The 144,179-nt window shown below is 41.3% G+C and overlaps 2 protein-coding genes across 4 annotated transcripts in view; both read right to left on the bottom strand.

Moving 5' to 3' along the window:
- Positions 1-35,252, bottom strand: part of RSBN1L (round spermatid basic protein 1 like) — a 49,984-nt gene extending 14,732 nt beyond the window's left edge. Inside the window, exons 1-4 of one of the 3 annotated variants that reach the window (XM_084497115.1) lie at positions 34,577-35,252; positions 22,600-22,713; positions 10,910-11,170; positions 10,527-10,591 (exon numbers count right to left, since the gene is read on the bottom strand). In XM_084497115.1, coding sequence (XP_084353241.1) covers positions 10,527-10,591; positions 10,910-11,170; positions 22,600-22,713; positions 34,577-35,237 — 1,101 coding nt within the window. In that variant the 5' untranslated portion in view covers positions 35,238-35,252. Of the gene's footprint in view, positions 1-10,526; positions 11,171-22,599; positions 22,714-27,269; positions 27,336-34,576 lie in introns of those variants that run through there. The other 2 variants (XM_084497114.1, XM_084497116.1) reach the window with 2 other exon arrangements.
- Positions 35,253-55,370: 20,118 nt separating this feature from the next.
- On the bottom strand, positions 55,371-130,598 carry PTPN12 (protein tyrosine phosphatase non-receptor type 12). Its single transcript, XM_084515341.1, has 18 exons — positions 130,408-130,598; positions 98,103-98,211; positions 94,516-94,592; positions 93,422-93,517; positions 92,587-92,625; positions 91,747-91,818; positions 87,774-87,833; positions 83,942-84,084; positions 82,548-82,614; positions 81,807-81,884; positions 81,627-81,725; positions 72,319-72,404; positions 62,883-63,850; positions 61,055-61,132; positions 59,764-59,852; positions 58,749-58,779; positions 57,301-57,417; positions 55,371-56,686 (listed from the first exon to the last, which is right to left on the bottom strand). Exons 1-18 carry the CDS (start codon positions 130,504-130,506, stop codon positions 56,625-56,627), a joined length of 2,370 nt encoding a protein of 789 aa, XP_084371467.1. The 5' UTR covers positions 130,507-130,598; the 3' UTR covers positions 55,371-56,624.
- Positions 130,599-144,179: the final 13,581 nt, after the last annotated feature.

The raw sequence follows: 144,179 nt of genomic DNA, 5'->3' as shown, positions 1-144,179 counted from the left end.
GATGGATAGGGGATAGGTGCTTTTGGTTTCTTTCCTTTGTTTCACTTCTCTAGCTTGTTAGTAGGATTTATTGCCTGTTATTATCTCCCTATGCCAAGTCTGTTTTGCCCGTCACGATAATTACTGTGCGATCTCCCTGTCCTTATCTCAACCCTTGAGCCCTCTGCATTGTATTTTCTCCCCGTTCCTCTTTGAGGAGGGGGAGTGAGAAAGCGGCTGTGGTGGAGCTCGGCTGCCCACCCCCAATAAAACCACCACAAGGCCTTCACAGGATATCTGAGCTGATTAACGGCAAGCCAGAGCCACGCTGAAAAAAAAGCAGTACTGCTAGAAAGCAGCACTCCCCTACCCCCCAAATCCATAGTCATACATTCCTGCAGCTCTTTTGCGCTGACACCTGCTGATTTGGTGGCAAGTCCTCAGCAAACACCCAGTTCTGCTGAATTCCCACCAGCTCAGCCCGCAGGGGTGTCTGCTCCTGCACCAAGTGGCAGGGGCTCACAGGACTGAGGCAATGGGATAAGAAAGGGACAGCCCTTTCCTTAGTGGCTTACTGCACATCAATTCCACAGTAGCCAGAAAAACACCTTCTAAAGGTGCAGCTAGCCACAGATTTGTCAGTTTACTGACAAACCAAAGGTGTAAATGGGTTGTTCTCCTCCTAGCATAAGTAGCTGAGCGTGCTTAGCATTCCACCACTCCTGGCCAGGACGTGAAGCTGCCATGTACACCTACATGCCTTAACTTTTTCCTTAGGAAAGAAATGTAAGAGCGAGACCATGAAAATGAACGCCTAGCCGGAAAGAACAAGAGGCAGCCTGGCAGAGGAGGCAGCTGGTGGCAGTGAGCATCATCTTCTGCAGCAGCCATCTCCAACTGCTCACCCTCTTCCACTGCGTTTTCCTGCAGCAGCAGACGTGGTTGGTCTCTGCTTCAGAGCTGCCAGCAAGCACAAGATGACTTCCAGCTGCCCTTGAGAAATTGCTCTCTCATCTCTCCCATGGGCTGGGCACAAATAGAATAGCTCAGCTGGAAAGGACCATTTAAATATCATCCAGTCCATGGCAGCATTACAGCATCCCAACTCTAGACTCGTGCCATTGCAGCCCATGCCCTTAAATGGCACATGTGATTAAGGTAAAGCGTTAGAAAAACATATAAAAAGAGGTGAGGTCACTAGTAGAAAGGAGAACTCGCTAACAAAATAATTATTTTTTTCTCCACACTTAGACTGCTACTAAGTAATAGTGTGAAAAGGAAAAAAAAAAAAAAAGACTTCTACTCATGTTTAAGCAATAACAAAAGTAAAATGAAACCTCTTAAAGTAAGGATAATCTACATCTAAGCATAGCAGGATAAGATATAAAATAGCATAGAAGATAGCAGCAATGTTTTCTTACTCTTACCCCTACCAGCACCATCTTTTTGCTGATTTGTTCATAGGAAGAGGCAGATTACCCTATGCAATTCTAAACTCTCCAAAACAATGCTGATACACTAAAAGCAGAATAATACATCAAGTTCCATACATTAAGTTGTACACCAACCACAGAATCTGATTTACCAATTCTAATGTCACTAGAACAGGGTAAACACTGACGTGTATGTTACAAGTTTGCTCAAACAGTTGGATCGATCTAAATCCAGAATAAAAGAAGCGATCACTGACATGTAGCTTTTCTATCATATGGTCAACATGAGTGGAATCACACACTCAGGAGAACCAATTAAAAATAACAAAAACATTAAATAACCACAGAAATAAGCTGAGACGTAAGAATAGCGGGTTTTCATTTCAACCCAAGTGCACAAGCAATGCACTTACAAATTTGCACATTAGAGCAAGGAACAATCCAGCTTCGTGTTCGCTGTTATTGCACTTATTCTGCTAACTCAGCAGCAATAGCCAGGGATGCCCAGGACTCAATGCAGTGTTTCTTACTTGGTACACTTGGAAAAAGGTGCCCAAAAGGCTTTCTGTTTTGCTTGCTACCTCTTTTCAAATCCTTGAAAGCTTACATCTGTTTCAGTTCCATCATTTGTTGAAAATAATACTCAGAATTACTCAGCTTAAGAATACTTATAAATCTGCTTGCTCTTAAAGCTTATGTATTCCTTAAGGGTCTTTTAGTCAGTTTGGGGGATCAGATTAAAACACCTTGACAGTTTTATGGTTTTTCAAAGGTGATTCATTATCACCAAAGCTTGAATTTCAAACATACCATTTCCTAAACAGAATTTTTAGGAGATGCATCTCAAGGCTTTTTATTGCAAGAGCAGTTCTACCAGAGCCCTTCTACCACTTACTATCGCTTCACATACTTCACATTGCAGCTGAAATCCTCAAATAACACAGGATGGATAAGCCAACTACTTAAAAGCAAGATGACCTATTGTTATGTACTCCACTGACACACAAACAGTGAAGCAGTTGATAAAGAATCCCAAAAATGAATTAATGAATTAATAGCATCAATGAGAAACCTTCATGGAAAACAACCTTGCAAAGCAAAGTAGCAATTACACTCTTGTAACTTAGGAAGGCCTGTGGCAAGGCTCAGTCTCAGATTCTCTCCAAGCTGCCAGTACAAAGCTCTAGGGCTCTGTTTAATTTGTTTGTGTTTTTTCTTTTTTTCCCGTCAGTACAGAATATCCCAATCTGAAAGAGTAACACGTGACTAGCCAACATATATCAATGACAAAGCCATCAGAAAAGTTACCTTTGAGTACTGCTTTAAGTGTAGAACAAACAAGCATGTGTGCAGATTAAGTCATTCCATATGAACTGATGCTGTTCGACGCTACTAAATAAGGGAAAACATTTTTGCTTTGAATACAGGCTGCCATCGACCATCAAAAAAGTCTTTGTTTTTTTCAAGCAATCTCTATGGTGCAACATATATGCTTTAACAAGCTAAAAGTCAGTATTTTCATCGTCCAAAAGAAGAAAAAAAGATGTACTTTGGAAACTCGTGTAGCAGCAAACAGGTACTATCAACCTCTACAACTTCATTAACTAACCAGACATCCAAAGAGCTTTCGACTAAAAGCAAAATTTATATTGAAAGCTACTGAAACAACTGAGACATGCTCCAACATAAAAGATTCCTGTGATCGCAGAATACATGAAAATAACACAATGTGAAGATGAAAGTCTTTAAGGATAAGAAAATGAAATAGTATCCTACTAGTTCAGATTTCTGTTAGAGAGAAGTGTTTTCAGCAAGTCCCCTCAAAGATTAGAGGAGCCAAGGTATTTTCAAGCAAACAGGATTCCAGAAATCAGAGAGTGAACAGCAAAAATATCTCCCCAAAAATAAACTTGCAAGAGCTAAACATGGAGGACAGCAAAGGGAAGATAATACTACAATTGCTTGAAGGAGACCTGGAATGGGTAAAAGAAAAATAAAAGTTCAAGATGTCCAGAACTGTCAGGAAAAAAGGAGAGCCACTGATCTGAAGAGACTACACAATCATGAACCATCAGAATCATGCCCCTTACATACTTTCCTTTAAAATACTTACACTGTTCTCTGCACTACCTGAATATCCAGTGTCTAACCACAGTTAACATAGGCAACATGGAATAAAGGACTTCAGAAAGGGGTGGACAAGGAGAATTCAAGTTACTTCCCTGAAGCAGCAAAGTGCCTGCTGTCATGGAACAGGCTGACAGCATAGTCCTGCACTCGCCCTTGAGCTACCTCTGGCTCTGTATACTAATATAATTTGCTGACTTAGCAATAAACTCAATCACTCAGGAGTTGGCTAATTTTTCTGCTGCCTTAACAAGACAAATTGGCTCACTGTGAGGTCCAAGAAGCACCCAAGCTTGGCACAAGAGCACACAAGTGGAAGCAGAAAGCAAGGACGTTCTCCTTCAGCAGCAGGTGCTAGATGGACTCTGATGATTCGTAACCGCACACTGGGGAGTGTAAAACATGGGCTACTTCCCCCAAATCAAGCAGGCTTCGCGATGAGGATCCTTGCTTACCCTTGAGTACCAAGGCAGTTCACTAAAAGAGAAGCAAAACTGTAATAAATCAGTGAGAACCTGAAACGCATTCTCCAAATCTGTAAGAGGATAAACATGACACCTTGAAGAAACAGGTGGAAAGGAAAGCAAGACAAAAACTACAGACCACGTAGCCCAGATTCAGTTTCCACAGTGTAAGAGAAGAACAATAGCACATCGGCTAAGTGGCCAGAAAACAGGATAAAAGATGAGCATGTAATAAATACGGACACGTCAAAGAACAATCAAGCCAAACAAACCTTTCTTCCCACAACAGGACAGGCTCTCTCCAAAGACAGAAACATGGTCTAGTAACAGCTAACAGTGGACAGCTTTCCCTTTTCTGTATTCAAATAAGTACCAACATGAGAGGCCCTGTGCTGTGGTATTCAGGAAGGATCCCTCCTCTGAACACGACTGTGGTTTCACCCAGCAGGCAGCTCAGTGCCACACAGCTCCTCACTCACCCCCTGCCCAGGGTAGGTGGACAGAGGAGAAAATCAGAAGGAGATAAAACTCATGATATGAGACAAAGACAGTTTAATAGGGTAGAAATGGAAGGAATGATGGCAACAGTAACAGTAAAGGAATGAACAAGGCAAGTGATGCACAATGCAATGTGAGCTCCATCTGTTATAACAGTCCTTCATGGCAGGAGAGATGGTGTTTGGTACAGGATTGTCACACGCTGAAGCCAGGTTCCATCAAAATCCATTCTTTCTTTAATCTGTGATCCTTACTGTAATCCCACTGGTGTGGCATATAACAGCCATAGCAGCGATGACGTGCATAACTGCACAGCAATTAACATCGTACAAATCAAATCATTTGCTGCTCCTGCCCAACATCAAATCCCCCCAAGGCACACATCTGCCTTCCCCATTCTTGCACTTTATCCACCAAGCGCACCCAGATCCCTGAGCAAAAGCAAGCCCACAGATGGGTCTGCTTTAGCCCAAGGCAGGAGTAGCCCAGACTGCCTTCCCCAGCACACCCTTTATGTGCACTGCAGGGACTTGCACATACTTCTACAGTATGTAACAGGCTTGATTGTGCATGGCCAGTTCAATTGGCAGATCCCCTAATGCTGACTAGTGTGCATCCCCGTGTTTGAGTGCCCCAGCACCCATCACCTTCAGTGTAGTCTTCAACAACCCCTTGTATCATTCGATTTTCCCAGAGGCTGGTTTGTGCCAGGGGATGTGATACACCCACCCAGTGCCGTGCTTCTTGGCCCAGGTGGCTGTGAGATTGTTCTGGACACGAGTCCCACTGTCTGACTCAATTATTTCTGGGGTGCCACGTTGCTCCAAGACTTGTTTTTCAAGGCCCAGGGTGGTGGCATGGGGCGTGGGTACATTTCGTTTCCAGCCAGCGGTTATTTCTACCATCCTGAATATATGGTGCTAGCTGTGGTGGGTTTTGGGGCTGTGATATAACCCACCTGCCAAGCCTCCCATATCGATATTCCAGCCACCATCCTCCACACCACAGGCTTTAGCTGCTCAGCTCACGTCACTGCAGCACATTTCACAATCATGGATCACCTGTGCAATGGCATCCATGGTCAGGTCCACCTGACCACGAGCCCATCTGTATGTTCCATCTCTGCCTTGCCTTGATGGCCCGAGGTGTCACAGGCCCACTGAGCTGTAAACAACTCACCTGCATGTTGCCAGTCCACATCCACCTCAGCCACTTCAATCTTAGCAGCCTGATCCACCTGCTGGCTGTTTTTTGCGGGCAGCCCAACTCTTGGGCACATGAGCATCTACATGGTGTACATTTACAGCCAGGTTCCCCACCCGGGCAGCAATATCTTTCCACAATGCAGCAGCCCAGATGGGTTTGCCCCTGCACTGCCAGTTTTTCTGCTGCCATTGCCGCAACCACCCCCACAGGGCATTTGCCACCACCCACGTGTCAGTGGAGAGATGGAGCACTGCCCACTCGTGTCCTTCAGCAGTACCCAAAGCCAGCTGGCTGGCTCTCCCTTCTGTAAATTGGCTCCATTCACCTTCTTCAGCAGTCTGTGACATGTCCTGTAGGTCTCCATACAGCAGCCTTCTACCTCTGATGCTTCCCTGCAACACAACAGCGGTGAGCAGGGCACATGGCTTCTCATTGTCTGGTAGCTTGCGCAGTGGGGCTTCTTCAGCATGGGTCACCTCCTCCTCTGGTGATATTCCAAAATCCTTGCCTTCTGGCCAGTCCATGATCACTTACAAAAAAGATTCCTGAGCAACTGGGGTTTCCTAACTGAACCCATTGTGTGATCAGTGGGACACTGAATAAAAGCAGAGAGCTGTATCAGATATATCTATACATTTGAAAAAATTATGAAAAGGAGTGAAACACTGAGCAGGAGTTGCTGCTACCACAGATCTTAAACTGCCTTGAAAAAGGCAAGAGTAGACAACCAAGAGCAATCACTTCAAGCAGTCCTCTCAAGCTCCTTGACAAAGATAACTCGCCAGACAGACGCATGATGTGCCAGACAGCCACTGGCCATTTTCAGTACCCTATTTTACAAAATGAAGGCTGAATGAATAGAGTGTAAAGGGAGAGCAGTAAGACTGGTAAGTGTAGGACACATCGTGGTAGGCTAAAATAGCTAACATGACTTGACCTAGACAGGAGATAAGGGAGCTGGTGAGCAAGCTTCAGACACTGAGAACACTAGAAGAAAAGCTTATGCTGTCTGCCTTGTTCACTGCTGACCAGAATAAAAAGCCTAGCAGGAGGATTGAGATAAGAGAACAAGAAAAGACTGTTCAACAGATTCCCCTGGGAAACATGAGATCGCCCAGAGACCTCCAGCGAGCACATCAGACAAGCATTAATCAGATAAGGTTTAAAATACTCAAGTCTTGGCTTGAAACACTGGAATTGTTTTGTATCGCTCAGTTTCTTCTAGTCCATACGTACCAGCGAGTTGTCTGATTTTCAATGTGTTTCTGCCTTGTCCCACTCTGCTAAGCATTGTTACTGTCACATCTTGTGGAGCTGTGGGGTTTTAGCAAGGCACTGAAAATGTACACTTAGCCAGCATGAAGACACAATAATAGTTTCAAAATGTGCCTCAAGAGCACATAAAAAGCTTATCTGAAGTGATGTAAGCTGCAAGCAGGTGGCACAAGCTGATTATTTGTTCTCTGAAATGCTTGTAAGAACTTGACAAGTAAGATTCACAGCTATGCGGTAACTGATGCAGCTCTACAACCTACGAAGATAAATGAAGCCAGGGATGTTCCTACAGCTCAGCCTCAAAGAGCGACTTATAGGATACAAGGACACCCATAATAATTGTGTTTTACCTAGCTGTAGAAACAGCCTGACTCTCTCAGAGACTGTTCACAGCAACAGAACTGTTACATCAACCTAAAAAAATTGTAATTTATTCAGGAGCCCAAGGCCTGTGATTGGTAACACCCTAGTTCCCCTCTCCCCAGATTTAAAAGCTAATGCTGATGAGACACTCAATTCCAGCTGAAGCTTCCCTCTCCTGTACCTATTCCAGCTTCTCTCACACCTTTTTCCCCATTTCTCATCTCCTACCAAGTGAGAATGTGTTACACATTTATAAGCAGTAGAGAAAAAAGCTGAGAGGACTTCATTTTCAAACGTGTACCTGTGAGGCCAGTATTTCAGCTAGAGTTAGCAGGACCCCAGCGATTCCAGTCCCATTATCAGAACTCACTGTGCAATCTGCCTGAGAAACAACCACCGAGACTCATCTGCCACAAAGCAGGAGGTGGAAGCTTACTGAAAAGTACTGAAATAGTCAAGTAGAAAAAAAACACAGACCTCTGATACAATACTCTGGTACCTTCTGCTTCACTCCTTTCCACTGACTTTTTCAAAATACACATTTTTAGATCTTTTCAAATACATTAGGTTTGTCAGACTGGTTACATATGCTGCAAGTAGATATCAAAAACGATCAAGAACCTCATCTACTGAAGTGAGCCTTGTTTCAGTGTTTTAGCTAAAATTAGGCAAAGCAACAGCCAAGTTTAAGGCTAAAGAAGACTGTGACAGATCAAGGCAAACCAGAAAAACTGAAGTGTCAGCATCAGCAATCAACTCACCTCTCAACTGAGAGCATACAACTGCTAGGCACTGGACATGCAGCTTAGAACAACGTGGAGCACAGCAGTACGGAGCTTTTCCAATGCAAGAACAGTAAACTACATTTAAAGTGTCACGGAAACACTGCTACAATGTGTAAGAATCCCTTCAAGATCCACAGAGAACTCAGTAAAAACAGAAAGTATCATCAATCTGCATAATTAAGTAATGAATTACATAAGCATTTAGTACTTTTAATAAAGTTAAGGAAGAAAACCAAAAAACAGGTAATTGATACCAATGAATCAAATTCACACAAGGAAAAAATACAAATGAAGGTTATACACACAAAACTCTCAATCCTCAGATTTCAGAGGTCCTGCTATAACCGTGGAGGGCGATCTCCCTGACACAGCATCACTAAGAGCACGAGATTCTTACAATCCTTCCTGCACATCTTTCATACCACCTCCAGTCAAAAAGGAGAACACTAAACTAAGCAAACCTTTCAGCTGCAGCAGCCCACCTGGTCACACACAGACAGAATAAGATTAAAAATAAGGAAAAATAAAAGCAAGAGCTAGTAAATCAAGATAGTGACTGAAATGTTCCAGGAAACAGTAATGCTGTGCAAAAGATGATGTGAAAACATCTGGTGTATGCCTATATAAGTACGCACTATGCCCCTTATGTTAGCAAAAATGTGTAAGGAGCCAAGCATTTTCTGACAGCCAAATTCATACAAGTGATCAAATGCTACAAAAGCTTGCTGAAAAACGGAAAGAAAGAAAAGGGAAAGTGTCTGAAGGCTTTGTTCTGGTAAACATACATGCAAAGTTGCTGATTTGAATGCTGTATTACAAAGTTCTGCTTCTTTCACCTGCTACATTTTCTCTTTCTGCTCCTCCTTCACACGATAGGAAATTATAATCTCAAAACCCAATGACCACAGGATTGATTTAACTATGAACACCATGTCAAGTTAACCCATCCTTTCAGTATAATTCACAAAATCAAGTTTGGGCTTTTCTTAAAGATGTCTTTAGGACAGATAACAGCACAGTCCTGCCCCCATTAATGCTGTCCAAGACACCAGGTTAGACTTAGAGAACACACACACACACACGGACAGATCCGGCTTCCTCATGAGCAATGACCTAAGATGGAACTGCTCTGGACAGCTCCCCAGAACACAGTCTGTGACTGTCACCATTAATTAACAACTCAGCTTGGAGGCTGAAAAACTTTGGTAGACTTATTTTATAGAACATTCTTATTCCATGGCAGTAGACTTCTTCAAACCAGACTTTAAACCAGGGCCACAAGTGTTCTCTTGCAGCAACAATTCAGTTTTGCATATGCTTGCAAGGCAAGGTAACCCATGAAGTTTATCAATAAATGCAGTAGTTGTCTATGCAAATATTTACATAAAGAAAACAAAAGCATACTTTTCATCAAAAAGATGACAGTATAACTTGAACTCTTGGTAATTGTCTAAAAAAATGAAGGCTAAAATAGTTTATAACCATTCCAAATGCTCACAAATAGAGATCTATTTCTACTCAAGTTAAACAGGTGATTGTGATCTAAAAGTGATATAGACAGAAAACCAGGATTGAGTTCTTCATAACGGTATCAGATTATCTATAAAGGCTTTCCATAATATCCTCCTCACCAAGGCTGCAGTCTAGGAAAGTTAGAATTTTTCCTCTAAACTTACAGAACCTGAAATACATTACTGTTGTAAATATTTATATCTTTTACAGCACATTGATAAATACCAGAGGTGACATTTAACCAGTAGTTACGATTACAGAATTATACAATCATTTCTCCATAGAAAATAAAATAAGAAATAGATTCAGAAAGATGCCTGCCATATTGCCACATAACTGCTCTGAAGAGAATACAACTAACCAAGGGCAAATGCAAATAGAGAAGGATTAAATTAGTATTTATGTTAACCACTGTAAAGTTCTCCTTTAAGAATGAATTTAGAAGCCTCAGGTTACAAGTTACATTACTTAACTATGCCCTACACAGGTTTTTATGTATACCTTTGCTCTAATGCATTAAAGTACTTCAGTTTCATGAAGATCCTCATACAGATAAGCTACGGTTTAGACACCCAGATAGCCACAGCTAAATCATTTTAGCCCTCAAACACAGTTAAGTTTTAGCTCCAGAAACAAATCCAAAGAGAACTACGTACACATGCATGCAAACATTTTCCCTCCCCCATAAAAAGCAAATTCTTCTCAGGTAATATGTTCCTTGTCTTTAATAAGGCAGAACCAATTTATTAGTTAAACCATGGTGCTTCTAGTCTTCTGCTTCACCTACACAGCACTGCTAATAGTAACTGTATTCTAGAAAAAACCATTCACAGTTGTTTGAAACCATAATATGACTTTAGAAAGTAAAATGTATAACCTCTTACCTGAGCATGAAAATTTGACATAGTCGTTGTCTCTATATCTTTCTTTCCCAAAATCTCCATTTTCACTGGCGAATTGGGAAAATTAAATGAAAAGTAGTCTAAAAAGTCAGGTAAATAAGTAGCTGCCCCATGAACAATACCCATTACATAGTAAGCTGCACAGTTTTCATTTTCACTAAAAACCAGACCCACAAACTCTTCTGCAAATCTCTCCATCTCCACAGGAGATAAGTGGGAGAGTTCATTACTGTAGGCATGGATAACTGATGCACCTCCGTTAGGCTGGTGCTCAATATGAATCAGCTGTTTGAACTCCAATGTGTCCAACCTTTTGAGTTTATTTTGAACCCGTGGCTCCTTTAACGAGACAAATGGAAACTCACTGTTCTCTGGTATCATGGACTCACAGTCCTTCTTGGGATCCATATTTTTCCCATTGAAATCCTTAAGATGATCATCTATGATGCCTTTGGCTTCCTGATCCTCAACATCAGAAACCAGTCCTGAGCAGATGGTCTGAATGGATTTGCTGTACATTTTTGGGCGCTTCCTCTTCTCATTCTCTTTATGTTTCTTTTTCTTTTTCTTCTTCACCTTTTTAATCTGTAGCTCTTCCGCATTGGTTTTTGGTTTTTCCTTCCCAGCTGTTAAAAGTAAAAAAAAAAAAAAAAAAAAAAAAAAAAAGATCTCAAACACCTTAGCATACAAAAGACTTGTTTAGAGATCAGGATTAAGGATACCAAAGCACTCATCAAAAGGCACATACAGAGACCAACAACGAGATTCAGTGAGCAGGTATCTCACTGAAAATGAGTAGACACCTGCCATAATCACACTACAGCTAACAATTAATCTACAGGGAAAAAAATAAACACAGAGAACAAGTTTGCTGAGGCTGCTTTTATAATCAGTCACGGTCCATAACAACACTGTCTAACTGGTCATCAGCAACTACTAAACTGGAAAGTTCAGGCGTTATCTGACAGCTGTCAACAAACACTGCCACACAAGGGGTTTATAAACAGTCAGTGAGTGTAAACCATCAGCAAGCTGTTGCTAAACGCTGCTGCCAGGACCTACCTCATCACACGGCTTCACGCAGTCATTCTTCCAGAAACAAAGCAGATTTTGTTGAAACGCATGTGGAAACACCTAAAACCTGACCACTGTTTGTTTTCTTTAAAAAAATAAAAAAAACCTCTCCACACAGTAACTAGCTTAAAGGTGACTTTCAGTGTAGCTTGCATATTCATGTAAGATGTAAAGGGCTAAAGCTAAGAGTACTCATTTGTGGATGCTGCGTTCAAGTGATTCCCGAGATAAACATCCTCCTTTCTTTTCAAGTGTTTTTCTTCTAGTGCTCGGGAGGAGATGGGTGGAAGAGTGGATGGCAAGTAATAAGCGGGGTAACTGATGTGTCAGTGTCACAACACTGCCCTGAGGTCTAGCAGTTGATATGATCTCATTTCACGATTTGATAAAACCCAATTACCTACCGCATTAGAGCACAAAATTACAGTCACAACCAGCAAGTCAAGATCAGCAGGTTTAGACACCAAAGTTTATTTAGTGGAGCATTGCAATTAAATACACAGCTTGTAAGTAATCTCAAATCACAAGAGTTAGACCGCATGCTCATTTTCAAGCCAGACTGACTTCAGCTTGCAATCTTCAGACCAGGAAATTCACAAAAAGAGTCTTTTACAAGAAAAAAAAAGGAAAAAACACGAAAGATCACAACTGCTGGTATACAGATTCACACATCCTTGGTAATTAAGAGGTTTAGATCTGGAATATGCATAAATACTGGGAAGGACAGCAAGCAAGCAAGAGGCTTGCCTCCAAGCCTCCTGAGGTTCACAACAGCAGCCACACACCTCTGGGGTTTCTCAAGCATAGGCAGGCGAGCAAGTTGTCTCCCTGGCTTCTATTTGTTCATCTTGTGGGGGAAGAAGTGCCCTGAGGTCACTCGTTCCTTATTTAGCCTAAACAAGGAAGTGGGAGCTGGGATTTCCTAACCTAATCCACTCAGTTAAGAGCTACAAAGACTCCCCTCTAAATCAGATTTAACGTAGCACTCCCTGTGAGCACAACGTCAGTTTTAGCTAACCAAGTTCAACTGCCAACAGGCACAGCATGCTCAAGAAAATGTCTTTTCAGCAGGCTCAATGCAATGTAAAGCCAGCACGGACCTTTGCAGCAGTACTACTTCACCTGGTAGATGCAACAGTCACCACTTTGTGGTTGTCTTCCTTCTGCCACAGTCCACTGGGCATGGAAAGACTAGAAAGAGCAGCAAAACACATACGGCCAGCTACCTAATCCTTATAGAAAGTCCCCCAAATTAAGTCATCATGATGCCAACACACCAGAGGAAAATGTCATTACCTGACATATCAGCTACCATGCACATTTGGTGGTATTGCAGTGGTGTCACGATGGCACCGGCTTCAGGTGAGGAAAACAAAACCAGAAAATGCTTAGGACAATTCCACACCACGTACTACCAAATCTGGCAGCCTTTTTTCCACTCCTCCCCTCTGCAATAGGACAGAACCAGAAAGGATCCCAAAGCCAACAGGTATCACAAACTATTAAAAATGCTTTACCTTACTATTTTCAAATTTTTACTCTAAACATGAAAATTCATCGCTATACTGAAGGCTACAGAAAGAAGTCACACATTTCCCAACATTACACTACTTTGGAAGTAGAAAACGAAGTCCCAGCACTGAATGCAAGGTGGGGCTGGAGGAAGCAGGTATTGTCTGCCCACCTACCCCACTTGTTCTCATCTGGAGCCCAAATCTTTCACCAGTAACTCAGATCCAGGACTTAATGCAGATAGAAATGTGCATTATCAGGGTTACAATCAGCAGTTATATAATTTCCAACCAAATTCATCAACTTCTGAGGATAAAGCAAAAAGCCATTCACTATGTGCTCTGTCATTCTCGAGCATTTCTATTATCACCAAAAACACCTTAAAAACAAAAAGATTATCACCTATCTGTCCTTGCTGAACACCCAGCTACTAAGTTACCTCTCAATTAGTAATAATGGAAAGCAAAGTATTTGTATAGAAGATGCGTATCTCTGCAAAACTACCTCAAAAGTCATGGACTTTTATTTCTACAGTACAAGGACAGAAGAAAAATCATCTCCCCTTTCAACCTCTCCCATTCCCTGCCTTTGATTATAGCTTCTGAGAAGTCTTTCAGAGTAACAATCAATTTCATTCAACTCCTCCTGTAAAGTGCCACGTTTCTTTAATCCACCACTTAACCTACTTCAGAGGCAGCCATGCAAACAAGGACTGGTCGGGTTACAAAACTGATCACCAGGAAACAGCACTGCAACAAGCAAAGCTGAGTCTCAGCAGCAGAGGTACCTACAGAACATACAAAACCAGAAGATCACTAATATACACCATCAAGGTCGGGTACGCTGGATGTAAATCCACACATTAGATCAAGCTCTTATAATTTGGTATCTCACTAAACACATCCAAAAAGGTTTGCGCTCACACCAGCTGTAAGAACAAGCTGTAGTTATCCTGGTACACACCTACAGAAGTACTCAAAACCTTCTTAAGAGGGATTACACTAAAGCGTTTTTGAAGCGAAGAACATTTATCATTCTGTGTTTGTTTTCACACCACCACCTCCATGAAGCTTTCAGAAGGAAAAAAAAAACGCTCTTAGCCCCAGGATAAAAATAATTCTTCTCCTGGTCTCCAACACAGTTTTTCTTCCAGCTTTTAGGGAGATTTTCCGTTCAGCTCGCAGCACAAATACACACACACCATGCACCAAAAGAAGTTGAATTTTTAAGTAGAAAAAAATCCACACAAACACAAGGGAAGACCAAACTCCCTGCAAACCTAACCCAAAGCTTCAACTCTTTAATATAACATTAAAGTTATACAATTTCTCATTTTAGTGCACTTAATTGTAATGTCATGGATCAAGCCACAATTTCTTCCCTCTGCCCTTTCCTATAGCACCCACATACTCACTGCATTGTGCCTGTTCCTATTATTGTTTTGCCATCAACTTATGTCCAGCTTTTCAGTATTTGTATTCAACTACTTTAGCATGCAGTTAAAGTTTTGCTGAAGAATACAAACACCAAACAGAAAACAACCATTTCTTGAACAGAATTTCAAAGAAGAACAAGGCATTTTTTTAGCCTCAGGCTTCTCCTCTGCTGAATTTCAAAGATCCAAAAGCAGGTTTTTAAAGTAGATGGTTAAAGCTGCTCAGAAGTTGCAGAGACCTCTATAGCAAGAGGAATTTGCTTGCTGGAATACTGTGATTGCTATCAGCAATGCCCAGTGCAGGACTTTCAGCTTATTCTTCTTTTCCATTAGCAGTGGAGAGCAGCAGGACCATGCTCAGTGACTCCTGTGCTGCATATATAAAAGTGCTTTAAAGCAAAACGTGTTGCTTCTTCCAAAAGCAACAGTGCATCTCTGACACCTGGCTAAAGGAGAGCCGAAAAAGAACAGCTGCATGCAATGCCTCCCTAGCATATTAATCGAGATGTTTCACAGAAGACAGTATCAAATTTGGTAAAGACACAGCAATCCAAAAGGCAAAATAAAGATCCAGGCACTAACACCAAGATATCCAAACTACCTGTGGCTCAAGCAAGGTCTGGCAGCAGCAGTGCAGCCCTTGATGTAAGCTATCTTACTTCACCTCTCAAGAAGTCACTACCAAGGCAATCTCTCCCAACCCAAAGCCTTCAGGACAGGTGTTTGAGTCTGCACCAGCAATCAAAAGGAACATGCAGGCACAGAGGGACCAAACTGCACAGTCCACTAGTGTCAACCAAGACAGTAGATATTTTGAAGTTCATGGCATCTTCTCTGTATATTCTGAGATGCATCTGAACAAGCACAGCTACTGAAGCACCTATAAACAAAACAAAAAACTATTTCCACTGTGTGATTCAGAAGTAAGAGTCTTCATTTGTGCTTCAGAGAAGTCTTTTACTTAAGACTTTCACTTAAGAATGAGCAATAAGGGGGGATATGGAGGAATGGGACAGGGGAGGACAATTCAGCACTTTTTTTCCCCACAACTTTTCCCCTTATCCAGTGCTAAAAACTGCAATGAGCTCACACTTTACATTGGGGTGCAAAAGACTGAAGAACAGCAAAAATTTGAATTTCACTTCTGCTTATATTTGGCTAGCAATATCAGCATGAGGACGGATCTTGAACTGTATTTGTAACAACATGAGAAGAGTGGAAATCCATTCACGTATTCGTTCTGTTCATGCACTCACCCAGCAACAACAGAATTCCCTCTGGGAACGTTTTTAGCCACCTCCTATGCAAATCAGGCCTTACATTACACAAACACAGGACAACCAAAATAACCCACACAACTAACCCACTGCAAGCACCCGCATGGGAGGGTAGATTTTGCAAGGTAGCTCGGTGAACTTACTGAGAACAGTGCCACAGCATCCCTGACCCACAGCAGAGGGCATATGGACTGGATCAAGATTCAGAGCAGTTGGAATTGTCCACAAATAATCCCATGCACCATTATAATTACACGATACTCGTTTGTAATTTAAAACTACCCTGAAAGCCTGAATTTTGCGAACTGCAAGTTGACTCCTTCTATGTTCCACGTGTGAGCTTCTATTATAGAACCTGAAGACACCTAAATGATCTCATGGACAAAGCAGGATGCTTTATCTGCAGTTTCACATTAGCAGAAGACATCAAGCTCTTATTTCATTTGACTGTCTCAGCCAGAGCAGCATTTCAACTTTGAGGTCACAGTCCCCATATGTAGCAGCCAGGGGCAGGAGGTACTGCAGGACCTTCAGAAAACATTCCCAACAAGGTTAGGATGTTCCCCCTGCAGCTTTCTGGCTGACTGCTAGCAGCAGCGAGGAACAGCCATTTATAACTGCAGGCAGTCATTCAAGTCAGTTTGCACTTCCCCGCTTTGGGAGAACTCAATCAGCAGCACTGAATAGAGCTGCAGAGCAGGACACAGAGAAAGGGCCGTCAGTGCAGAGGAGCCAGAGCAGGGACCATTTTCCACATTTATTTCAATTACACTGAAGGACTGAAGCGCAGCATCTCACTGCTTGTTCTGTGGCACACAAGAAGTCACAGAAGCATCAAGCAGCCACTGGCATGCTGCTTGTTCTGCAGTGAAACATCAGCCTGGCTACTGCTGCCAGCAGCTGCAAAGCGTTATTTAAGTCTTTGGCTCCGTCCTGTACCAACCATCTCCTACAGCAGTGCTCCTGAGACGCAGTCCCACCTTGCCAACCAAATCTGGGGCTCCAGCACCTTCTGTCATCCTCACTGCAACTCAGACTACAGCTACTAGCTTTAGGAATTTATTAAGATTCAGCTCTGCTTGATCTCTCCAGGCTGTCTTCAAAGAGTAAACACAGAAACCCCACTTCAAACCACAGAAACAGAGATGAAGCATCCCCCTCTGTCTTTCAGAGTTCATAGCCACAAGCTACTGAAAGTAGCTTAGAACTGGAGCAGCCAAGAGCCCATTCACTGACCAGTAAATAAATAAAACATGCAGCCAGAGAGCACTAGCACGAGGGTTATTAGAGGCACAGCCACTTAAAGTAGCAAAAAAGAGACAAAGAAAACCCCACAGCACCCAGCACAAGAATACGAGAAATCTTTCAGCTCTTAGAAACACTCGCTCGTTCCAGCCAGATAGTTAAATAGATGACAGAACTTCATATTTCTGTTTTAATATTATATATTACCATTTTCTTACGTGTCACATAATGAATGTGGTTTAATACAGTAATGCAGCGAGTTAATGAAAACCATTACTGAATAATTCAGAAGGCTTAAAACAACTGAAGGAATTGGAGCAGAGCACACACAGGCACTCTATGGTTGAGGAGAATGATCACCCCCGCCTGCTGACAGGTGGAAAGCCAAGAGGCTGTGTGCTGAACACACACAGCTTCCAGGTGTCTCAGCATCCAGGTGTCTTCCAGGTATCTCAGCATCCAGCCCAGGCACCACAGAAAGCAGCAGGAGCAAACGGAGAACTGACAGCTATCGTGTTCTGGTCATAGGCTTCAAAGCTTGAATATTAAGCATGGGCAAAGTCTAAAAGCATAAAATAATTCTGTTTCAAGTTGTCTCAGCCCTCCCAGGAACAGTCACAACCACCTTGAGAACAACTGCTCAAGATTTTTAGAAAATGCAGCTTACAAGCATGAAAACAGGATGCAAAGTAAGTGGCTACACTGATATACCCCGAGCTGTACCATGCCCAGCTCTGTAAGGAAACCCTTACCCAGCAGTGCTTCACAGGAACATCCTAACATGCTTCCTCCTGCGCTCTATCCAACAACTGCATTTTATCATGGAAGCTTCAATCGGATGTTATAGATCTGTGCTCATCTCATAAGGTGATAAAATATAAAACTTTATTTAATTTCTTCTACAACATCCTGAAGAGACAGTCTGCGAACAGGCTCTGGACTCTGGTCACCTGAGTTATTGCATTAAAAACACACGGGTAACTGCTAAGTAACTTCTGTGTATTTTACAGAAGTATAAAGAAGCCAGCAAGCTATTCTTCTTCCCACACCTCTGGAGGCCATCAGGTCCAAGGCCCTGCTCAAGCATGGACACCCAGAGCCACTTGACCAGGACATCATCCAGGTGGCCTTGGAAGAAGTCCAAGATGGGAGCCTCCACAACCCCCAGGAGCAACCCACATAGTAAAGCAACACTTTCTGACGTTCAGAGGGAACCTCCTGTTTCAGTTGGTGCCCATCACCTCTTGTCCTGGCACTGGGCACCACTAAAGAGCCTGGTTCCATCCTCTGTCCCCTTATCTTCAGATATTTAGAGTCACTCAGGAGATCCCGAGCCTCCTCTGCTGCAGGCAGAGCAGCCCCAGCTCCCTCAGCCTCTCCTCACAGACCCTCTCCAGTCCCTTCATCATCCTCACAGTCCTGTTGGATTCTCTCCAGTCTCCAGAACAGAAACCCACTTCAAATATACAGCACAATCACAGGGTGAAAGAAATATTGTCTGTGTACCCAGCCTGCTGGGACTCAACTAGCAACATAGCCAAAAACAGTGACTAGCAAGAGCCTGGGGGCAGAAACACCCTTCCCAAAGGAACAGCTCCTGCAGATGGGACAGCATGGTAATTCTCACTGAAGTCTTATATATTTGTATTTGAAACACAAGCACTAAAACCCTGGAACTATTTTAGAGTGATACATGTGCACATGCTACCCACATACTATCCTTATTTTGCTTAATTTGTACCCACAGCCTTCATGCCAGTCCTCTGACCTTTTCCAGCCCAAGAAGCCATATGAACACCTTTCCAGCCCGCAGAGGACTCACAGACAGCAGCATGGGCTGGTCCCACCCCATGTCCCCTACAATGCTAGGGCAGCTCTGCTCTTCCTTGAGCTCCCATCCTAAGGCAGCACACCCTGACAGCCCTGTGGTTCCTCTCAGGTCCTCATCGTAGCCAGCAGAAGGCATCAGCTAAACAGGAGGAGCAACGCAGACAGCCACAACTGCAGCGGCAGAAATGAGGCAGTTGGGGAAGGGAAGGAAGCAAGGTCACGCAGCAAAGATGCCTCTGCTGAACTCGGAAAGCAGTGACCCACTAGCAGCACGAGGTAAACGGATGACTGCCTGCATTCTTTCTGAAAAATGGCTGAGGCCCACTGGAATTTAAGAGCTCTGCTCTCAGATCATCTCATCACACAAACCTTACCTGTATTTTACGTCTGTGGTTTACCCTGTCCTATCTATTTCACAGGTAGAAGTTGGCAACTTGGTGCGTAAGGATGGTAAAGTCATTAGTACATGCAAATCAGTACGGTGGGAATAAGCAATTTAAGGAAGTATAAGGCAGTTCTGTTTCCAAAAACCAGTCTTCACTTCCAAATAAAAGATTACAGAGGAAAAGGAACAACTATATGGATTTATTCTGCATATCTGCTAGTGAAAAAGGATGACAAAAACATTTAGTTCTAGATGCTTAAAAGCCACCAGGCTCACTGAAAGAACTAAATATTTCTTTTATCAGGTCAGGAAGTGATAAAATACCCCTTTTTAAAGTTGCCCTTCTGCACATTTATTGCTGCTTTCAACAGAAAGGCACCACCAATTTAGGCAGATGAATTGCTTGCGTCCCTAAGCTTCTCTAATTGAGGTGAACTCTTCCAGCATTAAGCTCAAAGCGCCAAAACCAGGCTTATACAGCAGTTCTCCCCAAAAAGGCCTCAAGCTCCCAATGCTGACCCATGTAACTAGCCACCCTTACCTTGGGCACCTGGTTTTACTGTCTGGAGTTACGCAGGCTACTGCCACCACTCCCTCAAAGAACGTCACAAATAGAGGACAAAAAACTAATAATATTCTCAGCATAATAAAATCATTCAGCAGACGGTCAGTGACATTTTTAAAACAAAATGTGGTTGTAATGCCTAGGAGGAGACATAACCAGTCCCCGCAGACTGGCACTGAGTTCTCAGAAGTTCCAAGCCGTTGCTCCTAGTCCATGCAGTGAATTGTGAGTGCAGAATAAGAGGGCATAGAGCTTGATTTTTGTTCCAGGAAGAAGTTCTCCTCAGCTGAAGGGTTACCAGCATTCCAGAAGGTCACAAAGACATGCAAGTTACATCTTGTAGGGCCTTTGCCCTCTAGCCCTCAGCTGTCAGGACATGGAGCTACAGCAGCAAAGCAGTCAGGAAATGCTGTACCATCACCACAGAACATAAAAGCACATCCAGACACACTTGGGGAGGTCCACAGAAGACGTCCCGAGCTGCTGTTCTGAACATGATATAAACCCCATGGAGGTTTATGTCTTGCCTGCTTTCTGCTCTCCTGACACTCTTTTCTTTCCCTCAAACAAGAGTAATTTTACAGGACACTGGCAAAACCAGGCACAGCCTCTACAGGACACTGCTGCCCCACAGAACCTTGCTGCTTTTGCAACTTCCTACCCCATGGCCTCTTTCTGCTGCCATTCATCACACGAGGTAGGAAGCGCTGGTGCAGAAACAAGGCCTGAAGATCGTCACTGCCCAGGCAGTTAAGCATTGCTCAGTATCTCAGCCACCAACTTCCTTCCACGTTGGAGGAGACAAGTCACATCTTTCACAGGAAGCCACCAGCTCAAACATCCTGCGTGCTGCAGGCTGATACCTAGAGATCTGCTCAGCACGGGTTTTAAGCTGTCGTAGTTTCTACTGCAGTTCCTTGGATCCGTATTTGCACTGTAAACCATGATGCAGTAATTACAGAGTTGCATGCCTGCTACCTCACATGAATGTGCTGTAGATAACATTTTGTTTTGGGAGGTTCAGTTTTTTGTTGTGAATTAAACCCTAGAGTAGGCATAACAGAAAAAATTATCAGGAGTTTACACCTAACTTCAAAAGCAGTTCCTGAAAATAACAGATAAAAAACACTGGGTCTACTTAAACAAGCCAACATCCTCAGAGGAAAAACTGGCAAAGCACGATACAGATAAATGGAGAGTGAGGTGGACCAAGGACTGGCTTAACTCAGTGCTCAAAGGGTTGTGATCAGCAGCACGATGTCCAGCTAGAGGACAGTGATACTGGGGCACTCCAGTGCTGATACCGTGGGCCAACACTGCTCGATATTCTTCAGTATTGGCAGGGATGACGGAACAGAGAGCACCCTCAGCAAGTCCGCAGAGGAGACAGAACTGGAAGGAGTGGTTGATGCACAAGAGGGTTGTGCTGCCAAGCCAGAGGGCCCTTGACAGGTTGGAGAACATCAGGCCAGCAGAAGTCTCACAAGGTTAACTCAGGGAAGTGCAGAGTCCTGCAGCTGTGAGGAATAACCCTGTGCTCTGCAGGCTGGAGCCCAACTGGAAAGCAGCCTGACAGGAAAGGACTTCAGAGCCCTCGTGAATGCCAAGCTGACCATAAGCCATCAGGCTAAGCCTCCCGGACAGGATTAGGAATAACATTAACTGCTCCACCAGCAGGCTGATGGAGTGATTCTTCCCCTCTGCTCAGCACTGGTGACACACATCTGCAAGTACCGTGCCCAGTTCTGGGCTCACCAGTCCAAGGCAGACGTGCACACTGGAGGAAGTCCAGCAAAGGGCCAGGAAGATGACTGAAGGAACAGAGTACTACTCACAAAAGGAGATGCTGAGAAAAGCAGGATTTTTCAGCCTGAAAAGGCTTTATGAGGTTAATTAGTTTTCCAGTGTGTGTAAACATCTAGTGGGAAGGAATAAAAATGCAGATACCTCACAAAAATCAATGAGGCTGGTAAAGGCCCCTTGAAATCACCCAGTCCAATCCAACGTAAGACAACAAGTGGTCAAATGCTGGTACTGGCTGTGCAAATTCTGGAGTCTGCATCCTTGTAGACATACAGAGTCTGATGGGACACAGCCCTCAGCAACCTGCTTTACTCAGTTCTACTTTGAGCAGTGGAATTGGACTAAATTATCTGCAGAGGGCCCACCCCATCCTCAACTACTGTACGATTTTACAAGTCAGTGCATGCACAAGTAAATGCAGGAACATTTTCATTACATTCCACTGCAGTACTGGAGTTGGATAAATTAGCCAAAATTACGACTTCCTGTTGCACACACTTAATTTCTCATTATGCAACAGAGTTCCTGAACTAGAACTCCTTGGTTCTTTAGTTTTGTGCATTTACTGTTAGATATTTAATGACATGGATTCATTTTTCCTCTCTATGATATAGAAATCTTCTTCAACAACTGTTGAGACGGTGTAGATATCAGCAATGTCATTCCTTAAAGCGTCGGTCTTTACTGCTACTGCATAAGAACACTGGTATTGTGGCAATAATTACATGTATATTTTTAAGCTGCAGTATCTGCAGTTGAAGAAAGTTAGCATTTATAATTAAGTTTTAAATTCCAAGCCTTATACCAGCTATTCCTGGAAAAGGGCATTTAAGTTAAATGAAAGACATAATATTAAAATTCAGCACTCAATCCAATTACAAAGGTTTTAAAGCACTACAATGAAAAAACACTAAGCAGCTTGAACGTACCTTTCTGCAATAATTTGATCTCTCCATTCTCTTTCTTGATTTCATTCATTATTTTGTGCTTCTTCTTCTCTTTCTGTTTCTTTTCCCTTTCTTTCATTTTCTCTTTGATTTGAGCTGAAATGCAAATATTTTACAATTAAACAACAGCAACAAACTTTGTCACATGCATGTTTCATATTGCTATTATGCAAGCCCTATTAAGAGGATGAAAAGAGTTACAAGGAAATTCCGGGACTTGTGATATGAAAAGCTAATATTTAGCTGTTGCATAATCCAACATAAACTTACTGAACCTAGACCAGCTTCATTTCTATTACACTAGAACTGTACCAACAACTCAGCACATTAACTGCACACAGTTAACAACAATTTTTACTTACTCATAGTACCCTCTGCTCTTATTTTCCACCTGTATGCAGATCTTATTTCTTGAAATTCAAATTACATGCATTAGAAATGAAGGCAGAAGTACAGTGTATTTTGCTGGATGCTCATATCCACTAGAAATTTCACATAACTAGCTCCATGTAGTCTAAACTTAAAGGCTTTCACAGGTAGCTTGGAATGAAGATTTAAATTGTCAGCTGCAAAATCTTTTACATTTAAGTCCACAGGCCGCACTAATGTGTTAACAGCAGCAATATGTAATTAACAGACAATACAAAAAGGTATGCCAGTTCATTATTCGTTGAAAATTCTGTATTTGCAAAGAAGCTACAATGCATTCGTGTTTCCCTTGCTTATCTGCCATCAGCAACAGCTTATTTGAGCAGTCATTCATTTATTTTACTGACAAGTCACTCCAGGTTTTAAGTCTGTCAGTAAAAAGCAGACCCTTTAAGCACACTTTCTCCATGAAAAATACTAGACCCAGGGAATTCCCGAGTTCTAGGATTTATCTCTTCAAGCTGAGTTCAGAATTACCTTTGAGGCCAAGCACTGAAGCCTAGTTAACTCCAGCTTCTCTGGGGTCACTGCAACCAGCACTACGTCTGGTTTCTGGGCCTGAAGCCTAGTACCTGTTTTGTTTTTTTTTGTTGGGCTTCTGAACCTTCACGGGGAAGAGTAAACCTCATTCCAAGCTTCTACCTAACTGCATGCTTCAAAATGATTTCTCAGTAATAAAGCTGAGAGAATCCCAAAGTGTCATTTCTGGTGGCTGCAATATAGACCCCATGTGGACCTAAGGAGAAATCATTTACTTTTTCTCGAGCACTCACATAAAACAGAAGCAGGTATCTTCACTAACAAATGTTCAAAGCCGAACAAAGGAAGCCTTCAATTTTGGAATGGAATAGAGAGCATCAATAAATATTAACATGCTTTGTAAATACTTTGGTTAAGTAAGAAGTACAAGGGCTTGACATAAGGGTAAGGAAAGCACCAGGGTTAATCCACCTAAATGGATAGTGTAACAACAGCTCCACAGCTCTCCTATCTTTCCTTTTAGGAGTTTTCTAATAAGGCTATGGAATTTGAATCTTCATCAGCTAGGATGAAGAATGCATTTTGGAAAGAGGATGGACAAGCCTGAAGAATGAAAATAAGGCACAATAGAGATGACAACTGAGTTATGTCTGTTGCCTATACACAGATCAGGACAGGCAGAGAGAAAAAAACTATGCTGGCACAAAAAAACAAAAAAATAGTAGTAAGGCAGTCATGGTTAAAACTGCCTGGAAATGGTAGTTCTCAGCCACTGGAACAGTCATGCCCAGGAAAAGCCCTCTGATGACTCAAGGAGCAGGGATGACAAAGCAGATTTATCCGCAGGGCAGAGCGCAGAGCCCAGCCAAGCTGCTCTCTGCAGCACAAGTCCTAGGAATAGGCTGAATGGACAGGATCCTTCCTCTGCAGCCAGCTCCCCACAAGCAGAACCCCCAAACTGCAAATCCCATGCACCTCAGAAGCACGAGGTGGGAAGTAAATTACACAACAGCATTAGCAGCAGCGCTCTGAAAGCAGATACTCACTCACTCAGCACGGAGACAGCAACACCGGGCTTGGTTTGTAACCTGGGCTGGCTGCTCAGCCCAGCCAGGATCACGCAATCACCGAGGACAGACCTGGGTTTTATGTCGACATTTGCATGGTGTTAAGAGGTACACTTGACTTCTGCTATCACTTAGAAATCAAAGTGAGACTGAAGAGTGTATACAGACGTTGAGACTGGCTGAACGAGGATGAATGAAGGACTGAAAGAAGCTTTTATTACTGGCTGGTGAATGGCATCACAGCCCAGTGAATCCTGCAGCTCTGACAGCCGCAGAGCCTGAGTAGGCACAGAGAGCAAGCTGAGACCTTTTGAAGGGCCTCTGGTTTACTTTCACTTCTAGAAAGCTGAGACAATGGTGAGAGATCCGAGACAAAAGAAACAATGCAAGTGTCCTATGGCCCCCTCCAGCAGCATCCACAAGCAGCTCATACCTGAAGTGACTGTAAATGTAAGGTAAAGGCAGCTGAGGGAGGTTTGAAATAAATTACTCCCAACCATTTCCCCTTGTAGAAATCACAGTGCTAAAAGAGGACCTGTGTACAGCCTGAGGATCCCAGCTTCAGCGTACAAATTCACAGGTCTCCTCCCTCTGAACTAAGTTTTCAGTTCAAATGGTTTCAGTTCATGAGGAAAAGTACATGTTTTGGCTGGCAGAACTGACACAGCTCCTGAACAGTTCTGCAGACGGATCTCAGTGATCAATGGCCCATTTCACGGCTTGCAGGGGGATGCAGAGAGAAAACTCAACCAGTCTTCTGAGTTCACCACAAAATCTATCACAACGTAGCCACATTGGCTCTACAACAGTAAGCTTAGAAGTATCCAAGAGCCATTACAGCCCGTACACAGAATTAAAACACCTTTCCGTGTTAAATGCCATAGGCTAAGTGCAGTTCCTCAGTCTCCATGCTAACCACCCAGGTAGCAGCAACACAAAGCTGGTGTAGGTTGACTAGGTTGACGCAGGCTCTAGAGTGCCTTGTGAGTTTCCAAACCACCACAGAACATCTTGCAGTGGCTTCTCCGAGATAAAGTTTCACTGCCCTCTAGCCATGCACCATTTCAGTCCAAATCTCACTTTCTCAAACAAGAAAATCCTGTCTGAAAACAAACCTTGGGCAATTTACAACCTAGGTGTTGTACAATAAGTGACCAATAAAAGACAAAGCCTGTGCTGCTGAACAAGTTAACAAAACCCGCAGGCTCCAGCATGGCTTTTTGGAGGTTTACTGGTAGCAACCAGTGCCAACACCAAACCTCGGGTACCCCACTTCATTTGCAGGGCAGCTGCGTCTCCAAACAGTGAAGAGGCAGAGATGCTTACAGCAATTTCTCCATGTCCATGGGATATTCTGCAATTATCTACAAACAACATTACTGGGAACTGGGGAGAGAAAAAAAAAAAAAAAAAAAGCTTGAGCTGCAATAGGTAAGGGATGAAATGAGTCTCCAGGGCACTGCAACACAGATGGAGATGACTGGACAAGAGAACACGGGGTACCAGCAAGCAGCACTCCTGGTATGTCAGAGCCCTGCATACGCAGCTGGAACAGTCTGTGTGCACCACGAACTACCAAGCACTTAGAAAAGCAATTAACAAATTCAAGTTGCACGTGCTAACGAGGATGTCATTTGAGTTCAAAGTACGGTAAGGGGGTAATTTGACTCAAAGAGGGGTGTCAAATTTTACACAGGCCTTGTGTTCAATATGTTCAAATAAAATGAAGGCATGAGTTGGAGATGTGACCCCTTACTGGAACTTTTTCCGCAAGTATGTGTTTTGGGGGTGGCAGTACAAAAAAGTAGGCATAAGAGATAATAAAAAGATGTTCCAGTCCAAATAAAAGATTAATTCAAATTAAGTACTAGGTACAGCATATGTTCTGCAGCAAATCATGTAAAGGTTTATAATAAACCTTTCAAAATTCTATGCTACTTTTATGGGAATCCACCTGAGCCTATCTACATGTTAATAACTACCTCCCCATCTCAGTGGATAACCCAGCAATATAAACTTCAGTTTTACTTAAGCCGATTTAGGTGCTCCCGCTTCTACCAAGGTTGTTCTGGTGAGGGATAATCGAAAGATTAGTCGTGAATATCAGGATTTGTCTAACTTTCTGAGCCACTTATTAAGAAAAAAGTAAAGTCTGCTCTGTCTATTTTGAAGAGGAAGAAAATAGCAAATCTTACAAGTTGTTATTCCAATGCCTTGAGGGGAAAAGTCAATCCTGATGCCATCTATCACCTCGGAAGTGACAGCAAAGAATAATTATTTTGGTATTACGATGCCAACAACAACGCAATGAAGCAAGCCTCTCTGGGAAAATACCAGCTCCTCGCCTGGAGACTGCAGCTAACACTTGCTGCTTTAGCAGCACATCAGTCGCACCAAACCCTTGATGTGAAGCCATCCAGAAGCCTACGCAATGCTCCAGATCCCTACTTGCCCACGCTTACACGGCTGCAGGAAGGTTCTTGTGACACCCCCCGCTCGGTGCTCGCTGACTTCCCTGTCTTGCTGCTCGTCTGCAGACTTCCAGGAACTGACTCTGAAGCTGATGAAATATTCAGGTCCCGCTTCGCATTAAGCCACACTGGCATCTTTTTCACTTTTGTCTTTTAACAGCTACAGTAGGGAAAAAAAAAGCTTAACCAAGCAATTGCAGCTTACCCAAGCAATTATATACAAACTTGTCTTCTCATTACTGCAGCACACAAACCCATACCAGCCTTCTCACGTGGCTACTAATTTTACTACTTGCTCTTCCTGCACACACACACACACACTTCCTATTCCTGTACAGAGCCCTTGATACACTAAAAGATGAAAGATTGTAGTAACGTACATCTCAGGGTACAGAGATGGACCCTTCACCATTTTGCAAAGATTTCCCCTATCAAAACGTGCTTTTGCTTTATGCGTCTTTGACAAAGAAATACTCTGCTCAGGAAACAACTGCTCACAGCCTAAACAGATTGAAAATATCTTCTGCAGTTTAAAAAAAAAAAAAAAAAAAAAAAAAAAAAAAAAAAAAAAAAAAAAAGAATGCCAAGCACAGCAGGACGCAGCTATGGAAGGCCCAAGCAACAGTTAAGATTGTTCCTTCATTTTCAAGCTCTACTGTCTGAAGAAAAAGCCTCTGGTACACAGTTATTTTTAACTACTAAATAAACCAGTGGCATGCATAAAGTTTTTAAAATACAGAGTTCTGGGGGAGTACGTAACCTTGTTTATGGTAATCACAGCACCCAGGGAATTGAAAGATTTCTGGGTGTCTCACGTTCCCAATACAAGTGTCACTTTAAGTGCCATTTTCTTTGGACTTTGGGTCCTACAAAAACAGCATACCCACACAAAAAAAAAAAAAAGCAGCCCCAGCAGCACATTTCAGGAAGTGCTGCATATGGATGGAAGAGTCCATTAGAGGCATCTCCCATCTCACCTTCCTAAATGGCATCTGAAGAATGTTCTCACTCAATTAACTCCCCCCATTAGCTGCATTAACTCAGCACAACACGCATACTTCCTCCTCCAGCCCAAAAGCTCCTACTTGCTCTGGGTGCTGGGCCAAGGGGGTAAACAAAAGAAATGAAGGAGGAACTGTATTTATAAGGTACACAGCCACGTGCACCTAAGGTTATAGAAAGCTATTTCCTAACTGGGTACCTTCTCCTAACGACTGCAACGATTTAGGAATCGTAAATAGAGTAAGATTTTAGAAACGTAGCCAGACCTTCACCTCTGCTGCAAGCTTCCTGGAAGAGAAAGGTAGATCAAGTGAATAGGGCGAGCAGGAAATGCTTTGAGTTGCCTTACGTGCAAAGCAGCTGCCGCTCTGTGCAAACCTTGAAGCCCGCGCAGGAGCTCGAGCGAGGCGGCTTTTGCCCCGAGCCGAGCTTCAGAGCCTCGTCAGAGAGATGCCAGAAGCTGCAGCTGCTTTGCATCGGTTTTCCAGATGGTAACCCACATCAGTAGTCAGCCATAGATTATGCTCAAAGTGCTCTGCCTCCCTCCCCGCCCTTTGATTTAAGGGCTGTCACTGCACATCGGGCAAAATATTTACAAGCCACTGCTAACGGCCGTCAATACTGCCAGAAGGGCGAGGAGGAGGGGAGCACATCAGGCACCAGTCCTTCCATCACCCTTTCCTCCTTTAACACAAACACTCACAAAGCGAAGCCTCAAGAAGCCGTGTTTATCTGGCTGTGCAGACACGTTCAGTACGTTTCACACCACTGTGGTAACGGCCCTGACACCTGCACATCCATCCATCCCTCCCTCCCTCCTGAATTCATGTACACGAGGAAACCCAGACAGTACTTCTAAGAAAACACAACACAACAGTTCTCTCATTCCAATAAATACAAAGAAATACTTGGCAGACTTCCCTTTCAGCAATTAAAGCTTCAAACCCCAGACAGGACTGAAGACGACCCCTCAACAGCTGCAAACATTTCCCCAATCCCTCCAGTGAGCAGGAAGGAAGGAAAACCCCTTTTCCAGAAGCAAAATGCTTGGGAGAAATGCAAGCCTTATCTCTCTGATTTCTCTAATCTCTGCAGTTTCTTTTCCTACGTGCAGAGCTGTACAAGCCAAGTGTAAGCCCAAGCACTGGGGAGTTGCATCAGAAATCAGCAGTGGAGAACGTGGCAGCTGCAAACAAAGCATCCAGAAGAGGTTTCAGATCTGATGTTTCCAACTGCTGTGCTGATCTCGTTTCAGCTCAGCAAAGCTATCCGTGACCCGCTACGTGCGACTCGACAACCAGAGTTTCTGTGTGTAAGTGGCATGCCGAGCTGGATTTTGGGCTACAGGAGGGGCTTCCTTTGCTCCCCAGCTTACAAAACACAAGATTTTGATCTGTCCAGCAAAGCTTCATGGTGCCTTCATAGAAACAAAAGGGGACAGGATCCCTCAGGACGGAGATGCACTGCCTCAAACTCACCTCAGCATCGGATGCTTCGTTCGGAGAGCTGGAAGTGACACTGATGCAAGCTGCAAATATATCTCTCAAGAAATTGGAGCAGTCCTTCTTCCTCTTGTGTCTCACACCTAAAGCCCTCAACGCTTTGAGTACTGTTGATTACTACAGGATATCTGCTTAGAAATATATTGCAGAATTCAGAGGAGTGATCAGTGGCCTTGTGAGCACAAAAACAGCCTCTGGATTTAGAGGAGTCGGGAGCAGGGAGAGGGGTGGTTGGGTTAGGCAGGACAGTTAAAAAAAAAAAAAAAGAAAAAAAAGGAAAATAAATAGAAATGAACAGAAGAAAATGTTTGACAGAAGGAAAAAGGCAACCTACCTACCAAGACGATGGTCCCAGATCTAAAGAAGGGAAACAAGAATGCCTAACCCTAATTTGCTAAGTTAGACTGTGAAATGAGCTTCCCAATGATGTAAACTGAACTTCAGCAGCAGCCTGAAACGTGAAATCTCTTAAAAGTTCAAAATCCCGAAGTGGCGCGCAAGTCAAAGCGCCAAAGTTACTGGAGGAATCAAAGGTAAATGTCTTCCTGAAATGTCATCTAGCCTATCTTTCCATGACATCAGGAGGGGGAGGGAGAAAAGAGACTGGAAGTAAAAGCAAAAGGGCTACAGACCACACTCAGCTTTGCGTTCTTGCTCATAGGGAAACTCCCAGCAGCAAGTTAAAAATACCAACCTGATTTTCTAATTGCTTGCACACTGAGGCAGTGTTATCAGCAAACCCATCACTGAAGATAAAATACAAAGGAGGAAGGGAGGGAAACAGGAAAATTGTACACAGAGATGGCAATAAAACAGAGGAGAGGGCTGAGGAGCCTGGCTCCCGCCCTGCAGCATGCCTGTGGCACAGAACAAGCTGCTGAGGCGGGGAGGGGCTGACCTGAGCTCTGCACTGCTAGGGAAACCATTGCGACTGGGAACTGCGAAGTGGAGTACCAGTTAAATAACTAACTGCGTCGGTGTAGTCATAACCCGGAACAGCAGGTGTTCCTATCAGATCCGCACCATGTCTGAAAGCACAGCGAGCTACACAGCCTGCAGGGCCAGAGCCATCCGGCCAAGAGGCAAGTTCCTTTTGAATGGTCCAAACCTCACGTCTCCAGGATAATGCGGCCTTCCAGGTTCTCTGCCCTCATCTCAAGGCTTGCTCGACTCACGTACACAATCCTCAAGCCGCAAGGCCTGGCTCCAACCCCGCAAGCTTGAGGTCCTGCCCATGCAACGACCACAAACATCGCCCAGCGAGCAATTGGTCAAGGAAGGAAAGACAAACACGTTAATGGGAATAAAGATATCATGATGTTAAACCCTGTTTAACATCTTCCTGTCACTCAGGACAGAAAGGTGCCTCAAAACTGGGCGTTCTGGCCCAGTAGTCATTGGGACAAGCACAGGACAGTCAGCAGCCCCCATGCTCAGCTCTCAGACTGAGCCAAGATGGCAGGCGGAAAAACTGGTCACGATTTCCTGCTGCGTGTCAATACCCCATGCTATCAGCAATGCTATTAGCAAAATGCTGTTGGTACCACCCAATTTGCAAGCCCAGACCTCACGTTCATCCACCCCACATCACCGCATACCCACGTTGCCTTGGGGCACCACAACCCCGCAACCTCCCAGCACGGATCCTGCCGTCCCTCCCCAGCTGCACTCCTCATTTTCTCATGTACCAAGGCTCGTGCAGGCCCTCCCTCTCTCACCAGAGCAATGATTTTCCCCCAGCACCGTAGCTGCTGCACACAGAAGAGCATCCACACAGCTCACCGACTGGACCATCCGTCCTTCTAATTCACCAGCACCCTGCTGAGTGCCAAGTTCATTTGGAAACCCCTTCCACCTCTCGTGCCTACGTGCAGTCCATCTCCACTCTGGCTGTGAAGGGGGCAGCGGAGCTTTTCCACCTTCAGATTTTTATAAACAAGGAAGTCCCACCTGTCCCACCCGTTTATCTTTCGATAATTTTATTTCCCTGTACAGGGCTCTGCACCTGCAGCCTTCTAACCCGCCCCATCTCATCTTCCTTCTGGGGTGAGACGCCGCCACGTGCACCAGCTCTGAATTCAGAGCACAAAATCAATACTGTCAGTTCTGCACTGCTGCTCATTCTCCAAAGCACTGAAAGCGAAACAGGCTGCCTAAAGGCAGGCTGCAGAAGAGGCACGCTGCGCCTGCCCGCATTTGGTTGATTTTTAGCGAGTATTACCAGCTGCACACGACAGCTTCTGCAAACTTACCTCATCACAGAGGGCCGTGTGTTATTCCTGCATTCCCCCTACGTATTGCTCATGCAAGCAGCTCAGACTTCTTTTTGATTATATGAAATCCTTTAAGCTTGCCCTGATGTCATATCTGCAGGCTGCCTACATTTTTCACTCTCCTCCTGTGTACCCCACCTCTATCGTTCCTTGCTTTTCCGCAGCACTTACCTACGACTTCTGCCCCATACCAAGACCAGCACCACCTCCCTGTCTCACCATTTTGCATGCTGTTTCCACCCTCTTTCAGGTCAGGATCTCAAATCCACTCATTCCAAAAACACTGCAGCACCCAGCTTCAGTATCTTCTGGTCCCTCCTGCCCTAACCCATTGCTCTTTGTCTGCCTCCATCACGAGGATTCAGGATGTCCTCCCTCCCTCGCCAGGGTCATTCTTTTCTCCCTCCATAACCACATTACTCCTTCCTTCTCTGGAAAGTAAATTATTCACAGGATTAACAGCACAAACCTGTTCTTTAATCTCCAGCCAAACACAGAACCACTTCTCAAAGGCCGGCTGCTCTCGGCAGATGACTCGGGGCATCCCTCACCTTCTCGCAGCCTCCTGTGCTGGAATGCGCAGCTCAGTGATGGGAAGCTCCTCGATCAGGTACAGACCTACGGCAACAGCTGCGGCGATAGAAATCACTTCCTCTAAACAACCCTAAAGGCCTCGATGCCATAAAGGGATCATTTGCCTTGGAAAAACGTTCCGGCCTGTTCTCAGGCTTTCAAAGCTAAATTAAATGTACAAACACCCGTTCTGAGCAAACAGCAGCTCAAATCTCAAGTACCTGTACCTGCCAGCACACCGGTGGTATTTGAGAAAATGCCCTTCCTGAGAAGAGTGGAAGGACAGAAGGCCCCTACAAGGCCAACCCCTGCTTCCAGGAGGGCTCAATTCCCAGTTATTCAGCTGACACCATCACTGTCATCGTTTCTTTTACCAGCATGCAAAAACACTTCATCTTGTTATTACAATATTGTTCCCGGAGATTTATTGCCACGGTTGGGTAACACTGGTAGGACACCACGGCAATGGAAGCGAATATGGTTGTGATTTTCATAACTTTGCAAGGAAGATACTGTCAGCTTCTTGGTAGCTACCACTGACAACAGAAAGACTTTACCATCATTAAATGCTTACTGAAAGCAACTTCCGAAGATTTTTCCCAAGTCATCTTTTGGACAAGGGCAAGAAAATAAACGTACCTAAACTGAAATGCCTGAAGGTGCCGAAATGATGTACTTAAAGCCCATTTGTATGGCAGCAATCAAGATCCCAACAAGAAGATGCACAGGACAAGTTGAATCAAGAGAACACAAGCCAAAAATTAGAAAAATAAAACTCAAAGGTAAGCGAATCTGAACACTTAACGCTACAGCATAGATTAAGACACCAGTGGGAACTAGCAGAAAATGCAGCAAGGCAGCTGGACGATGTAATCAATAGACAGAAAATGGTATATTGATATTAATAATTGGTCTTCACATGCTTGGCTCATCCTGTGAGCGCAAGGAATAGGCCATAATCAAAGCAACCTAAGCCTACATAAACGCTGCAATTTATCTTTCCTTTGAAAGAAAGGAAAAGAACTTGCTTAAACTAGGTAATGGAGTAAGTGTTTGAAGTTCTTTGTATTTTAATATAAATGCTAAGGCATCAACACCTGGTTTAAGGTCAATGGAGACTCAGGAAGCATATGCTGGTTTAAAAAAAAATACCACTGTATTGTCTTCTATTTCCTACGCGTCTATTGTCAGTGCCTGTCAGCAACAAGCTAGCCTAATATCTTATCTCACCTGGAGGGGCCATTTTTGGCCAGATCCATTAATAAACCAACTCAGCACTCCTGACTTTCTTCCCGAAGGCCTGATGCATTTCTTGGAAGCTTATATAGCCCAGTGATTTTCAGAAAATAAAGGAAAACTGAAAAAGCACCTAAATGAGACGCTGACAGCCTGCTTATCTAGATTTCAAGTGCATGGTCTCTGACACTCGGTGACTTAGCCTGTAAAAACCAACAGCCTGATCACGAGCTCACTGAGGGCTCCTTTTAATTTCTAACAAACACGTATTCTCGTAACGCGCTGTCTTTGTCACAGCAGCGACAGAAACTCAATTTCTTTGGCAGACCCCTAGGAAGCCCCCCGCCACCCTTATTTCCCTAATAGGTAAGAAAACCTAAGGCCTCTGGCAGCTTCTGGCTGACGCCATAGCCAATTCCACACCCCCTTTTTTTTGACAGGATTGACGGCAGGCCTGCCGCTGCCTTCCCCAGGCACTTGCAGAGGGGCAGGGGTCTCCCGGAGCATGGGGGTCCCCCACACGAACAGCGGGGCTCCCCCCCATAAAAAGAGGGGCTCCCCCACACCATCAAGGGGTTTCCCCAAAAGCAGGGGGCTCCCACACACCAACAGGGGGGCTCCCAAAAAGCAAGGGTCTCCTGAAAAGCAGGGGGCTGCCCCACACAAACAGGGGTTCTCCTCAAAATCAGGGGGGTCTCCCCAAAATCAGGGGGCTCCCACACACAAACAGGGGGGCTCCCCAAAAGCAGGGGGCTGCCCCCCACCACCAAGGGGGCTCCCACCAAACAGGAGCCCCCCACACACACTATAACAAGGGGTCTCCCCCGAAGCAGGGGGCTCCCCCCCACAACCAAAGGCTCTCCCCCGAAGCAGGGAGACCCCAGCAACGACCCCACCCCCCAATTTCGGCGCCCCCCCTCCCTCACCTTTCTGCAGCAGCAGCTTCACCTCCCCGTTCTCCTCACGGGCCGCCGCGCTCAGCGCCCCGCCGCCATCTCCCCCCACAGCAGCGGCGGCAGCGGCAGCGACGATCCCGGCCCCGGGCATGGCTCCGTGCTTCCTCCTCTCCTTATCCCGCTTTTCCTTCGGCCTCTTCGCCTTGGCGCTGCCCACCACGGCCACCCCTCCGCCAGCACAGCCGCCGGCACCCCCCTCGGCGGGCAGAGCCAGGCGGTGCCGGTGGTGGCGGTGCTGGTGCTGCCGGTAGGAAGAGGAGGGCGAGGCGGGCGGCGGCGGCGGCAGCAGCACGACGGGCGGCGACGGCGACGGCAGCAGCTTCTTGGGCAGCGGCGAGGGGAAGGCGAAACCCCCCGAGCTCCCCGAGGGCAGCGCGGCGAAGCCCCACGCCGCGGGGCCGCCGAAGCTCGGCACCACCGGCTGCTTGCTGCCGCCTCCTCCTCCTCCTCCTCCACCGCCGCCCCCTTCGCCGTTGACACGCTTGGAGCCCTTCAGGCTCCTCTCGTCGGTCCCTTTCATTTTCTTAGCGGCCGGCTGCGACCCGCGGGGAGGCTTCGCGTCCGGGCCCGGCCTGGAGCCCAAGGGCTCCGGCGACGCGGCGCCACGGCCGGGGCTCGGCGGCGCCGCCATTTTGCGCTCCTGCCTCTATTTACTCGCCGCTCGCCTCGACCGACGGCGGCGGGAGGGGCGGGAGGCAGGGGGGGAGCCTCCGCCTCGTCCAATGAGCGCCGAGAGGAAGCGGAGTGACGGCGCGATGCATCAATCGGATGGAGGGGAGGGGGCGGGTGCTCGGGGGATTGGGGGCGGCGGGCTCGGCTGAGTGCGCAGTTGGGGAGGAGGAGGGGGGCTGGAAGGGAGGGCGCTCGGCTCGGGGCGCTTCGTCGGGGGTCGGGGCGGGGGATAGAAAGTGCACTGACGGGGAAGCCGGAGCCGTTTTGCGTTAATTTCTCAGGGTTTTGGCTTCCCCAGCAGCCTAAGCGGGTGGAGGGCTCGGGAGGGCTGGCACGGGGTGGTGAGGGTGGGATCTCACGCGCTGGGCGTCGAAGGATGAGATGGCGGCGGCGTTGGGGGCTGAAGCGGGGCGCCGTGCACGCTCCCAGATCATCGTCAGAGGTCGGCTGGAGGCCTGGTGGGGGGACGGCAAGAACCTGTGGCTGTGAGGATGGCAGCCCACCCGAATTGCCAGCCATCAGGAGCAGCAACACCACACGGAGCTCTGCTGTGGGTTCAGCAAAGGGCTGGCCTCGCTGCATGAGGCAGCACGGCACTAACTGGGCTTGTCCCGAGTGGGAGCGTTCCCAGCCCTGCCTGTGGCAGACTGACATGATCCTGAGAGCTGTTGTAAGCAGAAGTCACAGAAATAAACACAAGATGAGTCCTTGGTGCCTGGAGTTGCTGCACTGCCAGTGTCCTACTCACGTTGATCTCACTCATCCTCGGAAACTTTCGTTCTTTCCTCAGTGGAAAGAGCAGGTTAGCTACTGAATCAGGCTGTATCTGTCAGACCGCTACAAATCACATTGCTTTGCGAAGTTTTGTATATGTTGTATTAGTGGACAAATAAGGCCTGGAGATTACCTTTGGTTTTGGTTTTTTTTTGCGTTACTATTTTTGTGTGAGCTACAACTGATCAGCCTCAGAATAAGCTCGCTTCTAGTAGTCCTGCTGTCTTCTCCTTTATTTCAATTTTTGGAAATTATAATCCAAGGTGAGTAGGGTTCAGCATTCATCTCAAAACAGTGAAGAACAAGATCTCTGTATCCAGCTAGCTCTACTAAACAGACTTTTCCTTCCACAATTCAAGGTTTCCTACTGTATGGAGTATCTTCAAGTGGGATTTCTCGGCATGATGCGGAAAAATGGCATCTATATCAAAGAACAGGAAAAAAAAATTGCAGCGTGTACTTTAGCCATAGTCAACTACCATCCAATCCCAGACCAAAATCCAGGTATAAATGCACCTATGAGAGGCTGGCATAAGTAGAACCAGCCTGTGATTACAAAGGTCAGCTTCGGCTTCCTGAGAAAGAAGTTTATTACCTGCATAAGTCAGTGAGAACAACCTGTGCATTTTAATACTGCTACAATGAGAAAAATGTAGGCACTCTGTGGCACTGTAGTAACTTTGCAAACTTTAAAACACAGTTCATTTTTCTTCTGCACTGGTATTGACACCAAATCAGTGGTTTGTCAAGTGATTGCATGATTTGTCATGTCACTGAATGAACTTTCACTACGCATGAGACACAACTATATTTTCACACCCAGCTTTGGAAACTTCAGAAAAGCAGAACAGCGCTTCCCAAGGGCTTTGATCTTTAGCAAGAGGAAATGCTAAGTTGTGCTGTTGGCCAAAGAAAATTGGCAGGATACCCAGAGTCTTTTCACAGAGTGTACCTGGGCCTGCAGCAGCGATGTAGTCGCCACGTACAACTGTCAAATTCCCCCACAGCCCAGAGCAAACACGAGTTGTCAGCGCAGCACCATGACTGCCAGAGGCCATCGCCAGCCCGCCAAGCTTTGCAGGGCCTTCACAACTGCGTTGACCACAGCCCCTGTTAAATGCTGAAGTCACCTAGCAGCACAACGCCACTTTTCTCCGTGCTGCAAACTTATCAAGATTTATTGGACTAATTAGGCTAGGTAGCTATGCCAGTAGCAGAATACCTCTTAATGTGCCCTTCCATTAATGATGCTGATAATTAAGACAAATCATCATGCTTCTGAACTTTATACGCATGGTGGATATCTAAAAAAAATGCACTGAATCATAATGCAACGTATTAATCTGAAAACGTATATGAAGATAAAATTGTTGTGTGGGGGGAGTCATAGCCCAAAATTGTATTTAAACAGCGACACCTAAACTAGTAAATGTATGGCAGACTTTGACAGTTAACATGCTACTAAACTTAAGTTGAGCTATTGTTTCCTTTGCTTTTCCAGGTTGTATACTATGCTTATAAATGTAAGCCAAGTTTTTATTAGTTCATTCTTTAGGAAAGTCAGGAGTAGAGCGAGGTGACATAGTACATAATTATGTGTAATTGTTGCGTGCTGGAGAGAAGCGTGACTAATGTTTGGAGGTTTGCTGCTGCTATCTCCGAGCCATTTGTCAGCAAGGAAAATTACATGACGCTGGAAATTCCGATGCCGGTCCTGTGTTTAAGTTCCCACAGTCCTACCTCCGTGTGGCTGCTAACCTGGTGCTCACATGAGAAATAGGTGTTGGCCCCGTCACTTAGGCTGTCAGTGATCACAAGGATGCATCAAATTGCTAGGCTGTATTTAAGGCAATCCTAAAATACTTAAACCAAATGTCAGTGCGTCTTGATTTGTAAATACAAGCCATCTTCTATGGGGAAAAGGCCACATAAAGGTGTTGTCTTCAACATGACATGAAAAAGACAGACCTGAATTCAGTATTACACATAATGTTTTAGTACACCCTGAAAATACTGGGAGTTCAGAAGCTGTACAAAGCAATGAAAGAGCCCTACTTAAAGCACACACTGCATAAATGCCAGGCTAGAGCCACAAATTCATTCCAACATTAAGAGGAAACAGCAGAATATAAATGCTTATAGTAAAATGATAAACTTTGTCAAAAACGCTGCCCCTAAAACCAAACTGTTATAGGGTAATGGAACAGTGCCTAGTGCCATAGCTCCGGCCCTCCATCGTGGCTGCAGAGGGATTTATGAACTCCGAGAGCCTTTGTGGAAATCAGGCATTTGTGGAACGGCTGCAGCAGGACACAGACCCATAAGCACAGGGACAATAGCAGCTTGTTAGTTTTAGCAGAAGTCTTTCAATGGCTTGTGGAAACCGTATCAATGTGCTTTTCTCTATATGCGTTTAGGGACATCTTTGAGCATTTTCTAGACTATAAAAACCCTGAAATACCATAACAGTAAAAATGTCAGTTTGTGAGTTGTTATTTTCATTAGAATTATGAAGTATTAAGAGCTGATATAATTGATTATTAATCAAAACATGTGTTTAAATATGTGTCTTACAGCAACTAAGGAAGTTAGTACATATGCAAATACATAAGTTTTGTTAAATTTCAGACATACTCCGTAAAAGAAAGGGTTATGTGTAAGTGCTGTACACAGGATCAAGTTAAAATTGTTGTGGCTTTGTGCTCTTAGCTGCCCACCAAAGTGGTGCACCAGAACCTTGCTAAGGTCTCCAAATGAAAATACCGTTTTGAGAAACATTATTTAATCTCCTTACAGTTTCAACAGTTTGCTTTCCATGTGCTTATTTCCTTGGTTTGGCATCTGTTCAGTTTCTAATTCAAGCATGCAAATAATTGTGCCAAGAGTAAATTGAAAACATTTGATAACACTTAGACATCTTTATGCTGGTTTTTGTCTGCAAAATAAGCTAAATGTAATTATTACTGCTATTAATTTTTCTTACAATTCATTAAAAGTAAACGTATTCACCTTGGGAAATGGAGGGGAAAATTAGCCTTCTTAGGGGTGCAAAATTTGCTTACAAGGTCAGTTTCATCATGTAGAAGTGTGATGTATTTAAAAAAAAAAAAAAAAAAAAAAAAAGACTAGAAAAGCATATTTTTCCATAGTCAAAGTTTTCAGAACAACCAGTGGCAAATCCAAATTCTTTTGTAATTACCACCCGAACAATTGAGCTCAATGAGACAATCGGGACTGACTTGGGTTTGGACTGGGAGCTGTTGACAGTGTAATAAGTCTTGCTGCAGTGGCTTAAGAATTTCCATCCACCATTGTGCTCTCAAATCCTTCACAGCAGACTGGAAAAAATTGGAAGTTCCTCCCCGCCAAAGCAGTGTGCACACACAGCCCAGCATCTTCAGTGAAACAGGTGACAAAGCTGGGTTTATGCTAAAAAGCGGTTCTTTTTTGTTGTTTTTTTGTTTTTTTCACAGGATGAGCTGAAGAACGTGTCTGCTTTCTGGCTGCTCAGGGGATAGAGGGTTAGGCGCTGGGAAGAGGGGCAGACAAGACAGCTGGGGCCAGTAATGCTTTTTATTGCAGTGTTCATCTGCCAACACTTTTTAGAATCCATAAAAACCACAGAAGGGATTTTACACTTCAGAGAGGACCTACAATAATCAGATCATTTAATATTTTTTTTCCAAATACCTACATCTTACTGCCCAACACCTCTTAAATCTTTATGATGGCTTTTTTTTTTTTTCCCCTCACTTGTATTTAACGTGAAATGCCTAAGCTCCTGTATTTCTTTTTCTGATATATAACAATTGCAGCAATGGAGCAGACTTGGAAGGTATCAATATAGACTATTCCCATTTATATTTTCTCTTACATTTGAAAAGATAATTTGCTTTGCTGTTGTCTTCGTAGCATCCAAAAATGTAGACTATTTGAAACATCCTTAAGATTTTTTCATAAGGAAAAAAAATGATTAAAATATCAGTATGGAAGCAAAAACTAAATAAACTAGCAAGTCAAGCAAACCTCAGTTTCCTTACATTTAGGGAAAAATAGTGGAACAAAAGCTTTACTCAATTTATTGTTTCAGTAAATACTTAGTTAGAAGCCTCTGGTTTGTGACTGGAGTTTTTGCAGGTTCCCACCCTCCTCACTGACATTTGGGTGCTCTGCTGTCTCTCCTGGTCCAGCCAGGCCTGTACAGGTAGTTACACTACCAGTCATGTTCTCATTTCCCTTAGGGACCACTATCATTATAGCTACCTCCACTTAAATTCCTTCAGGGTCTGACCACAGTAAGATTTATTCACCATACCCTATTGGCATTTTTAAAGAACATGCCTCAGAGTCTAAACCTGCCTGTGTTATATGTACCGCGGCTGCTAGGGAAAGATTACCTGGCCCTATCCTTAGTCAAAAGGAGGTGGCAGGAAAGTGCCCATCCTGCAGGCTGTGCCACCAGGGCTTTGCCTCACTGTGCCTGGAAGTCACCAGCCTTCCCTCTGCTGCAGGCTGCTCCGAAAGCAGCAGAGAGAAGGAGCTGCGGGTCATCTCCTTCCCTCCAGCAGGCACAAGAGTCAGCGCCTATTGCCTGGGACAGGCACTGCAGTGGCCACATTTCCAGGAACAAGGGAACAAATAAGCTGAACTGTGTCTGCCTGGGCTTAAAATAGCCTCATATCTCATCCTTTCTTTAATATCAGCTTGTAAATTCTACGTGAGACTTGCAACAGGAGTCTTGCATCAGCTGTGGGCTTCACAACTGATTTTGGCTCTAGTTTGGTTTTAACTATTGTGTTTTATCAATCTCTGTTATAACAATGATGAACAATTTTGTAAATCCTGGTTTTACCAAACAACCTTGTATCAACGTGTCCTTCAATCTAATCATTTGCTGGTTTACTGGCAGTGAAAATACCAAAATATTTTCAAAAATATGATGTATTCCCAAGATCTTTCTAAAAAGCTGAGCATTACTTAGATTTTAGTCAAGTGCTCCCCTGTCAGTCCACAATCAATTACAGCCCCTATTATCAACCGTCAGTTGTGTGTGCCTGCAAAATCTACAACCTCTTTACAACGTCTTCCTTATATGCTTTTTTTTTTTTTTTTTTTTTTTCAATCTCTGAGTGTAGATTTCCAAGCCTTCCCCTGTAAGGGGTAAAATTCTTGCATGGTAGAGGCCACAAAGCCCAGCTCTGCAGTCAGCACTCTCTCGTGTCATATGTTCCAACCAGCACTTTCGTCTTTTGTTCCTAAAGTGCAGTCTCTTCACAAAGAGTGGGGTGATAGAGTTACAAGTTCACGAAGTTCAGCATTTTCCTGCCCCTTCTTACTATTTCTAACTGTGCCTCAGCTACTGCTCAGCTGAATTCAAGCTGTAGTGGTAAAAGCAACAAGGAGAATACCTACCCCTGAGGGAAATGGATGCTTCAGCTGAGTTTATCTGCAAGAAATTAATGCAATGGAGAGCTGAGAAGAAAAATGATCAACAAGGCTGAAGACAGATGGGTAGTCCTCTTAGGGGTAACCAGCAGGGTTAGGACTGAGACTGAAGGGTGAAGGAATGTTGTCTTACGGGCCTGTGTTTTCAAAGCCTGTTGGAGATGCAATAAAGATATAAAAATTTCTTAGCAGACACCACCTTTTTTGTATGTAAATGAAGTTCTTTGTAGCTATAATGCTGACATTACACAACATGCATATACACACATATATATACATGTACATATATACATACACACATACATATCTTCAGGAGTAGTCAACATGAATTCAACCAAGCTGGTAAGGTTGTGGAGATATTTGGACCTCTTCAGAGACCTTCAAAAGTCACCTGGATGTGGTCCTGGTCAGCCTGCTCTGGCTGTCCCTGCTTGGGCAGGGCTTGGAGCTGCTGGCCTCCAGAGGGCCCTGCCAGCCTCAGCTCTCTGTGTTTCTGTGACATATGCATAGGTAGGGTTTGATAAGCAAAAGAGCAATTCTCCCTCTGAACCATGAGAGGTACAGTGATGTGAGCTCTTCCAAAATGCATTATCCATTCTCAGTAAGTACTTGGGTTATACCCCATGTCAAAACCTAAATCAGAATCTTTGCAGAGTTCATTGGGGCTGCGCATAACCTCCAGCGCTGTCATGCGCTGTGTCACGAACAGAAGAGTGGCTCCAGCTACCGCCCAGTTATAAACGGTTCCCAACAAACCTGCTTAAATGACAGCGTGATCAAGGCATACTGTATCTTCATCTGGAGAGGTGGCTTATTCGGCCTCTGATGGTGTTCAGGAAAAGCAGCTGACATCTGAAAGGTTTTATCATGAAGCTGGAGAACATATTTTCTTTTCATATGTTCCATGTGCCCCAGAGGGAATAAAGCACAATCCAGTGGCTGTCAGCAAGTAAAAGGAAACTGAAGCTTTTATACTAAAGATGTCTAGACCATAAGAAATTTTATCTTTTGTTTGATTGTTTGTTTTTAAGTTACAAAGATTTTGCAGAGAAGCCCAGATTTCTGGCATTCAGATGCCAGATTCTTTATCACCCACACCCAGAACTCCCTGGAGAGCTCTTACTGTCAGTATCCACTCTCTCAAAACCTTTGAACTCTTTTCTAGGGCTGAGTTGAAATTACCAAGCTTTCCTAGTTCAGAATGTCAATACTTTATCTCAGGCTTTTGCTGCTGTTCTGAAGAAAGGAGCTACAGGCAGTTTTATCTAAATAAATCAAGACACTTTGTCTTTTTTTTTTTTTTTTTTTTTTTTTTCCCAGCTGTTGTAATAACTTTTTTCCTATATGCAGAAGCAATACTCAGCAGTTTCAGCACCAGATGTGCTAGAATGTGCTAAAAGATTTGTTGAATGTTTTGTCTTATAGAGGCTGTAGCACACGCTTGCTCGTGTATATCTTTAAAAATGATCACAGTAGGGTATTACAGAGTTGAAAAGCAGGAGGAAAAAACAATGTTAAATCTAGACAATGACTTTCCTGAGCAAAATCCTTGAAAATCCATTGCTGTCCACTGCAGATTTTAGAAAAGTTAAAGTCCCTTGAACAAAGTGCTGCTTCATATGATGACAACAGCTGATTCATTTTCACATTGTGTTTGACTCAGAGTGAACGAGCCAAAGAAGCAGGAAAGGGTGACTGCAGCCTCGACCAGGTAACACCAAGAGACGTGACCCCAGTAACGCAGCAGGTTCACAGCTGCAATGTGAAGGCCACGGAGAGAGCTACCAGAGTATTAATATCCTGAGTATTAATATCTTACCTTCATCCAAATTGAATCTGGTTCCTTTCACCCATACCACCCAGAGGAAGAGCCCTTTGGTGAGTGTCCAGTGCATGTTGCTGTGGCTCTGGGAACAAGAAAAGCCAAAATGCTAATGGACATGCTGTCCAAGCTGGCATGTCCCCTCCAACGACAGACAGAGCTTGGCTGATTCGGAGCCAGACGTTCTCAAGCCCAGATGGCTCCTCTGGGGCTGGAGTGCATGAGGGTATTTTCCTGAGAGAAAGGACAGCAGCTAATTGTGCAAGAATTGCATCTAAATATGCTTCACAAATATCCTTACAGAGAAAAAAAAAATAAATAAATAAATACAGCTACTCAGCTGCAGCAACAAGGAGCTGCCAGTGGTTGTTTGGAGTCCTTGTGCCTGTACAAGGGGCACGAAGGTGTGGAGCAAGTAGCCACAGCTGGTCTGGCCACCCCATGCATGTGCAACTAGGATGGAATAAAGGTAAGCCTCTGAAACCACCCCTTTAAAAGCACTCCTTTCTTCCCTCCGTTATGAGCACTTTCTGTGATGGAAGCGGTGATTTATTTCTCAGTAGGTTGCCATTGTTTCTTTTAAAAACTGTGGCCCAGGTGGATTTGTTCATGGTTTTTGTCCCTCCATCCCTAGAGGCAAAACAGCTCTGCTGTTTCAGAGACAATTTTTGCAGTCCCTTTAGTTCTATGAAGTGCAGGTCTTGTGTCTTTGAGACCAACACGTAATTGAAGAGTAGCAGTTTGTATTTCTTAGCTTATATATAAAAGTGGCTATTACAAGTAGCAGTTAACCTTTCACTGCTCACCTCAGCTTCTCACTCATATAAGCAACAAATATCTACAAGGCAAACCCCCGATAAAGAGCTTTCTCTTTACATACAAATTTTATTCCACATTAGAAGCAGCAGCTCTTCGGGCCCATGGCCTTGGTAGTTCTGGGAAATGATTAATCCAAGACAAACACAAGTAGAAACACATCTGCCATAACATCCTTGTTGATGTCATTTGCCATAACATCAACATAGCTGGATCCTTCTGCCCCGAGTTTCTAGACTGTAGCATTAGAAAAGCACCTCACAAGGACTGCAGGCTGGGTTTAAGTAGAAGACACCACACTTACATCTCATTGGGACGTATTTACATTGAATAAGGTCACCCAAAATGTTTAAATGTATGTACTGGATGGCATTTGAGGGCTCAGGACTCCAGTCCTGGTGGAACGAGTAACATTAATGCACGTCTCACAAAGCACCATCGGACTCGGGTCGCTGTCTGGAAGGCGGGTGTTGATCTGGCTCCTCCCAGCCTGCTGAGGTAAAGGAGTGCTTGTAGGGTACGGCGGTGCTTGCACAGTCTTGCCCTGGCTTGGGGGCAGGAATGCCAGCAGCTCTGGGACAGGGAGCCCCAGGTTGCAGCCATGCTTCAGGCAGGATCCGCCATCTCCCACAGACAGGCCCGGGGGCTGCTCCCTGCGGGCTCCGGGCTCCTGCAGGCCTCTGTGGAGGCTGAGCGGGGAGAAACAGAGGGAAATGGACGGGAATGGCTTCACGCAGACACAGACCTGTGTCACCCAACGAAGAGGTGCTGTACGTGCTTGCTCGGCACGTCTGCACAAACCCCACGGAGACGGAAACTGCCCCCAGCTGAGTAACGCACCCGAAGTGTGTGTGTATGGGAAGTCCTGGACACTGGTGTGCTCTCTGGGCTTACTGGTACGTGAATCTGGGGCTCTGGCAGAGAAAATGCAAGGGGGAAATGAGGGAGAGTTAAATTCAGGAGAAGCTTAGGCACCACACAGCATCCACAACATGAAAAACTAATTTACCCTTAGAGAGTAGTTTTGTAGGGTCTGAAAAATTGTTTCCAAATGGGTGGAGTCAAAAACCAACCAACCAACAACAACAAAAAACCAACAATGCCCAAACAACACAATCCAGTGCTCTTTCCAGCATCACTAACCTTGTATTTATTTGCTGTCTGAAGATAGAAGGGGACAGAGCTGGTCAGCAACACTTTTGGGAGCTGTCAGTTGTTCCCCTAGTCAAAGTACAATAAGGGCTGATTTACCTCACAGGAATTACTTGTATTGCTTCCTTCTTATCAGTGGATGGCATGTTAGCAGACATTTAGAAAAAATGTATCTTCATTGCAGAGTAATGATATCAAATTGCCACTGTTCAGGTGTCACACTAAGGTCCCAAAACCTACACGTGACAGCATCCTGAAATCATCATTCTTCCTTTCTCCACCTCCCCCAGGACGTTTCATGAATCAGCTTATCCTTACTTACTTATCCCCACCACAGTTTTTTCTCCCACCCTGGGCAGTAATCTTTCTCAGGGCCTGTTCGAAAAAAAAAAAAAAAAAAAAAAAAAAGGCAAGCGTATAAGTGCATGTTGTGTAGAAATTCAACCCCCAGCCACTCATTTAATAGCAGTGTCTTCCTTGTGCTGCATTCCTGTTACCTAACCACACCTCTCCTGCCCCTCGAGGATCTTACAAAACTGGGAACCTGCTGAACGGGTTCACTTCAGCCTTTCCTTGCCCACAGGCACTGAGGCACTGACGCTGCCCTCCTGTACTTGCCCCGATTCAGCGATTCAGTTTTCCCACTTCTCCCCAGACTCCTCATTCTTCCTGACCCTGACATTTATTTCTCACCGTGCACCAAGCAGAGACCACGACAATTTGTGAACATGTTTTGGATGAGGTTCTCCTTCCAGGCAACTTGTTTTGCTTCTGGAGCGCTCACAACTCACCCCGCAGCAGCCCCGTGACCCCGGTTATGAGTCACTTGATAATGAACCTGTACAAACCACTGCACACGTGCTGCCCCAAGAGCACCCTGGTGGCACGGACTGTTCACAACCATTGCAAATGCAACGCTGGATTCCTTATGAAGTTCACAGTGATGGTTGCTTCATTTTTTAGACTGTATCTTATGAAACATAGAATAGATGCTTTTTATTTTATTTTATTTTTTTTTAATTGCCAACCTTCAACTGTTGGCTTCGGTTGTGTTCAGCTATCATAGGAACAGGTGGAATTAGGCTCCAGCAGACCCGGCCTTCCCTTACTTAAAACAAAACAATTGCATTCAGTGTATGGGAGGTAGACTTAATAGAATTGAAATCCTGAAACAGAGAAGTATATTGGGCAGTGCTGAGAACACAATGTGCAAGTAATATTGCATGGTTATGTTCAGCATAGAGCATGCACAGTGAATTGTGAGCCTACTTCAGAGATGCAGCAAGTCGGAGATGTTCAGCAACTACCACGGGACAGCAGAGAGCTGGCAGGCTTCCTCCTGAGATTTGTCCTCCTTCTGCCAGCTTCTCCAGGCTCACTCCAACAATAAATCACTCGAGAAAACCCCCAAACCAACAAAAAACAGTGAGAGAAAAAGGGTTAATAAAAATTTAAACAAGTCATCTTCTGCTGATGAGTGAGCACAGCCATCAACAGAGCCACTCAGCACAGACTTCGGTGCTTCGTGTTTTAGCAGTGGGATGCTCTTGGAACAAAGTCTTCATTTGCCTTGACAGTCAAGTTCTCCATGTGAATTTGGCCCTACCATCTTGAAAGACTGCGTTCTAATTGCACTGAGGACTGTAACTCTGTTGATCAAAGCAGGAAGCATGGATATGAAGGAATTTCCACTTCACTGGCTGAAACTCGGTGCTCCATCGCACTGCCCACAGCCCTAACCGCTTGCCCTGTTAGAGCCCCAACCTGCAAACCTGGACACGCATGCCTAGCTGCAGATGAATAGGCTCATTGAGCTCCCCATGGCTGCCTACAGGCAAAAGTCACTCACAAAACTGTTTGCAGGATTTAAGCCAAAATGCAAAACTCGTTTCTTGGCTTGGCATCACCACAGTGAGTTCTTCATGCAGACACATCACATTTCCAGTGAGCTACGGAGGAAAGAGTCAAGTGGGTAAAGCAAACTGTTACGGTAATGACAACTTGGAGCAAAACAGAAGATGTTTTCAGCTAAACCTCTTCCAGAGAAGCCAGCTTACCCCAGAAGTTTGGGCTGTGAGCTGTGGGCACACAGGCAAATGAGATTTCCTTCGCTCATTGACTGCACAGGGAGCGAGAGCGCTGAGCTTGTGCCACGCGTGGTGTGGGAAGGGATAGATCCAGATCTGGTACAGGTCTGGAGGCTGGATGGGGACAGTACAGGATTGCAGAAGGGAACTGAAACAGTCAGAAAGTCACACCAGAGAGAGCCTGGCTTCCACTGAGTGTTGCTTGGAGGCGCCTACTAACTGCAGTGCACCCTGTAACCAGCTGCACAGGCTCAGAGCACGCCGAGGAGCCGGGCCGGGCATTGCTCTGGCTTGCCCCAGCCGTACGCGTCCTCATTTCATGCATTCCTTGCATTTAGCCCTGCTTTTTAGCCCACACAGCAAAACCTTCCAGGAAGCCACTTCAGCTCCTCAGGTAACACTGGGAAGAACGTTTCAGGACCACGTGAAAGGCCCTCCTTTGGCAGAGGGCTGCAGCAACTGCAGCTTGTGTACACTGCTGGAATGGCACCCCTCTCTTAAGCATATTTATTAAGACCAAAAAATCCCTGAATGACAGTTGTGTATAATTGCATATGCTTGCATACTTGGTTACATGAATACTGCATTGTGCACAGCCCTTAGCCCCCAGCTCCTCCTCCTCCAGCTCCCTTTTCTTCAGAGCTGCTTGTCATGCCCGGGGGCAGAGTAACTCAGAAAGCAAGCAAAGCCTCTGATCAACCCAAACACCGTGCCCTGGAATCAAGAATCAAGTAAGAAAGAAGCAGGCTTCTAAAAAGCTGGGCATGTACCTGTACGTTTTCAAATGGAGTTTCAACAGCAGCAGGAGTGGCAGTGGTTTTATTGTGTGTTATTGTATAGCCATGTTTATTGTATTCACGTTTTATTGTGTAGCCATGCACCGACCTCACGTTCATGCCAGGTGTAGCTTGTAAGACTTGCAGACCGAATTACAACACCACTAACAAAGTGGAGCCCTGACAATGCACAACGTGTGACTTCCAGAAGTTCTGCAGGAGTTCTGTAGGTTTTATGTGCATCAGGAGAGCTAATGGCTGCAATGAATATGTACACAAATTCACACAGTGGTAGCATGTTGTGGACACCAAAGATCATGATAAACCTTATGATAAAGCCAGAACGACCATATGCATATCTCAATGGCTACATCCCCAACAAAGCACAGATGTCAGCCATTGAGGTTCAGCTGGGGGTCAGGTTGGAAGAGGTTTGGACCTTGAGCATTTTTCTGTTATTTAGGTTTTCCACAGCTTTTCACTCTGGGTCTCTATGTATGCCACAAAGTTCATCCTTACAGAAAGAGAGGTAAAACATTTCCTAAGTGTCTTAAACCTTCACATGCACAGGTTTAAGGGAAAACGTGGCAGGGATCTTTACTCAGAAGCCATGATGACAGGTGAGGGTGGGGGCCTGTAGAAGCTGAAATAACTCTGATTCAACTCCTCAAATTCTCTGCTTCTGCCCTCAGATGATTATAAGGAACTGCGAAATGCACCATTTCCTCCCACTCATTTACCTCTTCTAAATGTCACCCATCTCGCAGCAGATGTATTTCTCCTTTCCTCCTCCATTTTTGTTTGCCCTCAATTCCATCCTAACCCCATCTCGCTGTCTTTTTTCCCCTTAAAGCTCTGTCTTTCCCTTAACGCTCTCCTTTCCCCTCATAGCACACTCCTTAATGTCTGTGTGGGTGCGTGCACATATATGTAATGCTTGAGCTTTTTGCCTCTCTAAACTTATGGCATATTTTATTTTCACCTCTATGCTCACTTCCTCAGCCCATCTCCTGACACATCCCTTAGGACTATGCCCAAACCAGCTTATTTCTCATACTCTTTGGAATCATTTCTGAAGTCTGATTTCAGATGCACCAAATGCTGGATCCTTTTCCTCCTCACTGTCCTGAAAATCATTATTCCCAGGGAATAAGGATTTTCCCTGTTCCTGAATTCCCTCTTTTTAACCCTCTCGGTGCCCTTCAGATGCCTCCCCCCCCTCAGGCCTTTTAGGTGTGGGTACCCCGAGCAGTCTCTAACAAACTCGTGTCACAAAGGTGTGCTCCCATCATCCAGATTTGTCTCCTCCTGCACAAAGGTGTTACACATCTTCTTTTCTCTCTCCTTACCTAGCCATTGGATGAATCTCCATTTGGCTTAATTGGATGTTTCCTCCTCCATTTTCCTTATTCTGCTCATTTTTCCCTCCTTTGTGCTTGCTGCCACCACCCCAACCATCCCTGATGCCCATTCCCTTCCACCCAGACTTCTCTCCAGGCCCTGATTTAGGCTAGTCAGATCTTGCACGTCTTTTCTGCTGAACATACAAGATTTAATCTTCTTAGAGCTCCTGCCCATCTTCCATCTCATTGCACCTGCACAAAGAAAATTGTCTTGTTGACACCATGAGAGCAGCTGCCCTCTGGACTTGCCAAGCATATCACATCCTCATTCTTCTGACTCTCGTCTTCCCCCCTGCTCTGCTGGTGTCATCATACTTAACACAGTGTTGTTTTCAGCTCCAACATACTCCACAAGCTTAATTTTGCCCTTTTTGTAGTTCTAAGAGATCAGCTTTGGTGTAGCTGACCTGCTAGGCCTTCATGATCCTCTCCGAGTTTTAATACCAACTCTATGTCTTCCATGCTGCCCCTCAAGTTTGCAAGTTTCCTTCATCGCCCTCCCAAAGCCATTTCACTGTTTAAGAACTTTCCTTTACTGAGATACTTACAGCATAATCCTGTGCAGATTGCACACATTGTCTTTATTTCTTATCACAGAGTGCTACTGTGCCTTGAATTTAGAAGCATCAAGTTTGGCCTGAAGGTGTATTTTCCACCCAAATGTCAAATAATCACAGAATCACAGCATGGCTGAGGCTGGCAGGGTCCTCTGGAGGCCAGCTGCTCCAACCCCTGCCCAAGCAGGGACACTCATAGCAGGCTGCCCAGGAAAGTCCAGGTGACTTCTGAAGGTCTCCGAGGAGGAGACCCCACAGCCTCTGTGGGCAGCCTGTGCCAGTGCTCAGTCACCCACACAGCGCAGAAGTGCTCCTGGTGTTCAGGCTGAGCCTCCTGTGTTCCTGTTTGTGCCCATTGCCTCTTGTCCTGGCACTGGGCACCACTGAAAAGAGCCTGGCTCCATCCTCTTTGTCCCCTCCCTTCATGTCATATGGAAGCTGAGGAAGAGCAGACCAACACCACACTGAAGTTAAATCAGCCCACACTTACAGCCTAGCCAAAAGAGAAACAAAATCAAACCAAAAGGAATTGCTTTGGGAAAAGTATGCAGCTTTTGATCAGCTGCCTTCCTACCTAGGATTCATGTGTGACTCCTCAGCCCACAAGCTCCTATAAGGCTTAATAAATTCATTTTTAGGTAATCTGATGTCATGGAAAAAGAAAAAAAAAAAAATCAAAGCACCATGAAGCACCAGGACGATTGTGTCCAGTATTTACACTTTGCATTTAAACTGTGTTAAGGACTAGGTTCTCTCTGCCCTCTCCAGTTTAGAGAAATAACATTTGGAAATAATAATACAAAAAATAAATGCTGTTAGGACAGTGTCAGTTTTTTATTTGGCTTCTTTCATTTGTCTGTTGATTTGATGTTATATTGGTGCAAATATAGAGCACTTTGTGCACATGACCGAAACATAAAACCCCCAAAAAGTCTGAATCCTGCTCCCTAAGCAGCTCTGTCCCAGTGACCCCATGGCAGAACCGATCCCATGTGGGATTGTTTCCTTATAGCAAAGTCAGCAAAGTAAGATTGGAGCAGAAGAAAGCTCTTGTACTTTTGGGTTTGCTCCGTTATCACCCTTCACATCAGGTATCACACCTGCCCAAACAAGAGCTCCTAACCTGGCCAGCACGTACCAGGAGCCACAAGCAACCCACCAGATGGCTGAAAAGGAAACACAGATGCAGGTGCCAGATTCAGGCAAAATGAAAACCAGAACAGCAAATTCTCAAGTAACTAAAATCCAGACAACAAGGCTACTGGAAAGAAAGGCACTCCCCTCAAGCGGATTAGAAGAAAAAGCTGAGTGGGGAGCAGGTTGGGAGCATCCCTGCAACCAGCAGCGCTGGGGCAGGGGCACCTCCTGGTGGAGGCGGGGTGCAGGCCTAAAATCCACGGGTTGCCTCTGCACGTTATTCTCAAGGGAAATATTCTGTGGTACAATTTCATCAGTTTCAAATAATTTGCTGCATATAAAGCCAGCTTACATTCATAATTGCTTAACGTTACTTGTTCAAACTATTCTGAGAAGCTAAAAGTGGAAAAAAACCCTTCAGCTAACACTGAAAATTACCTCTGAAGTTATTCTCTGGCCAATTCACCCACTTCCCCTTCAGCTACTGCCCAACACAGGCACACTTCTCTGCAACCTGTGCTTGCTCACTGTCAGCCGTGTCAGAACATTTTCAAAAGGCCAAGTATGAAATTGGGATACTGAGTAGTGGCAACACAGATTTTAATTTTAAAGCAAATTCTTTTAAGAGGTATTTATATATATGACCATATTTTGATTCAACTACTTCTGTACCGAAATCCGGAGTTCTTTATTCTATTCCCCCTCTAAGTACAAGTCAACAGAAAAATAACAAAAAGCCTTTCTGTCTGGGCTGTTATACCTTGGGATAACTCTGACAGGTTTGTAAGCTTTTCCCAACCCAGATGAGCTGCCAAACAAGGCTGGGAGGCACACGGCCGTGTCCACAGCATGCTGTATGAGCCAGGGCTTACCTCTGCTTAGCCCTCATTTCTCTTGAAGGTCAGCAACAGAAATACCTGCAGACTGCAAACACTAAAAGCCAACTTTAAATTGCTTTGTCCCAGATACCAGTGTCACAGCCGTCTTTTCACATGGCTATTCCCTTGCTGCAATGATCGGAACTGCTGTGTCACTGGACTGTCCCACTGCCTCGCATGAAGCAGGCACACACCAGCCAGGAGACGAGTAACTTTTGATTCCTTGATTCCAAGATTCCTTGGCCTGCCCAGAACTGGCCAAGGAATCCCAAGGGTGCCCACAGAGCTTCAATAACCTTAACGCTGCCATCTCCCTTTCCTCACCATTATCTTCTCAGTCCTCAGGTTGACTGAAGAGCAGATGCTCTGAGACAGTCATTGCCCAGCTCCTCCTTCACAACCCAAAACCCTGCTAGACTTTGATTAAAGTAGCTCTGCTTGCTCCACAGCTCTCCAAACAACACAGGGGGAGCCACTTGTCACCAGCACCACAATCTGACCAGGAACGTGAACAGCACAGTGAAACAGATAAAACACATTGATGTGTTAAGTGACCTAGAAGTAAACCATCAGTGATAACGTTACTCTATTAAAAACAGGGAATTTGCACTAATTATATAGCACATCACCACTTCATACCAAGTGCTATGTGGCACAGTAGGGATCACAGCTTCAAACAGATGTTTTAATGTTCAGATCCAAGTATACAGGCATTCAGGCATCAGAACACCGCGTGAAGGCAGTACGACCTCCAGCTAAAAGCAACTACTCCAGCAGCATGCAGTTACCATTGCCTGGTCATTATGTCCCACTTCATCTGCACCAGTTCTTTTAGGAATTCGCCCCCAGAGAAACCCAATCCAAGATTTCAACACACAAAACCCAGAGGTAAACCTTTCAGGTTTTTCATTGTTTTGCACAGTTGCCAAGTCAGAAACTTGTTTAAGAAAAATTGCATGCGAATGCAGACTCTCCTAGCAAACAAAAAGAAATAAAAATGGTTTTAAGACTTAAACTGAAGAGTACTTTTGGGGTGGGTGGGGCGTGGGGGAACAAAGACTATTCCGTGACTGATTTCAATACTTATGGAGAAATTTTTTGGTCTAGAACTGGATTTCAGTGATAATTTGCAAAGTCCAGTGTAACATTCTAAGCCTCTCTGGTTCAATTTCAATTAAACCACAGCAAAGAAAGGGCTTTTTTTTTTTTTTTTTTTTTTTGAAGTTGTTAGCCTGGATAACATTTCAAAGTTACACGGTGGAACTATCCAGCATGCAGCACCCAACCCTAAGCCTATCTCTACCACCCACAATTGTTAGGACACTGGGCAGGCCCTGCCTTATGCTTAGAACTGTCAGTTTAAGCGTAATAAAATAGGTAAAAATATAAAATTCAGATGAATGTGAGCACACAACAGTGAGTTGCAAAATAGACCTGTCAAAGGATAGAAAAAACAACAGAGGACAATTTCCATTTCATATTGCTAAAGCAAAGCTGAGGAGTTCCTACGATGGACTCAATCTGGAATATGATACAGAATCACAGAATCATTTATGTTGGAAAAGACATTTCAGATCATCAAGCCCAACTTGATGTTAACTTAGTACTAAAGCACTTCCCTAAGCACCACATCTACATAGCTTTTAAATGCCTCCAGGGATGGTGACTCAACCACTTCCCTGGGCAGCCTGCTCTAATGCCTCACAACCTTCTCAGTCAAGAAATTTTTCCTAAAACCCACCCTAAACCTCCCCTGGTGCAACTGGAGGTCATATCCTCTTGTCTTACAGCTTCCTGCTCAGGAGAACAGACTGATCCCCACCTCACTACAGCCTCCTCTGAAGTAACTGCAGAGCGCGATAACGTCTCCCGTGATCCTCCTCATCTCCAGCCCAAACACCCCCAGCTCCCCCAGCTGTTCCTCACAGGACTCGTGCTCCAGGCCCTTCACCAGCTTTGTTGCCCTTCTCTGGACATGCACCAGCACCTCAATGTCCTTCTTGCAGTGAGGGGCCCAAAGCTGAGCACAGGACTCGAGGTGTGCCCTCACCAGAGGGACAGGGGGACAATCACTGCCCTGGTCCTGCTGCCCACACTATTCCTGATACCAGCCAGGATGCCGTTGGCCTTCTTGGCCACCTGAGCACACTGCTGGCTCATGTTCAGCCAGTTATTGACAAACACCCCCAGGTCCTTTTCTGCCAGGCAGCTTCCCAGCCACTCTTCCCAATAATATAAATCTCTTCCTCCTAATATAAATCCATGCAAATTTACAGAATATGAACCTAGTTGTACAAATATGAACATAGATGTACCATAATTAAACATGACCAAGATGGCCTGTACACACTACACACAGATTTTTGTCAGCCATTGCTCTAACTGAAATTCTAATATGAAAAGTATATTATCTACAATCTATAGTTTTACATTTTCCTGAGATAGAAAAAGGCGTAAACGTTCCTTAAAAAGTATACATTTAAATTTGGAAGTCTTACTTAACAGCTATTTCAAAAAAGTTAGTGATTTGGACTGTCCAGTGGTAATGACAGCCTGTCATGCAAAACTGTAAAAGATCTGAGACAGCCAAAGCTGAAGCTTCACTGCACATGAAGGGGAACAAAGTTCAGGCTGACTTTACTCTTCCAGCTGCAAGACACTCCATTTTTCTCAACTGTTTATACAGAAGGCAGCCAGTTGACAGAGGTTAGCTCAAATGGCATATAAGATTGATTTTTTTTAAATGGACAATTGTAGAACGATATCCAGGGGAAGTTAAATATTTATAGCACGCTCAATTCTTCAAAAAAGCTCCTGAGCTAGGCAGGCTGTACCAAATGCACAGTGATTATTCCATAATCAAAAACAGTACCTGCAAGTTACACACCTTTCGGGAAGTGGTAACGGGGTAGCTATCTGGGGCCTCTCTGCTAAAGGCGAGTTAATGCCTGAAGTTACAAGTAGCAAATCAGACCTAATGTTTCCATGGCTAAAGTTTAGATTAATAGATAGTTCCACTAGCTAAAATAACCATTTTTCCTCTGAAGATGCTTCTTCACTTATCTGGCATTACTGCCAGCCAGAGCTTTGAGTAGTTACTTAAAATAAAGTCCTGAGGGTCACTATATGTGCTCAAGTACAAAAGTTACAAGCTAAGCCAGACCTCCATCCTTCTTAGGCTTCACTTAGGCTTCCTTCTGAGTAGTCTTTTTTTTTTTCCCCCCTAAGAGTAAAAACATCCATACTGAGATTTTGACTTTCTTTAATTTAAAGATTCTATTACAGAAAAGTTTAAGTAAGGAATCCTTATAAGGATTAACTCTTGACATAATATATTGCCAAGATACAGTGTAGCTGCAAGGGCTCTACGTGAACCTTCATATAAGTTGCTTTTTACATACACAGTCGCTGAACAACAAAAATGGTATTCACCATTGTGAGAGAAGACAGTGGTATTTAAACAGTCCTTTTACCAGTGTGTTCTGGTTTTCCCCAAATTAGAAATACGCTGCACTGAAGTTGTAAAACTACTATACAGAAAGTTGACAGAGATGAATCTTCTATTGATTGCAACTGATCAAATGTTAAAATGAAAACTAAGGAGTGTTGAATATGTAGAATGGTTTCTCTTTTACTGGCAGGTCAAATATACTAGAAACTTACAAATATTTTTGATAATCTAATTCCAGATGAATTCAAAACACTGAAGTAACATACACAGGCTAAGAGAATTCAATATTGTTCCAAGGCACTTACTGAATCTCCATGACTAGATGAAAACCAGAACAAATTAGGTCTGACAATTAAACAGTATATAATATAAAAATAACCTTTTGCTTACAATTTACAAAATGTATTACAATCTTTATCTCTGCTAACCTGCAACTCTGGATGTGTGTGTCCAGCAATTTTTGTAAAAAACAAACAAAACCAAAAAAACTATTTTCTAAAACTTCAGGGCAAATAATTTACAAATAAGGTACACAAAAATTTAGATCATGCAGAGATTTCTTACATCTTCTGTTAATATTTTATGATTGCAACTTTATCAAATTATATACTTACTTGCCCTGTACATATACAAAATAATGCATACATGGTAACCAAACGTTAGCAAAAAGTAGTCCATAAACACAATCTGTCAAAAGTATTACTATATTAACATATGTCTACAAGCAGCGTGTAACAGGGTTAAAAGACATTAAGGCAATAATACTCGAAGTTACAAAATAAATCATATGTAATACTTTCTCCTAAGTGTAATAAGGCAGGTAGATGGCCCCAGCAAAAAGTTAAGTTGTAATACTGGAATCCACTGTTGTGAACGATGTTTAAGGTTTTGCGTGGGATGTACTGTAAAAGTGTACCATTTGGTAGTTAGATCTACACTGCTCTGTGTTAGTTGCCCCTCAAAGAAGTGGAATACTGTTTTTCTAGTTCTCAGTGGCACTTGAGTTTTCCAGTATAATTTATTGATAGTATGTCCATTGGTTCTTGGATCATGTCCATTCTGAAGGTGGCTCTCTTGGTCCTCTAGGCTTTCCACAACGGTTTCCAAAACCTAAAGAAACACATATATTAAATATTTCTGTCCACCCAGACAACAAAACCTCACAAATACTGACGGGGCATGTCACTGTAAGACATGCTCCAGCTCTTACATAAAAGGTTTACCCTCAAGGCTAAAAACTTAGCTTGTGGGTATTAAGAGTTCTAAAGGCACTATGGCCATAAGAAATAAAAACACAAAAAGATGTATATAATTATATTTCACTAGTTAAACCTCACTTGGGAGGTACATTTCAGAAGATACAGTATTACAGCCTTTGTTATTTTTTCCCCTCCTGTGTACTTAAGTAGTTTTTCCCAGATATTATTTCTGAAAGTTTTGAATGCTCTACAGAAGTTCTATCCTAGTTGACTAATTCTCTAGGTCCTAAAAATCTTTTTTTTTTTTTTTTTTTTTTTTTTTTTTTTTTTTAAATAAAAGCCTAAATTCCTCATTCTGAGTAAAACAGTCAATGATGCTGAAGAAACAAGGCAGGCTTATTTGTCTGGGTTTTTCTGGTCAGTAAGTTGAAAGGAAGGTACTAGTAGCAGCTATCCAAACTAATATTGTTAGTGAATCTTCTGTTTAAAATATCAGGTGATTAGTTTTGAATGAATTGTAATTACCCATATCTGTTATTTCTGTAGGAAATTCTGAGATTTGACCTCTTGTATCAGCGGAACCAGAAAAAGAAATCTGAGGTAAAGTATCAGTTGGTGTTTTGTTGCTTATTTCAGGACGACCTGGAAAACACACACACAAATATATACACTTCTTAATGTATCATTCTTCTAGTCAGCACTTCATGAAAGCTATTTTTAATAACATCTTAGTCTAAAATACAACTTACATCAAATACTGTTTATAAAAATCAAGATTAAGCAGCACATTTTTCTCATTTCTTAAAAATGCACTTCAAAATTGTTTGATGCAGATGTTCAGCAATTCCAGTGACACACTGCTGTTTACCAAACATAGAACTTCTTTCTAAACAAGTTTGAAAGCATATTTTAAATTACAAGACTTCACAGTACCATTTAATGCATCAATATAAATGTATTTGTCCATATTCCTTCTAAACTAAAGGTGCTTAAGAGTACGGGTTAAGTGACTATACACTACGTTACTTGCATAACCTCCAATGAGCAAATCTGTAATACTTTTGAAAGTGATTTCATTAAAAAATAACTATCTAATAACTAAGTTAAAATAACTAAGCATTTAACACGTGGGTTGAAGTGGAGTCTTCTAGCCCATTCAAGTATATACATACATAAGATACATGGCAGATAAAGTAAGATTACAGCTGAAGCAGTTTGCTTAATCAGTTTGCTGCAAAATTAAACATGAATTGATAGACTGCCCCCTTACCAAAGCCTTTTCAAAAGATATATTTAATGTTTTGGTAAATATGCACAACACATACATACTCCTCCACAAATCCTCACCACTGAACTTTGTTTTGTAATGACAGGAATAAACACAGAATAAATTAATGAACATAACACAGGAAGGATTTAATTAGGGCAAAAAATATTTTTATTGTAATGTAGATGAAAATTCAGCGATTTTGGTATGCTAGAATAAGTTTTACATTTGACTTACAACTTGCTTCCTCAGAAAACATTAAAAACTTTAGAAATAGCCCTTTCAGAAACATCAGTGTTCTGAAAATATGTCTAAAATATTTTGAGCTGAAGCCAAGTTCAGAAAAAAAATAGTTCAGTAGAATATAGGTATTTTGAAATAAGAGCTTGGTTTATTGCAAGACTGCTATCATTTTTAGAAGTTTGAACATTAAATTATAGCATCCTGGTTTGGAAATAGTTTTTTGAAGTAATCCTATTTTTTTCCCCAAAGTTAGATCATGAAATACTTGAATTTCCAGAAGAAAAACGTCCTCTGTTATTTTCCAATCTTCTAATAGAAATACTCCCAGCACACTATCAGTTCAAGTACCTAGGTTACTTAAACTTTTACTCTTATGGGATTACTTGACAAACTGGTAAGTGGAAAAAACATTATTTTTCATATTAAAACAACAACAACAAAAAAACTCTTTTCCATCACTTACCAGGTAGTACAGGTGAAGTAGTTTTCAAACCCTGTTAATGAGAAATATTTAAAATAGTAAAATATTTTCAAACTACTGAAAGAACATCAGAAATTTAAGATGATGGAATAAGTCTTCAAGAAATAGAAAATGTGGGAATACCTACTTCCTCCTACATTTATGACTTACTATAGCGCTGAAAATGTTATGCTAGTTTATATATACTTCACTATCAGAGTTTTACATAATTCCATAAGAAGTTGAAATTGTCACATTATGGACTTTTTGCAGAATCAGGTAGTTTACTTCTTGTACGAAATGTACAGTTCCCAAAAATTCACATCTACCATTTTTGACAACATTTTAGTGTGTAAAGGTGGCTGTGAAGTGTTTGGGCATGCATGAAAAAATGCATGAATGTGAAGAGAATATACATGTTTTTGAAATTTTACCAGGTGTTTAAGCTGGATGACTTGGAGCAACTAGTAGACTGAGGTGAAAAGTGACATTTAATGTGCAGGAAAAGCATTATTTAAAAATAAATGTAAATATAGTGAAAAACATTTTTCAGGCAGTGGAACATGTTGTCCACAGAGGATAGGAGATCTCTGTCTTTGGATGTTTTCAAGGCCCAACTGCATAAAGCCCTCGGCAGCCTGGTCTGACACCCTGCTTTGTGCAGGAAGTTGAACAAGAGACTGCAACTCCCTTGAACATTCATGTATCCTATGTTCCATTAGGGACAGGAGCAAGCTCTGTATAAATAGCAATACTTACATTACTAACATTGTAATTTAAGTTATATTAAGGATGACTTCTTAAAATATTCTTGGACATCAAAAAAAATATAGTTTTCTTGGAAAGTGAACATGCTCTTCACGCGTTGGTTCACCAGCTATCGCAGGACAACAATTAGGTAGGTAGCTGCAGATACTCAACAGCTCTAATTTTTCACAGCTGTATATTTTGTTTTCTATTGTGGCTCCCAAGACAACTAGAAATGAATGATCAGTACAGACTTGTCTCCTTTACGTACCGTAGAGATTGTTTGTTCAGGGAGATGCTGATCACGCAATATGCTCCACTCAGACTGTGCAATCATAACTGGCTTCGGCAAGGGTGTGCCTAGGAAAAATTAAATCAAACTTATCATACTTGAGTTCTCTGCATGATGGGGCATCAGAACACAGCCAGTAGAAGTGTGATATAAAAGCAACTTATTCTAATTAGAAGTTTGGACAAGCAGAAAAGAGTTTAAGATAAGAGAAGGCTCTACAATGTAAATGCAAACAATGCAGTCCTGTGCTTTCACAGTGGGCTTCTACTTTCTACATTTGGGAGTTCCTAACTGAGAGAAGAATTAGCTACTTTTTCAATAATGTTTTCAGAATTTTGCTCTGCAACAATAGTAGATCTAAAAAAAAAAAAAAGTATGCAAAGAAAACACACAAAACAGAACAGTCACACTCTGCTTTTGCTGAGTCAGCCTGTCAGACGCTGACATCAAGACAAAACACAACCATAACTGATGCATTTCTAGTGATTCCAGCCCCATAGATTTTTTTAATGTGTTCTTACAGAAAAGAAGCAAATCCAAGAATTACGTATTTCCCTAACGTAATATAATAACCAAAGAAAGAATCAATGACTCAGAACTATCTATGCTTGACAACACTATGCTGAAAGTACCTGTATTACCCTCTTTAGCTAGAACTTCCTGAAAGTTTGAGAAAGCCAGTGACATTAAACAAAAACCTCAGTAAGTAACTACTTCACACCAGGGCTTTGTTGTTTTGTTTTCGGAAGATACCAAGCATCATCCTAATTTTTGACTTTATTAACAGTAAAGTATGTAAAACTTAAAGTAACTGGACTTGTTCACCAAATGCAGTACAGCATGACCTGTCATCATCTTTCCTTCCTCCCTCATCCCAAGATGAGCCCCATGTTTTCCTGTTCCCTATCCAGGAGTAGTAGGAATGTTGCTTAACATAGCTAGGGAATCCTCTACATGGAAATACTACCTTATTCAGTATTTCAGATTGAAAGACAGGTACACTAAAATCAATATTGAAGTCTCCAATATACTTAACTATCATGTAACAGCATGCTTAGTCAGAAACGGAGAAATTATTTGTTTGTGTTCAAGCACTTGTGAAAGTTATCCATCAAGCTCAAATATGCCATTAAATATGCTAGGTTTCATTCAATTTTTTCTTAAAATTCAAATTTAACACCTCAAAATTAGCCAAAAGCCAGGGGCATTCAAATACCGAAATGCATTTTACATCTTATATCCACAACTATCACACAACATAAAAACTCACTCGGTTCACTTGCCAATATAAACGATTCTGGTGTTCTTTCTGGGAGCGGGGGAGAGGAATCTTCACTAGTATCGGCATCTAAATCAGATACAACATTTAGATAAGTTAAAAAACCACATTTTGAAATTAATTTTTTGATATATCAAAATCTCATATTGATATCATATGATATCACCCTAAACTGTGAAGCATTCAATAATACAGATCAACTTAGTGCAAGAAGAAATAGGTTCGAACTGAATACAAAAAGAAACAATAACAATTTAAGAAAAGTTAAGCTGTTCCTGTGAAATCAACAACATACCAGCAGCACAAAGGCTGTCCTGTTATTTCAGAATGTTTCTGATGTGCAGTTACATGAAAAATTATTGAGTGAAATTTTTCCCCATTCTTTATCATATTTATGCACTATCACTTAAAAAATACACGTTTGCATGTTCTTGCAGCATCTACATAAAGAGATGTGTAGGGAAGAAGCAATTTCCTAACAGTGATAAATAATGATTGCCTGGGGAAAGAAGGAAAACAACAAGTATAGAAAGATACCTTATCATGCAGATCTTCCATGATCTGAGGACGACTGCTTGGTATAAATGTTAAAGTAACTATGACAGCAACAGCAAAGCCCTTTACATATAGAACATTTTTAATGTGTCTCAGATTTGAAAACTGCAACTGCTTGTGCTCGTATTGTTTTGTGTGTATAAATAACATCACAATCTGTAGAAACAGATTGTTTTTCAAGTTGGAAATAGTTGACATTTCTGAGTACCTGACCTTTGACAAAAACTTAGTTCACAAAATATTTTCAGATCAGCCAACCGCATCTTGCATCATAGACTAGACCCAATTCCACCACAGAAAAAGTCACGTAGTTCTACACAGGTTCCTGAAGCAAGGCCATCACTGTAAGGAGTTTCTAGTGCAAGAGTCTGATCTAGTTAGAGGAGCACATGTGAACCTTTCAGAGCTCCACAGCCTTACCATGTGCTTTGTTGGACTTTGCATAGCCAGCTGCTGAGGCCTAATTTGTCTTTCCAGTTACAGCCTCCATCTGATTTAAGCATGCCAGCCCAACTGAAAACCAAAGCTGCACATCTTAGGACCCTTTTACCTTCAATATTGACATTATTTGCAGAAACAGTCACGCCCTATTTTGAGCAAACCTTCCTTGCTCAAAAATTCCCCCAAAAGAGTAAGATTTTTCAAAGCATTGCACAAGTCAGCAGTTTAAATAGTCACTAAAGCAGAACTTGGATTTTTACATGAACAGCAATATTACTGTGTGTCCTCCTGGCCACATACAGGAAAAGAGGGCTAAATACGTACAATGGTATGAAAATGCAGGAGGCAAATAACAAGCAACTTCAAAGACTGATGCAGTTAAAAAAGTTACATCCACATTGCTAGGATCAGTGCATCAACCAGTCAGCATGAATTTCACATACACTGTACTTTGGCTACCTGAAACTGCCACTACTATAGACACTTCCATGAAATCATAGCAGTGAAGAATTAAAAAGTAAAATCCTAGCATGAGGGAAAAATACATGGCCACCAATAACACAGAAACCTGCAATTAACGATACAATCACACCTCATAATAGTGCTTTTGAAATGTTATCAAGGTCCCTAGTTGCAGTAACGTAACAGACATAGCTCACATACAAAATAAAAACTGAAGAGTTATGTCCCTTCTAAAGCTGCCATACTATACTGTTTAAATTTACATGTAAAAAAAATCACACAGTATAGAAACTTACATTGTCCAGTCCTAGAGATGTAACCAGGTTAACAAATAGCACTTCCAAAACACAGTAAAACCTACCTTTGCCATCTTCAGAACATGTTAGAGCTGTTAAGTCTTGCCTAGCAATAGACATTGGCAACACTTTTCTGGCAGAAATGTTTTCAGTGTGAGTGGCAGCAGAAACTGTGGCACTTGCGGTTGAAACGTTAGATGCGCTTCTGCTCATGGCTCCTTCAAAGTTCATTTCATCTGTGTCAGAATCATCTGAATGAAGAGGATTAGTAAAACAGAGGGGTGCTCGAACAGAAAGAGCAGTGTGATCAACTTTATCACTGGAAGGAAGTTCAACTGCGGTGTTTGATACTAGAGAGAGAGTTTTAGCTCCATGACACAAGACGTCCGAAGACGTGTCTTCGGACACTGAAGAAGTACGCAGTGCATTTTCAGCCCCGTGCAGCGACCACCTGGCGTGTCCCTTTTCTGTTAGAGGCAGGCGATCTGGTCGTGGTGGAGTATCAGAAACCTGCTGACTCCGCGGACTTTCCGGTGAAGGTATTAAGGCTGTGTTAGACTGGGGCATGCTGCATTCCACGCATGAGTTTTTAGAAGCATCCACAAACGTATCCCCTGAAAACTGCTCCTGTGACTTAAAGCTCTTATCAGTTATGGAGGATGACACAGGCTTCACTTTAATCGCATGTCCCCTGTTCAAGAGGGAGTTCCCATCAAAGCTCCGGGGCCCCTCCTGCAGAGGTACCTTCTTGATTTCAAAACTTAAGTTGCGCTCCAGCCTTTTCTCCACGCGTTCACTGGGTTCGTTCTTCCCTGAATGCTCTGTTGCCTTGTTGTAATTCTCGTTGAGGTCTGTTGAATGCTCTGACGAAACCATGTGCAAAACTGGCTTTGGATGGTATCTGTCATTGTCCTGCCACACGGTAGTGACTGTTGGATAGGCTGACGGAGGAGATGGCGTTAAGATCGGTGGGACTGGCTGAGGCTCTGGAGGCTGCAAGATTTCTTCTTTAGCGTCTCCTTCTACAAGGCAACTGCAAAAAACAATGGTGTGAGTTTTCTGCATTTTGACAACGTTTTAGGTATCTATGTCTGCAGCAGTAATGTGTTGATACCAATACCAAACGCCAAGACGCACTTGCACTACACCAAGACAACAGTTATACAATATGACTAATGTGGCAGGCAAGAATTAAGCCAAGACACTTTAAGAAGTCTTTCAGAGTAACAGAAGCATGCATTCAGGACACAGATAATCCTCACTGATACTTTAAAGATTGCTCACATCCTTTCCCAGAAGCATTCTTTCAGAGAATGTCAGACAGGCCCTCTTGTGGCAGGATTCCAGTGTTCCTTGCTTTATTCTGAAGCAGCAGCTCAAAGGAATTCAACATACGGAATTCCATTTTCAAAAAAAAAGCCGTGAAAAAATTCTTTGAAAGACCTTACGTGAACCAGAACATACAGCCTGTCCAATACCAAACATCTTCCTTTATTTTTATCCACATGTCCAGGAGGTTTTGATGTTTGTGTATTTAATAGTTTCTCCACAGATGTTAGGCTAATGATCCAGACCAAACTTAGTTGGCATGAGATACACACGTTATGAGAATGTTCACAGTATGATCCAAATTATAGTGCGTATTAGCAAGATTATTAGCACTTATTGCAGCTCATCTTCAGCTTGTTAAAAGGAGAAGCTCCACAGGCACACAGACAATTTACTTTCAGCTTAGATACAGAATATTTGACTACAAACATTTTGCACAACTAAGGTCTAGTCCACTAACCAGAATTAAGCATTTTCATTCAGAACCTTTAAAGTGTTTCCTTTCATTATGCAGACTAGTAACTGCAGTGCAAAACAAATGTCTGAGAAAAACAGAAATACAATGAAGTACTGTAACAAAATGACAGTTTCAACCCAGGCAGATAAATCAAAGCAGGATGGACTACAGTTTGCAGAGGGCTTCAGTGTGGCCTGAGAAACCAGCCCAGTGTTGGCAGAGACACCCTTCAGGAGGGAGTAATAAACCCCTGCATGGGCCAGCACATAATGCCCATGGTAGCGGCATTTAGCAGACAGATGCTCCCAGCCCCCTATGTAGTTCCCAAGGCTGTAGGGTCTTCACTGACAGGTTCAGGTGGTCCCGGCAGCAGAATAACCTTGAATAAGCAAGAGTCATCTAAATCCCGTATACCTCTAGTTTTTGGGGGTAATCTATGTCAGAGACACTACAAAGCACCCAGATCCAGCTCCCCAGCAGGAGACTTGGAAGCTCCTCTTGGAGATTCGGTTATTGCAGAACATTGTTTTCCCTTGAAAATCAGGTCAACTGTAAACCTTGGGCTGTACCTTCCGTTTGTAAGCCAACACCTTGAAGAACTGAATCAATTCAGAAGAGTGTTCACAGTACTCCCATGAAATATGGTTTTATCTACAAGGCTACAAACCAAAAGCCAGAAAGCAGAGGCTTTCAAAAATTGAAAAACTCTTACTACCTGCTACTATTGTCCCACTGCATTTGTGCCAAACCCAGGAGATCATATCTAGCAGACCTGGAAGGTGTGCCAATAATAAATCTCACATCGTACGGACCAGCAGAATGCCAGGCAGATTATACTCCCCAGACCCTATGCATTTAGGCTATTTAAATCAAACTGCTATCCCATCAGTAGCAGTCAATCATACGTTGCTATCTCCAATGAAGAATGAGACTTGAAAGATCTTATGGAAGAGAAAAAATTCACGATGTGCCATCAACTAGCATAATGAAACAAAGCCTTTGGAGTTTGTAGGTGTATCCAAATACAGTTTGCCATTCAACTATCAGAAAGTGTCCAGCTCTACCAGTAGCTCTCTTGCTCCCAAATATCTTGTATGGAGGGAGCCCTGACCAAAATCAGAAGCCTAATGTAAATACTTTTCAGCAACTGCAGGAGAGGTTCCAAGAAATCTTGGCTGGATCATCACAGTCAGTCACTCACGTACAATGATCAGAAATAAGATGAATGTCTTTCAAGTCCTTCTTAATCAGACAACTACCTGTACAGACAGACTGTCACTGCTACCAAAACATTTCAAGGGTGTTTAGAGCCATTGACAGACAAAATGCAAAAAAGGCTTGTTATTTATATCACATTTTGGCTGTCAACAAAAATACTTTAAAGTAGACATTCTGAAATTTCATAAATCAATCACTTCAAAGACTGATAAAGTCTAGTATCAGTCTCCCGCACTTGTCTTGGAAACCTGAATGCCTCAATCAACAAGTCTTCATTTTCCTTGTGTTGTGATCAGAAGAATAAAAAAGCCTTTTTGAGAGAACATGGAGTAGCAGCACAGGCTCCAAAGGCCAAAGAATATTCTACCTCCTGAGCCAAGATTAAGGAAGTATTAATTAAAAAAAAAAAAAAAAAAGCATGAAAATAAAAACATAATTAAAAAGTCTTACAAGGCAAATGCAAAGTACCAAACTGTTTTCAGTATCCTTCCAGTGTTGTATTACCCAGCAATCTATAGTGAGGTTTATTCTGACACTGCTCACGTGTGTCACACGTTGGGCACATACACCTATCTTTGTCGGAGAGCAAAAGAGGAAGCAAAAAGACTCAGAAATCTTGATCATGGTTTCAGAAAGGTTACTGGAGAGCGCAGAGGACAAAATAGAAAACCCCAACAGCTACAAAATTGAATAGCTACCGCTTCCTTAAGGACATGTTTTTTCATGTTTCACTTCATAAGGAAACATGCTACTACACTGGAATGAAGAATACATTGGGCTTGGGTTTAAGTACCTCACACAAGGGATTCCAGACTGAAGAAAACTGTTGATAAGTTTCCAATTTACCAACATCCCCACCCACTGAAAGCACTGCAAGCTCTCCAGTTTCCAGTTATCTCCCACAGGTTACTACCTTTTAAGATAGGAGGAATACAAAGAACATCAAAACATTTTAATCAAAAAAGCATTTAGAAACTGTTTTGCCTCTAGATGTTCTTGAAAAATGGGCAAGCTTGGGAATAAAGTTATTTGCTTGAATTTAGCAAAATAAAAGTCTTGCTCCAACTTAACACACACTAAGACAAAAGGAGAATTTCACTTCAATTTCTCTCTATGCCAGAAGAGGGGGAGTTCACTTGCTTTAATGGTTACATGCTCTCTTTTACCAGCAGTGATGCTTGGGAGTAATCACCACTAATTCCTGCTACTGAAAACAAGGTTTTCCCTTATTGACCTTATGTTCCTGACCCCTCACATTATACTCACAATCAACAAAACTAACTTGTTATCTGGTACACACATATCATTAATTGTTACGATTAGCTATAAAATAAAAAAATAGTATTGAACTGAATACGACAAGATCACAGGCCTATAATACAGGTCAAAATTCATTAAGTTCTTCACTGATTATTTAATGAACTCTTTCCAATTTGATTCCCTAATAAAAAGAATCACAAGTATAAAAACTGCCCTCTCAAAGTCATGCACAGAACAGATGATAGAGACAATACTACACAGTCAGTAACACAAAATTCACACCCTTGTTTAATCATCTTCGTTATATACAGCGTAACAGAGTTGTTACATGCATTTTCCACTTTCAATTTCTTTCACTCCTAATATACATTTCCTTCACTCCTAAATGAGAGCGTAGAGTGATCAAATGAGAAATGCTCCATATAAAAATAATTCTTTGCCTTATTAATATTAAGAATATCCACCCATTCTCAAAAAAAAAAAAAAAGACAACCAAATAGCATTTGATTTTTTTTCTTCTTCTTAAAGGAAATAGATGCCACCCAGGATTTCCTGGTTTTCGCTGGGCACGTAACAGATTGTTTCTGTTTTAACAATATCATATTATTATCACCACACGTATTCTGCACTGCAAATAATGTTTTTGCTTCTTTTTAGATAGCAGAAACATTGGGATATGTATACCTTTAAAAGGTCTTTGCTTGGCAGTAGCTATTTCTGGAAGTCTTGCCAGAAAATGTTGGGCATTATGGTCTGATGCATAATGCTTTCTTTGGGCCCTTTCTTCAACAGCTGTGCTCTATAGACACTTCTCTCCCCAAAGGCAGAAAATTATCTGAAGATGAACTACTAATATTATTCCAAAGAACGGGAAACATGAGACCGTAGAGTAAAAATAGCTTGACTGAAAGCACCGGGAAACTAATGGAAAGCTCATGAAAGAGAATATTGGGATAGAAAAGATTCAGTGAATTGAAGAATGTCAGACCATTTGAAAAAGAAAATAAGCTTTCCTCTATTAAATTCTTCAAATTAACCCTGCACTGCATTTACATACTGCAAAAGCAAGCATTTCTCAAGTATATTTGTACAATCACACTGTGCGACAAAAAACAGAAAGCCTTCTCATAACTTGACCTTGACCATGTCTCTGCACACGCAACTGTTACTGATTATCTTGTAATTCCACTACCACTCCACATATGTAACTGTCTATGGGTTCTTCTTAGGTGATCAAGACAGCTTTTTAGGTGTTTTTATTGCACAGTCTGAATAGCAAATCCATCACGTCCCACTATCTCAAAATGAATGGCTTCTCAGCTTACAGGTCAACCATGCATTGGGTGTCATCTCTGAGCTTTGATCAGGCCAAAAAAATGAATGGTGGGAAGTTGTGTGTGGAAATTGTGAACATATTTCTGGAAAACCATTTAGAGACTTATTGAAGAAACAGAATTTGAACAGCTGTGATAAAAGCTTAGGAACATAGGACATTTAGCTATTTGCTAAGTGACAGCACGGAACGGGGGTAGGAAGAGCAGTTGAATGTATTTCCTGTTTCAGGAAAAGTTTGGCACTCAGACAGTTTGGCACCCACCCCCAAAATCTTGAACAAACATCTTAGAGCAAACTGTTAGAAGAATGTAAAAAATTCGAAGGCACATATTTATTCCTTCTGGAAGTCACAAAAATGGTTATATTGGTAACAAAATAAGAGCTCATAACAAAACAACAACAAAAAGAGTTCCATACTTTCTGGTATTAGCCACTGTGATTTTAAACAACCCAACTGAAAGATTTAGGACCTTTTCAACTTCATTAAATATCCTTCATTATAAATATAATCTTGAGATGAGTGCTGTTTATTTACATAATAGCTGAAAGTACATCATTTGTGAACCCTGACTTATTCACAGGTTACTTTCACAGTCTGTGAAAGTGAGATACTGTCTCCAGGCTTGACGTGGTCTGGAGGAGGACAGAAAACCAGTGGGGAAAAAAAAAAGAGGAGCACGCAAACCAAATAAGGTTGCAATTTGCTGAAAATTTCCCAAATGTTTGTGTCTTGGATCATGCTGAATGCTTCAAAGAATATTTTGACAAATAAACAAGCAAAAGAAATAAAAGAGCCCCCACAACTCTACTCCAAAAATGTACACAGAAAAAAACAAAACCCAAAGAAATAACAGAGACAGTCTTGATTTCTACTTTTCCTGTAATATATTCTAAACCTTTAGAATATTTTAAAGGCCCTTCTAGCCTTAATGCAAAAGGGCTATAAAGTAGCTGCCCTAAAGTAGAGCACCATAGGGTTCAAGTATAAATGAAGGTTGGCCTGTGTTCAAAAGAAAAAAACAACTTTGTAATCCACCATTATTATGTGCAGCATATTATAGGGTTTTATTATCAAATAAAAGAGCAATGCCAAGGTCATTGAATGTGGCTGCTATGATCAACCAAAAATAGATACCAAGCTCTACATCCTTCCTCATAATAGGAAAATTCAACTCTGCACAAGCAGGTTAAAGCTAGACAAACACATTATTCTACTTAAGCAGTGCATTTTATATATATAGATATAGATAGATATAGATATATATATATATAATGTAGAATGAATGAATAAGAACTGGTGAATTTTTCTTGTAAAATTTAGTTATAAGGCTCTTTTTGTAGCTTTTTTTAAATGTATTTATGACATACAAATTAAAAACTGCTAACTAATAAGGAATATCCATGTTTTTTTATCTTGGATTTTAGGAAACGCAAGGAGAGTTCCATAGGGCTTGAGGTGAAGTGGAATTACACAGCACTTGTACTGCATTTTAATGTCATCAGACAGAAGGATAAACATAATTGAAAGCCAAGTCAGACTGCTGAAGTATTTCGTCTCTTATCCTTCAGAGTATGACATTGGTCTTCACTACACTGCAGTAGTACAAGAAGCTGTTACCTCATTTTTATTTTAGAGTTTATGCCTCAGCTTCTCCAGTTCTTTCAAGTTGCCTTATCTTTTGTGGGCATTTGAGAATTTTCCATAGCCAACTTGATTAAAATTAATCCTTTTTCCAAATGGAATGAACTAATGATCACACAAATGTTTCAAGGACTGTTCACTAAATGTATTAAGATACTCCCTCCAAACTCTGAAGTACCAATTATCTCTTGTGGACTTGAAATAAAAGAAACTCCAACTTTCCATGTACAGTTCTAAATAGCGAATTCAAAAGAACTTGGGTTATTTATGGACTTCTATCTAACAATAAAGACAAAAATTACTTATGCGCTCTTCCTGCCTTAACCTGAAAATAGTCAAACATGTCTAACAAAGAACAAAAGAATGTTTTTCCATCCGCCCAGTCCTCCAAAGCAATTTAACATAGACTTAAGTTTCAAGGTGATTTTCACAAGTAATCAAACTGCAAAGCCAGTCTCCAGAATATGGTACTGATGCATGCACTCAAAGCATGAGTTGTTCTTGTTCACTTTAGTAATAATCTTATAAAATCTTATAATCTTAGTAATTTATAAATTATTATAAATATATATAATGTTGACATCAAATGCAAATACATGTCAATCTAAGTGACTATGTTCACAAGTGTTACAGCAAACATGAATTACATAGAGCATTACAAGTTGATAAAATTAAAGGGGAGGCAATAAGATTCCATAAGCTCTGTAAAAAGTGAAGCTAGATGCTTCATGCTGACACGATAACAGTAAAAAATTTCCAATTAAATACTGATCTAGTATCAATAGCCTGAAAATACTTGTAACCTCCAAAAAGAGGATTTGAGGCATAAAAAGCTTAAAAAGCAAAGTTTTAAGTTATACTTTATCATACTCCTTCCTCCAGACACCTCCAAGTCAAGATAAACACTACAAGAATAAGTTATCCCTCCCTGAGCAGGTTGCCTATCTTATAGGACAAAAGCCTTTAGTACTTTGTAGATATGCTCAGTAAACAGGCAGTAGAATTGCATGCAGTATTCTAGATCTGGTCTGAAGTGGAATACTTACATACCCAGTTTTAAACTGTTTATTCTTTAAACAAAGATGTTGCAATATTGGACATGCACACTGCTTCCCATTTTGAGTCACCAATTTTCAAATGTTTATGTCCAATTATATTTTTAAATACATAAACACATACATAGACCTTTATCAAACCTTAAAAACTTCAGAATATTTTATTATTATTATTATTATTTATTTATTAATCACTGCTCTTGTCAGCACCTCAAAGAGAGTCGTCTTCTGACATCACTCATGCCCTGTTAAATGCAAAACTTGAAAGCAAGAATTCCCACTACTGAGATGACCTTGCACTGCCACAGTTAGATTATATTTTTAAACTCTTAAACTGCTTTCCTTATATGACTAAATGCTATGCATGAGTATTAACGGGTTGGTTGTATCTTGTGCCATTCTACAACTTCACGAACCCCCAGTGCTTAGCTTACATGGTAAGCACTGAAGGAACTCCAAAGGAAAATCTCATCTATTTGACTATAGATAATTTAGCACAGACAAGATCAGGATGTGGGCATCCTTCCAGATACTAGCAAAGCAACTCAGGATATTTTCAGACACTAGCAAGGATACTTAGGATAGCAAGGCAAACTCAGGATTGCTTCTTCAGCTGCCTAATGCTCAGGTTGGGTACCCATTTCAGGTAGACAAAGTCTGTCCGTTCACTTTTACCTTTAACTTCTTTAAAGGCAAGTCTATGTATTTCATGAACTAGAGAGAATTTTATTTCCCCTTTTGAATGAATGTACTGCCGAGACTATTTTTTCCTCTAAAAAGAAAGAATGTTTTGATGACATACCCTAGTCACTAAAAGTCCTTTTGTGAGGTAATCTTTTCTTGAATAAAGAGATATTTTTTCATTGTCTTTATTACTCCAGAAATTAACGTTGAGTCATTATTTGAGCTTATTTTTAAGTATGTAGTAGATCTAACAGATCTGTCTAATAAAAGGGTATGTCTGTCTACTTGTCTTCCTTTATTGCAAGATTAGTAAATTCAGACTTTGATCTGCGAAGATATTAAGATTATATATTTACAAAGCCAATTACAAGACATCTATTTGTATTATACATATTTCTGTTCATAAATAGCAAAAAATCCATCTTAAAAGTCTTCACAGTGTCAGTAGTTTAATTCTACTTTTTGTTTACAAAGCAGGTCAATCTGCCAGCTTGAAATAGTGTGTCCTCATAATTAAGTACCTGCGGGTCCGTGGAGGCTTTGGTGGTGGAGAATCCTGTTTCTGAGCATCTGAAGAACTGACAGCATTCTCGGTGTTATTCTCATCCTGATTAAAAGAAAAAAAACATTAATTCATAGCTGTAAAGCTGACATGCACAATACTTGACTCTAGGGTCTGAGGATCTGTAACAGTACATGAAAACAGCGTATTGCAATACTTTTTTTTTTTTTTTGACTATCATATAGAAAAGACTTCAAATTACATATAGATTAATTTCAATTCTAATTTTGCAGCATTGTTACATGTTTTCCAATTTTTATAACCAAATATCACATTTCACATGTAATAGTGTAATCCACCACAGAAAATTCTCAAAAATTAATCTTCCAGGTTAGTAATGAGCAAGGTTCTCTATATCCTTCAAATTATTCCTATTAAGAACGCTTATTTTCTAGTCAGTCTAATAATTTTCACCTGTACAATCAGTTAACATAACATAAAATTAATCTACTATGCAGTAACAAAATTAAATTTTTTACTAACCATAAATTTACAAGTCAGGTTTAACATATACTTCTAAAACACTTTCAAATCATCTATTTGTCTACAATAAGTTTAACTTATTTGGCAATCACATTTCAGGAGTACCACAAGTATATAAGATATATACATACATATTTGTACATATTTATACATCTCTAGTTATGTAGAATGTATATATATTCTATATAAACAGAGCATGCAAGACTCTAAGGCTGATAAACCATTTCCATACACATGCCATGGCAAAAGATCAAACAAAACCAAGGAGGACCTTAGTGTTATCTTGAGTTCAATACACATTTCACTTTCTTTCCCCTGAAGGAGCTTTTTTTGAGAAGTGCTTTAAAATAAATTTAAAAAATCTTTTATCGGTGTATTATTTTTCAAAGCACAAAATCAAGTTCATACAGTGGGGCTTCTGCCTTCTTTCAGACTACCTGCTTGTATTGGGTGACAGACAGACCTTCTCCAGTCTTATAAAACAATCAAAAAGAACCCCGAGTTAATTGCTGCTCCAAATCCAATAGTTGCACTTGCATTTGATAAATATTTTCAACTTTGGAAGACAAATCATAACTAAGTGATCTCACCTCCACACAAATTTAGATTCAACATGTCACGTATTTTTCCTTCCTATTATTAGCCTTTTAAAATGACTGCCATATCACTGGCTGCTAGTGTGAAGTCCATCATCAAATTCTATTTTGCAGTACACTAACCCAAGTGAAACTTTTCCCGTAAAGAAAAAAAAGTCTCCTAATCATCCTTATTGCTCTTCACTGAAATTTCCCCTGCCCACTCCTATTAATTAGTTGCCAAATGCAATATTCCAGAAGTACTCCAGAATAGATGCCCCATTGTGCTTTGGTGGATTGTGCTAGCCCTTTCAGACAAATTACACAGGGACTTCATTGTCCCGCTGACCACTGCTGGAACTATCGAGTTCTTTTGGAGTGAGTAGCTAAAAGCCACTTACATTTAGATGGCCAGAACTGAAGCTCCCATTACAGCCAACCAAGCTGGACTGGTGCTGAGCCAGGAGACCTCATGGAACTATTCTAGCAACCAGCCAGTAATGCTGGGAAGAAGGGAACAGATCAGTTGGCTCTACTGACTACATCTGGAGTTTAGACACCTACATCACAAGCAAATTCTGAGTTCCAAACCAAGTTTTGCCCTTTTTGGTTTCCAGATTATTATTATTATTATTTATTTATTTATTTTCAACATTAAAGTATAGTCTTGGAATCATAAAATGTTCCAAGTCGGAAGGGACCCACAAGAATCATTGAGTCCAGCTCCTGGCTCCTCACAGGTCTACCCAAGAATTCAGCCCATATGACTAAGAGCACAGTCCAAACCTTCTTAAACTCCGACAGGCTCAGTGCTGTGCCTATGTCCCTGGGGAGCCTGTTCCAGTACGTGACCAACTTGCTCCACTCTTGCTCAACTTGCCCAATAGTCCACTTCTTTTTGAGTGTGTATCACAATGAATTGTTCCTCTTTAAACCTCCATCACTTGAATACTTTAAGTAACAATTTTTGGCAATGCATAAACTAAAAGCTGTAACTGATCAGATAATCATGTTGTACCTTACTACACAAGGATTATTATCAATTGGATGGCTCTCAAAGTGAAATGCATAACAAATTAGGTTTAAATAGATTTAATGCACTGCTTTTTGTATCAATCTAGCTTCTCAGTGGATTACGTTGGTATCAAGTCACCTTCAGAGATTTATCACATCAGCACCACCCTAACAATCACTATTCTCAGCTAAAAGTGCTGACAATACAACACACTGCCCAAAAAGCCACTGTTCAAGTAAATACAGCAACTGAAATGGCTGATGAGATATTAAGAAAAAAGTACCATTAATGCCATGCTTGATCTGTAAATTTAAAGCAGAACCTCATTTATTTTGAAAGGGTATCTTTGTGCCTGCATGTCTTTTGTCAGCATTCCACAACATGAAAAAACATTAAGTGCCCAGAGAACTTCTGAAATTTAGCCACAACTACTCCAGATATGCTAATTAAAAAAAAATAAAAGTCTATTATCACTTTCTAGTCATTGATGGAAGGGGATGCTACCAGGGACCTCTGATCCTTCTACTACCCTCCTGTCAAATATGAAAAAAAACAATTCCACATTTTTGGCTTCAAGTTGCGAGCAATTATGCAGACTGATTTTGTCCTTAACCTACATAAAAACTAACTTGATTGCCCACTTTCAGGCGCAGCAGCACTCAGAAGGGTGGTGCCAAAGATGGGGACACTCGCAGTATCCCATAACTGCAATTCTGTTTCCAGCTCACTGGTTGTGTCCCCTTCACCTCAAGATGTGCAAATTTATCTCTGATCTTCTCCCATATGTAGTCATTACTACGGATAGCCCTAAATGCATCAAGATTGCAATAATAAGACCCTGTATCAGCAAGCAGAGTTATAACCAACTAATGCAACTGCATCCTGGAGAAGGGCATGATGTTCTGCCTTGCTTCTCCACAGCACTTTAAAGCTTCATCAGGCACAGAGAATGTAGAGTGAGACACCACAGAGAATGTTTCCCACCCTTGCCACTAACTTCTCCACCCTACAACAAACCAGAAAAGTATTCTGGTCCAGTTCCACACCAGCAGAAAAGTTCTAAGGAACGCAAATAGCATGTTTAAGCACTAGATTTTTAAGAGTTACTGACAAGGGAGAGGGTGTGCCTGCTGCAATGTAGACCAACTTGTCCAGAATACAAACCAGCAGCTGCATCCCTGCTCTCTTTGCAAAGTGAAACATTTGTCAAACAGAATTTTGCCTGAGATACACTTTTCTCCCAGGCAGAAGGAAGAGCTTATTAAAGAAACTAACATATGCCAGTTGGATTTTTTTTAGGCTCTGTATCTATACAGTGAGAAGCTCAGTTTCTGCTTGAAACAGGCAAAAGTAACCCAAGGGACAAGGCAGCGCTCCACCATTTTTGCTACTAGCAGTAAAACACACTTTGATATACTTAGAAACATGTCCAACCTCAAATGTTAGGAGCAAGAACGTTACAGGAATTGTCACCAAAAAAGAGGAACTTCACTACATTGCTTAATTAGCTCCACTGACTGATGATTCTGTGAAGGCTTCACTTACTTTAACACAACTTGTATCCTAGTAAGGAGAGGATTTTTACTTAAAAGGCTGAAGATGACAAAAAGGAAGGCAGTAGCCAGATATGCTAACCCACATAGGAATGAAAATAGTCATCACATTAACGTTATGCTACTGCAGCATTTAAGTGATTGTGCTCAGTTACTACTGGACCTCTTCTCCTTGCTTTTATCTTAAGAAATCCAGCTTACTGAACTCAGTGCCACTCTGCTACTTGTTCCCAGTTCTGTGTCAGGAGCAGTAGCAAACAACCAGCATTTTAAGCATACTTGAGCAATACCTACTCTCAGATTTCTCCTTCAGTCACATGTCTAAATAAGGGTATTGGTAAGCATGGCGAACAACTAGCACAGAGAGAAGTACAACTCGAAAAGCGAATGTAGGGTATCTCAGGGATGACCTCAGCCACTAAGAAGAGCAGATGGCAGTATTAAGGAAAAGCCTTCCAGCCTTCCTAATCACAGCTTATTGGCATCAGTCAGCACTCTGTTGGTTCTCTAAACAGATGTTATATTTTAGGGCAGAATACAATTTTGAAAAAGAAAAGCATCAGCTTAGAAAAAAAGTAAAACGTATGTATTTTGCAGGGGTCACTGTGCAGAATTATTAGTATTTTTAAATGGATTAGCAAATATGCAATTTATTCAATTAAGTAAGTGTTTGGCAAAATGTCCTGCTTTCTTACCTGTCCTATTGTGGCAGGCTTCTCATTTAAAGAAAATGGAAGCATCAACAGTACGTGGGGAAACAAAAGAATAGAAGCTTTTTGCATGTTTACCTCTACAAGGATCAGATGCTGAACAGTTCAGGAGGTCCCATGATGTGAGTGAATCCCATGATATGAGCGAATTCCATGATACAAGCGATATCAAGTGACAAATGCTCACAGTAGCTAGGAATTTCTAGATATAGTGTTAAGTCCTATACACATACGGTCTTTTTATTTGTCACTGCAGTATTTCATAAAGCCAAATACTTGGATGGGAAGTGTAGGTTATTTTGTCTGCAAGAATGCATACTAAATAACTCATGTTCCTGTGTCCGTGCAAATAAATAAGGAATTCTCATGGCAAATGCAGTTTCTGAATGCAGCTTGCTCAGATGACCTAAATTTTGCTATTATCTCCTCCTGAGGGTGGGTCCCTTTCTCCATCTGCCTCTCCTCCAGTGGCTGAATTACAAAACTGAGTTGTCACTAACTTTGAGTAAATAGAAGATCAGTTTTAAACTGAGATTTCACAGGCATTGCCTACAATTCAAGAACTCTTTGTCCAGGAAATGCAATACACAGTTTTCTTTTGAAACTCACCATAGAAACCTTTACTGTCACTCAGAAGGTTTTTGTACTGGCGAAATACTATAAAATTTAATACAAAGACTCTTCCAGAAGTCATCTCATGGTTTCCCTTAAAAGGAATCTAGATTTTCCTTTTTCCCTTATCATAAAGCAGCATGGGAACCACAGAGCATCACCAGATAAAAGAAGTATTTGAGACTGAAGTAATACACTCAAATAACTCAGATTAAATACAACTTTCTGAGCATAGGCAGCAAGTTGAAGGTCTCTGAAGACACACAAGATTTTTTACAATGCTATAACAACTAAAAATCTCTTTCCAAGATGCAAAACAGCAAAGAGAATTTCAATAGTGAAGTCTTTTCACTTAGTTTCCAAACCACTAATATTTGAACATCCACATTCTTCTTACAGCAGCTGCTTTTTCCACGGCTTCTAAAAGCACAAACCACTACAGTAATATAATTGTGCCACTTTTACAGGAAAAAGTGCAAGAGATACTTTAAGTACTAGAAATGTCATATTTTAAGGAAAATGTTTATTAATAAAGTTTCTTTTAGTGGATGAGGGTACAGCACAAAGACTTTAAGTACTATAACATGTTTCTTACTGTCAAGTGACAAAATTCAACAAGAAGCATTTCTCAACAGACAGTAGAATTTTTGTTGTTTGCTTCTCCTTTAATCTATTTTCCTTTTCCTACACACAGGACATCCAACTCGATGGAAATCCATCTGATTCACATTTTGCAAGACAACCTTGGTTCACTTCAGGTCATGGAGATGCCCCTCAAGAAGCACATACGATATTGATTGAGATCTTATCAGATGATCAACACTGATCAGCTCACATCTGTTTCAGCTTCCAAACACAAAACCAAGTGTAATATTTCTACAGCAGTACTGGAAAAAAAAGAGATGGACTGACTTTCAAATACATGGCAATATGATCAAGAGTTTCAATGGAGGGAGGGCCACGTTCCAGACTCTGCTCCATTTTAATCACTTGAGAAATTAAGAGTCCTACTATTTGAGGGAGGGAGAGAGAGAAGGAATAGTTGTGAATATCAAGTTTAGCACTTGAGTCTTTTCTTATTTGGTCAGGGATTCCCTGCTTCTGAGAAGCAAAGGAATCTTTGCCCTGAAATTTGTCTAGTGCTGGGACAGTCCAAAGTGCTTCCTGGCATCTGAAGAAGGCTTTTCCTCATATAATTTGTGCTTTCCATACTCTTATTTTAAGAGCACTTAAATCATGTAAGCAATTCACAGTAAGTGCTACTGTACTTAATGTAATAGTATACAATTATTACACTATTTCACAAGTACATTTTCTACAAGGTTTTGAATTCATCAAATTGCATTTATAAAATAGAATTCTAGCGGAATTCTAACCACTAAGTGTGGCTTTTGTTTTGCTCATTTGTTTTTGTTTGACTTTTTACGGTATTGTTTCCAGCAGGGCAGAGTTGGCAAGTTCACCGGAACACACGTTCGGCATTGTGTCTAAGCTACTTCCCTGTGAATGCCACTACCCATTGCCAATCAGATTAACTTTTTACTGTGATGTTACTGGCAAACTCTGCTTACAAAGCTTAAGTAACTCAATTTGTTTCAAGCAATGCTAGAAGCAGGAAAGACAATTGGACTATAAAACCATGGAACAAACCTTACAGAGTAGGCCAGCCCTTCAGAGTACTATCAGAAATCTATCGGATGAAAAAGAGGAAATCGTCTTTCACCTTTCCGTACTGCCTCCTATAGCAGCACTATATCAGAAGTAGGCATGTTCTTTTATTTGGATTCATTTTCACAGAATACAATTAAAACCCTTCACACGTACAAGATTCCACAGTCACTATAGCATCTTTGAGAAAGTATGGATTTTGATTCGTACCAAAGAAGTTTCTTAATTACACAAATAGTTTTTGTCCATCTTTAAGAGATACCTAAGGACCTCACCCTGAACATGATCCTATTAATCGCTCTTAATGTGATACTCTTAATGACCATGTACATGTAAATGGTTACTTGTTTTCCTGACTGACCTTTGAGAAGCAGAACAATCCAGACATCCCATCGCTTCTACTGGCAGTGTAGCACAAACTGCTACACTATTTTGAAGTAACAAATAAAGGAGCTTAGATTATAAATGATGAAACACTGCAATATATTAGTTAGTCATAGCTACTATTTCTAATACACACACACTGCACAAGGATTAGGACAACTACAGTGGGGGGAAAGAAGTAACTGGAGCTTCCCTACACACTAAAACTGTACTTTGTAGACAGAAAACTACCATAACATTGCAGCCAGCATGCTGTCATGACAATTTCCACTAAAACAGCTTAATTTATATAGTTAGGCTATGTGACCACTATAAACTGTGATCCAGATTTTTTAACTGTTACTAATATAAACCACCACTCAGATACTGTTATATGCTCCAAAACTAAGTAGTTCCAAAGCCAGAAGACAACAAAGACATCCACAAACTCATTGCTGGGTTATGGATTTCCTACCACCAAAACATGCTCAGGATGAATTGTCCTAAGATAATCCGATTATTCCTATATATGAATTCGAATGTTTCTCACCCAACCTACTAACAGGAAAATGGCTTCCTGTACATTTGGTGCAAAAGAGTAAAGGCTCACTTCTGCTAGGCAGAATAAGATCTGGGAAGGAACCTTCTGTACAAAGCCAATATATCTGCACTTTCCAAAGGTTATCATACTCATTCATCAGAAATAAAATGAGAATTTACAATCCAGCTAGGCTGAATATCAAACTCCACTCATTTAAATTAAAACAGCCTATCCTATCCATATTGTATTTAGCCCACAAAGTTTCTTTTCACGACTCCAGACCTGAGAACTATTGCATGAATTGATACAGATTCTAAAGAGAGTTTATAAAATGATGCATGCCTTTCTTTCCAGGAAGGAAAAAAGTTTCAGGCTTTCTAGAAAGAACAATATAGAAAAGCTAAACCCCTAAAATAAAACTTTTTTTTCTCAATATGATGAAATAATAAAGGCGGTACGTCCAGCCTTTGAGAAAGCTGTAGAAAATACTGTGTTTGAGTGTTAAAGGCAATCTCTTATTTCGTGATTTACTGTAAGGGCCAAAAAAAAGTCCTCACCACTTCAGATTTAAAATTGCTTTCATGACTCCAGATATTTCAAAGGGTCTTCAAGACACTACTAATAGTCCCTTTAAAGGGCTACAGAAGCTACAACAATTCCTGAATAAAAACAAAGGTAAAGGGCAGTATGCATTTTTGGACCACGGGAAGAAAGAAAAGACAGACTATACAAGCCATTTTTCATGTAGTGCCCAGCAGTAAACTGGAAAATATATCAAACATTAAAAAAATAAAAACAAATAAATCAGGGACTATGAAGTTTAAAAAGGAAAGATGTAAAGAAAAATCCTCAAATGCCATGATCATTAATTAGTATATATTTTTGAGTTTCTTTTCCACTTTTATTAAATGGGTAGAGCAAGAAACTTCCTGACAAAGGCGTTTAAGTTATTTTTCCTTTCCCCAACATGTTCCAGTGCAAACACTACCTCAACGCCATGTGACAGCTTAGTATGATCACTCATTACCAGTTCTGCTCAGCTACACCAAGGCTGTGTTGGGACAGGACCAATGTAGCACACAATACCATGCAATACCCAGCTCTCAGCTGAAGAATCAGATTAATGCTTGGCTACTAGTTTAAAATTGGGTTCCTATGAAAAGGGAGCAGAAGACGAAAACCTGGATGAAGATTTTGCCTTTTGAGTTTAAGATAAAGATTGAACAAGTAGAGTTCATACACACATGTAGATTGTTTAATTTCAATTTGCTCTTCATTATATTATTTAACAGATAAATTCCAAAAGGTCATGCTTAGACAAAATTTAATGTGTTATCAAGATACCAGTTCTGCAGTAACTAATACTAGTCAATGCAAAAGAACAAAGAGCAGCTGTCAACTAGCATCACCTTTTCAAGGTACGAGCACATTTCTCAATTTAGATATTGCACCGAAGTCCTGTGTTTCATTCATGCTAGAATTCTTTCTAGCTTTCCCCAATGCAGTTACATTCGGTATATATGGTAACTATTCTTTCAATTACCTGACATAACTTTTACAATCAAGTCTTCAGCATAAGCTAAGTATAGTGTAACTCCATAGTCAGGTAAAAAACACTTGTAGTCCAAGTTCTGCATCTTCCCTAGTGCAATTGAACACAATCTTAAAAATTCAACTTTACAGCAAAAACTGTTATCAGAATCTAACAGCCACAAGTAATTGAAACGCATATGGGAAAGATACATACCACTCCATCTGCAATCTTCCAGTCTGCACAGCTTTCGTATTTTTGCAGCTGCTTTTCAAACAGTTGTGCTATGGCTCGATGGACAAGTTCATACTGCTCCTAGAGTAGGTCATGAGATAAAAATTAGTGCATGAGATCTTTAAAAGAATGATGGTATGAAAGATCCATTTCAAACTGTACCTTTGTCTGCACTGCAGAATGCCTTTGCGTCCTCATTTCCTGTATTAAATTAAATACATTGAATTCTTCAGGTATTTTCTGAAATACAGAAGGAAGTCAATGATATTGACAATTATTTGTAAGAACAGCAACACTTTAGGCTGTCTATCAGCTTTTGCATGTCTGAGTTATGTAGGTGTGGACAATCTGTTCTCTGGACTTCGAAGCTATTTAGAATTCTTTTTGAAGAACAATTCTTCTCCAGAATTGGTTTTAAACATTTGTTTTAGACCAGATAAGAACACTTAAAGAATTTTGAGAATGAGACATCCAATTTATATTGATGGCAAGTGGGATTAATAAGGCACTTGAACAATAATGATGTTGCATAACCTAGAAATCCCAGTATTTTTGTTTATCCCTATACATTTGAAATCTTGAGACTTCAGAAGCTACAAGATTAACCAGAGACGCTGAAAAGGTTCAATTCAGAGTCACTTTATATTGAAATATATTCAAACAGTATGATTCTACAACTACTTTTCTGTAAGATAAAAACTTACTGTCAAAACAAAGTAAGTTCACACAAAAGCAAAAATGATGAAAGATGAAACTAAATATCCAATCTGTTGTAAGATTTTTGGAATGTTTTGAAACATTGCACAATTTTAGTACGTTTGGGAGCTCATCACTGTTATGAAATGATAGAATGTCACAAAATTTCTTTTTTTTTTTTTTTTTTTTTTAAAAAAGATTCCTTACCCCAGCTTTAAGCAAATTCCATGTATAATCTATGGCACAGATGGCTCCTGTTCTTCCACACCCTGCACTACGAACACAAACAGTTTGTTATGTTAGAAGTTGCTCTAAACAGTTGAAAAGACACTACAATTTTTATGTTTCCAGAGTCCACATGGAAAAGAAAATTAAATCCCTTGACTATTATTTTAAGCTTGCTCAGTGTATCACAATAACACTAAAATCAAACATGTAGCAGTGCAAAATAGAACATTAGTTTTTAATGTAAGTTTTTCACAGCAATCAGAACCACAATCATGGAAGATGTTTCCATGTTGACATTTTTATTGCTCACATTATTCCTAGTTACCACTACATCAAAAGTAGGGATTCTGTAAAAGTATAAGAACAACACATTCACAGAGTCCCCACATTTTTCTGATTCAGAATCGTATCTAGTTTTAGATAAAAAGCAGAAAATAAGCAAGTTACAAAAAATGACAGTTAACAATCACATTTATTCTTTATAATGGAATGAATGCATCTATATTACAGATAAAGTTGTAATGATGTATTTTTGTTGGATTAGAATTATATGGTTGTAAAGTTTTACTAACATTCAAGAAAAACAGGACGAAGTGAAACGTATCTCAGTATTAAAGAAGTTCCTTTTGGGTTTAGACTCCAGTTACTTATAATGTCAAATTAAAACAGCATGCAGTAGATTTCTACATTTGTAGAGAACAACCAAGTTATAAAGAGTAAATAAGCCTCCAACAATTGATTATTATCTGGCTTACTAATTTAAATTCAGTTTTTCCCACATATCATACATTAACTTTTGCTGTTTAAAAAAAAAAAGAAAAGGTTCAAATATCACAATCAAAAACTTCCCAGAGAACTTATCATCACCTTGCCAAAACATTTTTATGGCAGGTTAGTTTCAGCAGTATATCTGCTAGCCAAATTTCAAGTCAAGGATGAAATTGCTGCTTGGAAGCAAAGGCTTGCCATTCAGAAGCTAAAGTGTGGTGATTAGTCTGCACCTGCTCTGTAGCCTACCATATTGCAAAAGGAGCCTTTGATAAATGTTTCCATGTTGAAATATATATGTTCCTCCATATATGACCTGCAATGATCTTTATAGTTTGTCCTAATGATGATTTAAATGTCTTAAGAACCACAAAACTACTTCCTTTTCAAAGAGTAATTCTCTCATGACAGGTATTGTGTCTTCAGCTGAAACAATCAAATTTTATTGTGGCATGAATTTTTCAGGCCATGAGGACTATATTGTTTTGAGCTACGTTTTGACACGAGCAAACATTCCTTCTTAGAAAACGAAAACTAGTGCAACTCATACCAGAATTCTAAATTTAAAAAAGTATATAAGCTTTAAAAATAAATGTACTTGATACCTGCAGTGTATACAAATTGGTACATCTTCATGTTCCTGGTATTCTCTCATCAAGCTGATCATGTCCAGAATAGAGTCAAAAGATGATGGGACATCATGGTCAGGCCAGTTAACATAATGAAACTGATAGACACTACGAGTCTCCTAAGGGAGATAGAGGGAGAAATGTGTAAATAATAAATATTTGAGAGACTTTTACGAAATAAGTACTTCTGTGAGGCTCCTTACTTTGTTTGATTAGCTTGGACAATCAAAGCTGTTTATTGTATGAAATTACTGTATGCAGTTGGCCTTCTGGGCTGAAAGCACACACTGCTGCCTCATGTCGAGCCTTTTGTCCACCAGAACCCCCAACTCTCTCTCTGCAGGGCTGCTCTCAGTGCGTTCTTCTCCCAGTCTGTACTCACGTCTGGCATTGCTCCAACCCAGGTGCAGCACCCTGCACTTGGCCTTGCTGAACACCATGAGATTCACACTGGCCCACTTCAAGCTTATCCAAGTCCCTTTGGATGGCATCTCACCATCCCATTGTACCAACTGCACCACTCAGCTTGTTGTCACCTGCAAACATGCTGAGGGTGCACTCGATCCCACGGATATTAGACAACACTGGTCTCAAGATGGACCCTTGAGGTACAGCACTCATCACCAGCCTCCATCTGGATATGGATTCTAGCCTTGCAGAAGCCCAGGTAGATGACATTGGTTGCTCTTCCCTTGACAACTGATGCAGCCATTCCATCACAGAAGGCCACCAGATTGGTCAGGCAGGATTTGCCCTTGGTGAAGCTGTGCTGTCTGGCTCCCATCACCTCCTTGTCCTGCACGTGCCGTAACATCTCTTCCAGGCGGATCTGTTCTATTGCTTTCCCAGGCACAGAGGTGAGCTACATTCACTGGGCTGTAAGTTTCCCAGGTCCTCCTTTCTACTCTTTTTAAAAATGGGAGTGATGTTTCCCTTTTTCCAGTCACTGTGGACTTGGCCTGACTGGCAGGACTTTTCAAACATGATAGAGAGAGTCTTGGCAACTCCATCAGCCAGTTCCTGCAAGACCTTGGGATGCATGGCATCAGGCCCCATAGACTTGTACCTGTTTAATTCCTTCAGGTGGTCTCAAACCTGCTTTTCACTTACAGTGGGAGGGACTTTGCTCGCCCAGCCACTGCCCAGAGGCTCAGGAAGCCTGAATGGCAGGGAAGACTGAGAGAAAGAAGTCGTTGAGTACCTCAGCCTTCGTGTCTGTTGATACCAGTTGTCCCCTCTCGCCTATCAGAGGGGGGTACATTCCATGGCATTTCTTTTCTGTCACTCAGAAGAAAATCCTCTTCCTCTACTGCACTTATTTTAAAGCAAACTTGTGGGTCTATGAGCACATAAACTTATCTTACACCTGAAACAGCTACTTTGGACACTATCAAACCAGTGAAAACACCATAGCTAGCAAAATCAAAAGAAAACCCAGTCTAAGAAAATAAATTTATATAGAAATGCAACTGATTATGCAAAGCCAATGACATCAGCGGGGAAGAAGAAAAATTACAGCTTCCTACTATGGTCCACCAAGAACTTCCAGTTAATTACATTTAAAGAGACTGATTTTTCACATCTGCAGAACTGTCAGAAACAACTCTGAAGAACCTTCATAGTCCTTTTTTACTGTAACTTTAAGAAAGAACCTGGTGTTTTAATTTAAAATAATCTTTAGGTTTCAAGCTGTTTTTCCTCATAGGAATTGGAATAACTTATATGCTAACTTACGTAGTTATAACCTTTTCTATTTTTTACCCTCCATGTAGCATTTTGAATGCTACTCCATTGAAAAGTTTACAGAAGGGACTTGTCTTGTCCCTTATTCTAGAAAACTGGAAAGTGATCTTAAGAGGATATTTGTACCACAAACACATATTTTCCTCCCTAGTTCAAGCCTATATTTACAATTCTTCAAGATAAGATGAAAAGTCGACAATTCACTGCCCATCTATGCAGCATAGATCTGTTTCTAACAGGAAGATAAAACCTCACAGAAATACTGAAACAAATTTGCTAGGTAAGTTTGAAAAAAGGTCATTTTATCAGCTGCTGAGGTTGAACATCAATGTATCTCGTTAAGCCCTACATTACTCCTTAAAAGAAAGTAAACTCTGGGCTCTGGGCTAAGACCAAAAACATGTTAAAACTAAGAAAAAGCTGCAGTTTTCATGTAACACAGGCATCCCATGAAATTGTAGGAGTCAAATTGTAGGAGAATATGTTTTGCATTTACAGTATATGCAAGCAAACTATAAGAAAAGCTACAGTTTCTGAAGTAGCCAGTTCTCATAAAGTTCAAGTATTAAAAATAACTTAGGTTCTGCTTTGGGGTTTTTAAAAACAGAACTGAAAAGAAATTAAGTGCACCATTTCAGTAAATGTTACAAAAACCACAGTTGTTACGCAGACAATTGCTGCTATAAAAGGTTTCATAGCATGGTCAGTTTTGAGCATTCAGGAAACACTACAAGATGAACTGCTTAAATTCATGTCTTGCTACAAACACCTAGGAAGCTGCAGTTAACACAAATTCGTGCTAAACACCACTTCATTATTAAGTGGTTTTCACAACTGTTGTGATCTGTCATTGACACGGAACAAAGTACCGCTAAAGAAAATAAGCCCAACTGAAACTAACTTGTAATAAGCAATTTCTTATTACAGGATGCCAATCAAGATGACAGGTATCCTTTAAAGCAGACTGTCAACCTTTGTGGTTTTGCAGGAGAGCTCTTCATTTATTTTTTACTGGCTTACTTTTCAGAAAAATGAACTGCCACCCCAAATTTGGCATTTAAGTTCATTCGCTCTTAACCCTTATAGGAGAATGCAAGTGCTCTTATTTCACTGAACAGATAAATCCTATATACAATCAACACACTTGATACTTAGCTTTATCCAGTCAGTTTCATGATTTACAGCAGTTCTTTGAGACACAAGATTTTAACCAAGATGAATGAACTATTTTTTTCTATAAAGAGACTAATTATAACTATGCTCAACTGCCAGCAAATACTGTATGTGAATTGGCTTACCAAACATGCATTCTTGAAGATAAAACTCTTCAGAAGTCCTGAGCTCTCTTTTAAAAGTACATTTCTATCTTAACCCTTGGATATAACTACACACCACTCTCCTGTTTCCCTTGCAGAAGTTTACCAAGCAGGAAGATAACGTAACTTAACTTGCAAGAACATATTGTATGTTCAGAAATATTTGAACTCCATAGAGCAGAGTACTTTTTTTTTTTTTTTTTTTAAAGAGAAAGAAAACTTGAAAAAATCATGACATTGTCCTTCTTGCTTTATTTTTATTTGTCAGTACAAACATATTAATGGGCATCAGAAATATCCTTTAACATTGTAAAACCCTCTGGACAATAAATACAAGTTTATGGGATGAATTCTAACAAATACTTACACTTTACCCAAGAAGTTGACTAAAAAGAAACAGTTTCTTTTGACAAGTCTGATTTAGTTTGTAGTCATGTTTTCAGCTTGTGTAACGAGTAAAATTCTGCAAGGTTCACAGCAGCTTTCTAGTTAACACACGCTATTAAAGATTATATTACTTTGACTAACCAAGAACATACATCAGAGGAAAAAAAAGTTTCACTATGCTTTTCTTATATACTAGACTTTCAACATCACCTCTACACTGATGATTTACATACACAACCAGCACCTAAAAAAGTAAGGAGATTTGATCAGTTCCCTCCATTGTATGATTTTTAAGAACTTTTGACCAATCATTAAATCAAAGTTGAAAAATGAGAAAGATGAAATTTTTTTCACATACTTACATTTTGAAATTCAAGTAATAATGTCCTAATGAAGTAATCTGTTCTTGCTTGCTCAGCTTCCTAAATAAGAGAAAACAATAATGAATGGATAAAGAGATGGATATGAAGCATGCAGTAAAATAACTAAGATTCAAATTCAGTTTTTTATTTATTTATTTATTTATTTACTGTTTGCATATCTATGATTTTCCCAGAAAGGGACGATCAATGTTAACTGTAAAACAGCAACAGCATAGCTTGCTGTACACAAGACACTTGTGAAAGATTTTGCTTTTATTTAAAATAAAAAGGGGTGTTTTCTAAGTGAATACGCTGTACCTGAAACAAAGTCCTTGTAATAGTATTTCAAAGCACTACTTCTGCTTTATTTCTCCATGCATTAATTCATTAACAGTTTTCCTCCCACAGCCATCCTTTTCCAACACTTCTGTTGTATCAGCTTCAGCCTTTTATCACTCTGTCCTTTCACATCCACTTTCACTCCACCCCACCTTGATTATTTTCAACTAGGGGTGCATGTTAATGGATCATTATAATTATCTTGATTGTGACCAAAAAACATAACTTGTAGGCTCCTAGGATTTTCAAATCCACCTTTGGAACACCAAAGAAGGTTTATACTGCACCTGTCAAGCAATATTATTGTACTTGAAATATCAGTAAGAGCGCTAACCGAAGGTGCCTTAGAAAACTTACATGCTCCAGCTTTCCACAGTGAATTTAAGAGACTGCATGTGTGTCTTAAGTTCTTTTCTCATAGTGGGAATTTTCCATGTTCCATCAAGAAAATAGTTGCACTACCTTGTAGGAGATACTGCATAGCTAGCAGCAATGGAGCCCACGTACACCACCACTGCACCAAATGGTAACGCATCCTCAGCTACAACTCAGAAGTCCGTTATGATGTACACTTGATCCTTTTCACAAATACTTGTCGGGTATGTGACTATCACCCACTAGATCCAGGAAAGGAACCCTCCTCGCCCCCCAATGGTTTTAAAATCAATTTAGGTAGAAAAATCAATTTTAAATCAATTTGAGGTAGAAAAAAGCTACTCAGAAGCTTTATGGACTAAAATTTTTAGATACATGCTTTCCCAAGAAGATCAACTTGAAGTATACTTAGTTCTTGGTAGACTACTTCAAGGCAGAATTAATAACAACTTGATAAGGTGGCATGTTAGCTCTAACTGAGCTTTTTAAAGTATATCAACTAGAAAATAGCAGCAACTCTGTTCCAAACAGATAACTTGAAGCTATGGAGAATTAAGAACAGTCTGGCAATCCATGTAGGGGTTTTCAGTTCCACTGTTTCAGAAGCTCCAGGGAATACTGAATCACTAGCTCCTGAGTAAATCCTCCAGCTTTAAAGAGAGCTTTTATAACAGTTAAGGCCATTTTTAAGGTGTAGTTTCACAACTGTTCAGAGATCCAGATCACCAAGTTGTTCTCTCCTTCCCTGTACTCACAGTGGTACATATCTGATCCCATAATTTTTCCAGTACTGGGAACTACCTTAGCAGAAAGGTGATCCAGGAACTTTTGACCTGCGTATTTTTACTGCTGTAAACTGGTGTAGCTAAAAAAGCTAACCAGAGTGTCAGAGAAATACCAATTTAATAGAAGGGACACCAGTGTCATACAGAAGAAACAGAGAATAATGTGAAGTGCTGCCTGTGGAGATTAATGAAAGCAAATGAGCTGACATAACAGCTTTAAAATACACTACTGAATCTCAATGGATTTAAGTGCCACAAAGTATTTAAATAGCTAAGAAGGGTATTATGTTGCTCTAGTAACATTAGACTAGTATTATGTTCAGGCTGTTCTACTGATCTGTAAGGATAGCAATAACAACAGAAGATGTCAAAGACTTGTTGTCTAAGTCAGCCTCAGGTTAAGAAGATAACTATACACTTATACGTTCTGAAAATTCTGTAGCAATCCTGGAAATTACAAGCAGCAAGCACCTTCAGACTTGTTAACTTACCAGTAAGATCAAAATTATCCATATGACATCAGTAGGATACAATGAAAGGGAACCACAACAGCATTTTGAGACAAAAATCCTGTCCTGCCTATTTCTTACAGTTCTTCTTTGAAGCAATAAATGAAATAAAAATCATTCCATCATCAAAAGAACTATCAGTACTCAGCTTTACCTTTAGGTTGTGATCAAGTTGCTGTGTGTTGTTGTGTGACCAGAGCTGTTAGAAAACTAAACCCTTATGGTATAAAATGGGAAACTCATCTTCCAGACTAGATAAGCATAGGAATAGGTTAAGTGCTGGAATGTGAGAGAATCTACACATTTGAAATTAGTAATCAGAAAACTGGGAAATGTGATATAAAGAAGCTAAATAGGTGTCATTCACTATTTGTCATAACTTAAACTATGAAGGACCTGATTAAACTACCAGATGGGAAAATTAAAAATAAGGACACCAGAAAGCGTGTCCACAATGATGTGAATATCAGAAAGAACAGGTGACAAAAAAAAATGCCATATGAAAAAGTTCGTCAAATTCATGGTCCACTATATTATAAAAATAATGATAACCCAGATAATCCCAATTAAAAAGTCCTTGCTAGAAAGCTGGCAACAAGTACAAGGAGAAGAATCATCCTACACACAGTTTATTTTCTCCTCTACTGTTAAAGACGTTGTGAAAGACTGGATGGACCCTGGCATCATATGGAAGCAAAATCTTGATGTGATCACAACTCCAAGAGCCAGAATTGGGACAAAATTGGCTGCAAACATATTTAAAGCAAGAAAGACCATACATAAACGGGCATGTATGAAGTCAAACAGATACTATTCCACATCCAAGGAACACTGATCTTAAACTCCCAAATTTATTTTTTGTGACTAGGCTCCCATATACCTTATTTACACTCATGTTCTGAATATCTCACAAGCAACAAAGTGAACATCTGCTATGTAAGTGGTCCCCTTTTGTGAAGTGATAATTACATCTTGATTTCTTTTACTATACAACTTCTTCTAGATATGATAGGTAATTGCAAAGATGCACTGGGGTTTCAGAAATTGTACTCTTGTGCAATCTGAGATGACAAGGTGCCAAAAGAATGATTGCTTTCAATTCCCTGTTGTGCTTAGTGTAGGAGTTATCCACAGGCCCTCTTTCTGCATATTTAATCTCTCAGAAATCCTTAAGTTATCATTTATAAGCTAGTATCAAAACTAGGTGTTCTAGCAGTTATGCTTAGAGATCAGAACTGTTGAAAACACCGATGCAACATGCAATGGAAGCATGCATACTTTCATCTTTCTGCATTTATAGCTTAAGTAGTTCACCTTGGGAATTCTCCAGGAAAAGCTTCAGACCTCCTTAACAATACTCATTTTTGTTTTGCTTCGAAGAGCAACAACGGTAGCAAAGGAAATATTTTATTTATTTATTATATCCATTACCAACAGAAGTAAAAAAAAAAAAAACAAAAAACAAAACAAAACAAAAAACAAAACAAAACAAAAAAAAACATAACAACTATAGTTTCCATTTTCTCTGTTCATGCTACTTAACTTCATGTACCTTAAAGAAAATAAACTATTCCAGTATTGCTTTCATTTCTCATGCACATCCAGAATGCACAAGTGCTAATGGAGAGAAACACCTGCATGACTATTATCTAAATTCTTGAGCATGGTACAGACATTCAAAACTACGCGATTTAAATCTAAAGAAATGACACAAGAAACAAAACCAGTGCACGTACGTTACCCGCTTTTTATTTTAAATTATGGAGCATCCAAAAAAAACCACAAAGCTTACAGGGACACATCACTTTCCATGGATTTCTTTTGAGATTCTTGGTTTAAAGTTTGGTACTGAATAACTAAAGAAGTATTTGTTTGTAATACAAGGTCTGATACAAGTTGAATAGCTATTTTAAGCTATGGAAGCATTAAATCCTTCAAAGTTATTTTACAAAGCTTTATACTTACACATGAAACACGAAATGGTCCAAAAGTTACTGCTGCTTCTCCATACAACGGCCAGTAGCGTTCACATTTTTTCTGTAAAAACAAAAAATTCTAATTTAGTTAACGTGTAATATTGAAAGATGATTAACAGCAGAAAAAGCAGATGATGATAATCTCTAATGCTTTATTTTCTTGCCTATTCGGTGCTTCCTAATATGTGGCTACCGGTGCCTGGTGATTAAGTGGTAGCTAAACTTCTTTTAAGATATTAACATGTCCTTTCTTTTGGTATCCAAAACAAACAAAACTGCACAAAAAAAACAAAGCAGGACATGAACTTCATGACTACCTACATATGTGCAAGTATGCGTCATACAGTGGGAAGCTACAAAAGCAAATTTAGTGTTTGTGTAAGTTCAGAGTTAACAATTCTGGACCACATTTTTTTCCTTCTCAGTCTTAAGAATACAACAGAGACTTAAGAAGATAGATTGTTTTTGCAGCTGTATCAATTGACAGGAAATTCTGAAGGACTCAGGATTTTGATAGTTGGCCTACATTCCAGTAAGGGCAGGACTTTTATCCTAAGTAACATGTCCACAGACCGACAACTAGTTCAGTTCTTTATACAAAAATGTAATGTATATTGCACTGATAGAACTTCCAGATAATAATATAACACTACGAACAGAACAAGGAAGACCAGTCATATTATTTGTTTTGCACAGAAATATAAGGGCATATATTCTAATTCAGTCTGGCAGATGACTTTTATAGCTATGGATTTCACACGGTTTCATGGATATTGGCATATTGCCCTACATGGGCAACGCTCACTTATGTTCATATTAGCATACTTACCCTTCCCATTTCAAATTCTCGACAGGCCATTACAATTATCTGAAAAGAAAAAAAACATTTGACATTATCGAGCTTTGGATCAAGTAAATTCACAAACACTTTACTGCTTGCTTCTAACTGAGAAGACACAGGTACACTTCAAACTATTGAAGAGACTAATTAATAGTATCTTCTTACATGCAGATGTATATTCTTTTAATTCTAAAATAGTATCCAAGTTCTATCCCATACAAAATAATCCACACCACTAGTACTATACAATACAATAAATAATACAATAAAAAGCACCAAAAGATATGCTATTTGTTACAGTAATAAGTAACTACATCTTACATGTCAGGTAAAACAAAAAAAAATAATTGCAGAAATTAGGCAAGTCCATATTGAATAATACTTGGAAGTTAACTCCTGACAGTAACTATTTGAAGAGATGTAGAAAACATAAACCAACAAGTAACCCAAAATTAACAGAACTAGAAAGGCAGGCTTTTGTTTCAAATGCTGCTTCTACATCTGATATTGATAGTCCACCCTAAGTCAGAGCTGTAAGGTCTTGTAAAGGACAAACATAATCAAGTACTGACCTATTAATAAAAATGCATAATTTCACATACACTTAAATTATTACACTTTATTTACATTTTTAAATTCAATAATGACATACAGAATGCTATTTAAGCTACAAAATTCAGATCTGGGATGAACTACTGCTAAAAAATTGACTAAATCACCATCAGTATTCTTGATAATAGCTAGCTCAGACAAAAAGAAATACACAATCCCTGTACCATGAAATAGAGTAATACACAATTTTTGTTTTTAATTAGGTACTTACGGCAACATTGTATTCCCATATCATCCTCCAAAAGTCTATTACTGTATTTGCTAATGGTCCCTGGGTAGCAACATATGCTTTCGGCCCATGTACTCCCTAAAATTGCACAAAGGAACAATAAATGTTTAAAAGAAAACTTATCAACACTAAATGAGAAGTTTTCATTTACAATTATATAAAATTAGATCTTGTTGGATCCAACAGGAAGGGTGAATATGAAATATGAATCCCATTTACATTAGCAGGTATTTTGCTGGTGATTTCAAGTGGGTCTAAGATAACAGATACTGTGCTGGGAGAGATTGCAGCAGAAACCATTAAGCTAATAATTTCTCTGTGTTTCAATTCTGAACATTCTCTTTAAGTTCTCATTACTTATTACACATTTAATGATCAAAATTTGATTATTTCTGTCAAAGCAAACTCCATGAAAAAATAAGAAATACCATATTTAAAAAAAAATAAAGATTTTTGTATATAAAACTTGAACTGAAGACATCTATGTTTAACTTTGAAAGCTAAATATTCAAGAAACAAGATTTACAAGAACACCTGTTTCTGAATTAGCATTACTGTTACAAACAGCATCAGAATAAGTCTACAGAGAAAGGCCAGGAAATTCACCATGTAAAACTGAAGTCTAAAAGTTTTTTAGCCAAATTCTGGCTCGGTTTTAAGAATGTTAGGTACAATTCCATTGCCACACTTCTGCGATAAACAGCAAGAAGTACATACTAGCAAACAAATTGTCAAATGCCTCATTTAGGATCTCTTAAAACAGCTTCCCAAAATCTGGAATTTTTAATGATATCAACTGTTAAAACAATCATATTTAACTTTGCTGAGGTAAAATGTTCCAATTTGGTTGACTGTGACTTTAAAGTATTTCGTATTATATTTAAACTTAGAGCAATATTAGAACCTAAATTGCTTTATAAAATGGCATTAGGTTTGTAAATTTATTCAAGCCATAGTGAAAGAAAATTTTTCCTCGTGGCTTTGAATTCTCATCTCAGACTATAACATTAAAACTACACTGATCTGAAATAAAAGCTTAGAACAACTTTTAAAGCTGTTAAGATAATAATACATACCTTAATAAAGTTTGCATTAATGTAGTCTGAATCTTGGGGAGGAGTTTTTAAAGTCAGTTTAACCCGGCTATGATCGACTAAAAGAAAAATATAGATGTTAATTAAAAATGTGAACATTTAAAGCAGTATGTAACAGCAAATATACAGTGTATATATGAAGTGTATAGGACAAATTAAGCATTAAAAATATTTCCCAAAGTCATATAAGCAAGTAATGTTCCTCAAAAAGTAAGTCATAGAAGCAAGTCAGTCAGTTACTGAAATGAACCCAGCTCAGGTAGGGATAAGCAGAATGCTCCTACTACTACGTGCTTCTATTGCTCAAATTTACAGAGTACCAATTACTGGAATCCAAGTGTGATTCATTACAAAGAGGCAAAATTCAATTTATCCGAAGCAGGCAAAATGACAGTTACACAATATTACCGCAGGCTACGATAGTCAGAATTAAAGGAAAGCTTACACTGCATTCAGAAAGCAGAAAGAGTCAAACCGCTGCATAGCTTAAGCAGTGGGCAAGTCTCAGTGTCTCCGCCAAGGAGGAGCCCATCAACTATTACAACACGAAACGTGCACTGTGGTTTATTGCTTTGGCACTAGTCTGGGCACTTTGCTGAAGCACAGAACATGCCCCTGTTAAACAAGCAGCAGTTGATTCCTTCATTTAGAGGGCTTGGACTTAAATTTCTACCCTGATCTCAAAAAAAAAAAAAAAAAAAAAAGTTTCCTATAAGAACAACAGATCTTCGGAGATCCTCAGCAATCTTTAAGAAATAGTTGATATTTGTTGACAGAACACACTGAGCCTCTTGGAATTCTTTTCAGCGATGAAAGAATCAGTGCATCTTCATACAGAAACAACTCAATGCTTCTTACTAAGGGGGAAGGAGAGTAGGTGGTCGGCTGGTTTGCCAGCCTTTCCAGCTCTTCTTGATACCAATATTTCCTGGCTAGCACAGAGGCTTCTTATATAATTTATTATTACATTAAACCGGAAATCAAGACTGACAAAAATTACCCTATAGATTTGAACCGGGGAACAGGAGCGTCTGCAGAAGCAGCATCTGCTCAAGCAATTTGTTCCTTTCTGTTCCCATGATCAATTCCCTCAGCCACAGAGCAGCTGCTGAAACTTTTATGTTTCTTCTTTACTTGAAGCTCTAATAAAGAAGTCTATCCATTCCTAAAGAGGAAATATGGTTTGTGTTTTTTTTTTTTTCCTCTCTCAAAAACATCACTGGTAACAAGTATAGAAGTATATGCTAAGACTAAGAAGTATATGGTAACAAGTAAGAAGTATATGCTAAGAGTTACTGCTATACAGAAAGCTCTTACAAAAAGCTTCCAAGATGATTTTTTTTTTTGCTAGAGTCCTGACAATATGCAAAGAAAAGTTGATTTCAATGTAATGCTTTCTAAAAACAAGCCTAGATTAACATAAAGACAACACTCTTAAATAACAGCCCAGAGAAATCCCTAAAGCATATTACACTGTAATACATTATCACACTCCGTGTAAAAGTGCAAACTCTATGAACATGAACTGATGTTACAAACTTAACACTAACAAGTATTTTCACATGACAGATCAGAATAATTAAAGCAATGGGCTAAAGCGAGCTTCTATCTTCTCAGCACAGTAGATCCAAAATTCTATAGCAGTTTCCAAATGTCAACATTTATTTATTACTTCCTTCTCCTGCCACAGCTCAAGCACTTCCACAGTTTTAGCTCCAAAATAGAATTCCCCAAGAAAAACTCAATCTTCTTGGAACTTGCAATGAAGTGCTTGCTATTTATTTTTTATCTTTGTATGTAGATACAAATCGGTGTCTTCAGCTAGTCAGTGCACACCATGGCTGATTGAATTATCACTTAGAAGGGCTTCATAAATTGTAACGTGACCACGCACACGTTTACTCTGAAGCCTGTGTTGATTTAGTATTAAGGTACCGATCTCTCTGGTAGTAGCAAGAACTTCTGATAAGTAGTGTTAATCTCTGATTAAGTTACATTTGTAATCTTCTAGATTTACAGAAAATAAGTAAAAAAAAAATAATTCCCCTCCCTCCTCGGAAACATCTCCTAGCTTTCATTTCTCTGTCAAGCTGGTCTCCCATCACGTTTACTGGAACTTTTAAGTATTTGAAGATATTATTTGTTTTAACTGAAGGTGTACCTTCAGTTTTCCTCATTGTCAGCTTTGAGGTTTGTTTTCCTGACTGTGCATCCTTTCGGTTCCCAATGCCTCTTTTTTAGATAGATAGATAGATGAAAGTAAAGCTCATCCCCTACTCTAGTTGCAGTCACTTACTGCCACAGTGGCTATTGTATCCCATGGAATCAGCTTAGGTGCTGCTGATACTTTCCCGTATTTTTTATTATCTATCCAAACACCAGCATGGAAGATGGGAGAGTATAAATACATGGTAATAACTTTATATTTCTTTCACAGAATTAAACGTGTTTCCTCACAATTAAAAACACAGTGGCATTCAACTATTTTTCCGCATTTGAGCTTAATACCATCTCAATGCAGCAGTGAGAAGGAGATGCCCATTCCCATGCCCACCTTGTTAAACAGTCTAGAGCCTGTGGCTCTAGGGCAAAGTTTACTGCTCTAAGTGTGGCTCCAAGCTCTGATAGATGGTAAAAAGATTCTATCAGCAGAGAAACAGAACCAACAAGTACACAACAGTCTGAAATACAATCATTCTCTGAAGTTTATTACCAGAACACATCTTGAAAATGAAAGCTAATGATGCTTGAGACCATTTTTAACTTCAAATAGCCTATAAGCCTCTAAAAACTTCTGAGAAAGCTAAGCAGAGTAAAAAGTATCTGTTGTTAATTTTCTGGGATATGAGAAATGGCATTTGTCAAAAGATTAGCCTTTAATCTTGTTGTCAGCTGTCCATTTTAAGAAGCATAGTAAAAGCTGCTGAGATACATGGTCTCATGATGTAAGCAAAGCAAACCTGCAACAGGCAATCTTATCATTGTAAGATCTGTTATACCCATACATTGGTGGTTTTAAAATTTAAATTCTGCTCTGACTCACATTTTATGTTTGTACATGAAACAACTTCATTTGGGCTCTAGCAAAATACAAACAGAAGATAATCCAGCATGGAATGCTCTCAGACATGGTTTGCAGAATATGAACCCGCAAAAGATAGATCTATTGTACTTCAAACCACAAACCCAGGCTCCTTCAGGCTTCGTAAAATTTCATCTAGATCTTATGCTGACATGTGTTTATCTTCTACCATTAACAACATACTCTGAAGAAAAAAAAATACAGCTAAGCACATCGCAAAGTTCTGGACTACTCTGAGTTGAAATGAAAGCATCAGCTCTACGTGTCTTGGCACCTAGCTAACATTTTCTTTAGGTGATAGATCTTCTAAGAAAATATATTACCCTTTACTTTGCCTTTTCAGTTAAAAACAAAAACTTTATATAAGTTTTATTTCAAAGTACCTCCAATTTTGCCTTTCAGTAATAACTAAGTAGTAAAATTTATAATACCTTACGAGTAACAAACATTTCCGTTTATCCCCTATTAATACACAAATCAGACTTACATGGCAATATATCCTTGTATCTGTTCTTTTTAACATTTTCTTCCTTTTCACCGGTGGCTGTTGGGTAGATCTTCTCTGTTCTATATTTTGTGGATAATCTTCTTAACCTCTGAAATAAGACACATACATTATGTTTTCAAGTCTTAAGGCAACAGAAACATCACTAGGCATCAGCTTCAATTATGAAGTGTAAGCAGATCATTTAAGAAAACTTCTATCCTTTTACAATATTCACTACGATATACATATATATATTAAAAAAAAACTAATTATCTAGTACTTTTAGGTCATCAGCAGTTTACAGTGAAGTCGAAACCAGCTCATGATACATGGAACTTTTGATAAGCCACTACAATGTGGTCATACAGCTATACTTCAATTAGAACATCGTCTGCCTTGTTAGGGAGCAATGACTGCATTAAGAATACCTGTGAGGAACAGGAAAATCTGTTACTGCCCACAATATCCATAGGAACACAACAGAGCAGGTTGGCTTAAGAACAGCTGTTATTTTGCTTCGAAGCTCATGGCTTCCCACACACAATTGGTCAGGAAGCAAAACCTAGGTTTTAGCAGGTATTGATTCCTAGCACTGAACTCCTGTTGAGTTTCAAGCTCATCTAGGAAAAAAGAGGGTTCCTGCCACTCAGGTACAAGCTATTCCCAATTAAGATGAGTGACAGGAGGTCTGCTGAATTCACAGCAGTACGGTTTTTCTTTTTAAAATCCCCTTGATCTATTTCAAATCCTGGAAATTTGGAACAGGCATAACCTCTAATAATAAGAGCCCGCCCATCCCTTCTGGCAACGTAGGAAATAACAAAAGCAACACAGCTTTCTTTCATCCCACTCAAGTTATGCATTTACAGCCTTCAACTGAGGAGGAAGAGTACTTCTGTTAGATTGCGTAGACCTTCAGATTTAAAAAGGAACTTGAAAGACCTCAAAAACTAAATGCTCTCTTCCAGCTAGAACAACTTCGTTGTAAAACCAGCCACTCCACTGACACGCTGACATGAAGGTGGCATACAAAATGATCAAGATGAAGACAGAAGTCATTTTTCCATTGAGAGGTCCTGTGCACAGGTAGATGGACAGAGGTTGCTCATGCTTCCCATCCCACCAACTTTGATGCCTATTGATCACCCCTGAACACCCAAAATGTTTGTAGCTTTCTTTTTTTTTTTTCCTGGTGTATGTGTGGGTAGGCTGCAATTGGGAGAGGTTGGTTGTTAATTAGAAATGTACATCTTGTTTATTACAGTATGCACAACAGCATACAGGCAGGACATCATCAGTAAAATTTGAGCTGGTTGGAAAGTCACTTCTCTTCCTGAATTCTTCTTAGATTACCAACACCTGGGAGACTCGCTATACTCAATTTAACAAAGAAGTAAAACTGAGTTGGTAATTCAAGTTCTCCAATAATTCTTCCAGAAAAAAAAAAAAAAAAAAGTTTAACATTTATGCTACTACTTAGAGAAAAATGGTTTCATTAAATTTGTCTGGATGTAGAGAAAAAACAGAGTAGACAAAATTCTGCGTGGACTTTGTTGACTACTAAATGTCTAAATCCTTAACAGTAGTATTTACAGAGCAACAAAGATGGCAAAGTAAAATAAAGCAAATCAAGAAGCACACATTTTCAAGGTAATTCCCAGAGGACTTTTTTTTTTTTTTTTCAGATGAAACCACTGAATGCTAAAAAAAGCAACTGAATTAGCACACAGGGTTTTTTTCTTAAAAAGCACTGCTCTTGAAAAACTGGCAGTGTCAGTCAACACAGAAAAAAAAACAGTAAACATTTGGAGGCGGGATAGCAAGTCTGACCAAATGCTGATCCAAGTGCTAGATACATTATCTGAAAACATTACCACAATGAACAGAAAGATTCAGTTTTTGAACAGACATCTTAACAGCCCCAGGGAAGAAGCTTCCACGCAGACTACACTGATCTTTGCACCACTAAAACCAAATCTGCAACCTATCTTCCTGTGGTGGTTTTACCCAGCTGGGCAGCTCGACTGTGCCACAACCGCTCTCTCACTCCCCCTCCTCAAAAGAAAAGGAAGCCAAGGCCACATGGAAGCACAGAGGGAAGAAAATTACTCTCTACTTCCCATCAGTGAGCAATGTTCAGCCACATCCCGGGAAGCAGGGCCTCAAAATGCGTAGCAGTTGTTTGGGTGGGCAGACATCTTCATCACAAGAGCCTCCCCCTCCTTCCCCTTTCCCAGCTTTTACTGCTGAGTGTGGCACCACACGGTATGGAATATCCCCTCGGTTTGAGTCAGCCGCCCTGGGGATGTCCCCTCCCCACCTCCTGCCATTTGTGGGGTTTGGATGAGCCATGAGGCGGTGCCAACAGTGCTCAGCAGCAGACACAACACGGGCTGGATATCAGGGCTGCTGCTGCCAGTGCACAGCACAGCGCTATGTGGGCCGCTGCCGGGAGAGTTAACTCCATCCCCGCCACAGCCAGCACACTTCCACACAGCGGGCAGTTGGAAAAGCTCCCCTGTAATGTGTGACAGACAAAATACCAGGGAGTGGTCAACTGTGCATGGGAGACACGGTCCTACATAGAATCATAAAGGTTGGAAGAGACCTCCAAGATCACCTGGTCCAACCACCCCCTGCCACCAATGCCACCACTACCCCATGTCCCCAAGCACCACGTCCAACCTCTCCTTGAACACCCCCAGGGACGGTGACTCCACCACCTCCCTGGGCAACCCGTCCCAGTGCCTGACTGCTCTTTCTGAGCAGAAATGGCTCCTCATTGCCAGCCCGAACCTCCCCTGGCACAACTCAAGGCCATTCCCTCTGGTCCTGTCACCAGTTCCCTGTGAGAAGAGGCCAACCCCCAGCTCCCCACCCCTTCCTTTCAGGTAGCTGCAGAGAGCAATAAGGTCTGCCCTGAGCCTCCTCTGCTCCAGACCAAACACCCCCAGTGCCCTCAGCCGCTCCTCACAGGACTTGTGCTCCAGCCCCTTCACCAGCCTCACAGCCCTGCTCTGTACACACTCCATGGCCTCGATGTCCTTCTTGTAGTGAGGGGCCCAAAACTGAACACAGCACTTGAGGTGCAGCCTCACCAGAGCTGCGCAGAGGGGACGATCACCTCCCCGGTCCTGCTGGCCACACTAACGCTACGTAACGCTGCCCTCACATGCATCAAAGGAAAACAAATGCTGCCAGTGCTACCAAGGCTGGACACTGAACCAGGAGTCTAAAAATAGCAAAATAAGTACACATAATTCAGCAATATCAGCTAACAACCACAAGACTGAAGTAGTTCAAAACAGGCTCTAAGCCTCCAATCCAAGAAAAAAAAAAAAAAAAAAAGAAAAAAAAACACCAAGCCCCACAAAGAGAAACAGTGATACTTCCCCAGCACAGCCACAAATATGAGTTTGTATATTGTTCCCCATCTCAACCTGGTTGTGGGTTTTTGTTTTTCATATTATTCATCTTATTTTTATTGGGCTAAGTACTCTGGCTGTGCTTAGAAAGAAGTAGCAGAAAAGTTTAGAGAAAAAACAGCCTCTGAAAACCACGAGTAGAAGCAGAAGTTTTTTTTGCACGAGAAGAGATACTTGAGGAAGTGATACAGGAGAAACAGTAGGTAACAAAAAGCACCCTAGGAAGACGACCTTTTGTGCTTTGCCTATTTTAAAGGCACACAAAAAACCACCAGCGTCAAGGGTACAGCATGGTTCTGCTGTAAAGCCAGAACACCAATAAGTGCCTAATACCAGCTTCCATTTCTAGCAACTGATGCTATTAGAATTCAGCATATCCTCTCCTCTGCATGGCCCACTTGTAACTCTGCAAAACAGAGTGGAAAGGAGGATTAGCACAGGCCAGCTCCGAGGCAAAGACCAGAAATGAAACACAGTATGATTCTAACAGACATCTCTGCTCCTACAATACTTCAAGACCCATGCTTTTAATGCTTATTTGTCAGCTGTTCTCTGGCTTGGGTAATAGAAGATAGGTACAGTCATGAAAGCAACCAAAAAAGAATAAGCATTTTTATGGTTTGTAGCAGTGTCTGCTACATAGAATAGTACCTACTTCATGCTTTGGAAGGGAAGGATTTGACCAAAGCAAGGGAAGAACCCTGAAAACCACGCCTTGAATGAACCAGCCCAGCAGAAATGCAGGCTACAGCAGCAGAACTGTCACTGCACACAACAAAGGACTTCTGCAGAAAGCAAAGGACACACGTTGCTGGTGTAAGATGCAAGAGAGATTTGGTGCTTCCCAGGCTACAGCCTGGAGTGACCAGAAAAAGGCAAATGCGTGCAACGGAGCGGGGTAATGACAGGGCAGAGGAAGAAAGAGTTTTGTTCAGACTACATTAAGCTGTTGACAAGATATCCAGCAAGATCCGTCACAGTCCACTTCCATGCTAATTCATAACAAACAACTGTGGGCAACAGAAAGCAGCCCTCACATTTGGGCTGAATCAGTAAAACCACCAGGCTGCTCGCCAGCAGCTCCCTGGGCGCAGAGAGCCGGGACAGGAACGAGCCCAGTGCCTCCACAGGCCCTGCCCTCATGCTTCTACATCCACAAAGCAGCTGTGCAGCACCTCAAATCTTCTCCTGGGTGCCTTTTAAGACTGAAACAGTCAAAAAGGAGCTGAATATTCACGGTATACTTTAAGAACTATGTTCACAAGGCCTTAACTACCAGTCTCATTTCATTAGAAGCGCTGAGTTTAGTTTCACCGTGCTACAAAGCGGGCTGTGGGACAGGGACAGACCCCACAGGATGCTGGGGCAAGCCTTGGAAGTAGCCTGAATTTCAGAAATGTGCTTCCAGCCTCTACAGCAGCTTATTATGACAAATTAGTACAGTGTTTTTGAGAAAAAAAAAAAAAGACTTGACATGAAGCAAGTGGAACCACACTATATCAAAGAGAACATAGTCCAGGCAGCTCAGGAAACTCATCTGACTTCCAGTCAAGCCTTTTTGTCTATTTTACCCTTTAGAAAGCCTGTCAAGATGCACGGCTTAATGCCAGAGAAATGCTGTTTGTGGATTAAAGAAAATATTTATACTGCTTATTGAGATTTGAAGAACTCGCTTTAAAAGCCTGAGCATTATTTAAGATATAAAAGCTCTTCTGCCTCCTCTCCAGGCTTCTTCACAAGGGAAGCGTGACAAATAATGTCACTTATTTAAAGCCCTCAAATAATCTCCTAAGACTTATCCGACGTTTCCAACCGTCAGCAGCTCTGTTAACAAGAGGCAGAGCCGAGCACACACTGCTGTTTTGCCTGCCCTGGAGGAGCAGGGTGCAGCAGCAGCACCCACTCCAAGGCTCCCACGGCGCGGTCGCTGCGTGGCAGCGGGCACCAGCCCTCGGAAGTCCTCCACGGACAGCTACGGCAGCGGAGGCGTGAGATAACACCAATCACACTGAAACATATTTTGCTTCGCGAAATTCACTTCAATTTTGCATATTAAATATGCAAAAAAAGAACCCTGAAAATTAAATAAAACCTTCCATAAAAATTCGCTTAGTAGTCGAAGCATAAAAAGATACTGGCAAACACTCGAAAAAATGTTGCATCAATGAACCCATTTCTTAAGACATTTATTTCTAGCATAGATTGAACCTTTCATTATGCTTACTAGAAGCAGGAAAAAAAATAAAATAGTTATGATACCAATACTTAACATACACATGAAATCACAGATAAACTTAATTTTTGAGAGTATCCCTTCTACCACTCTGCCTTAGGAGTATTTAAAAAACACTTTATATTTGTCTGACTGTAAATGGCAGTCTTTCCCCAGATATCCCTGTCAGCTTTCAAACAGCTATTTCTGAGTGTTCCTAACCCTCGTGCTGTAAGGTAAAAGCCTTCCCAAACACCAATCAAGCATAAACAATGAAAGGAAAATGATTCAGGTCCATAGAAGAAAAGCTTCGCTGTATCTTAACATTTACAGATGGCTTTGGCTACCAGGAATAGCCCGGATCTAACTTATTTATCTGAAATGAAGCCCTAGCAGGACATTGCAAGCTGAAGTGATAGAAAGAACCGAAGTGAAGAGGGAGAAGTGTGTTACCTTTGTCCTCCCTTCTAGCAACACCTACCAGCTCCCGAGCTCTACGCTCTCCTACAAGCGAATCTCCTGAAGTGACTAACATATGAGGCTGATAACTAAGGTCTCTTGGGCACTCCATCTTCTGTTTCATAGCAGGTCAACAACTAGTCTAGAAAACACCACTGTGCTCAAAGAAGCTGGTGTGAACTCCATGAAAGTCCCCCCAGAATTTCCCAGGGAACCGGGAACGTCAGTATTTCAGTATTAGATGGCATATTTTGTTCTACGTCATCTTAACTCAGGTTGGTATTTTCCCAAGAAAAAGGGGAATTCGTGTTGTTTCATTAGAGATTTAGATTCAACAACGAGCATTAGTCACAGCCGACAACACTGGCAGGTCCACACGCAGGGAAACCAAATGCCAGTACTGAGAGGAGCCAGGGAAGGTGAACATCCAACCTTCTTCAGTAGCACACTGACACTGGAAACAGGTAAAAAACAACACACGAACAGCATGCTCTTAAGAATTAGGTAATGCCAGAGTGAGACCTTTGCTTTCCATCTATCCAAACCAATAAAACATTTTGCTTGACAGAAATATTAGGACCAGAACTTACACTATATTAGAATAATATAAGTATTATCCCATACCACTAACGACTAAGGATGCCTTCACATAGACCTATTGTTAAAACTTGGGCTGACTGCTTCAAAAGCCTTCCTTTTCCTCTCTCATTTCTGAAACTATTTTTATACTATCTGTATATTAATCCCTGCTTAAATTAACAGTGGTATCAATTATAGTTGACATGTTCAGCCTAATAGCAGAACACCCTACCTACCGTCAGTGATGCGCTAGCTTCACAGGGATGGAGCAGACTAAAGAGGTTTGTGGCCTGTTGATGAGCAAGTAACCAAGCAGAAAAAGCAAAACATTAAATTACTACAGCATAATCAAATTTTACTTAATAAGTTATTAACATCTTCTTTATGATATTTTAGAAAGCTCTGGTGCATATTCCTTCACAACCTCCTATTTTCTATCCCTGAACCACACTGATCCCTTCGCACAACCAATTTATTGCAAGGACTGCTATAAACACACCACTTCAAGTGAAAATATGCAGGACAACACAGCTGACAGAACACCAGCAGCCAAGGTTACAGGCTATGAATGACAAATGTGAAGCTTTCTATTAATCTGAGAACATCTGATTAGGAAACAGCCTGACTGCTTTGGTTTGAAGTCTGGGATGCACATCTCAGTGTGAAACCAGAAAATGCGTTTCACGTTCATGCACACCATAACGTGCTTCTTAGCAGTGCTGAAGGAATTCAGGAGTCATTCTTAACAGAAATAAGCCTCTGATTTTTGCAACAGACCACAATGATTTTCAGCAGCAAAAGGAAACAAAACACTTGAATAAACAAGGAAACAAAGCTCACAGAGAACAAACTCCCCTGCTTAAGAGCATAATTTCCAAGTTACTGGATTTGCTATTTCCCTCTTATTCCTGGAGTCCTAGGTTACGGTATTTTTCACATGCTGACAGCACTGGTATATTAAGAACTGTACATTTAATCTTGAATTCCCCTTCAAGTCTCTTTGAACACACAGAGCTTTGATTCATCTTGCCTTGCTATGGGATGCTCCTACAGAAAGTTGTGGGGAATAATTTTTAAGAGAATGGTTTTGCCCCACTCCAGGCGATGAAGTGTTTCAATCAACATGCCCACAAAAAGATCCAAGAGCTTGTTGGTAAACAAACAGCTATGAAATACAATACAAAACTAGGTTAATTGTAGCATATAAGATATGCCATCTTCATATGTAAGCCTTCTATACCAGATCTCCTCACTGACTCATTTTTCACAAGCAGTTGAACTTACAAATTAAGACAGCAAGTAAAGGCTTGAGTTGTCCTTCATACAGCCTTCTGCAGGTCTTCAGAACTAAAACCATTCATTTCTGGATGAATGAGTGAATGACTGCCTCTAATGTGAAAACTCTTACAGTTTGCTGAATACTTATGCATGCCAACCTACTAAATGCAATGTATATCTTGAAATAAGGAAGCACAAGAGTTTTCCCACCTCTACACCTTTTTGCAGCCTTTTCTTCACAACTCCGTAATGTCAGCTCTATCAGTACCATACAACTTCACTGCCAGCATTTCAACAGTTTAGCTGACTCGTTCAAGAAACTGACAGATGCATATTTTAAGTCTCGTTTAGGTTGAATCCACATTCAGCTCAGAGCCAGGAATGTAAGGTCTTATCACATGGTGCCTATAAATAACTTGCAAGAAGAATTGGCAAACTCAGTCCAGTTTCATTACATGCGTATTTCCTTTGCAGCAGGAAAACCCTGTACCACTGCACAAGGGTACAGCGATGAATAACCCATCCACCTCCCATGGCTTCCTACGGAATTGGGCTTAGGCACACTAGGGGGACAACAGGAAAGGTTATTTTTTGTGGCTGTTATGCAAGATGCCATCTATATGTGCACTCCGTGGAGCGTTACGGTGCCTTCTGAATCTCTGGGGGATTCAGCAACAACACAACAAGAGGTCAGCTGGGGGCGTACACAAATACCTTGAATCAAGACACAAACATCTTGCTGCCAGGCATCCAAAACCAGGAGGAAGATTGCTCAGTCTTGTTGTAGCCCCAGTGATCTGAGCTGCTCAGTAAGAACTGGTTTCACTAATATTAAGCAGAGATTTACCAAAAATGCAAGGATGTAGACAGCAGTTTGACAGATCCCCTCATCTCAGTCAGCAAAAGCAAGGAGAAGCAAACCTGCAGCACCAACGCCGGCACAGCAGAGGGCTGCTGAAAAGCCTTGCCAGGAGCACGTCGCAGAGCAAGTGTGAGAAAGATGGGATGAACTTTCCACTCCGATGCCAGAGGGGGCATTTTGTTTGTTTTAAAGCCATGAACTGATTACAGGTCCAGGTAAAAATTCCACAGAAGCCTCCCTTTCTCTTCTTCATAGCTCCAGGAGAGGTGACCACGGTACAGCCTGCTATTGAGACAGAGCTAGCTCTCACGTCCAACTTAAATTTTGATGGTCCTGGATGTGATGCTGACACTGTCAGCATAATATCTGAGTTGAGTGAAGGCTCCTAAGGCATGTGCCCTTCACCAGAAATAGAGATCAAAGCAGAGGCTCATCCTCCCTCCCTTGTGAAGCATTTCAGCTTTGGTGGGAAAGTCAAAACCCGATAGCTATGATGTGACAGAGACGTATGCCGGAGTACCAGCATTACCAGGAAGGAGTCACAGAAGCGTAGAAGAAAGTGTCTAATGACAGCTTGAGGCTTTCTCCACTGAAAACGCCCCAAAGGCAAGAGGTTTCACTCCAGCTTGATCGGGCAGCCAGAAGGAACTCAAGCAAGGCTTTTTCCCAAGCCCTAGGGCCACTCACCGCTGGCAGTGACTCCCCAGCTCCTTCATTTCAGCACTTCTACCCTAACCCACACCACATCCTTAAAGCACAAAACCCACGGTGACAGACATCCAACAGAGAAGCTATACAGCCAATACAGATCATGTACGGCTCAAACAAGAAGCATTAGGAACTGAACAGCTATCATCTAAACCTCTTCTGCTGAAGAATATTTAGCTTAACCATGTTATTGCTCCCTGAGAAATTTCACAACCTATTAGCACCAAAGTTTTCTTCCTGACACTCTTTACCATTCCCTTGCTGTTGATTTCACAGTATGTGGAATGAGGCATCAGATGCCACAAATGATATATCTTGCTTCTGGTTTCACTCAGTTGTCTGTTCTACTTCAGGAGTTAACACTTGAAAAGTTTTTCTCCCTCTTCCTTCATAAGGCCAAAGACTCTTCCTCTTTTCCCACGCCTTGGAACACATTTCCATGAGTTCAGTGATTGTTTTCAGTTCAATTCATATTAGGCAAAAGAAAAGCATCACAACTGAAACAGGAAACTGCGAGCTTTCACTCCAACAAAAGTAAACTAGGATTTCCTACCTGCTGGCCCCCAATACCAAAGCTGCCATAAATAAAGGCACATGAGAACAGCCATAAAGCTTTTATTAAACCTATACCTCTAGCAATACAACTAACAACACTTAATAAATACTTAGTCCAGCTTCATGATGTTCAGTCTCAAGCTGCATTATTGCTTTTACCATGCTGTTGAGCTGTATTACATCCTGTCCTTGCTTGCCCCCACAAGAAGTCTGCTACAGCCACACGTCCTGCCATGCGCCTTCCAAAAAGGCAGTCGGGCTCTTTATCAGCTGTGCTTTGTCTGTTTTTCTGAAACAGAGGTACTGCCCCATAAGCCTTTCACTGAGAAAGGCTCTATGCTGAAAAGCTGGAGCCTTACACACGCTCTGGCAAAAAGCACAGCTGTTTGTGCTATTGAGAAGCACTGCAACCAGCATCTGGTTTGGGGTTAATTACCTCACTGAAATTACCTTTCTGAAACACCAGGGGAACTCAGAGGTGCTACTCCTTTCTGTTAGGTGATGTCCTTTAGCATACAGCTGAATTGCTATGCGATGACATGAGCTCAGGGTGAAATACACTCATGTTAGACAGGCAATTCCAATAAAAATGTGCTGGTTTCATCTTCTGCCAGGTCTTTTTTTTTTTTCCCAGAAGCAGGCTTGACCCTTACATAGAAATACAGTGTCTGTAAAGACTCAGTAATTTAGAGCCCATAGCATTCAGCAGGCAAGATTAGGATGCTGTAATATAGTTTTGTTAGTTTATAATCGGCAAGCAGAACACTCACGGGGTTTTAAAGATTTTTCCCATTTTTGTTTTGTTTTTGAGGGGGGAGCAAGAATGTTTCCAGACAAACACAAACAAGAAAGCTTTTGACAGGCACCAAATCAGTACATCCGTGCAGGAACATGTACAATTACAGTTGAGTTGATGTAAATATGCAGTTGATACGAAAAATTAAAAAAAAAGAAAAAGGAGGGGGGAGAAGGTATCAAAGGAAAAACATGTTTACTATCTGGAGAAAACATGCTTAAAACTATTTTCACCCCTTCTTTGAGGCTGTGTCTGGACGCCAAGGAATGTGCTAGTTATAAAGAGGTCATTTATGATGGAGCTCAATAGAGTTTTAAGAGCCAGGAAGTGGCCTTATTAAAGATACAAACTTGTACTAAGACTTCTGTTGTAGGAACCCTAGCTAATAGCCATCACAATATTTATGGATAGGCACGCAATTTTGTATCCTAGTTGTTCATATTAGTAGCATCTCTCAAATTTTGGCTAACTAATATATCCCTGGGAGTTCAAAAGAATACACCTTTAACCAGATGATGCCAATTCTGGTTTCAAGACGAGATAGAACAGAGAATGCAATGGCCAACAAAATTCTCATACTTAGAGCACAAAGCCGTAAAGCAACTACTCAGATGAAACCAAAGCAGCAATTGCTAGTACAGAAACAACAAACATAGACAATAAATTACTCACTAGAATAATTTTCACTATTTCTCTCCATCAAAGTTTTTATTTTAATGGTTGAACATTCAAGAGCTGGAAGTATCACAGTTAAATGTTTCAATAATACAAGCTCTGACTTAGACTGGTTTGCCAAATTAAAAAAAAAAAGCTTAACCCCCTTAATCTGCACACACACCTTACTGTACACAATTCTCTTCTGTCAAAGTAACGTGGGTGTACACGAAGCACCTTCTACCAGCTTAGAGCACTATCGCTCGTTCAGGAAATACTCGTCTCATTTGCTTTCATGAGCTGCTTCTAAAAGAGGAAGAGGCTATAGTTTTTTCCTCTAATATAAGGATTTCAGATATATTTTTGGCATGCCATCTATGTTTAAAGTTCCAGTGGTAACCTTAATCACGGGTATTCTCAGGTTTTATATTTACCCATGTAAACCCAGAAGTGAGTAGCAAAAGAAACACTTGCCTATTCTGCAGCCTCATATCAGGAACACCCAGAGGCTAGAACCTTACAGTGAAGTTACTAAAACCAATTGAAAATCCTGCTTTAGTCTGGTAGTTTAACTGTTAGAAACCACAAATGTTCTGGAGGAAATTTTCAATTCTGAAGATGCGTACAAGCTTGCATCAAACTAAAGGGTCAAGCAACAAACATTTTCTATGTATCCTCTTAAAAATAACTCCCAACCTAAATCCCTGATACATCTAAAATGAAGTCTTTATATATATATATATATACACATACATACACACACACATATATATACGCATATATATATATTCTTGCCTTCTGTACATCAAAGCTGCAAGTCAAACTTGAAATTAATTTCCAGCCCTTTTGTAGGTTGCCTTTATTGCATTTATAATTATCTCCGAAACCCTTCTGAAGACCAGAGAAATGTCTCCTTCATACCAACTCAACTATACACTCCATCACTGAAAGAATTCTCAAGTAGCCTCTCAGTGTTTGTACCCTGCAGGATACGTCTGTCACACACACAGTGTGCCAAATAGAGCCCTTCTACAGTGCCAAGTTTCAACAAATTAAAAGGTACTAAAGTCATCAAGTAAAGTGAGTCTGGTTCAGGCAAGTGCCTTGTCAATCAAGGCGCTGATTTTTTTTTTTTTTTTTTCCAAATAAACCTCAATTGTTGCCACTTTGAAAAGCTGCATATTTACAATTCAGGATGCAGAACTAGACTGTTTGTTTGGTAAACAATAGCCAAACCCTCATTAGTTCTTATGTATTCTATTTGAAACACAAACAGCTTTATTCACCACCCCCAGGTTCTGGATGATAGATTTACTTCCAGGTATTTCAGAAATGCACAGGAATACCTTCAGATCTAACCTCAAGATGCTTATCTACAATCCTCATCTATGGAGTAAGTGACAAAGCAATAAGACTCCATTTCCTTTCTTGGGAAAGGAAGCTGTTCTAATCCGAGCCTCAAGTCAGGATTTGATACGGTGCCAATTCAAAAGAAGAGCATGTGAATTTTTACAAGAACTCAGGCAAGACCCAAGTCTCTTCAGTCTGCTTTTACTAAGAAATACATTGAAAGAAAAAAACCATTTGACTGGAAGGATTTATCCAGTGGGGCTTCTCGAAAAGACAGAAAAACACAAAAAATACCTTCTTGGGCATTTTCTTGGAATTTTCATTCATGACTTCTCACTAAAAGCAGATCATACTAACAGACTTTTGGATGACGAAGCCAGAAAGCCATCAATAAAGAGGAAGATGACAGCGTTACAAAAAGCGAGGAAGTAGACTTTTGGGACAATAGAAAGACTGAGCTTTAAAAAAATGCTAAAAAAGTGGCATACCAGAAGCTAACAATGAAGGTGACACATGTATACAATTAAATTAACTAAGTGGCAATTCCTAAGTGTTTACAGCAGTCACCCAAAGAAATAAAACAGGATATTTAGTGACAAACAGGCTACATTCACAAGTAGGTCCAGCATGCTGGAACGTTTCTAGAGACAAGACAATGTAAGTTTCCAATAGCCAAAAGGAGGCAGAAGCTATTTTCTTCTTCCATCTCAGTTTCAATAACTGACTAGCTGAGGCTGTGATTCTTCTTTTTTGATGGACCATATGCTATTTTTCTTCAGAGTCCAAAATAAATAAATTTGGTTCAACTTCAAACTACTGAAATCTTGCTTGCAGCAAAGAAACATGCAAATTTTAACTTATCTATTGCCTGCATTTCCTAATGCCCTTTAGCATGTAAGTATTAGTATTGTTTAAGTTTCATTTTCCTGGTATTTCATATAAAACATGACTTTTTTCCCCACATAGATGCTTTTGGTTGTCAGTGCCTGGTTTTACTTGAAGATATTTTTACTGTAACCAATGAATGCCAGCCTAGCAATTCATAAAATAATCTTAGCATCCTTCAGCATAAAAATCAATGCTTTCTCTTGATGAGGAAGCAATATTTTCTCTTTTAAACTCTGGCACCAAACATTTAAGTCTAACACCTTCATTCTATGCATTGTCAGCCTACGCTTTCTCTGACAACTCTTCCACCCATTGAACACGGATGGCCCAGGAGGTTTCATTTTTGATTTTAAGTGCCTTGAAACTAGTTTTTAACCTCTTTTAGAAAGTTACTGTATGGTCAGCAAACCCCCAGAAGGTGTATTACTGTAAATCCTTAAATCCTTTGAGATCAAACAGGGACCCGCAGCAGGCGTGTTAGCTGCTCACTCAGCCCACGTCAGCTGTCTGATAGCCAGCAGAAGGTACCACATGGAAGTACTAAACTATTAGGTTTAACAAAGAAAATAAACATCACATTTTGAGGACTGAGCAAAATATCCCCAACAAGCAACAAGTCTGACAACGTAACCCTTACATCTTAGAAGAAGTTACACAAAAACTGCTAGTTTTTTTTTCTTCTGTATTTTATTTTTCCTTCACAAAAACACCTAGAAACCTTAATAAAAGCACATTTTCGGCTTAGAAAGATGGGCTTAAGCAGCAGTTGGCTCGCACGGTGCCTGGGGAGCCCATCCACTAGGTGTCAGTGTCCTCTCGGCAGGGGAAGGCCTCAGGTGGCACCGAGAAGGCAGCCCACACTTCTTGGTTTTGGGGTCAAGTGTAAAGGAGGAAATCCTTCCAAAGCATCCCTATGGCCACCTGGGCCACGACAGAAGCAGCAGTAAGAGTACACAGGACATAAATATAGCCCTCGTCCTCAGGTTTAGCCAGTAAGGTGAGAGGGTGAAGCTCAAGAGCTGTTTCTCAGATGATTCCTGAGGAGCTGTACAGCACAGCTGTCAATATGAAGGCACTCAAAATCGGCAATAAAGAAGCTGAAAGATAAAGAAACTTCTGCTTCTCAGTTCCCAAATTACCCACCCCCCAAAAAAACAAACAAACAAACCACAAAACCAGAGTGCTTTTGTACAAAAAATAATACAAGAATAGGATCTACCTATACCAAACCGAAACAAGGCCTGAAGAGGCCAGAAGCAATAGGTTACGTGATCATAGCACAGTGTGAAATCCTCCGTGATAGGCATAAAGCCACCACACCCTGCGAGGCAGAGAGCAGAAGTCAAAGTTCAGGCCCACGTGTGTGGTGGAGGAAGAAATGGGTGTTTCTATTCACATGCGCTAAAACTAGATATTTAGACCAAGTCTAAGTTTGGGTCTGGAAGGAGAACAGAGATATAAAAGGAACATGAAATTTCATGGACAGACTGCTCACTGGGAAGCTAATGCCAACCTACAAGCTACACAGGACTGCCAGGGCAGCGGGGAAGCAGCACTAACACACCTCACAAAGGCAGAGACTCAACCAAGGTGTGGAAGCAAGGCAGGCCGAGCTGCTGTAGTACAGACACTTACATACCTGGCACTGGGCAAGACCTATGCTATCAAGGAAGCAGGTACAAGAAACCTGGCAGGTCATGTGAAGGTGATAGGGAAGGCTATGAAGCTGAGAAAACAAATTTGAGAACCACAGCACATACTGAGTTGGAAGGGACCCAGTGGGTTGCAAGGTACAGGCTTCTCTTTTTGAGGGTATCACATCAGTTTCCCAGAGACATCTCTCACTCCATCCCACAGCAAGAAAACCCCTTTGGTATATAATAAAAATGGTACACTTGAGCAGGCACAAGACCTGGCTAGCTCCAGCAGAACCACCCCCAGTGGTATTTGGTATCCTTGCCAGACAGGAAAAAAAAAAAAAAGAAAAAAGTTTACCACAACTTTTCCCTTTAGAAATGGGAACTTAAAAAAAAAAAAAAAAAAGGAGGAAGTTGAATGAAAGGAAATTATACAGAGCTAAAAAAGTAAAGCATTTGCAAGCAGCACAGGGCCTGTCTCATGCTCTGGGCAGTGCTACCTCCCACTGCCCCGGGAGCCCTCTCAGTGGCAGACTGACTGAACTGAGGATGCCTTCTTTTCTCTCTCTCTCTCAGTATTCACTAGCCAGAATAAAGTGTTAGGCTAGGAGCACGTTTGATATTTAATATTCTGATATTTAATATTCTGAAAGAAACCATATAATACCCTATGATTCAAAAATTCATCTATTCCTCTTCCTTCTCAGTGCAATACACATATTGCTGACTACGTGCAACAGATTTCTTTTTTAAAATCCCTTCCAGGCAGCATAATATAGTCTCCTTGATGCTGCTGCTTTGTCCCAAATACCACAGGTGTACTTATGACAGTTTCCATACCACTTTCACTGTCCATGTTCTGTAAGGCAGTTACTTTCAAGGGAGTGTTCCCTCTACCCAGCTCCTATTTGTCTGACCCATCTTGTACCATTTTGCCTCTGTTTGTATGCTGTCAACCCAAAGAAATCCCCAAACTGCCCTCAGTATGGAAATAATTTCAGGGTTTTCTTCCCTGGTGCACACACACACCACAGGAACGCTGTGCGAGCTGCTCTGTCTTTTTCAGAGCCAATTGCTTTGACAATTTAAATGAACCAGTGGCCCTTCAAAACAAAGGCAATACTGGAAACATCCTGACCAAACACCAACTCAGATAACACTTCCTAGAAGTCTTATTTACACCCTGCCTTCACCCACCCTGCCACCAGTGGTTGGTCAAAGGCAGCAGAGGCACGGCTGAGCAGCACAGTCACCCACTCACCTTTCTCCCCAGTTAATCACACTTATTGCAACGCCCAAAAGATTCTTATTTACATGCCACTAAACAAGCCAGAACTACAAATATTTATAACATTTTAAGATCCTTTCCAAGCAGCCTAAGATAACGTCATTCATATTATTCCTTTGTCCCAAACACCACAATTAGAGTTATTAATATTCAACTCATTTACTTTGTTCAAATAATAGGCCTATCACCTCAGCCTTCACAAAGCAAGAAGTAACTTTCACAAAGCAATACTTCCTTCTAAGCTGATTATTATGTAATTATATTACTAATTATTCCGTATTTAAATATTTAGATGCCATCAAAAGTAAGTTACAAATGCGAATGGATTCATGACATTTGGTGGAACTCTTCAGTTTCCTATTTTAAGGTATTGCAAAATAGGATAAAACAGCAGTAGATTCTTGGCCTTTACATTTTAAAGGCCAATCACAGAGGTAATCTAAAGGAAAGTAACCACTTCAGATACAATTCCTATGGCTGACTTCAGGTTTTAACAAAGTTGTATCGTCTGTGATTAGAGCAGTAAGTGCACAAACTGCATTCACCCACTTCTCTCCTTCCTATGTTAAGAGAGCTAAGAAATGGAATACAGGGGAGAAGAGTTTTTGATGATCTACATGATTATAAGATATGCACAGAGGTATGTCCTACTTTTACAGTTGTTTTTTTTTGTTTGTTTTTAAAGTTTTGTATTAGCCATGTTGCTGCTTCAATTCAAGACCGTTCAGCTCATGGTACAATGAACCACTGGTAGGACACAGTTTTATACCCACAATCAGGCAAAGGTTTTAGCTGGACTCTTTTTACTATGTTTTTTACAGCTGCTATTTATACAATAATTTTAAGATTTTACATATCAGTCACTTACTAGTTGCCCCAGACACTTTTAACATTTTCCTCCTCAGCCTTTTATTTCACTTCTCTTTATTTTTTTCCCCTAAGACTTTAATCTCCTTTATTGCAATTCCTTCCCCATATCAGCCCAAATACTGCTTTTATTCTAACTTGCTACTGACGTTGGCTGCAGCCCACGCTGGCCCATCTAGGAACAGGAAAGTTGCTCAATACCAAATGCCTCCTTTCTCTGTTTATAGATACATTTCAAAAAAATTCTCAGAAAATACTACAGCTGTGGTCAAATTCACATTCTGACTCTGGAAAAACGGAAGCCAAAGACAGAATTAACAAGGTGACAGGGTGAGAAACTACGGCCGCCAACAAATCAGGAGAGACACCGGGCAGATTAGCATCACAAAGCTCACTGTCTGCAGAAACTGGAGTTCTGCCTTGTTTGATTGCAAATACTGGTGACAATTCCTGGCACAAACAGAACTGCTACCCTTTTGCTGCCTCTTTCAGCTCGGTGGATTGCTCAACATGCATTGCAGAACGAGCAGCAGGCTGCTAACCTGCTAACGCAAAGAAGCTGCAAATACCTTGTGGAGTTGACGCTGCATTTTAGCGAGCTGAAATAGGAAGGCATCTCCTGCCTTTGACTGTCTTCCTCCTAAAGCTTTTGCTCTTCACTGCTTTTTTTTCCTCCAAAGTTTTGATCTCCTGCAAGAACAACTGAAGTTTACAGCATCTTACAGAGCACTGAACTTACAGCTGTCAAAATCAGAGGACCAACACTTAATTACACTTTTAGCCAACGGAAAAGTTTGTGAAACCACCAGTCACGGCTCCTCAGGGTGACAAAATAAGTAGATGAAATAGAGCAAATGAGGAAAGTTGCATTACAAAGTTACTTCCTCAGAACAGATCTATCACAGCTGCGCTTGGGAAAGGCTAGACAAGAAAGAATGGAATCTAGAATTTCAGACTAAGATAGGAAAAAGTAAAAGCAAGCAAAGCATGGGTTTCTTTTTTGTTAAAAAAAAAAAAAATGGAAAGTGATGCTACATAGTACTGAATAACTTCTATGGAAGAGGTTGCATTGCTATTTATACTCATTAAATAACTACTTGACTTGCTTTTTGGTTTGAAAACAGGTAAATCTTCAGTCAGCAAAAAATAAAACCTCTAAAATCCTAACGAGGTTACTGCCTACTACAGTATTTCTGGCAAGGAAATGAGCTAGATAATGCGTGCAGTTTGGATTGGGGTGAAAAAATTGTTTCCAAATACCAGAACACCCCACACTTAGTAACATGTTTTAAGTAAGTAGGACACAATTTTCTCAACCTTATTTTCCCTCGATGCAAGAGGCAGCATTCCAAACAAAAATCAATAGTTTTAAAATACCTCGATTTCATTTCAACAGCCAGTTAAGCATCTGCTGCAGCCTGACTTTAAAGAACAGCAGCATTTTTCTAAAGCTCTCGCCTCCTTAATCCTTGTGTGCTGCCTTCCCTTAAAGGCCACCTTCTTCTCATTCCCAGTTTCTAGCATCACGCATCAGTATTCCAGGGGGTAAGGAGAATGGCAATTAATGCTAATGAGCCCAGACAGGAATACACATTTGTCCTTAAGAGACAGTAAGTGCATGACAAGTAATAGGATGAGACATGCAGCATTACTACCTCCTGGCTTTAAAATGCAAACTACAGGAAGGCTTACAGGGAGGCCAAAACGAATCCAGTCACAGCAGCAGTGATTTATCAGTGTCTCACCAGGACACAGCATGCCTTGTGGCGAGCAGCACCTCGTGTCTGAACGCCGATGCACACGCTGCTTGAGAGAAGGTTGCACCACGACCCCAGTGCTGACTGCACTGCTGTTCTCTGTGTGTCGACTGCACCCTTGTAGCTGCCAGGATTTAACGTTTATTTCAAGATAGTCAAACGAGTTCTTTGGGAACCTTGGTGAAAACCAAGCTTGGACAATATGGTTCAATATTAGGGCTCCTCTTGGTGAGGAGACAGATCCATAAGCAGCTGACTGGTCCAATGCTAACACTAGAAAGTTAATCCTGGTGAAATGAACAGGCCATAACATAAAAACTGATAGGGAAGAGCATGCATGATGATTCTTACCAAGGCCATTTCCAATGCAAATAAAGAAAGCCCAACTGAGACAGAAAAAACAGACTTACATTCACAATAACTCTGGAGAAGCTATTTGATCCCTGAAGATGCTTTTAACCAGTCTGGTTAAGCTTCGCTGTCCTGCTTCCCAGGCTTCTTGCCTCACTGTCCAGAGCTCACACACTAAGATTTTTACTTATTAAACACGTTGATCAGAGCTAAACAACATTTGCAAGCTAACTTTCTGTTGAAAAGGATAATAAAACCAACAAAATGCATGGCTAAGCTGTTCTGTACTGAGTTTAAAACCACCCTCAAACAGAGCAGCCAGCTGTACATGGGCCATTTAGTTCAGTAAAACAAACAGGACAAAAAAAAAAAAAAAGACTCATTACCTTCTCTCTTATTATAACCCAACAACTGATCAAGCAATTAATGCTTGCGCAGATGAAAAGGGTACCAAACTACACTACAATTACTTGCCTTCAGTTCCTTAAATCCATAACCTGTATAAGCTAATGCTTGTTCTGAAGAATTTCCCGGCTAAAGGAAGACAAAGATGAGGATGGACAAAGACATTGAACTCATTCACACTGTCCTCCACTCTCTTCTTCCACTCACCCCACAATGGCATCAGTATTCCCAAAACAGTAACAACCGATGGCTTAAAAATGAGGCAACCATCCCGGCACTACAGTGGTAAGGAGAACGGGAGTGAAGTGGAAAAGGAAAGAGAAGCCTTCAAAAGCAGAATGAAACCGAAATATCCAAGACAGCTCTGAGCTGAGATGTGCTGAATCAAATACGCACGCTGTAATTTGCGTATGATCTGACACACGTACTAAGCCCAGTGGAAAACGACGCACTTCGCAGGGGTGATCCAACTACTGGCTGACAGAAACGTACAATTCCCAAAGGGCGTCTTGTTTATACAGTGCTCAGAAGCCAGATCCAACAACCTCAAGACAAATCAAGAGACAGCCGTAGAGGAAGGCAAAAGGAAGCCCACAAGCACCAACATTTCCACCATGCCGTGGAAGAAAATTTTTTGCAGGAGATGCCCTTCAGCAGACACACTTCGCATAAGCTAAGTTCCCCAACAAACTGTTTCTTCTGGAGGCATTCTCAAGCCCCGTTTATAAGCTACATTATTTTTATATACTTTCCACTCCATGTGACACCGACATGCCCACTACGCTGACCTAACACGGGAAGCACAGAAAATCGCAAGCTCTATCCAAACGAATCTTCACTTCAAGCACATCGAGCTGGTGGGCTACATTTCTCTCAACAGAGCATTTCATGTTTTCAGTTGTTGCCAGTCAACAATAAATTCCGCCAGCACACTAGCAGGAATCTGGTATGTTAACAGAAAAAGGAAAAAATAATCATACGAATCTTGTAAGTAAATACTGACTCTTCTGTGACTCTCACTTCTCTTGGAAGAGTTTGCAAGGAACAGCAGCTGGAAAATCTACACGAGTACAACACAAGGAACTCATGACTTCAGGTTTTATAGTGCCATTACTACAGCCCCATCACACCTAAAGGACACAGCACTGAAATGCAAGGACAGAAGGAACTCACTGTTGTATTCATTTACTGGAACTAATTCCGGTGACCCCCTGACGAGCCCTATGAGACCCTTTCACCTGACCAAAACCACGATTGCATTTAATTCAAGGTACTGTCTCTCTCAAAATAAGTCAGTTCATTACTTAATTATATCCCTGAGTTCTCTTTTTACTTTGCTACTGCTTTTCTCAACCTAAATGCATCCTGGCCTGATGCACATTTAATACATTTGGAAGTTATCTTCATCTGTACGAGCTAGAAGTACAACAAGGTAATAATCACTGAGGTTTTAGACACGCACGCAGTTTTTTCACGGGATGATCATTCTCTGCCTTGCTTTAGCAGCCATGGAGCATTTTTTCTACGAATACAGGAAGGGAAGCCTATTATGTATGCTATACGGCTGTACAAACAGGATGCTGCCTTCGTTTTCACACAATCACCAACTTAAACAGCGTGATGCTTTTTTAAATGCTCGAAGGATGCGTTGCTATAGCTCTGCACCCAAAATGCTGTCATGTGTACTAATGTATAAACGGGTAACCTGAGCTCTCCTTCAGGATCTTCTGTATTAGAATTAGACACAGAATTAGCCAGCATTTTAACGGTAAATATTTCCCCTTAGGAAATGGCAGTTTGTAAATGGATTTATTGCAACAGCCTGTTGACATTAGGATATGAACCTTTATTTAAGTTTCACTGGTCCCTCAGTTGAAATCATTCACTTACAAGCTGCAGATTCATGTAATTTGTAAAAACACAGCTAGGCTTCTTCCCTCTGCCATGGTTTCATGTATTCAGGTTTCTACCTTTTTTTTTTTTTTTTTCCAGAACAACAGAAATAGTCAGTTGAAGTCCTAAACAACTTGCAGGCAGCATTTTCACTATAATTAAAAAAAGAATTGAAAGGTCAAATTTCATCATGTTCATTAAAATATTAAGAAAATATCTGGCACCAGTTTAAAGCACATCCGGTGCAATGTTTCTACAGAATATTACAACAATTTCATGGTAATTCCCACAACAATTCTATGGAACAGCCTTTGAAAAACTTCCACTTACAGAGGAAAATATAAAAAGGCTGTGATTATTGTTTTGTGAGTGACTGCAAGGTGGAGTGTCCAGCAGAACAACAACTTAAGGCAGAACATTCAGCTTGAAGAACTGACTTGTGCCCAGAGCTTTGGTGTATTTTATGGCAAAAAGCTGTTAAAGAAAGCAGAATAGGTCACACGTCCCCCTTCTGGGCCTACTCTGCTAAGAGTGGAAAGAACAGAAAAATAAAGCTTTTTATAAAAATAAAGCATTTCTTTACTACAACTCAATTGCAGTGAGAGGCTCGAGTACTTTACCTGCCTAAAATCATTGTCATTTTTCTCCATTCACATTCACACGCAGCTATATTTATACTACCTCACAGGAAACAAGTTAGTGTTCGTTTTACTTGTTTGTTTGGTCATAATAAAAACGCATCTTTGGGTAGCCACCTATGCTGCTAAAAATGGAAGTCTCAAAAAAAAAAAAAAAAAAAAACCTGTGAAAGAAAAGATACTTACAGCGATCTGGGGAGACTCGCAATATCTACGAGATTATTTCCTTCCTTTAACAGTTTGTGCAACAGGGCTGCTGCCCGAGAGGCAATTTATTCTAAATTTGTTTCTGCAGGAATTCCCAGTTCTTGAAGCAGTTAAACTAACCTACATATACCCTTCCCTCTAGAACAGGGCTTCATTTTCCAGTTTTATTTTGAGCTAAATTGTTCCCTTGAGTGCTCCTACAGGACACCTGTATTCATTTCAATTAACAATTACCTGCTTGCTCAAATTATCAGAATATGTAAGAGGCAGTAACTAATAACGAAAGCAGAGCTTTGCCTTGCAATCCTGTTTTTTATATAAGAGGGCAAAGATTGAAGTACAAAATAAACAAAGATTTAAGACTGCCTTTCCACGTGTAGAAAATCAGTAAAAAAAAAAAAAAAAAAGAAAAAAGAAGGAGTACATTGCAAAAACACAAAACCCAATGCATTTACCACCAAGTCACCACCTTATGAATCCAAGGTGGCCATGATCTAAGTGCAGTGCCCTATTCATATCACTTGTGCTGTTTGTTGAGCTTTTTATGGCAATTATTCAGTTCTGTGCAAAGACTGAACAAATACTGGGCAACAAACCTAATAAAAGCTGTGCAAGGAGGAAGCTACACGCAGGCACCACGCATGTTACCAGGACACCGAGTGCCTTGGGGGAAAAAGGCACTGCTCCACCACAGGGTTATGCATTAGAGAGTCAAATACAGTCAAATGAGAAGTGAACCACTTAGGAGCAGAGTGGAACAAAGTGCTTTTAGAAGCTGTGGGGAACACCACTTGTGCTTCTCAAGAGCTGTGCAGCTCCCACAGCAGGGGGCATTTCAGCATGATGCATTATGTACATGGCAAGTCCCTTGAACGCTCACAGAAAGGACACCCACATAACATCATCTGAACTGGGAACCAGTCGTTCACAGACAGCTGTGTCCTCCAAGTACCACCAGAGGAAGTATCAGATAAGACTAACGCCGTACTAACAGAGGGAAAGCCAACATCTATCCGGGAAACCAAACAATGGAACAGAAGTTAAAAATTCTGGACAAAGCATCCCCTGAAACTCTCGAAGGTGGTGAGTAGCTTGGAGGCATGCCTACTGGTCTCTGAAGTCCAGCCAAACCTTCATGGACTGGAGTCTTGTCTCCACAGCTGCAGACATCCAGCTCAGCACAGAAATGGAGTTCTCATCCCCAGTATTGACCTGACAGCAGATATATACAGTACAGCTCCGCTACCAAAGCTACCAGCCCATTCCCAACAAAAGCATGAAGACCAGACCATGCCAATCACGTGCCATGGTCTTTAGAGCCTCCCATTGAGATTCCTTTGTTAGCTTTGTCTTGAATAAGAAGTCTTGGCCCCTCATTTCCATTGTAGCCCTGCTGCACAGCTGAGAGATGGTCATCTGCCTTTCCAGAACCAAAATAAGAACTGCTCTTAATCTCACTGATCCATGCAGAGGCTGCGTTTCCTGCGATCACAAAGGGTACAAGACATCTGTGCTTTTTTAGATAAAAACAAAAAGCAGATGTCATCCACATGTGCCAATAAGAATGACAAGACAAGACAGATCCACTAGACAAATGCAACAAGATGCAAAATTGTTCAAGACGACACCACCAAAACACTGACCTTAGAAAAATAAACACCGCCAGCTAGAACTTAAAAGACTACTTAAGAAGGAAGTTAATGTAAGACCAGTTTGTTTAAAATTTGCAAGTTCAGTATTTTAACGAAGTAAGAGATTAAAGTCGTGCATATGATCTTTAAAGCAATATGGCTTTAACTAAGTTAATTACCCCATAGGAGACTGACGCTTTCCAGCCCATTAGTTTAGACACAAAACTAGTAGCACGACACACTTAAACGTTACTGAGATACATTAGTTTCAAGAATCAAGGCTTGCTCTCCAACATATGCAAAGCTAAGGCTATAACTCTTCCTCCAAATAGAAAGGAACCCAAATTACATGGAGAAGCTTATGACCACTGAACTGTGTTGGATGTCTCTGCCAGTGAACTAAAAACTGAACACGACAACCAATTCATACAGCACTTACTAATTTCAGTCCCCTGATTTAGTTGCCCATGGCACATTAATAAATCCGGCCAATTCAATTGTTTTACTACATTAAGGGAGCTCAGAAGTAAAATAAATAACACAATTAACTGTCAGAAGTATCGCGGCAGAACTTCCTTCCAAACTGCTGATGCTTCCTTCTAGCAATCCAAATGAATGAAACTTATCTTTAGTTGCTTTTGTTCCTTTGTTCTCATGGACCTCTCAGTTCATGAGACAACATCATTCATAGCTTCAGTCCTCTTATAATAGCTACTTATTTTTCCTTCTTGAAGTCACTGGCTACATCAGCTTGCTACTTTTTACAGCTGCTAATTCTAAACCTTTCTTTCAAAAGGTACTTCCATTAAAGCCAGGATGGCTGTAAGCTTTCCCACAAAGTGGTTACCACCAACAAAATTACCTTTTAAAGGAATTAAAATCTCAGTCTGTAGCAAGATAGCAGGAAAAATCAGGTCAAACAAACTAGGTCATCCACTTATACCTCTATTTATCCAGTACCTTTGGGGAATTTTTCTACCTTCTCTTTTTAGAATGAACGAAATTCTTACACAGCTAAAGTGGATGGCAAGAGAGTAGCTAGCAGAGGCCCTCTGAGATAAAAGCTGTAACTTTCCAATGCAAATCTCACAGCGCCTCAATCATCCTGACATGCTCTTGAAAGATACTATGAAACAGTGGTTCCCAGCCTAGAAGGATGGTCCTAAACTCTGATGGGCTTCACCACGCTTTTCTCCTCCTAATCTTTTGCTTAACTCGCTGTTGTGCTCTCAGCCTTCCTAGTCAGGCTTCTAGCTTAATTCTTGTACTGTCCTGGTGGCGCTGGGTCAGAACATGGCATCACTCCGGGGAGGTGCAGGAGGATTTGAGACAAATCCACCAAAGCAGCCGCACCCAGTGACTCCTACTTCTGGATCAAGAACTCCACAGCGGGATCAGAGTGTCCTCCTTCACGGATGCATTCTGACCAGATCTCTCTGAAACAAATTAATGAGTTAAGTTTCTACTGGTAAGTTTTATTGTCTGATGAAGCAGGAAAACAAGGAGCTCAGCCCCTTTCCAACTTTCATTTGCTACTTAATAGAAATGGAAATGCATATTCATGCCTTGCTTACAGCAAATATACACAGCTGAGTTATCCCAGATGGCATGGACATGACCATAGCAGTGGTGGAGTGCCACCAGCCCAGGGAAAACACCAGGATACAAGTGCTGTACTTCCTAGCAGCAAAAAGAGCTTCTCCTCTACCCATTAACTTATGCTCTGCTCAATTCCACACCTGACCTTTAACGCTGATGCCTCTCTCTAAGTAAAGAGGATTTTTAAGAAACCAAGAAAATCATCATCTGGGCTCTGACTTCAGTTCTAAGACTGTGTACTCAAGGCACCACCACAGTTTTGTCTTCCCCCAGCACTAACAAACGCGTTACTATTCTCCCTGTGCTGAAGTGCCCTACATACTGAACATATTACAGCACTACTGGAGCAGTGCAAGTCCCTTTAGCACAAAATCCATCAATCTTACATACTGACAAGCAAGAAAATCAAACGCTTTTCTGTTTATGACAAATTAAGGCCTTTAAGATGAATTTGAAAAGCTTTGGCCCTAACTATTAAAAACTTCCTATGGGCAAATGTATGCACATGAGATAAGCAGGTATTCAGATTAACCTCTCCTGGGCTGCAGAGCCGGTGAGTTACGTTTGGCAGTAACACTACACAGCAGAAACACCCCACACATCAGTTTTAAGGTTAGTTATGTACACCTCAAAACAAGAAACTGTTTCTGTGTAATATAAATTGTTTCTGCAGAAATTATATAGATATAAGCACAATAATGTGTATATATACACATGTATCTGCGTGTATGTAGAGCTCCAGACCCATGGAGCCTAGCATAGATGAACTGTGGTCACCTGAGACATGTACCTACAGATTTCTCTCTCTGCATCTATCTACATATAGCTATATATATGTGTTTGTACATATATGCATGTATATATACACACACCAAAGTTATGGTAGGACTGCAATCTTAATAAAAGCTAAGTATTTGACGCACCATTTAAATTATTTAGGATGTGTGCTGTATGCCACAAGGTGCAAGGTCAAGATTATCACTTGCTCCTCCTGAATAATCTAATAATACCCCAAATCAGTACACAAACCTTTGATACATAAGACCAGGAGACTTGCATGCTGCTGTCTTCAGAGGCTGAGCAAACAGAACTTGTTACCATGCGAGTTATTTGACAAAACCCAGAGCGTTGCCCAACCACGTTGTTTTAGTTTCATCTGCCTGAAAGAACAACGGCAACTTTAGGCCAAGTTTGCAAGTTCTTACACCCCAGGGTGACGACAGGAGTTCTGTGGTTGTATTCAGCCACCCCTAGGAAAATTCAGAGTGGCATCTTGGAAACAGCAGCAGCAGCACTCATTTCCTCAGGAGACGACAAAAAAAAAAAAAAGTTTAAATATATTGATGTTCATAGAAAGTTGCATTTTGTGCAACACTTCAAGAACAGCATTTCACCAAATTCCAGAAGCTTCTTAAGTTAAGGGTTACTGAAAATATTATTCAGTCGTATTGCTCCAGCCAGAAGTAGCCTACATAAATGGAGCTTTATGGCCGGCCCTTATGACTTAGCATTGCTCACAATGAAGTAATTTTTCCCCCCACACCCCCGACCAAACCAACGGCAGTCAATGAAACGCAGCTAGCAGGAATACACTTCAAAAACACATTAACGCTCAAAGTAATGCCTAATATGGAAGACGAACAAGACCAGAGACAACTTCGACTCTGAAATTTTAAGGCTGCAAACCCTTCAAAGTGCTGCCCCAGCTGCCTGTGACCCATTGCACAGCTGTAAAAGCAGAGCTCCTCGCAACGTGCCGCTGCACTGCATGCTCACCGTCCTTCTCCCCAAGGCCATCAACCCTGGGAGCATGCTCGCAGGAAGACAAGTGCTCAGAACTGGTGACGGTTGCTCAAAATCCCCCCAGGTTACGTGAATTTCCCCCAGAACTTGTTTTTACACCAATCACTTTTTAAATCTTAAATATATATATATATAGGTATATATATATATATATATATAACAATTAACCTGTTTGTGAAAGTCTAGCTGACACTACCCGAGTGTTTTTCCTACTTTAGCCTTAGCAGATAGAAATTATTTCTCTTCAAAAGGCACCGTGTGTTTTATGATGCAGAGGATGAAGACTAAGCAGAGAATTCATGTTTCAGATTATGTTACAAGCAAGAGACTCATTCAGTAAGTAAATACTAGAAAACAACACAAAAAATACATGTATAGACATTGATTTTTTTTTTATTATTTTTTAAGAGAAGTAATTGGTAATGTAATTCTGGAGGCATAGCAGTCTTACCCTTCTCTGCTAATTTTCCTGATTATATACTTGCTCTATAAAATTGAAAAGTACATTCACAGATACACCTGAGATACATCAGTGGTATTTAAATTGAGAAAGTTTACACAAATGCACATTAATATACAGACAAGCTTTTAAGAAGGTTGTCTAAGTGCTATGGTTGCAATTGAATGTATTATTTGTGATCTCTTTAATGCTGTATTAGACAGTACAGGAATTAGAACAAAATCCATGGTGTGTTTATCATTATTACATGGACTTCTACTACATATCTCAGTCACCTTGATTGGTAATTTAGAGCAGCCTAGATTGTTATTTCATTTTTAGTAGTCTCATCTCAGGTATTTTAGACGTGATCCTTGGAAGTAAAGCACATCCCACCTCCCCTTTTTTCACCAAAAAAAAAAAAAAAAAAAAAAAGAGGCAGAAGTATTTAAAAATAAAAACTTAAAAAGTTAATAAATAAAACAACCAAGAGATTAAGAGTGGCATCTATCATAAAGTCTACCTTTCATCCACTTCAAATGAATGGCCCATTCAAAATCCCTTTCATACTGTAGAACACAGCGCAAGTTCTTCAGTGTCTCAAAACCTATGAGTTAGCTTAGATGGATTAAACAGAAGACAGCCAGGGGTCTCCTACAGAATACCCAAAAGAGAAGCCAGAAACACCTTCAGCCATTCTCTGTGCTCCATTAAAACAGATTAGCCAGGGGTATAACTCCAAATATTAGGTCAAACTGTCATACTCTGCAAAACATTTGAAAAAAATGATTATTTTTTTTTTTTTAACAAAATGCTTTTCACCATTCATATTTCAGTTGTCCTGTAAAGATATCAATCTACCTCAGAGAACTGATAGCAATGACAGTAGCAGAACACTGTTGCTGGATTACTGCATAAATGTGTTAGCTGTGAACACATTAAATGTAAACCAGCAACAGTATTTATAGAAGTCTACCTAAAATCTGGAAGCTAGAACTGTTTGCTCCACATGGACCTTGGAATTGCAATCCTGGTTTGAGATGAGTCCTGTTCATTAGAGGAATTCAGAATCCAGACCAGACTGCTTGTGAACACACAACAATACAATGCACGACACAACACAAGGAAGCAATCTGTACTCCACCTTGCCCTAATACCGGTGTCAGCTTTGATGTACTTTAACCATACATTGGCCAGACCCAACCTGCATTATTTGAGGAAATGCCCACTTGCCCCTAGAGCCACAGAGCAGAGCTCATTGGCAAGACCCACTGGCAAATGAGCGATATGCTGCTGCCAAACGACACACTTCATTTCCACCTCATTGTGTGCACCCATAATGCTCAAGTGATCTACTAATAAAGTCCTGCTTACTTTCCAGTGCAAACTAATTAAAATTAAATACATTTGACTGCCAGTAAAAGGCTCGTTATTGGTGCCTACGCTGTGTAATTTATCTTGCAAGAGGGAAAATAAATAATTAAGTCACCTCTCCACCTTCCGAGTGGAACATGTCTTCAGGGATGTCAACGGCACTATGAAGTAGCAGTCAGATTTATCTGTGCTATGGCCTTTCAGTAACATTCAGCCAGGCTAACCAGAAGCCTTCAGTCACCCACAGCCTACCCGCACACAGCTGTAGCTCTCCTACCACCTCTTCCAGAGCTCCATGGCACTTGTCTGTCAAGCACCTTTAGTTCATTCACTCGGTCCCAAATATAATTCTCTAAGTCAGCTACTCAACACAGTCAAAGGCGATAAAGACATGAAAATAAAGAACTGTTTTCAATTGCATTCACTCAGTATTCCTCTCCTATTTTTAGATTCCATTTTGACTTGGAAATGAAGCGATGAGTAACAGCAATTCCTTTTCTACACACTTGCCGTTGCGGTGCAGCGACAATACATCCTGCACTTAAATGAGAACATAATTCCTCCCCAGAAAATCACTACTGGAACCTACAGAAAAGATAATACAGAAGCTTTTTACCCCCTTCATCTCCCCTCCTCTCTCCAATCATTATAATGAGTATCTAAGCATTGGTCTGTAAAAAATGAACAAAACAAAAACCAACAAACACAACAGCAAATGACATGCCCTCAGTGAAAAATAATTGGTAATTACGATTCTCATTGCTACACTAATCTGTATCTGCTTTGGTACGTGCAGGTGAATACTGAGACTGATGGGAACACTTCTGTCAGCGAGCAGCATCCCGGTTTCCTGGTTTCCCTATCACTTCCTATGCAGAAGCAGCATGCAGGTTGGAAACAGAAAGCGTTAAGAGCACAAAAGAAATCTTGAACGTGATCCTTTCCAAAGCATTTAACACTTCTGCAGGCAGTACACCTTTTCCCTGAAACGCCTCGCTAGTTGGTCTCCGTGACCCTATTTTCCCATTTTTAGCAGCATTCTTTCCTTACTGCTCTGAGAGCAAAGGGAAAGCTCAGGGCTCCACATCCGAAAGCTACACAAACAATGCGCTGTCAGGAACAGAACAGAAACCAAACCGACTTTTCCATACAGAGCGGGGACTATTTAGGAGAAAGGATGGCAAAACTATTGTTTAGGCTTTGTTACAGTCCAACTGCATGCGTTAGACTGCTTATCAGACCTGAAATGGTAGCAGCTGATTACCGGATCTAATTCATACAGCATTTAACAGAGGAGATATTAGAAGCCCTGCATTTTCTAGGCCACCCTTTCTGGTCCACTTGAACCAGACTCCCCAGTACTAGATGTCAGCGTGCGTTTAATAGCAATTATATCACGAAACCCATCCCTTAACCTCCCCGTTACCCAGGGATGCTGCTGCCCCAGAGCTGTGCCCCAACTCGGGGGCAGCCCCTCGGCTCCCCCCATTCCCCCTGCCTTTCCCACAGGCCGGCTGCTTGCCCTGAGCTTGCCCCAGCCCCTGGCAGCTCGGTGGCCCGGGGCTGCCCTTCCCCGGCCCCGTTTCCTCCCGCAGCCCTCTCCCAGCCCTTGCGCAACATCCGCAGCCCCGATGCGACATTTCCATCCCGTTTTTTTTTTTTGTTTTTTTTTTTTGTTCTTCCCGGACCATTAGGGAAGGCTGACAGCTCCGAAGGCTGGCAGAAGGGTTTGATCCCAAACAGCGCCAGAGGATAACAATAATAGTAATAATAAGGCGAACCGGGGGGGGGGGGGGATGCTCGCTTTTCCCTCTCCTTCGGGTCCAGCCGGGTTTTTCTGTGCTTTTTTTTAGGGACTTCGCCGGGGCTGCTCGATCCCAATCATTGTGCGATTCAGGAGGCAGATGGCCTCCAGCGGGTTCGCAGCCCGATCAAAAGGGGGAAACGGAGCCGGCATGAGGGGGAAATCCTCTGCTGAACGCCCCCCTTCTCCCCAGCACACCGCCGCGCTGGGCAGGGGCTGGCGGGGAGCTGGGCTGGGCTGGGAGGAAGAAAGGCCGAGGGATGCAGGCAGGGCTGCCATGGGGGATGGGGAGCTGGTGGGAAGGGAAGGGGAATATCCCTCCCAGGGAGGCTCAGGGCATTTAACCCGTCTCCTGGCAGGGAGCAGGGGTGCTCACCGGGCAGATGAAGGGGTAGGCATGGCCGGCAAGGAGAGGGGCTCCCCCTCAGCCCCTCCCCAGCCTCCTCTGCCCCCTTCATCTGCTGGGGGGGTTCCTGGTCAATTGGGTTTAATTCTGCCTCTCAGCGTGAGCAACCCCTCGGGAGGGGTTTGAGCAGGGAATGGGGGCTCATCACTCCCAGGGGGGCGGTTATAGGGATACACCCCGGTTACGGGGCCAACCCCGGTTATAGGGTTACCCCCCGGTTATGGGGCCAGCCCCATTTACAGGGATAACCCCGTTATGGGCCCATACCCCTGTTATCAGGGTACCCCCCGGTTATGGGGCTAGCCCCCCGGTTCTGGGGTACCCCCAACCAACCCCTACGAGTGTGGGGGACCACGGGAGGCCCCTGCCCAGCTCGGGGGCCACCCGACGGCACCTCACGGTGCTCCCCCCCCCTCGGAGACCCCCCCTCGGCCCCTCACCATGAAGTCGGAGGCGAAGTTGTCTTCCCCATTGTGGTCCGTGTCCTTCATGGACTGCACCCGCCGGATGAATCTCCTCAGGATCTCCTCCTGGCTCATCCTGCCCCGCCGGGCGGGAGCCCCCCCAGCCCCGGCCGTTCGCTCGTTCGTTCGTTCGCTCGTTCTCCGCCTCGAGCCCCCTTCCGCCGCCCTCCCTCGCCTCTCCTCGCCCTGCCGGCCCGGCTCCCGGCTCCCCACCCCGCTCAGAGCTGCCCGGCCGCCCCCTCCATCTCCCCTCCCTCCGCCCGACCCTCCCCGGGCGCCGCCGCCACAGGGACACGACGAAATCCCCTCCTCCTCCTGCCCCCCCCACCCTCCCTACGCAGGCGCGGCACCCGCCGCCCCGGCCTGAAGAAGAGGCCCGCCCCCTCTTCTCTCCCATTGGCTATTCCCCCACGGTTCCCTCATCCTATTGGCCGTCCGTCACGCTCATCAGCGCCTAGCCCGGCCTCGGGGGAGAACTCCGTTCCGCTCTTCGCCTCGCCCAGCCGCGCCGGCCCCTCCCGTTTCCCACGGATGGGACCTTCCGCCGGGCGCCGAGCGGAGCTGTGGACGGGACCACTTGGAAGGCGGAGGGGGAGGGAGCGAGCCCGAGCGGAGCGCGGCGCCGTTCGCTCCGGCTGGAGCACAATGGGGGCGCCGCTGGGTGCCGGCGGCCCCGGGGCCGGCATGCCCGGGACCTGTAGGCGCAGCCGGCTCCTTATCCCCGCTGAAGGGCCGGCTCCCGGCGGTGCCCGCCGTCCCCCCTGTCCCGTAGCGGCCCGCCGGGGAAGGGCCGTGCCGGGTGGGGAGCCCGGAGCCGGGGAGAAGTGACCGAGGCGGGGCGAAGGGCGCCCCGCGGGGCCGGGCAGGGCGGCGGGCGAGCTGTGGGGAGCGGCGGGAAGATGGCGGCCGGGGGCTGAGGGGAGCGCTCCCCGGCGCTGTTTCGGCACGGTTTTTAATAAAAATCGCCTCACGAAACGCCGCCCGGGGGCATGGGGGGTCGTGTGGCAGCGGCTGCTCCAACCGCTGGGCACGCAGCTGAGGGGCACGGGCTGTGCCCCGTGCTGGGGGTGCCCCCCGGGCCGTCAGTCCTTACCAGAAAATACCTTAAATTTGAAAATACCTTAAATTTCCTCCTTCCACGTTACGGGATGTTTTGGCAGGGTCGAAGCATTAAGAGCCATGATGAAAGGGTGCTATTTCTGCCTTTTTCTCCACGTTAAGAAGTGAATTCATTGTCACCTCGTATTAATGTTAATTATGTTTAAAATATTTGTGCTGCGTTTGTATTTGGCTTCAATAAAATCAAAAAGGAAAAATTAAACTTCCACGTCTATTATTTTTTTTTTTTTAAAAAGTGCTTCTCAACAGAGAGATTTTAAAGTTAATTCTTCTGAAATTGTCTTAGCATGTTTTTTTTTTTTTTTTTTTTTTTAAAAAAAAAGCCACTAGAAATCTTCAGTACACCTGTGCACAGAAATACATGCCTATTCTTTATAAGGAAAGATTAATTAGCCTCACTAAGCATTGTCTTCATGTTTGGTGCCTTGATTACATGTATAACTTCTGCTTCATCACAACTTCGGCTTCAGCAAAGCAAAATAATTTGAGGTATGTTGTATAAAGCCTCACAGCATGATAAATATACCACATAAAGTCTCTTTAAGTACAGTTTTATCAATGAAGAGGTGTGTGGCCTTTATGGGCGTAGCTGGTCCTATAAAACCTTGTAACAGACTCATGATGAAGTTCCACACAGAGAAGCATTACCTGGTTAAAGCACCCTGCCACGTCACCCCTTTCTATCCCCTCAAAGCATCGCTCCTACCTGCTGCAGCGCCATGCCATTGTGGGACGGTGCAATAAACCAGGCCATGGAACTGAGCTGTGATACAATCCCCCAGGAAAGCTACTTTTTCTTCTTAGGTGATTCAATTAAGCTGGCTTTGCTACAGAAGCAAGCCTACGTATTAGCTTGGTCTTCCTGTGGTGGTTGAAGGTGTTACTGGTTTAGAACGACCGCCAAAGATCACCGCCTTTACAGCAGAATTAGCAAAATGGCATGTTTTGGCCAATTCAGTGCCCGTTAATATCAGCTTCCCCATGAAAGAAGGTTTGAGCTATGTAAGATGTCAGATTCTGAACTGCAGCTGTTAGAAGGACACGTTTCCTTCTGTTACATCTGCTGCAGAAGCAGTCATCTCTGGCAGAGGGGCAGGCTGGAAAATTCAGAGGGTTAGCATTTTCGCATGGTTTGCCAGAGACGGCAGCCTCCTGTAAAAGGGTTGGGTTTTAGCAGTTGATGTTCATGGAGGCTAACGTGTGGCAGACTTAAGGACACGTCAAGGAACTGCTGCTAGGGAGACAGTTCTGTGCTGAGGCAGTGAGGCTTGAAGAGCTCCCCGCTGCACTGGAACCTCCTTTTCACTGCACGTGGATGTTGAGGTCTGAGCATCCCACGCAAGCACATCAGCAGTCAGTGCCCAGGCTCCTCTTCATGTCCTTCGCACCCTCTCCCTAAGTATCAGCCCCAAAGAGCCCCAAAGATGCCTGCTTTTCTTGCTTTAATCCCTCTCTTCATTCTCCTTTTCCTCCAAGCCTCCTCTTTCCCCTCCATCAACAAGCAGCGTTAAAGGCACATACAGAAGAAAAGAAAAGGGCATAGCTGTGACTGGTATCATCAGATAACCTTTTCGTGGCACCTTGCTTGATTTCCTTCTGCTTCAGGGAAGGTCGCTTCATTTGCTCAGCAGTCACCCTGGCAAACCTGATCACAGTGCCAGATGGCATGTAATTTTAGAAAAGTGATAGCTGAGACTAAGCAACCAGCTGAAGAAAAGTCTTGAATGTGGTATGGTCTTCTTTACTCATTTATCCATACAACAGAATTACAGAGGACTTGATAGGAGGGAAGGAAAGGTCACAATTTATTGCGCTTGGATCTCACATCATTATTGCCTTCCATTAAAGGACCCAAGTTTTCAATCTGTCTGATAATCGATCGTTGCGTCGTAATAAACTGTTTTACATTAGCAAGTGTAACAGTGACCTTTCCTCTGGGTTAACTGATAAGAAGAGTATATATAGTCTCAGGGGAAAAAAAATAAAATAATAAAAAAAAAAAGCCCCCCTATCCAGGCCTGTGCTACTAGCCAAAACAGAGGTATATACAAAACACAGCAATTAGAAATACCTGGGTGGAGACCTTTGCCTAGCACTGTTTGCATATGCATGTGTACTTGTTAGGGTTGCCAGATATTCCTGAGCACAAACCCCTTTTTATCACCAGTTTTATCTCCCTCAGCCCTGCAAATGTTGCACTTGGCCGTCTCATCTCTTTGCTCTGAACACAGAAACTTGAACTTTCAACAGCAGAAGTAGTGCTTTAACAGAGACTTTTGATCTGAAACTCTTACCGCCTGGGTTAAACCCAGACACCTGACCAATGCAGCATGTGTGCATGAGTGTGTATTTGTGTAACTGTGGGAGAGCGGCGGAAAAAGAGTGTGATGCAGGCCAAATTACTCACACTATAGATAGAACAGGAAGCTGAAATCAAAATCTGTAGAAGTAAATTGTGGTCATCTTAACAATCTATGTGAGTACGGTCCTTGGAAAAAGTCAAGCAGATCACCTACAGCTTGTCTGCCATCAATCCCATTTTGCTGTGTCATGTACTACATCAGCTGCCACAAGGAAGGAGGTCTAGTTTTAATGTTCAAAGGTAGCTCCGGTTCCCACGGGGTAAGCATGTGCGGACTGGAAAATGCATTTCCTGGCATGCAGGCTGTGCTTGTGCCCAGGCAATGGATGGGAGCAGCAATCTTCCCAGCTCATCCAGATGCGGAGGTTTCCCAAGGACAGCAGTGGACCACAGGCAATCCTCAAAGCTGTGTTCTCGAGCATGAGCTTGGAGCCATGTGCAAAAACCATTTCTCCCTAAAACTGAGCTCCAGAAAGACATCAAAGAACTGCTGGGGAGGGAGCTAAGAGAACCCTACAACTCCAAGCAACATCATCTCCTATGTTTTCGTTCCTCTGCACAGCAAAACAAGACTTTGTGTTTTCCTTGTAAATTGGCATGACTGCATTACAGTCACAGTTGACTTCATCACCATTTTCTCCTCCCCCTTGCAATAATCACTCTCCGATTTGGGCTACCAGCTTGGATTAAGATTAGTAATACAGGTGTGCAATTACTAATGCATTGCTGTACTTGCAACTAAATTCTGGTCAATATATCTTGTACATGGAAGTACTTTTGTAGTCAAGATTATTTAGAATAAAAAATAGAGGCTAACAGTCATAAGTATTAAAAAGACACTCCTGGAATATACACGTAAGAACAGTTGGTAGGATATTTTCTAAAAAAGTGGCATTTTCAGGGATAAATGTTATTTCTATAAAAGTTAAATATTCAACAGGAAACAATTTTGCCAAAGTTTCTCTGCTTTCTGACAAAGACAAAGCATTCTTATATTTACTGATGCAGAAATGTCTTTACCATTGAAGACAGTACAATTTGGGATAGGGACCCAGGACATGAAAGAACTGGAACATAGAATATAAATGCCAGGAAGCTGTTCAACAGCTCAAGGGTACACATAAAATGTTAAACTAAGTCCAAATGAAACATTTGTCTTTGATCTGACAAACAGAAAAGCAATGTGTCTCTCCACAAATGTCCAAATGTTTCATGCTCCTTGAAAATACTTAGCTGAAACATTTGGGAATATCAGCATCAAGTACTTTTTGTATACACTGACCCTCAGAACATTTTTGTGTTTAGTCATTTATGTGTCTGAGGAGGTTAAAAATAATCCTATCGGGTTTCCTTTTGATCGCAAGTTACATTTTGGCCACTTAGATTACAAGCAACAAACTAACCAAGAGGAATCCCTACGGATTCTCAAAACACCCATTTTGAACACAAAGGACGTTAGGAACATTAAATCTGAGGAAGATGCATTGTAACCTTTGTCTACAACAAATAAATTGAATTTCAGATTTAAGGCCGAAACTAATCTCATTTTAAATGAGTCATAAAGACCTGATCAGTGTCTTTATAATATGTTCCATTCATACTAATTAAGTGCCATGTGACCCTTGAATTTCTTGACATTTGCCTCTATTACTCTCAGTTAGGCAATGACAGACTCCTCTTCTATAATTACCGCTGAAAATATTTCTACTACAGTTGAATGTTATGTGGCTTGCTCAGCTTTTAATTATTTGCTTACCATCTTTACATTGGGTCTTCTGGGATTCGTTGCACAATGCTACTAAACCACTTGAAATGTGACATTTCTTTTATAGGTGAGAAATACTTTAGATCATAATTACTGACATTCATAATCAGTGCATAATTTGGATTCCCCTCTCACTGTAACATGCCCCTTTTCCCCATTTGCATGCAGTTTGTATAACTTGGATTCCCCTCAAACTGTAATGTACCCCTTGTACCCCTTCCCCCCATGTGTGTGCAGTTTCCATAAACAGAAGAAACTTTGCTGTTGCGATGGGACTTAATGTAACAGCATTCAGGTCTGAAGTGGTTTTTAACATGCAACTGAAAGTAAAATAAGCATGTGCACTGTGCTCATCAGCCCAGTCCTCTACCAAGATCAGTTATAAAAAGAAAGCAGCTGTGAGATAGTGTCCAGACATACAATTTTTCTGTTTATCATTTAAAAGTTCCCATTTAATTAAAAAAATATAATTGGTCGGCAGAGGTATTTTGTTTGAATCTTGTGATTAATAAATAAATATTTTTTTGTATGTTGTATTGTTTCATAATACAATTAATATTTTCTGTAAGGTTTTAACTGTATTAGAATAAATAGAATATGGGCCCCAGATTAATTGCTGTGTGCCCTTTTGATGGCTACTTTCTGATGGTTGCATTGTGTATCAGATAGGTGTGATGGTTATTTATACGTTTCACTCTAATGTAGGAACACTAGTATCGGGAGGAGACCTGATTCTCTCTATTGAACGTAGGAGAAGAAAAATCAGGAGCTATTTTCCATCTGTATCTTTTGACCTTATTCAGATTGGACATAACATTTCTAAAAGAGGAATATTGCTGTCTCCTGACGACACTGTACATTTGACGCAGGTCAGTTCTGCTCCAGCAGCCAGCTGTAGCCCTGTTGTGGGCTGCTCTGGGGGAACCTCATTTGCCTGCTTTTGACAAAGCTTTCATAAAGGGTATTCCCCAGGCACAGCAGCAGCAAATCTGAAATGGAAATAACCAGCAGCAGAAGGTAAGCCTGTGCACAGGGCGTGTGAGGTGTTTGCGCTCTCAAAGCTTTGCCTACAAGTATTAGAAAAAAAAAATAAAAAGAAAAAAAGAAAAAAGCATTAAAAAAATGGCATATTTAAAAGACACAAGGAAAGAATCTGGATGTACCAATGGGAGCCACTTATTCAGAAGCTGGCTTTGAAAACAGCTATGTAAACAAAAATTAAGTTGCAAGTGCCTCGTTAAAAATAAGCCCAAAATCTCAGTACTTAAACCTTGCATCAATGAATCTGAAAGATGTATAAAAACTGAATGTGATTTGCATCATTTATTGTGCTTAGTTTTTGTGTACCAGGTTCAGCAACAAAAGAATTAACCGGTTCATTACCAGTTCTACTCAAGGTTTGTATCCGTTGGTGTAGCAATATCTATATTAGCCTTAAACGAAGCTCAGGGTAATGTTTGTCTCTATTTTTATATTAATTTATACAAGTTAAAGTATTTCTACTTATTTAAAAATTGACTTTACTAAAAATAAAAGTAAAAATGATTAGACAATATCTGAGCCATAATGAGTAATCACTGTTCTTTTACCTGGCACTGACATTCTCTGGACAGACATACTGTAACATTTTATTCTGAAAATCCTTATAAAATAATAATAACAAGGACTGAGACTGCTGCTATTAATGCATTAGATATACTGGTGAACTTAAGCTCCCTAAGAGATTCTTGTTATATTTATATAACAAGAGTTATATTGCCTCTTGTTATAACCATTAGCAGTCATGATGGCCAGTTCAGATTCTCAACTGTTTTGTAGATTTTTAAAAAATTTGTTATAATAGTCTCTTAAGGGAAACAATGAGCTCTATAGTTTGAGAAACAGAACAGATGGAGGGGAAGGGAAGGGAAGGGAAGGGAAGGGAAGGGAAGGGAAGGGAAGGGAAGGGAAGGGAAGGGAAGGGAAGGGAAGGGAAGGGAAGGGAAGGGAAGGGAAGGGAAGGGAAGGGAAGGGAAGGGAAGGGAAGGGAAGGGAAGGGAAGGGAAGGGAAGGGAAGGGAAGGGAAGGGAAGGGAAGGGAAGGGAAGGGAAGGGAAGGGAAGGGAAGGGAAGGGAAGGGAAGGGAAGGGAAGGGAAGGGAAGGGAAGGGAAGGGAAGGGAAGGGAAGGGAAGGGAAGGGAAGGGAAGGGAAGGAAAAGAAAAGAAAAGAAAAGAAAAGAAAAGAAAAGAAAAGAAAAGAAAAGAAAAGAAAAGAAAAGAAAAGAAAAGAAAAGAAAAGAAAAGAAAAGAAAAGAAAAGAAAAGAAAAGAAAAGAAAAGAAAAGAAAAGACACACATCCCTCTGCCATTCCCAATAAAAATGCGCTATAGGGAGACACCCTACATGCAATCAAATCTATTTTTACACCAACTTCAAACAAATATGGGTACAATTCTGTCTTTGTAATGCAAGTTTTCCCATAGATTTCAATGAGAGGTTTATAGTTATATTTTCTAAACCAAAATGACACAAACCCAACACAGACCATGTTGAACGATATTCATATTTCTTTATCTGAGAGCACAACAATAGCTCTATTGTGTAAGGCAGCACTGTTCAGACATGGAAGGAAGGCTGCACGCAGGCTTCCAGAGTGGTCCAGAAATACGGTGGTGACACCAGGCTGGCTCATGTAAACAGGAAATAGGGCCAGGATGTAAACTGGACTGCTTCCATATTCAGTAATACTCGGCTAAAAATAAACAGGTTGAATAGAGGTAAGGAAGCCAATCCGCTCTGTAAACTCATTTTAAAACTTAAAAATTTCAAGACCTGATAGAAAATTTCAAATAATAATAATAATAAAAGAAGTTTTATTGTTGATTTATCAATGTTTCTGTAATGAGATTGTATTCACATCCAGATGGGCCAATAGGATGAAAAGGAGAATGGAAAGTTTCTCGTTTCAGAGAATAATAAGGACCTGGAGAAGGTTGAAAAGGGAATTGACTACTCCATAAATATATTGAGGTTTAAAAATAAATAAATAAATAAAGGAGAAAGAGGTTCTACTTAAGATGAAAGATAACATCATCACAAGAATAAATAAATCCATTGATGGTGAAATCTAGAAATGATTGGGCATCTTATTCCGAGAGGGATGAGAAGTTCGAAAGCAGCCTTTGCAGAGTGGCAAGGAGGAGCTGTTTCTTCAATACCATTGTGTGGAGTTCAGCGGCAGCATCCCCCAAAGTCCCCAATTCCATATGAATGCTCTGATTTCTAACCATGCCTATCTCAGAAGGAAAGTCAGGAAAGGAGTAATTCTGCAGAATGTGTTTGGGTGACAAGAGAAAAACACATTACACACAAGCCATTAATGAAGTTTCCCTTCTGCAGAAATCTATTTGCAGTACTGTTCTAAATATCCTGGTTTGATGCATGTAATGTTGTTAATGAAAACACTGAGAAGATGTGACAATTCATTTAGCCTTTGTTACTTCCCTGTCTCCATCAGATATGCCGGATGCCATAGTACAGGCTTGGAGCACAGCAAGCTAATAATGATAGAGCAAAAAAAGGCAAAATAGCCTCAAGTATAGCTGTAATCTGTGGGATTTAAATTTTGAGGCACAATTATCCCTCAGATTTAGGAAGAGATGAACATAGGATATGAACTGGAAATGAGTAGGAAAAGTCATCAAGTCCAGACTCCTGCCATCGCATTAAACCTGGACATAATCTGGTTAATAACACTGTCAAGTTTCATCTCAAAATAAATCATATTGTTGCCTCTACTGGCCACACAGGAAGACCGATCCAAAACCTCACTGCCATAATGACAGCAGGATTTTCTTCCTTCTGACCTCAAGCTTTCAAGCACACTTTTTCCTGTGCCAAATGTCCCTTCATCACAATCATCTTTGTCGTATTATATGGGGAAGCTATACTTGTACTCTCCTCTTATGCCATAAACCTCTAATCACTTCTAAAAGGCCTTCTTGGCCTTCTTGAAGTAATTCTTTAAGTTGAATCATCTTTCTTGAACAAGGGTAATTAAATATGTGCCAAGTTCTAGATTACATTTTATTGAAAAATTTCCCTGAGATCTGGGTGTGCTTGCCAGGGATGAAGGTTAAAAGCCACGATGAATAGGTGCAATTCTGAGGGAACAGAAGAAAACACAGGAGGAAGGTTAGGGCCTGTCTGCTTAGCAGTAGGATAAAGAGACCAGTGTGGCACCTATTGATGCAGGCATCAATTAACCATACACATTAATGGCTCCTTCCATTAACAGCTCATCAAGGCAGTGGCACTGCACAGTTTTTGTGACACTGTTAAGGACCTACCAGCCAAAAAAGCTGACTGACCCAGCATTCAAGGAACAGTCATTTATTTTTTCAGAAACTGGTCTGTGTGATTCAGTCCTGGCACCACAGGCCCACTGGGCTTGCTGGGCATGTAAATAAAGAAGTTGCTCTGTATTTTCTCCCCCTTCCAAGTGCAAGAGAACTTCCTTAGAAAGCCAGAGCCCGTGGACTGAGGACCACTAAGACAGATTTGGCCACGAGCTGAAAATCTGGGGCTAGGAGTCACAGGCCTGAAGCTGCCTTAGGGGATCGGCTGCAGGCCTGCCTCACTCAGGAATCACTACCAATGTCCTGGATGGCATGGGCATAGCTTAGCTGCCATGAGAAAGAGGAATCACAACCTAATTGACATAGTGCATGTGCTTATTCTTGTGCAGGCTTGGAAGAGTAAATGTTTTTACACCATTCAGATGATGGCAAGATGATTGCAAGATGTAATTGAAGACTGTGACCATGGAGTTCAGTTGAACCTCCACCTTGTTCTTATTCCCCATGTCCTCAAGGATGGTTTTTCTTCCTTCTTGATACATCAGCTATTGATCTGAGCATGCCTTTAATTTCTGCCATCAAAAACATCATTAGTGTATTCTTACTTTTGTTCATCAATGAATAGAAATATTGAATGGTACTGTGCCCGAGACTGAATTTTGAGAAATTCCACTTGTAAGCAGCATCCCAGGAGATCATCTTGTAAGGCCAGCCCACTGTGTTCTTCTTTGCTTTAGACAGTTTCATATTTACCTTACAATCCTTGAAGTAATCTCCTGTTTGTTAAGTAAGGTTGTCTTTTTTTTTTTTTTTTTCTTGAAAAAAACCACCCACAAACCACCATTGAAGTGTGTAATAACATATGTGACCAATAAAAAAATTGACACAAAATTTGGGATTCTCTAATTGAACTATTGTGATGGAAACTTCTTTCAAAAAAAGGATTATTTTTTTTTCCCTGCTGGTGTTTATATTGACACTTGAATTAAATTTAATAGAACAAAGGAATTCAGAGGATCAAAAATATTAGCATGACCTACACAATGTTCAGCAGTTAAATATCATTCTGTTTTCTGAATACAGAGACTTTGGGCTTCTTTGTTTCATAGCAAAATAAATGGATGGTGAAATCTATGAATTTAGGAGCTAAAGGAGAGAGAGGAAGAAAAATGTTTCAGCTGTGATAAAAGGATATTTGCACAAAGAATGAGAGTAGAATACAATGCAGCTGTTACATTTCAGCATCACTCATTGAAGGAAATTATCATGAGGGTCTTTTAAAATGATCTCCTTTCTTCCTTTTATTTAGCTATTCTGTATGAAAATGCAATAATTGCTCAAGCAAGTCAGTCACAAAATTGCTTTAGCACATGCATTTTGTTATAATTTTTTGAGGATGCATTTTTGAAAGTGTTAAGATTTCAGCATTAACATAACCTGGTGTGGTATTGATTATATATTATATTTTCTGCTTAAATTATTTAATTTTAAATCAACTCACTGCTTTTTCCTGACTGGTCGTCAGCAATTTCCACAAGTAGGGAACACCTCTATTTCTATTCATCACCAAAGAAAATCTACTTGGTTGGAGTCAGAAACCATTCTACTTGGCTGTTTTCTCAGTGCAACATGTTCTCTGTGCTTGTGGAATAAATGACGTACCTGCCACATTGCCAGACGCATAGGCAGTAGTGACTTTCTGCCAACATGTTTTTGGTGGTGGTGGTTGTTTTCACATCAATATTAACCGTCTCAATCGAAATGCAAAATTCACGCTCGCTGCCATCTGGATGGTGATACTGTCCTGGGACTTCGTGTTTACAAATTGAGAACGGCTTCCCCTCCTCTCTCAATATAATTTCACTAACTAAATAAGCAAGATATAAATCATCATGGAGTGTTACAGCATATACTAAGCTCTTTCAAAGCACTGCTTGTGAAAGAATGTAACTGTATGGAAACTATTAGTATCAAGAAAAAGACAGCATACGTATGTGGGCAGAGCAGCAAACATGAAGTTATGCCTTTCATTACAGTCAGCATCTTGTCATATGTCAAAGAAACAACAAAGACAGTTTGAAAGTGTGCATGATGGAGAACACACTTGAGCACTTCTTAATGACAGCAATAGTCACAAGCAACATGCAAAAATAAGAGGCAAATCTGTTTGATTTTTTTTTTTTTTTTAAGTTACAGCACACTGCATGGACTATTGATGTTTTTTTTTTTGCAAACTGTGATGTCTGTCTGTTAGAGGGATGTATCTACAGAAGAAGTGGCCAGGAAGTCCCCTGGAATAAGCTATGTAATTGACAAACATTTCACAGACCAGATCAGTTACATATGCATATCGAAAGTCCTATCGGAAATACCCGCAGGATCTGTTAGCATCTCTTTGGAGAACATTATTTTCCTCCCAAACAACTAAGAACCCAAGAGCCCGTAGCATAATAAGCCAATTACTTTTTTCCTCTACCTGGCAGAGGCAATGAATAGGTAATATCAAGGCTGAATGCTCTGAATACTAAATACAAAACTGCATACAACCAAACTACTCTCAGGTCCACAAACAACTTCTAAAACAGAGCACTAAAGAAGTTAGCTCTACTGCCTCAAACTGCTTTTAATTGTATCCTTTACTTCTGTTATAGAAACACGGTTAATACAACAGAATCACAGTATTGGAAAACTAGTAGAACCACATATAACATCTTTTAATATACCCTGTGAAATTCACAGATCCTGTAAAGCCTGATCATACCTAGATGGAAGGCAGAACCTGAACCTTTATTTTATTTTATTTTATTTTATTTTATTTTATTTTATTTTATTTTATTTTATTTTATTTTATTTTATTTTATTTTATTTTTATTTTATTTTTATTTTCATTTTTTAAATTTATTTTATTTTATTTTTATGTTACTTTTATTTATTTATTTTTATTTTTTATTCCTTTATTTCATTCTAAACAAAACATGAATGGTCTTCACCTAGAACACTGACAGCAGTGGATATCCACACTGGAGGCTGTGCATGCGGCAGGATTTTGTTGAGATGCTTCTCAGCCGCGGTGCTCCGGCAGTGCTGCTCGACCATGCAATGGCATGAGCACGGCACGTTTCCTGCGCACGCTGCAACGGGGCAGAGCACCAGCTGCCTGGCCGTGCATCAATTTAATGCAGCTCCCATAAAGGACAGCTGGGAGAAGCCACTGACAAGCTTATTATCCTGAGGCTAGTTTTTAAGGAGGACTCCAGGGCAGATATTCAATACCCCAGAGTAATAACCTGTACTGGCTAAGCCAGAGGAAACCATGATAAAGAATAGCATTAGCAGGCAGCAGGATAAGTACGTTACAGCGAAGAAGTCACCACGGTTTTGTGAAGGGAAGTCATGCTTCACAAATCTACCCGAGGCCTCTGACAGAGTCAGTAAAACATGTTGGCAGCAGAGATCTGCTTGATACCATCTGCCTGGATTTTCAGAAGGCATCCAAGCAGTTGCCTCCCTAACGGCTATTGAGGGAGATAATCAGACATGAAGAAATGTTCAGAGGGTAGGGAGAAGGGACAGGAACAAATAATTGCCTTTCACAGTAGGGAGAAATCACATGTGGTGTCCCACATGGCTCTGTGCTGAAGTCTGCATTGCTCAACACAGGTCACAAGTGATCAGAAAACAGGGTAGAAAAGGGATGAAAATGTGAAAATGCTGATAACACTGAATTAGTCAGGGTGATACAGACTGGAGATGATGGCAGACTTACAGAAGAACTTCTGACCACTTTATGATGAGGCAGCAAAAACTCCCGGTCAAGAAATGTAAAGGGAATGCAAACAGAATGCCAGAAATCAGTGGAAAAGGAATCAACGTAGGAGAAAACATCAGTTTGCTTTTGTACCAATACATGACACACCCACATCTTCAATAGCATTTGTAGTTATGCTTTCATCTGATGACAGTTAAGAAGAAAGAATAATTGAATAAAAGAAGGCTTTTGTCATGAAAAACACTAAAAAGATATATGCTAGAGATTAATAAAATCAGGACTGGCCTGGACAAGGTGAATAGGAAATAACTATTTTTATTTTTATTTTTATTTTTATTTTTATTTTTATTTTTATTTTTATTTTTATTTTTATTTTTATTTTTATTTTTATTTTTAT

The sequence above is a fragment of the Aythya ferina genome (genome assembly GCF_964211825.1).
Source record: "Aythya ferina genome assembly, chromosome: 1".
Lineage (NCBI taxonomy): Eukaryota > Metazoa > Chordata > Aves > Anseriformes > Anatidae > Aythya > Aythya ferina.
This window is presented reverse-complemented; position numbering and strand designations above follow the sequence as displayed.

Excerpts from the sequence above, each read along its gene's own strand:
- PTPN12 (XM_084515341.1), bottom strand. The coding sequence starts at position 130,506 with ATGAGCCAGGAGGAGATCCTGAGGAGATTCATCCGGCGGGTGCAGTCC. Across the intron at positions 93,518-94,515 it reads TTAATGCAAACTTTATTAAG|GGAGTACATGGGCCGAAAGC; the intron begins GTATGTATTATT and ends GTGCAATTTTAG. Across the intron at positions 92,626-93,421 it reads TATGGGAATACAATGTTGCC|ATAATTGTAATGGCCTGTCG; the intron begins GTAAGTACCTAA and ends TTTTCTTTTCAG.